Consider the following 134,315-nt stretch of genomic DNA (forward strand, 5'->3'; position numbering starts at 1 on the left):
GATTGAGAAGGTAGCTCCATTGGTAGGGTGCTTGTCTAGCATACACAAAACTCTGTTGAATCCCTAGCACTACATAAAACTAAGCATGACGGCATATGCCTGTAATCCCAGCATTTGAGAGCTGAAGGTCAGGAAGATCAGGAGTTCAAAGTCATTCTTGGTTATATAGTGAGTTCAAGACCAGCCTGGGATACACAACAAAATCTTCTCCAGCTCATCCTTGTCTTCTACCCGACACCTCTTGCTCAATCCTCTGGGAGCCATGTGACTGGGTCACCAGAGCTTTCTCCTGCTAAGTTGGGCAACTGTTGACTGTTGGGTGTGAAACAAGGCCACTGGTTGCTCACTCTGTCATTCCATCTGCCAGTAGTGTTTGGAGGTGTTCAGAGACCAGGACCTGGGGCAGTAGAATATACAACATCTTATTCATGTATAAGGGGTGTGAAACCAAAGCAGTACCTTGCAGGTTAAGGGTTCTGCTTGCAGTTAAGACAGTTAAGAATAACTTCCTGTTTGTCCTGCTTGTTTGACCCATCTGTACCAGATGTACTTGTCACATGTGGGCCAAAGCACATGAGCAGGAAATACGTTAGGATATATGTTTACCCCTGACTGGACAAGTTGGGAATTGTGGTGAATTGTGGGTTTTGCTTTTTAAGCCTCTGCAAAATGTGACTTGTGGCCATTTCCTGGAAGCCCAGAGACAGACCTGGCCAGAGTTAATTAAACCTGGCCAGTATTTAATTAAAACTTGCTTCAAATTTGGCTCAAAGATTGTGGCAGTGGTCTTATTCTGAACCGGTGGGATTGAAAAGGGCTTCGAGCAGTTGTCCTTGGGGAGTAAGTTACAGAAGAGAAATATGACAGGTAACCAGTGACAGAGCCACCCTGATTTAATTCATTAGCCATGTCTATTGTGATCTCTCCCTTGCCAGTTTCAGCGTCCGAGAAGTATCTGGTCCACAAACCAGGAAAGGTAACTTGGACCCTTTACATGGCCAGGGCCCGAGGACTCTGAGAAATCCTCAGGCTCTGCTGAGTTTGGAGCAAGTTTAGGCCATACTCTAAGACATGATCGCCGGAAATCCCACTCCTGCCAAGCTCAACCTCCAGGTGAGGCATCTTTCTCCCCGTCTCCTCCTGGACTTCCAGCTCTAGGGGATAAAGTCTGACTGGAGCTGGGCATGACAGTAAGCTCTGCAATCCCAGAATTTAAGAGTCAGAGGTAGGAGGACAGAGCATTTGAGGACAGTCTAGGCTATGTAACAAGACCCTGTCTTGTGTTATTTTTCCTAAGAAAAAAATGAACAGTTTATTCATCCCAAATAGAACATCAAGGACAGGCCAAAGTAATGATGTTATCCAAGTTCAACCTGATGAACTAATGAATTTTGAGGGCTTACTTAAAGGGGTATGGAAGATGGGGTGTCAATCACAAAAGCTGAGCCCTTAAACACAGTGGCATTACCGAAAAGTAATGTTACATCATAGGTGACAGCCTTACAAAGCTGCAGCTTGGAGTCTGACCTTCAGGTAACCTCCACATCTAAAGATGGGATGAGGTTGGGAGGCAGGAGGAAGTGCTGGAGAATTCCCAGTGGTTCCGTGACCTCTACCCCTCGCGCTCCCTCAGTGTGAGCCGCACTATTGCCGTTACATTGACCTAGCTACTATAGTGTTAGTTTATTCATTGTATTGCCAGGAATGTAACAGGGTTGACTGAAAGTTACAGAGAGATAAACATGAATTAATGAGAGACAGAGAGAGACAGAGAGAGAGAAACAGAGAGAGAGAGAGAGAGAGAGAGAGAGCGAGCGCGCCTTATTTTGCCTGGAAGAAAGGGGATTTGATATTCAATGTAAACAAAGCCCTGCTTACACCCCTCAACCCTCTCAATCCCCCCCTTTTGCCTAATCTGGAATAACCTACCCTTGTCACTCACAGAGTGACTTGGAACTCACACAGATCCTCCTGTCTCTGCCTCCCCAGTGCTGTGAGCTGCCACCACCACCACCAGTGATTACCCTCTTTTCAACTCGAAAAATTAGTGTTGTCTCAGAGAAACGGGAGCTCAGGCCTGAAGGTGATTTTGAAAGAGAAAAACAGAGAAGGTCGCCACCCTACAAAACTTCGAAGAGCATGTCAGAGGAAAAAGGATGCTCCCAGTGCAGGCACTCTTCCACCTGTAACCCCATAACAGCCCCCACGGGAGACTGTTTGCAGCACTTTCAAAACAGGGGACCACTTTCTGTCTCCCGGCTGTCCTCTCCTGAATTGTTTCAGTAGAATGCAGTACACAGAAGAGGACCTCTAGGGCCTGGTCATGGGACTATAGGATGCTCTCTGGTAACCAGTGGTCACACCAGGCCCAGAGAAAGCCACTTTCCCCCATATAGTGAGCGAGCTACGTCAGAAATAGAAATGAACATGGTCATGACTTTCCACATTGTCAGAATTTATTGACCAACAATAAATTCGCACTTCAGTTTCGTTTGCATCAATAAACCTGAATTCCTTGACATCTGGCCAAGGTAAATGTTGGTTCTTTTGTTCAAATTTTAATTACTAATATGAACTCTCAGATCACCTCCCCCCCCCTCTCACACACACACACACACACACACACACACACACTTGCTGAATGACTTCAATAAAATAGCCACAGCAGAGTTCAGTGAGTTCCAAAGAGACCTCTCTGAGAGGCAGAGGTGGGAAACAGATGAGGATGCAGAATCTCTATGGGAGTGGTTATGGGAAGGTGAGGGGTAGGATATGGTGGTCAACAGACCAACCTGTTGGACGTCTACTGGACATCTCTGCAGAGTCAAGCCCAGGTGTCAGAGTTCAGTCAGTCCTCAAGGTGGAGGTAAGCTGCAGAGTCAAAGTGTGGGGCCAAGGGAGCCGATCATAGAGACAAAAGACCTGACTAGGTCCCGGTATGTGAACTGGTGAATAAATGGATAACAGGTCCCGAAGGATGAATGGGTGGAGAGACCAATGGTAATTTGAACACAGGTGGAAACAAGCTGAGCTGAAGTCCCTGGGACAACAGAGAGTTCTTTTCCTGTGCACACTTTTCCATATCTGAATGAGATGGCAGGTGACAGGTCAGTGGGACAATGACCATCAGTGTTAAGCATCTTCCTCTTTATGGGGTCCAGGCGAGGGTGTTGTGCCTTTTCCTCTCTCTGGTGAGTTTGGTAAGTTCTTGGGCCTGACTTTCTTGATTATTTTAATTCACCCATTTCTCAATGATCCCAATTTTAATAAATTTATAAGGTGGTACCCTTTTAATTTTTTAGGAATAAGGTATTTATCAGTCTGTACCTTGTGTGTGATATAACAGGGGTAGGGTTGTTTACCTGCCTCTGTTTGCATTCAAATGGAGCCAAAAGCTGCTTGTAAAATGGAGTCATTATGGGCAAGTCTAACCTGGGAAAAACCAGCACTGTTTTATACAATCAGGAGAAACTTGGAGCCAGGCACATGGCCTGTGCTTAACACTCTGAAACTCTGTCTCAAAAACAAACAAAACCCCACATGATTCAACACGGAGGACATGAAAATGACTTCTGCTTTTCAAGGTAAGAAAGTGAAGACATTGGTGACACAGGAATGCTTTCAATTAAGATAGATAGGCCCAAGTGATAAAGGAACTGTCTCTCATATAGGAAGATTGTCAGGGCTCTGGGCTGTGGTCTTTTCTTTCTTTTTTTTTTTTTTTTTTTGGCTTTTTGAGATAGGGTTTCTCTGTAGCTTTGGAGCCTGTCCTGGACTAGCTCTGTAGACCAGGCTGGCCTCGAACTCACTGAGATCCACCTGGCTGTGCCTCCTGAGTGCTGGGATTAAAGGCGTGCGCTACTACCGCCTGGCTTGGGCTGTGGTCTTTATGGTTCTTATAGCTTCTTTTCTCGGGGTATTAAGATGGTCACAGATGCCTCCTACATCACATCTTCACCCCACATCCATAATTTAGAGCATCAAAAAATTTCACAGCTGGGTGGTGATGGCACATGCCTTTAATCCCAGCACTCAGGAGGCAGAGGCAGGCGGATCTCTGTGAGTTTGAGGCCAACCTGATCTACAAAGTGTGTTCCAGGAAAGGCACAAAGCTACACAGAAAAATGCTGTCTCAAAAAACAAAAACAAAAAAATTTTTCATAGCTTTTCCCTTTGGTTATATAGCAACTTCCTCTACATTGAAACACTCCATCATAGAGAAAAGATCCTTAAAACTCAGAACTTAATGAAATGAAACTTACCAGACTGGAGGAGCAGACAACTCACAATCTCAGGATGTTCCTGAAACTTACAAGACTGGCAATGCCTTTCCTGGGGGTCATACACACAGGGACTTGCCAGGAAGAGATGACACCAAGGCTTGCTGAGATGCCTGCAAGAGGAGCAGGGAGCTCTAGGATGCAGTTTTCATGAATTCTCACCTTGTGCTGGGGTGGGCTTTTCAGTAATATACTGCCTTGGAGTCATCTATGTTTCTATAAACCCTTATTCAAACTTTATAACTAAGCCCAATAAACACATGGGCTTGCCAAGTTGGACATTGGTAGAATTAACACTTCTCTCTGTTCCATCTGGGGTGAATAGATGTTCATGTCTCCTAGGGAAAGTCACACACCTTATCAATAAAGAAAGACGTTTCTTCACCCTCTAAGACCTCAACAGCTGCCCTATCCTCAAATGGATCAAAGAAGCCTATAAACTCTGAAATCTTCCTGGAGAAAATTAGAAACTATCTGGCTACTAACTTTGGGTCAGCCAGACTGTGGTTTTGAACAACTAGAATCAGGGACTATACTCATGAGACTCTGATGAGAGGGGCAGAGATGTTGGTCTGAAGAGCTGATTTTTAATCTGTATTTGGCTTAAAAAAAAAAAAAAAAAAAAGGAATTTAGTACCTGTACCTGTGTGTGTGTCCCTGCAAGCATCACTAGAGAAAGGATGCAGGTGAGGTAAGAATGAAACTCAGTTCAACACGAATTAGTTATCTGATACTAGACCAAACTTCTGGAGTCTGATACCAGGCAGTTTATTTTAGCCATATTTAAACACAGCACAACTTTGGAAAAAAGTTTCCTGATGACAATTAAGTCAGTCCCGTGTGTACAAACAACGGTTAAGATATGTTTACATTGAGACTCTTTACAAAGTATATATGACTTATTCCATAAAGATGAGTTCTGTTGACTTAGACATAACGCTCAAGACCAGGGTCTAGGCAGAATGACTGAGGTAAACAATGCCTGCAGGGGTCAGGGTTGGCCTGGCCTAAGACAACACAGAAGTTACTTAGACTGTTGTAAGGCGCAAGTGACATCTCTCATAAGATGGGTCTATATGCTAAGAAGAATGTTCTAGATTTATGGGAGGAAAACCTGGGATAAACAAACGTAATATTCTGGGGGATTCAGGTGAAGCCTGGTCTGACAAATAGCAAGAGATCACCAGGTTGTAACCTACACCCTTTCCCAGGATTCCTGGAGGAAGACAGGAAAACATCTCCTTCCTTTGAAGAGACAAGCATTCATGTCTAACTTTCCAGGCTTCTCCAGTGCTGATCTGTGTGCACAAGGACCTCTTACATACCTGGTGAGTGAAAACTGCTTTGGAATATAATCCTCTGGGAAAGATACGGCCATTGGTCTCTTGAATTCTCAGCAGCTGGGCCACACACAGGATGCCTAAACAAGATTGGATCCAATAACTTTCCACCAGGAATGAGGGAGGGGCTCATAAGGCCAAGCCCCTCAAGGGTTTATAAACAGTGTATGGTACCTTATAATATCCTGTCCCTTTCTGAGAATGTATTAGCAGTTACTGGGGTAGTAAGACATTTTCTTCAATGGTATATCCACTTATAAGTTGCCCATGCCCCTGTAAAGTAACCCCTTACCCAAACTCCTGCAAGTAACCTTAATTAAACTTACTGATTCACAAAGCTAGACTTGGGTAGTGTCTTGGTTAGGTTGCTATTGCTGTAATAAAACTCCACGACCAAAAGCAATTTGAGGAGGAATTTTGTTTGACTCACACTTTACAGTCAGTCATGAAGGAAGTCAGAGCAGGAGCTCAAGGCAGGAACCTGGAGGCAGGAACTGAAACAAAGACAAAGAAGGAACCCTGCTTACTGGCTAGCTCCCAATGGCTTGATCAGCATGCTGTTTTGATACAACCAAGGACCATCTGCCCAGGGATGATATTGCCCACAGTGGGCTGGGTCTTCTCACAACAAGAAAATGCCCTACTGGCTTGTCTTCAGTCCAGTGGGATGGAGACATTTTCTCAATTGAGGTTCCCTCTATCCAGATGACTCTAGGTGTATCAAGGTGAGAAAAAAAATAATCAGGACAGGTGGAGCAGTTTCTTTGGTCTGTTGTTGGAGCTCTATTTGGGATGAATAGACATTTGTTTCCCCAGGCAATGTTCACTCAGTAACTGCCTGATATCACTTTCAGTGGTGGTCCTGTACTCTTAGGTGTAACAAACCACTCCAAAATCTGGTGACTTGCAACACCAATTTCCTGTTTCCTCTTACTCTCTAGGAATCAGGCCTCCACAGGAGACTTGTACTAGCAGTACCTGGAAGCTTCATCAGACAGCAGTGGGACAAGAGTCATCTGAGGGTTTCTTTACTTGAATGTCTGGCTCCTGGGCTGGGATAGCATGGAAGGTGTCACAGTGCTGTCCTCAGACTTGGGGGCCTACTGGGCTGCCCAGAGGTAAGGGATCCCAGCTGCACATGAACTCTCCATGCTGTCCCTCATGACAGTCTATGTCCTCTTAAACCACAAGCCAAATGACCTCTTTTCCTCAGGTCGCTTATGCTAGGGATCCTGTCACAGCAATGAGAGTCATATCCATAGTGCACATGGCTGCTCAATCAACCAACTGTCCAAGTCAGATAAACACAAATTGACTGGTGTGTGTGTGTGTGTGTGTGTGTGTGTATGTGGGGTGAGTGGGTATATTTGCATGTTTGTATGTGCATGTATGTATGTGGATGCACTGCACACACACACATTTTAAAGTCGGGTTCTTACTAGTGACCCTGACTGGCCTGGGATTCTCTAGATAGACCAGGCTGGCCTGGAACTCACAGAGATCTGCCTTCCTCTGCCACTCAAATGCTGGAATTAAAGGTATGTGCAACTTTGCTCAGCACTCCATCTTATTTATTTTATTTTTTGAGACTGGGTCTCTCACTGAATCTGGAGCACACCAATTGGCTAGGCTAGCTGCCCAAAAGGGGCCCTCCATCTCCACCTTGCAAACTCTGGGGTTACAGACATGTGCCACCATACCCAGGTTTTTGGTTTTTTTGTTTTTGTTTTTTGTTTTGTTTTATTTTTTTTGTTTTTTCTGAGACAGGGTTTCTCTGTAGCTTTGGAGCCTGTCCTGGACTAGCTCTGTAGACCAGGCTGGCCTTGAACTCACAGAGATCCACCTGCCTCTGCCTCCTGAGTGCTGGGATTATAGGCGTGGGCCACCACCGCCCGGCTTTTTTTTTTCTTTTCTTTTCTTTTCTTTTCTTTTCTTTTCTTTTTTGGAGCTGAGGCTCAAACCCAGGGCCTTGTGCTTGCTAGGCAAGCGCTCTACCACTGAGCTAAATCCCCAACCCCACACCCAGCTTTTTATGTGAGCTGTTGCTCTAACTCAGGTCCTCCTGCCTTCACAACAAGTCCTTACTGACTAAGCCAGCTCCCCCACCCCTAAAAACTTGACTCTTGAAAACTCTAGCTTGGGAGTTACTATCCCCGAAGGAGCTAGCAGCCCCCATATCTTGTCAGAGCCCCTTATCAACTCCGCGTAAGCCATCCCCAAACCAAAGCCTCTGAGGACCACCGTATGGTGTAAGCAAGAGAAAAACCCTCTGTTCCCCTGGGTGGTAGCAAATAATACCACCCAGGACTGCCTTTTGGTGTCCAGATCCCTCTGGGACAGGATCTCTTGGTGCACTATGACCCAGAGTGGGCAGCCAGCTGGCTGGGAGGGGTGCTGGCAGGCAAGTCTCCCACTTCCCCCTGCACCATCACGGGACAGAAAGAGATGGTTCCTGTGGCGGGCAGGCGGGTGGGCAGGAAGAATTTGAGAGGGAGGGAGAGAGTGGGCAGAGAGGGAGGCCATTTGGGGGGCCTGAATAACATCTTTCATTGCGCTGTTTTCTTCCTGCAGATTGGTTAGGAGGCACAGTTGAGCGCCGGCCTTGGCCCTGATTCAAGGTTATTGCTCAATACTAATAGAAAACAACAAGACAGCCGAGGCCACAAGTTGTGCTAGGAAAATATTTTTGTTGCCTGTTTCTTTTTCCCTTTCCTTTATCCCTCCTACCCCCTTGTACACCCCCTCCCCTGCTTTCTGTCCTTCTCCCCATTCCTGGGTGTCGCGGGGGATGACTCCTGTTCATGAGACAGTAGAGGGAGGGGGTGGGACCCTCCCCGGCACCTAAGTGTGCGGTTCTGGGAACCCCTCTCAGGCTTTGGGAGGTTGGAGAACTTGAGCTAGAGAGCTTTTGTGTGGCGTGGGCCCCAGCTGCTCTGGGTCCCTGCCGGTGAGGAAGTCAGTTTCACTTCCTCTGGAAAGCCCACTCCCTTGACCTCAGGCTGCTCTAGTGTGTACCCTCCCTCCTCTGGGGTCTGTCACCTGCAGCAGCCCAGGAGCCCTTCTCAGAGAATCCCACTCCGGCAAACTCAAGGTTCTTAGCTCAAGGCAGAAAAGAATTTCAGGACAAGCCAGGGTGAAGCAGAGTGAGGGTTTATTAAAAAGAATTCCTGCCCCTCCCTCGCCGCCCTCCCCTCCCCCACAGCGTTTCTCTATCTAGCTCTGGCTGTCCTGGAACTTGCTCTGAAGACCAAGCTGGCCTTGAACTCAGAGATCTGAGTGCTGGGATTAAAGGCATTCACCTTTAAAATGTATGTTTAAAAACACAAGCGTTAAGAGAAAGAGAAAAGACCTAGAAAAGACAGCACAGATCATGGGTGTGGCTTCTCTAAGAGACAGCTTCACGGTCTTTACAGCGGCCATGTGGCCATGTGTACAGCGGCATTTGGGTGAGTTCTAAATCTCTTCTCATGAAAGGTTTTTTAAGAAAACTAAATGAGACCACAAGGTGGTCCTGGGGGCACGGACAGGATTCCAATTGATAAAGTAACACTCCAGGTCCCTGGGGTACAAGAGGACAGGATCTCTTCATTGTAAACAAAGTTAATTATCTGGTTGGAGACTCTCAGAAGATGTCTGGGGGAAAGAGTGAGGCCCTGGCTGAGGCCTTAAGCTTAGTTCGTTGATACTTTAACATAGAAATCTTTATATGAATGAGATGTATCTTTGTGCCCACAACTTTCACAGCTCATGCTGTTTTGGGATTTCTGCTTCTCAGCTGTTGAGAAGTGTCAGACTCTGGGTGGTGTTCTTTTCCTTTCCTACAGCCCCGTAACTTTTCCTGGCTTTCTATCTTACTTCAAAATCAGGTGAGTTAGAATGCATGTGCTTAGCCCCACACCTTTAATCCCAGCACTAGGGAGGCAGAGGCAGATGGATCCCTAAGTTCAAGGCCAACCTGGTCTACAGAGAAAGTTCCATCCAGGTCATCGAGGGCTATGTACAAAAAAACCTGTCTCAAAATAACAAAGTAAATAAATAAAAGAAGGGTATGTGCCTCATTGCAATTCCCTTGAGGGGCTACTTTTTGTTTGTTTTTTTGTTTTGTTTTGTTTTGTTTTTAGACAGGGTCTCTCTATGTAGTCCTGGCTATCCTGTGTAGATGAATTTTTAAATGGTCTTATTAATAAAAAAACACGGAGCCAAATATAGGGGTGAAAGCCTTAGAGAGATCAGAGAAATAGGGAGAGCCACCAGCCAACCTCACCTCACTAACTCCGCAGCTTCCAAATGCAAGCTACTTCCTGTCTACCGGTGCCTTTATGTGCCTTGTTTTTCTGTCCTCTTATTGCCTCTTAGCCCAGCTACCTCACTTCTTTGTCACTGTCTGTCTGTACAGACCTCCAGGTCTCTATCTTTGGTACTGGAATTAAAGGCTTAGCTCTGTTCCCTAGTATGACCATGAACACACAGAGATCCCACCTGCTAAGTGATTGGATTAAGGGTGTGTGCTGCCTGACTTTGTTTACTTAAAATGGCTGGCCTTCCCCCCACACACACACCTATCTCCAGGCAAGCTTTACTTATCAAAGCACAAATAAAATATCACCACATTTCCCCTTTTTGTCTAATAAAAATTAAAAATTTTTAAAAAGTTATAACTAATATAAGAAAAACTATATACAATAAGTATAATACTATATACAATATATACAAGTAATAAATACATCAACAATGTCTAGTCAATTTTCTTGACTAATTCAGAGAAAGTATTCCATTATCTATCCTATTTTGGTGAATCCAAAATGTACCTAATTCACTTTCTATACTAACTTGTATTACCAACAGAAAACTATCTTATGATGTCTTTCAAACTTAGACACTTAACATCTCTTAGTGAGTTTCTTCTCTGAATTTCTTAACAAGGAAAACTGTAACTATAACTATCTATTTTTCAACTCCCTCAGAGACTCAAGAAGGAAATAATATTACCTAGTAAAACAGGAAGTACAAACAAGTGATTTCCAAAAAATGTGAGTTGACAGAAACAGCCAGCTGCCTGGACAGTCACCTGAGGTTTCTCTGCATATTGGGGTGTCATCTTCGGCCTGCAGGTTTAGCGTATCTGACAGACTCATTTGTGAAGTAGGATGTATGCAAGGCCTACAGCTCAACCTCACCTTCAGTGTGAGTGTTCCATGTACCAGATAAACTTGAATTCCGCCAGTATCCTCTCATGATTCAGGATTTTAAATTCTGGAAATCGCTGGTGTTTTTGGAATTCAGCTGTCCATTCTTCTTGGCATTCCATTCTTCTCCACATCCCATTCTTCTCAGCTTGTGGGTGGCTTCATCTCCTCTGTTAAATGCCAGTCTACCATTGAGAGGTTAGACTCTGTCAACCTAGTGACTCCTTCAAGAATAACTGTTTCAGCTACTGTTCCACTGCACACCAGAAGCCATCGGTCCACTGCCTGTTCAGCTGCCTTCAAAGAAAGGGGCACTGTACCTTTTCCAGATTGCAAAGCCACTTCAGTGATGGTGCCATATTGTTCTGGCCTCAGAGGACACCTGTTGCCAAAGCTGCAACCACACTTGTCTTGGCAAGAATTGGTAGTCCTTTGTTTTGTGTCCTGTTTGTCCATTTTGGATAGCATACTGTCAGCAGTTGATTCGAGGGCACTTTGTTGCCCAGTGGCTAACTTTTGCCACAATGAAAGTTAACTCCATATGCATTTTCTTCAATGCCCATATCTTCTCTGAAGTAGATTGGTGCCGCCAGGAGCTGACATGTCTCATAGTCATAAGAAAAAAATCTATTTTATTAAAACATTTTAAATGCCATATTCTATAGACATCTGAAGGTTTTGAAGAAAACCTGTCTATCTAAAATATATCTCTGCTTGACCTTGAAAACATACCTAATATGACTACATTTCGATTGCAATGTCTAACTACTAACTTTCATTTCTTTATATCCTAATAGTTGGTAATAATAACATTCAAGGATTGTCAAATGAACTGTATAGGTACAATAACTTAAACAAGATTAGAAATATATGTACAGCATTTTCTAACAATATCAATACAATATATAAAAATCCAATCCAGCCGGGCAGTGGTGGCACACACCTTTAATCCCAGCACTCGGGAGGCACAGCCAGGCAGATCTTTGTGAGTTCGAGGCCAGCCTGGGCTACAGAGTGAGATCCAGGAAAGGCACAAAGCTACACAGAGAAACCCTGTCTCGAAAAAAAAAAAAAAATCCAATCCAATGTAAAGTATTTAAAACTAGTAGTTGTCTTTTAAAAGTAGATTCAATAATCAACCTTTTTATCCTATTATCTCTGTATCTCTTTTATTTTTCAGCCGGTAGAGCATGAGACTCTTAATCTCAGGGTCATGGGTTCGAGCCCCACGTTGGGTGCCAGATGTACCACAAATCTTAAGATCTTATTAATAAAAACAAACCCAGAGCCAGGTATTGGAGTGAATGCTGAAAGATCAGAGAAACAGAACCAGCCGCATCCAACCTCACCTTGTCAACTTCTCAGCTGATCCTGTTTCCTCAGACTGGAAGCCTCTGAGTCCTCATCCAAATGGATCTCAGCTGTACTGCTGCTAAAACCTAAAAACTTTAAAAAGTTTCTAGTTCCTGGTCCTCACACCTTATACACCTTTCTCCTTCCTGCCATCACTTCCTGGGATTAAAGGTGTGTGTCTTTCCCAAGCAAGACGTGAGATCTCAAGTCCTGGGATTAGAGGTGTTTGCCACCATGCCTGGCTCTATTTCCAGTGTGGTTTTGAACTCACAGAGATTCGGATGGATCTCTGCCTCCAGAATGCTAGGATTAAAGGTGTGTGTGCCACCATTTTCTGGCCTCTATGTCTATCTAGTGGCTGTTCTGATCTCTGATCCCAGATAAGTTTATTAGGGTGCACGATATATTGGGGGACACAATATCACCACAGTCCTGGAACTCACTATGTAGACCAGTCTGGTCTGGAACTCACAGAGTTCAGCCTGCCTCTGGAGTAAAGGTGTGCACTATCATACCAAGCACAATTGTAACTTGGAACAATTGTGATTTGACAATAGAGAGGTTTCCAATGGCATCATAAATTCTAGTCTCAACCCTGATATCTGAGAAGTGGCTTCCCAAGCTTAGTGTCTACTGAGTCACCATATAGGTACTCAGCTCCCTGTTAGGGACCCAAAGGAAGAGCTCAGGATGATCTTTGGCTTCCCAGCACATACAGAATTGCAGTCCATCCACCAGGTAGGAGAGGAAGCTGGAAAAAAGAGGATGTGGCCAGGATTGGTAAGGACCATAGAATTGAGGTATAGGGGCAGCAGAGGCAAAGGCGCCGCTGGGGAGGGAACAGTCGCCAAGGCAGGCGACAGAGTTGGAACCACTAACATTGTCCCACTCGTGTCCCTATTACAAACCATTGCCTCCCAATCCCACCCTATTTGTCATTGGCTGAAAGCTAGAAGTTCTTGGTGTTAGACCAAGGAGAATGGCAGGTGTGGACTCTGTTGCCGAGATACACCTCTGTTGGGAGCTCCAACTGCCTGACAGGAAGTGTCAGCTCCTTGCTAGTGAATGTGTTAAGAAACAGAGATGGTGGAGGGCCTCAGATTGAGCCTATCAGAAGTTACAGGAAGAACAAAGCTGACAGAAGGCAAGGCCACCTCCTCCTCACAGCCCTACTTCCTCTGCCAAGCCACATCTTCCTCACTCCAGGGCAGCAAGAGAAGGGTCCAGGGGAGTGCTGACAGACCCAGCTTCATCCTGGACCCAGATGAGGCCAACACAGGGACAATGCCAGGAGAATGTCAGACAACACCGGCTAACACACAATCTAAGAGACAAGACACACTCCAGAGTGGGGTGATGGCGGCACCATGCCCTGAGAGCTGACGGAGTCATGATTTTATTTTATTATTGTATTTTAACATGTATATGTATGGGGGGGGCATGCTTGAGGGAAGGCCAGAAGAGGGGTTAGAGGAGGTTAGTGAGCTTCCATGTGCATGCTGGGAGGCAAACTCCAGTCCTCTGCAAGAGGAGCAAGAGCTCATGACTGCGGATCCATTTCTTCTACAGCCTCCCCTTTCCCCAGGCACACCCATCTTGGTTTTTGAAACAGTCTCTGGCTGGTTTGGAGCTCATTAATTAGACTAGTCTAGCTTGCCAGAGACCATGAAGTTGGCTTGGGCCTATGTCTCCAGCTCTGGGGTCACAGGCATTCATCACAGTGTGTACCAGGTTTTTTCTTTTGGGCCACAAACCAGCTCCCAAATCATGACAGAGACTTATTATCAGTTTTGATTGATTAGCCTAGCTTAGGCAAGCTCTTTTAACTTAAATTAACCTGTTTCTCTTTATCTACCTTTTGCCTCAGGGCTTATTACCTTATTGTATATCTTACTTTCACTGCTTCTCTCTGTCTGTCTGTCTGTCTGTCTGTCTGGTGTCTGCCTGGCTTCTTGCCCTTAGCATGGTCCCTCATTCTCCCCTCCTCCTTCTTCCTCTCGAGCCTAGATTTCTCCTCCTATTTATTCTCTCTGCCCCACCAGTCCCACCTAAGCTTCTCCTGCCTAGCTATTGGTCGTTCAGCTTTTTATCAGACCAATCAGGTGCCTAAGGCAGGCAAGGTGAAACAAATGCAACATGTCTTTACATAATTAAACAAATGCAGCATAAACAAAAACAACACACTTTTACATAATTAAAGAAATATTCCGTAGCATGAACAAATGTAACACATCCTTTCCTAGTTAAAATAATATTCCACAACAACCATGTCCAGCTTTCTCACGTGGATCTTCATACTTACAAGACAAGTACTTTTCAGATAGCCTCATGCATGGAAGACAAGGTGCTCTACCACTGAGCCCCAGCCCTGCTTTTTACTTTTTATTTGAGTCAGGGTCTCACTGGTTTGCCTAGGCTGGCTTCAAACTCACTCTGCCTTCCAGGCAGATCTTGAACTCGGGATCTTCTTTTCTCAGCCTCCTGAGTAGCAGGAGTACATAGCAGGTAAGTTTGCCCACTGAGCCTCATCGCCAGCCCTAGTTTTTGAGACACAGTCTTTCAATGTAGCCTCTACCTGCTTCAAACTTGGCATCCTCATACCTTGGCCTCATGTGTGTTAGGATTGTAGGTGTGCACCACCACACTCAGTGTTACTGTTTACTTAAGAAATGGTAATTCAATATATAATTGAAGATTATCCCTGGCAGTCAGCTCCTCAGGCCTCTCTTTGTCCTAGAACTTGTATTCATTCCTAACCAACAGAGCTGAGGAGTGAGGCCACTGAGTCACACAGATGTACTGAGCCTGACTCAGAAGGCGAGGCGCAGGCCTCTGCTCACAATGCATCTGTGGAACCTTCCAGTTCTCAGAGCACAGAGCTTTGTGCTTATTCCCCACCACACACATCAGGTTAAGGGCTGGGCTGTCCTGACTGACCTCTCCACAAAACACAAGCTTTGTGCTTTCTGTAGACTGTATTATGTATGAAGGACATATTTTTGAATGGATGGGTGGGCAGCTGGATAGACATCGGTCCTATGTTCTTAGGAAGAAATGATCCTTCAGGAGCAACCATTAGTCATTGTAAAACATTTAAGGTCTGTTCCCGGCCATCTCTTCCCCAGGAATAGAACAGGGTCGCCTCCACGCAGACAGTCCTCCCCACTGACACCTTGTACTCCGAAGGTGAGTTTCCAGAAATTCTCTGTGCTAATAAGTGTGGTGTTAGTATGGATTTGGACAAGCAAGTTTTCCTCAGGTAGGAGGGCACTTTGAATCCCAGCATTTGAGGGATTAAGTTAGGAGGATTGACATGAGTTCATGGCCAGCCTTGGCTACATAGCAAGCATCAGGCCAGCCCAGACTACATAGGGAGACCCAGTCTCACTAAACAGGGTCCCCTTCCCAAGACCATTTGCCACCAACCAACGTTTGATCTCTATTCCTGTAACAAAGAACTGTTAGCAGACAAAGCCTTCCCTCACCCAAAAGCCAGACCCACCCTCTCTCTACCTGCCCTACAGATGCTCTGCCTAGTGCTGTGCTGGCCTGGATAGGCTGTGTTATCCCTAGGGGGCTTAGGCAGAGGTGAAGGACAGGAATTCATTCCTCTGGGGAACAAAGGATAAACTCAAGAAAGTGGCCCTACCGCCAGCGGAGGAGAAAGACCTGAAGAAGGCAGCCACAGGGAAGAATGGGTGGCTCCTAGGTAACACCGGGCTATCAGGAGGTGTGGTGGATATTGTGTTCCCTGAAATATTGTGTGTTCCCTGAAATAAACATATCTGGGGTCAGAGAACAGACAGCCACTAGAACAAAGCCAAAAATGGTGGCTAGAAAATAGGAAGAGCAAGCCATAACAGAAGTTGGGCGGTGGTGGTGCACGCCTTTAATCCCAGCACTTGGGAGATAGAGCCAGCTGGATCTCTGAGTTCAAGGCCACTTTAGAAACAGCTAAGCATGGTGACCCACGCCTATAACCCCAGAAACCCAACCTTTAATCCCAGGGAGTGGGAGCAGAAAGAGAATGGTATATAAGGCGTGAGGGCCAGGAACTAAAGGAAAAAGCACGCAGTTAGTTAAGCTTTGGAGCAACACAGTTCAGCTGAGATTCATGTGGAGGAGGACTCAGAAGCTTCTAGCCTGAGGAAACAGGATCACCTGAGGAACTAGCAAGGTGAGATAGCTGTGGCTTGTTCTGTGTCTCTGATCTTCCAGCATTCACCCCAATAACTGGCCTCAGGTTTGTTCTTATTGATAAGAACTCTTTGAGATTCATACTACAAGGAGGCCATGTGGAGTGGAAACGCCTCGACACCTTCTTCACGCTGCTGATCAAGATGCCTCCCGAAGGGATGGAGAATCAGATATAAAGTGAGACTGGGGTAGGAGCCGTGGCTCCGGAGTGAGAGTGCTTGACTAGCATGCAGGAAGCCCACCCCCCCCCCCCCCCCCCCCCCCCCCCCCACCCCGCTGGATCCCCAGCACCATAAACCGGCATGTGGCACCCACTTGTGATCCCAGCACTCAGAGGGGGGAGCTAGTGGGATCGGGACTTCAAGGTCATTCTCAGATACACAGTGAGTTGCAGGAGGGCAGCCTGGAGTTCATGAGAACTTGCCCCCAAAAGTGAACTATAAAAAATAATAAAGATAAAGTCTCCTATAATTTAGGAGTAGGGCAAACTTTTCCGATTCTCATACAATATCCAGAAGCCATATGGAGAAAGATACATAAGAAATAGGATTCTTTATGGCCAAAAACCAAGTAGTTAAGTAATTAAATAAAATCTATATAAATAGGGGCTAGACAGATGGCTCAGTGGTTAAGAGTGCTTGCTGCTCTTCCAGAGGATCGAAGTTTGCTTCCCAGGATCTACATTTGATGGCTCACAACCACTTGTAATTCCAGCTCCAAGGAATCTGACGCCCTCTTCTGGCTGCCAAGGACACCTACATACATGTGGCATACACTCAGACACACATATACACAAATGAAAATAAAAATAAATCTTTAAGATCTATACAAATAAATGAACAAAATTAAAACAACAAATAACTGCTTAAAAGTTCAATTTAGCCGGGTGGTGATGGCGCACGCCTTTAATCCCAGCACTCAGCAGGCAGAGGCTGGCGGATCTCTGTGAGTTCGAGGCCAGTCTGGTCTCCAAAGCGAGTTCCAGGAAAGGGCGCAAAGCTACACAGAGAAACCCTGTCTGGGGGGGTGGGGGGAGTTCAATTTACATTGTAGACAAAATGTATACAGTCAGTATACATATAGACTGATATCATTAGTATACAAGGGGCTTCTAACATAGACTAACAGGTCAGTGACCTTGTTGGAAATACACTAAAGATACTAAATAGTTAAAAGAAAAAGGCAACACCTCTAAACTGTGCAAAGACACTCGACCTGGCTTATAGTAAAGGAAATGCAAATTGCCGTGAAGAACTATTTCTCACTGATCAGATTGGCCAAAATACAAAGATTTAACAAAATGCTCTCTTGTTTCAGCTATGAGAAAGCCAACATGGTCACACATGGCTGGCAGGAATGCGGATGGTGCTAATCCCTATGGAAAAGAACTTGGCAATGCTTAGCAAAAACAGTGTTTGCCCTTTGACCCTCACCCCACTTCCAGGAACCCATCCTAAAGATCCACTGCACACAATACTGAATGTCCTGGGACAGGTCATTTACTGAAGCTCTCTGTGACAGTAAAGGCCTGGGAAGAAGCCAAGTCCAGGATGAGAGAGTGGATGTAACCAGCACATCTCAGGAGAGACCGCTGTGGGGCCATGGGAGGAACAAGGAAGGTCGCTATAAACAAATACGAAGTGGGCCTGCACCTCGGTAAAGGGAAAAACAGGACAGAGAAAAGTGGGAGAGAGGCTGTCAGAAACAAGGGTTTGTCTAGACGGAAGAAGACAGAAGGCAATTTGAAAATGTAGATACGCACATCCGCATCAACATGGGTGGTTTAAATAGAATAGTGTAAAGAAACTCTAGAATCCTTTAAATGTACCTTATTTTTGTATGTGGCATGATTCTATTTGTTTTACAAAATTATATTAGGGGCTGGAGAAAAAGCTCAGTGGCTAAAATCACTTGTTGCCTTTTCAATTCCCAGCACCCACATGATGGTTCACAACCATCCAAAACTCCAGTGCCCAGGGATCTAATACCCTCTTCAGTCATCCTTGGACACCAGGCATGTACACGGTACAGGTACATACCTTCAGGCAACACATTCATATATGTAAAATAAAATGAATAAATCTTTTTTAAAATTAGTAACATTAAATTCAAATTCGAATTCATTTATTTCACATGTGTATATGTGTGTGGGCACCTGTGCCTCAGCATGCATGTGGTGGTCGGAGGATAACTCTCAAGAGTGATTCTCTCCTTCCATGTGAGTCCTGGGGATCAAATTCAGATCATCAGGCTTAGTGGCAAACACCTTTACCCACTGAGGCATCTTGCTCGCCCTACATTAAAATTTGAAAGCAACCTCAGGCTAGAGGTGCAGCTCAGCGGTAGAGTGTGCTTAGCATGGTCAAAGCCCTGAGCTCATCTCCAGTACTGGGAAAGCAACAATAAAAAGATAAACTGAAGACACAAAACACAGGTGCCACCTCCGCAGGAATCAGAGAATCTATTCTGAGCCACGAGAGTGTCCATGGCTGGATTCAGCTATCACAAAGTAACATTATCTAATATAGATGGTCACATGAGGTTTTATAATAACAAAACAGCAAAAAGAGAATGGCAGTGGGCAGTGGTGGCGCACGCCTTTAATCCCAGCACTCAGGAGGCAGAGGCAGGTGGATCTCTGTGAGTTCAAGGCCAGCCTGGGCTACAGAGTGAGTTCCAGGAAAGGTACCAAAACTACACAGAGAAACCCTGTTTCAGAAGAGAGAGAGAGAGAGAGAGAGAGAGAGAGAGAGAGAGAGAGAGAGAGAACAGCAAAGGCAAGGCACCTTTTTTTGTTTGTTTGTTTTGGGTTTTGGTTTGGTTTGTTTGTTTGTTGTTTGTTTTTCTAAGACAGGGTCTCACTAGGTAGCTCTTGCTGTTCATGTAGCCCAGGCTGGCCTTGAACTCACAGAAATCTGCCTACCTCTGCCTCCCAAATGCTGGGATTAAAGGTGTGCATCACCATATCCCATATCCAGCTAATCAAGGCATTTTCTAAACACAGGTAGGTGAGTTACAGCCAAGCGAGGTGAGTTACAACCAAGCGAGGAAAACGCTGCTACGAATTTTACAGACATTATCTATGACAGTCTTAGGTTTGGGTTAGCAGAAGCCAAGAGTCTGTTAACACATCCCAAAACGTTTCATTTGACAGTCACAAGGGTGTTAGGTCAGACATAGGAACAGCTCTTGTGGGCTTTGGGAATCAAGTTCTGGTTGGGCAACCTTCTAACTCTCACCAGTCACTCGTCCTTACAGACTCTTTTTTTTTTTTTTTCTTTTTGGTTTTTCGAGACAGGATCTCTCTGTGTAGTTTTGGTGCCTGTCTTGGATCTCACTCTAGACCAGGCTGGCCTCGAACTCCCAGAGATCCTCCTGGCTCTGCCTCCCAGTGCTGGGATTAAAGACAAGCACCACCACTGCCCGGCCCTTGCAGACTCTTTAACTCAGGTCTGGCTTTTTTCCTGACAACTTCACTTCACAAAATCAGTTCCTAAAATTTGAAAGCTGGCAGCACACATGCAGAGGAACTCTCCCAAGAGACTTTCCCACGGTTGTCTCATACCCATAGTGAGGTTCGCTCTAAGAACAGTGCAGTAAATTAAGCTGTCTTCAATAACACGAGTTAAAGAAAAATGCAGATAAAGATTTAGGGCAGAGGGGAAGCCATTGAGACCCTCAAAAAACTATAATCTAAGAGCCTGTGTGTGGGCAGGGTATCTGAGACCTTCACAGCCAACAGAGTTTAGAGCCAAGCCATGGGAGGCAAGAAGCCAGTTTGGCTCAACAGGACTCAGTAGCCGGTGTTGATTCAGACTTCGAGAGTCTGACCTGAATTGTTTGTTTTAGGCATATTTAGGCATGGCACAATTTGATGAAAACTACTCTGGTGATAATTAACTCAACCCCGTGTGCACAACCAAGCATCCATAAATAAATCTCCCTGGGGAACAAATTAAGCTAAATACAGATCAGATGTGACTATGTCAAAACTCTTTATAAAGTCCATAAAGATAGGTTCTATAGACTGACTGAAAAAAATCAATCTTACGATAAGGATCTGGGGAAGATCCAGTGCCAGAAAAGTCTTTAGCCATTAGCCACGCAGATAGCACAAAGGTCACCAGGCTAGAAGGGCACGATGCTCCAGTCTTCTGGGTAGATAACTTGTTTTGCATTCCTCCCCATGAAGGAACAACCCTGTGTGCTCAACATTCCAGGTTCTTCCAGTGCATGTCTGTGAGCACAAAGACTTCTGTCCATCCATGCACTTACCCACCCCAGTTTTTTTTTTTCTTCAAGACAGGGTTTCTCTGAGTAGTTTTGGTGCCTGTCCTGGAGCTTGCTCTGTAGACCAGGCTGGCCTTGAACTCCCAGAGATCTGCCTGGCTGTGTCTCCCAAGTGCTGGGATTAAAGGCGTGTGCCACTACTACCCGGCCCCCCACCCCTGATTTAAGTAAAACCCCAGACCCATAATTTTAGTAAGAAATCAGTCTGAACTTATTGCTTCTTAAAATTAAAAAAATATATATTGAGCAGGCATGGTGGTGTAAGCAGGCCGACTGCCCCAAGTCTGAGGCCAGCCTGGACTACATTGTGAGTAGTAATCAAACCAGAGCTACACAGCAAGATGCTGACTCAAGACCAACAAGGTAATGAGAAAATGAAATAATTCTTTGAGTGTGTATGTGGTGCCCATGAGTTACTTACGAGTGTCTGAATGTGTTCTTTGGCCTGTGGCAAGACAGTTTAGAGGCAGGCAGAAAATCCAAAGAGAGAGAAAGGAAGGAGTGAGGTAGAGTCCAGGGAGATGCTAGCTGCTGCCGAAGGAGAAGCAACATGCCAGCAGACCAGTAAAGCCACAGAACACCTGGAAAACATAGATTAATAGAAATGGGTTAGTTTGCTGGGCAGTGGTGGTGCACACCTTTAATCCCAGCACTCGGGAGGCAGAGCCAGGTGGATCCCTGGGAGTCTGAGGCCAACCTGGGCTACAGAGTGAGTTCCAGGAAAGGCACAAAGCTACACAGAGAAATCCTGTCTTGAAAAACCAAAAAAAAAAAAAAAAAAAAAGAAAAAAAGAAAGAAAGAAAGAAGGGGTTAATTTAAGATATAAGAGCTAGCTGGCAAGAGGCCTGCCATAGGCCACACAGTTTGTAAATAATAGTAAAAGCCTCTGAGTGATTATTTTATAAGCAGCTTCAGGACCTTGGGGCTGGGCAGGATGGAGAAAACTTTCGACTATACACTAGTGTATGGGTGCATGTGGAGGCCAGAGGCTAACAGTACGTATCTTTATGTTATGTAAATACCACTCTCCACCTTACAGATTGAGGCAGGGGCTCTCTCTGAACCAGGAGCTTGCCTATTCTGCTAGTTAGCCAGCTTGCTTCAGAATTTCCTGCCTCTCTGCCTCCCTGGTGCTGGGATTACAAACAGGCTGCCCCACCAACTCTGAATTAACATAGGTGCTAGGAATTTGAGCTCAGTCCTCACACTCATGTGTCCTCCATCTTACACACTGAGTCATCTCCTCAGCCACCAAATAAATAAATATTAAAAGCTTTACTTGCACTCTCTGAAAAGACCTAGTGTTTTTTGAGCAACACCAATAACATGTGCACATCTAGTGCCCCATGGTGGCCTCTAAATGCCATTTACAATGGAATAGGATAGAATAGGGTAGGGTAGGGTAGGATAGGATAGGGTAGGGTAGGGTAGGGTAGGATAGGATAGGGTAGGATAGGATAGGGTAGGGTAGGATAGGGTAGGGTAGGGTAGGATAGGGTAGGGTAGGGTAGGATAGGGTAGGGTAGGGTAGAATAGGGTAGGATAGAGTAGGGTAGGATAGAATAGGGTAGGGTAGGATAGGATAGAGTAGGGTAGGATAGAATAGGGTAGGGTAGGATAGGGTAGGGTAGGGTAGGATAGGGTAGGGTAGGGTAGGGTAGGGTAGGGTAGGGTAGGGTAGGGTAGGGTAGGGTAGGGTAGGGTAGGGTAGGGTAGGATAGGGTAGGGTAGGATAGGGTAGGGTAGGATAGGGTAGGGTAGGGTAGGGTAGAATGGAATAGAGGAGAATGAACAGAATGGAAAGAGCTTGTACTAGACTTCTAATTGAGAAGTCATGTCAAAAGGACTCAGGCTGTCCCTAGATCAAAGTTGAGACCCTTTGAGAATCAGCACAGCTAATGTCTGGAGCTCCAGAAACACATGAATACACTAAAAGCCAGGCTGTGTAATGATTTTAACATTTATTTTTATAGCATTTATTTATAATATCTCTCAGTGTCTGTGTCTCTCAACTGCCCCCCCTCATGTGTGTGACTGTATGACAGAGGGCAAAATGTGACACTAGATTCCCTAGGGCTGGCATTACAGACTAGTTATGAACTATCTACATGAGTGCTGGGAACGAAACTTCCATTTTTTTTAAGAACAGCAAGTGCTCTCAATGGTTCTGCTATCTCTCTAGCCCCTTCATAATAATTTTTTAAACTGAAAACTGAACATGGTACATATCTGCAATCCTAGCACTCATGAGGTAGAGGCAAGATGGTCAGAAGCACAGGGTCATTCTCAGCTACACAGCGAGTTTGAGGCTAGCCTGGGACACATGAGACCCCGCCTCAAAAACAAGACACCTTATTGACTGATTTTGGTGGGTACTATGGTTCAGATGAGTGTCCTCTCTGTGCCAGTCTTGGTCCCCAGGGCGGTGTTCTTTGGGAAGCAGCAGGACCTGGAGGAAGTGGGACCTAGTGGGAAGTTCTTGGGCATTAGGAACATGCCCTCACAGACTACTGTAATGCCTTACTGGCTTCCTCTTCCTGGCTTGAGGTCATGTCCATGTGCTCCCACCATTAATGTACTACCATCACCCGACTAAAAACAACGGTGTCATGCAATCTTGTAATGTAGTCTCCAGTCCCATCAGCAATAAAGACTTCTTTTTAAGTTAATTTCCTCAGTTTCTTCATTTTAGTAATAATAGCTGACTGTTAAAGCAGATTCTAGAAAACCAAATTATTTAGAAAATAAAGGGGAGGAAAGCCAAGCCCTAACTCTGCCTTCTCCTCTGAGCCTTTCATGTTTGTGTTGTAGGATATTATTTTAAGGTATGTTATTTTTGTTTACGTTGCATTTGTTTAACTCTGTGAAGCTGTGTGACTGTGCCTGTCTAAAACACCTGATGGTCTAATAAAAAGCTGAACAGACAATAGTGGGCAGGAGAAAGGATAGCGGGGCTGACAGGCAGAGAGAATATACAGGAGAAACCTGGGGGGAGGAGGAGAGATCAAGGAACGAGAGAGGGAGGAAGAGGATGCTAGGGGCCAGCCACCCAGCTACAGAGCCAGACACGGAGTAAGAAGGAAAGAAAAGGTATACAGGAATAGAGAAAGATAAAAGCCCCTAAGGCCAAAGATAGATGGGATAAGTTAAAAGAAAACCTGGCAAGAAACAAGCCAAGGTAAGGCCAGGCATTTATAATGAAGAATAAGCCTCTGTGTGTGATTTATTTGGGAGCTGGGCGGTGGCCCCCCAAAAGAGTAAGCTCTGTGTATTGGAGGTGAAAAGACTCAGCATCCCTGTCACTCAGCGAAGGCTGGAGGAGAGGTTGTTAGCAGGAGAACTGAGAGAAAGAAACCGCTCCAGAGCTGGCAGCTGCGCACTTAAACCAGAGTTTGGAGAAAGGATAGGCCTCTGATGGATAGAAGGGAACAGTTTGAGGGGACAGGGACAATGACTTGGTGGATAGGAGCACTTGCTGTGCAAGCGTGAGGGCCTGGCACTGAGCTGAGCATGGCCTTGCATTCCTGTAGCGCCAGCATTTGAGGGGCAGAGACAGGCAGACCCCAGGAGCTCGTTAGCTGGCCAGCCTAGGTGAAACTGTGAGCTTTGGGTTCGGGGAGAAACCTTATCTCCAGTGCTCAGAGTTGTGCCCCACTGCCCCCCCCCCCCCGCCACTGCCACCACCCCCACTACACACATAGACCCCACAATTAATAAAAACAAGGTGCAGTTTTAAGATAGAAAGACTTAAAGCAACAGAGATGGGGCCACACTGGACATGTGGGGCACAGCAGGGACTGATGTAGATGACTTACGGGACTCATGAGACCTGGAGAAAGGATGCCAGGGAATGAGACCTCATGTGCCTGCCCTGCCACCTGTCAGACATCTGTGCCTGGACTCAGAGGCAGCTGCTAAGTAGCAACTGTCTGAGGGGTGAGTGAGGTCAGCTGTGGGACTGGCATCATGAGGAAACAGGGCAGCAGGGCAGGACAGGGCACCTCAGCAGAGTCTCTAAATGACCTGGTCCCAGCTCTCCTGTCCTCTGAGTTTGACTAATGGTTATAGATGCCCTGTGCGTTTGGAATTTGCCCTAACCACTTCTAGCTGGTCCTTTATCAGACTCCATTTGCGGTAGCTAATTGCTGCTTTCTGGCTCAGAGGTTACACCGGGGAGATAGCCACCTGGGTCCACAGCAACCCTGGCACAAGCAGGTGTGGCAGGCAAGGTGGTTATGAAAACATTTGGGAAGAGTGTGTGTTAGCCAGGGCTGAGAGGTCCCGAGGGCAGCCGAAACCTTGTTTGTTTCCCTGATGGCTCAGCACAGCGCACTACCAGACAGTTGCTGAAGGAATGACTTGTTATATCATCCATTTTCAGTCCTTCTCTCCTGCTATAAAGAGACACGGTAAACGTGAAGCGGGTGAGGCTGCTGCCCGAATAACCTGGCGTATTGTTTGACAGTGAACTTGGTTTTCCATTTTGTTTCTCATGTAGAAGGAACAGACTAAAAGAAATATGCCAAAGTAAATGAGCTAAACCAGGAACAGAGACATTTCTGACCAAGTATGACACATAATTGCATGTGTTGTGCTTTTAGACAAATGTCAGCGTGGTCGCTCTGTTTACACCGGCATGGCCACACATGCGCAAGTAAGTAAACGTCACCAGGTCATAGGAATGCAGGACCACTGCCATCTGAGCGATCCTTCATTGACCACAGTGTACTTGGTGTGTGACACTGTGTGCTAAGTGTCCTGAGAACTGTGCCATATCCCTGGATTTTCAGTTCTTGCCTCCCCTTTCTCCTCTTCTCTCCTTCCCTCTGCACCCCTCTGCCCCCCAGCTCAGGAAACCAAAGATCGGGACATTATCCCTCTGCTTTTACATGCTTTTTGAACTGTGTATAAACACCCTGACAGGCTTTGACAGACTACAGCGAAATGCAGCTGGCTCAGGTGTCAGAAGGCACAGTTCTGGTTTTCCTCCATCTAACTCTTTCCTTTTGTCCTGTGTTGGGAGTTGAAATCAGAGCTAATCACATTCTAGGCACAATCTCCACCACAGACTTACAGCCTCTGTCTTTTTTAAATGTTTTGTTGCTAATTTGAAACAGGGTCTCCCTAAGTTTCACAGGCTAGCCCTGAATCACTCTGTAGCCCTGGAAGATCTTGAACTTTCGATTCTCACAAGTAGCTGAGGTCACAGGCCTGTGTCATCAGGTCAGGCACAAAATGTGACTTTAAAACATTAGCTGCTGGGCGGTGGTGGCGCATGCCTTTAATCCCAGCACTTAGGAGGCAGAGACAAGTGGATCTCTGTGAGTTAGAGGCCAGCCGGGGCTACCAAGTGAATCCCAGGAAAGGCACAAAGCTACATAGAGAAACCCTGTCTTGAAACCCCCCCCCAAAAAAAAACCCCAAAAAAACAAAAAAAAAAACATTAGTTGCAGGCTGGAGGGACAGCTCTGTGGTTAAGAAGGCCTACTGCTCTTCCATGACCAGAGTTCCTGAATTAGGTGGCTCACAACTACCCACAACTCCAGCTCCAGGTGAGCCAACACCTCTTCTGGACTCCAAAGACACCCATCCCCCCTAACTCCCCCACCCCCCACCCCCCGCCCAACACATATAGTCACCCACACACCTAAAGATGTTTTTAATCTTTAAACCATTTTTAGTTGAGAGGCAAGGAATGTGGCTTAGTAGGTAGAGTGCTCAGCACACACAAGCTGAACTTGGTGTCACGTGCTCAAGGCCGTCCTAAGTTACATAACAGGCTCAAAGCTGTCGTGGGATACATGAGAACCTGATGTTGAAGTTTTCTCCAGTCCTGCCTGGCCCACGGTCAGGACAAATCTCTCTCACCCGCCAGTCCCACAGCTGCTCAAACCCAACAGAGTAAACGCACAGAGACTTATATTGCTTACAAACTGTATGGCCTTGGCAGGCTTCTTGTGATCTAGTTCTTCTATCTTACATGTTGGTACTCATGGCGGCGGCTGGCAGTTTCTCCTGACTCAGCCTGCCTGTTCCCAGAATTCTCTTCTCTGCTTGTCCCACCTATACTTCCTGCCTGGCTACTGGCCAATCAGCATTTTATTTATACAGAGCAATATCCACAGCAAAACCCTGTCTCCAAAAATGAATAAACAAACTGTTAGCTAAATGACAGGATAAGTCTTAAATTAGTCTCAAACGCTCCATCCAGGCTTGACCTAAGAAGGAGTCAGTTGCCATTTAGGTAATTTAAATGGTAAGCCTACTGAAGCTGGGTGAGGGGGCTCCCACATATAGCTCCATGTAGAGGCAGGGGGGTGAGGAGTTTAAGGTCAGCCTCAACCATACAGTGAGTTCAAGGCTATCCTGGGGTACATGAGACACTAACCCAAAAGAAACTACAACAACAAAAATAATTTGATTGGAATTTTTATCCCAAGTAACAGAAAGCATGACTATGGCTGAGGGTGGGGTGGGGGTGGGCAGTTCTAATTCTAGTACATAGCGGAAGCAGAAGGGAGGAAACAGTTCACCAGAGAAAAATTTAGATGTAGAATCTAGAAAGAGAGGTGGATGTCGGGAAGTAGATAAGGATCTGGAGAAACCAGAAATCACAGAAGAAAGGGGGAAAAAAAAATAGATTCTCCTCACCTGTACAACCACTACCCCCCCCCCAGCACTGGAGAATCAGGTGGACAGGGGGTGAGTGTGTACCACACACGTACTCATACACAGCACTGGAGAATCAGGTGGACAGGGGGTGCGCGTGTACTATGTACTCACACACAGCACTGGAGAATCAGGTGGATGGGGGTGTGTGTGAGTGTGTGCCATGTACTCACACAGAGCACTGGAGAATCAGGTGAACAGGGGGGGGGGGGTGAGTGTGTGCCATGTACTCACACAGAGCACTGGAGAATCAGGTGAATGGGGGTGGGGGTGAGGGTGGGTGGGTGAGTGTGTACCATGTACTCACACAGAGCCCTGGAGAATGAGGTGGAAATGGAGGTGAGTGTGTGCCATGTACTCACACAGAGCACTGGAGAATCAGATGAATGGGGGGGGGGGGTGAGTGTGTACCATGTACTCACACAGAGCACTGGAGAATGAGGTGGACAGGGGGTGAGTGTGTGCCATGTACTCACACAGAGCACTGGAGAATGAGGTGGACAGGGGGTGAGTGTGTGCCATGTACTCACACACAGCACTGGAGAATGAGGTGGGCACGGGAGCAAGTGTGTGGTGAGGAGATTAGAGCTATTTGCTTCCAATTAATTCTAGGAAATTAAAAGAGGGTGGAGATGTTCAAAGGGGTTAGAATAACATTCATACCTCTAAAACCAGATGGGAAAGAGACCATGAAAGATGCCAGTCTCTAAGGAAGCTTCTCCTGGGTTTCACTGAAGTCACAAGCCTCAGACAAGATGTCCTCTGCGGAGGAAGCAGGGGATGGGTCTAGGGTCCTGCCTGGAAGCTGGTATTAATGGATTTCATAACAGCTCACCCCAAACTCTCCTAGGTGTGATGTATTTCCATTTCAGAGATGCCAGACTCTGACAGATTGTACAGACCTCAGCTCCTACACAGGAATGAGAGGCCATGAACTCCTTAGGGAGACCTTATAGCTCTCTGATATGGTATTGCTCCACTGTGACTGACAAGAGGTCCCCAGCCTCTGGGGGAAATAGTCAAGCCTGCAGAGTACCCTGGAGGGCTGAAGAGCCAGGCTTGGTCTCTTGTACAATATTAAAGGGACCAGCCTTAATATTATACTTCCCAGGTGCTCAGGAGAGGAACTACAAACGGCGAGAATTATTTTGGGGAAATGAAGTACACCGAGCTCTTAGTCCACTTGCTTTATTCCTGAGATAACATCCTGTCTACACAGCTTCAGTTCTGTTCTCGCGCCTAGCTCCTTTCTTGCCTGATTTCTCTCTACCTTTATCTACGGCTTCCTCTAAGTTCTGTCCTAATTCTCTCGTCTTATTCTGCCTCATCTAGTTCCTTCTCATCTCGTTCTTACCCAGCTAGTGCTTCCCCATCTGGTTCTTCCTCATCTTCCATCTCGTCTACACGTTCTCTCTGGTCAAAATCCTCCTTCTCCCTCTCAGTTCTCCGTCCTCAAGCTCTTCACTCCTCTCTTCCTCTCTGTCTCCTCACACCTCTAAGTTCCATCTCTCTCTGAAAATAAAACTGCCTCTTTATTACTTTGACCCTTATCTCTCCAAGCTATCTGCCATTTTTCTGCAGGATGGGAGAAAGTGTGCTCAGTTGCTAGGCAACCTGTGTACAGCTAGATGCCTCTGGTGATAGTTAAAGGGAGATCTGGAACTAGAGATAAGACTTTGGAAAGGAGAAGGTTAAGCTTAATTGGCACATCCGCCAGGCCTTCTCAAACAGGTAGTCTTGATGCTAGGGTCTGTTCTTAATGCAGAAGTATCTCTGATAAGGTACTTGTCTCCCTCTGGGGATGGACCTGGCCGGGTGCTGCCAATGACGATAATTACAGGGAGGCTTGAATTGGAGGTCTGGCTGTGCATAGCTGTCAGCGCATTAGATTATTTAAATATTCCTAGAAGTGGTTAGGTAAGGAGTTAGAAGTCTATAAAGTTAGCAAAGCTGTAAGATAAGGAGGGTCCAAGGTAAATTGTGCAAAGCTATTACTTAAGGTCCACCTGACCTAGGCGGTGTCTCTGTGTGGAATTTACCTTAAATCAAGAGACTAGCATGTGGTGGTTTGGACTGTTATTCCTGTTAGTCTTTGAATGTGGCTAAGGGAGATATCTGATTCCAGCGCTAAAAGGAGAAGAAACAGATGGGCCTGAGGGAAGGAAGGCTTTCCTAAGGTTATTCTCTCTCTCTCTCTCTCTCTCTCTCTCTCTCTCTTTGTGGTTTTTTTTTGAGACAGGGTTTCTCTGTGTAGCTTTGCGCCTTTCCTGGAACTAGCTTTGTAGACCAGGCTGGCCTCGAACTCACAGAGATCTGCCTGGCTCTGCCTCCTAAGTGCTAGGATTAAAGGCATGCACCACCAACGCCCGGCAAGGTTACTCTCCAAATACCTTGAACGTATATGTCGAAATAGTGATCAGTCCACACTGTTAGCAATTCTTAGGAAAAAAATCAATTGTTGGCTGGGCGGTGGTGACGCATACCTTTAATCCAGCACCTAACGACCTAAATGCCATCCCTGGGGGCCATGTGAAAGAAAGAGAGAGAGAGAGAGAGAGAGAGAGAGAGGAGAGAGAGAAAGAAAGAAAAGCTAGATGCAATGGTGCACGTCTGTAATCCCACTCTCCTAGTCAAGATGACAAGCAGAGACGAAAGAATCTACCAGAAGCTCTTGGTTCAGCTAGTCTGAATTCGAAGCAATAGCAAACAACAAGAAATACCCAGAAACACCCTGCTGCTGGTTACCTTTAATCCCAGCATTCGGGAGGTAGGGGCTGGCAGAGGATCTCTGTGAGTTTGAGGCTGGCCTGGTCTGCAGAGCAAGTTCCAGGACAGCTAGTCTTGCTCAGAGAAACCCTGTCTCAAAAACAAAACAAAATGACAAAAAGAAAGGAAGAAAGAAAAAAGAAACACCCTGCATAAGGGAGAGGAGAGAAATGGCTCCCAAAAGTTGTCCTCTGACCTCTACACAAGCATCATGGAACACACATTTAAAAATAAATAAATAAATAAATATTGAAAAGGACCATGTAACCCCAACACTCGCTAAGGTAGGAGGATCAGGAGTTCAAGCCAGCCTAGACTACAAACTGAAATTCTGGGGGCTGTGGGATGGATGTGCAGTGAATCACAAAACTCTACCAACAAGCAAACTTCAATTAGGAATCAAATCCCTAATTAATTTGGAAAGCAACCCCTTATAGCAAATCCAATGGCTTTGCCGTTGGTACCGTCACAGTGAGCTTGGGAGTGGCAGATTCTGACCCCAAGACTTTCGAAGCTGGTCCAGTGACTAATATTGAATAATAGAGAAAAAGAGCCATAATGTTGAGAGGTGTTGGGGACACGGAGGTCCTTGTTCTCACAGAGAAGCACTAAGAGAATCAGGAATGTTAATCACACAGAGGTGTCTCCTCAGTGGAGGAGATAAAATCAAATGCCTGTATTCCATCCAGAAAGCTGACAGTGGAGGTTGTTAACGACTGAGTGACTGTTTTTTGCTATCTGTAGGGACAGACCTCACCCTAATTCACCAGAATGATTATCCCAGACTCTTCCCTCCCTAGACCATTACCCACCTTAGGAGAGATGTCATGAGTATTTTGTGGCCTGCTGACCTCTGTGCTACTGGTCAGAGATCACACTAGATTCCAGGTCTCTTAGCTCTAGAGCCCACCCTCACGGTCACATGCACTTTGTAAAGGAGTCTCTATGTAGTCACACCGTAAGCTTTATTGTGCATCTGGAATTGGACTGATTGTTGCCTGGAAACCTTTTCCAATTTATACTGTGTTTTAAATATGCTGACAATGGTATTAGATTCCCCGAAGTCTGATCCAGATTGATGAAGTCAATCTGCACTGGGTTTTCATTCTCATCTCTTCAAATGGTTCACTTCCCTGTATGATACCAGCAGGGATCCCCTCAGAGAGGGATGGCGTGGGGGGGGGTGGGGACGGACGGACAAGAAAGGGGTTGGAGGGAGGAGAGGGTAAATGATGTCACTATATTTTAAACTTTCTAAAAAGAGGTGGAATGAAGAGATGGCCCAATGGATAAACTGAATTGTCTGCCAAGCAAATATGAGGATGTAAGTTGCATCCCCAGCACCCATGTGAAACTCCAGGCATAGTGGAGTTCTATAAGCCCCGTGCTGCAGGGGCAGACAGCAGACCCCTAGAGCTCACTAAGCAGTCTAACCAAACTGGGGAACTCTAGGTTCAGTGAGACCTTGTCTCAAAAAGTAAAGTGGAGCATGATAAAGATACCCAATGAAGGTCGGCCTTCCACATGTATGCACACATATGCACTCATGCATCTACACACATGTGCACACATACACAAACACACATACAGAGAAAATATGGCAAGATGTGTGTAGATTATGTACAGACACTACGCCATTTAATGTATTAGATTTGAGGCTGGAGTACCTCAGTTGGTAGAGAGCTTGCCTTACATTCATAAAATCCAGGGTCTAACTCCAGCACTGCATAAAACCACATTTGGTGGCACATGCCTTCAATCTTAGTATTCAAGAGGTAGACACAGAGGGACAGAAGTTCAGATCACTCTTGGCTACATAGAAAGACCAGTCTGGGATACTTGAGACCCTCTCAAAAAGGGAAAAAAGGAATTGAACATCCATGGTTTGGGGATTATGTACTGGGTCCTAGAATTCACACCCTCAGCTGAAATCCAAATTCCTGTGGATACCAAGAGACATTGACATTTCAGAAGTCTCCAGGCAACCAGAATATGGGGGATCTTCCTCCACACCTTTGGACAAGGTCATGAATTTCAGGATGTTGCCATCATGGCTGCATCAACGTGCCCCCCACTAGAACATTTCCCCACAGTGAGGATTCAGTTCCAGGCAGGGCCCTGTCTCCTGCCGGCTGCACAAGCTTAGACCAGGCTGTCAGTGACCTCAGCTTCCTCATCTGAGGACAGGACTCTGCCCATAGCACTGGGGTCTGCCCAGCCTTCTCAACAGGGGTGTTGTCAGTTTCAGCCACAGGCATCAACAGCTCTGTGTAAGCTCTCTGGCTCAGTGCCCAGCACCACACTCACAGAGTGACAAAGATCTCAAGAGCATTCTAGTCCATCACCAGGAGACACATGGGATTTCCTAGTTCTTCACTTCCTCCCCTGGCCTCTGTGACACCCCATGGTTCCCTCTAGTTGAGGAAACATCTGGATCCACAGGGCAGCCAAGGGACTTACTTGGCCCTCAGAGCAGTGGAGCCTGTGACCATGTGACATCCCACTATCCCCATAGCCCAACTGGTCCTGCCCGCCCTCCCCTGCCTTACATCCTGGGGCCTGTGCCAGGCCATAAATCCCCAACCCCAGAAAGACCAGCCTGTTCTCGGTATCTCGAATGTGGGAGGGGAAAGATCTGGTCTTAATTAGGTGAAGAGGGGAAAACCAAACCTCTGAGGCAAAGGGTGGGGTGACTGAGCTCCTCAATCACAGTAAACAGTGAGCTAAGGCCGAGGTCAAGTCAACCTGTATTTCTCAGCAACCTAGGCTGCTATTTTGCTGGGTTCTGAGGTGAAGAGCAGGAAAATCATTGCCATGATGAACAGGGCAGGCCTCCTTCCAGGGGCGAGGGCTGGGGATTACAAGGCACTCCAGCAAGGAATGGTAATGGAGACACTAGAGAGCAGGAAGCCACATGGGATATCTGAGCTGAGGATTGTTGAAAGCCAGGTCGTTTTTCTCACATAAAGGCCAGAGGCAGGCAATCTAGGCTGAGCAAAAGAGGTGTGAGGGGATCTTCAAGGGAGAAGGCCCAAGGAGTGAGCGGTCCACAGAGAGAAAGGGTTACAATGTATCTCTGGGGCAGGAGTGAGCCCTGCAGGGGTTTTAATCTGAAAAAGGAAATGCCTGCCTTTGCTTTTGTAAGACTGGAATGAGCAGCGCAGAAGGATCCTGGGTCACTGGTGTGGCCCCACGATGACTGAGACTCCTTATGTACAATCTGGTGAAGCCTTTGGGATCCTGATTCTTTCATGGGACTCTCAAATCCCTGCCTGCTGACCATCTGCTGGTCCACCTAAACATGCTAGTTCTTTAGAATGGCACCAAAGGGACCTGCATCAGCGAGGGAAAATCGCCTGGTTGTTCACCTGTGAAACCTGTTGACTTCCCACTTGGTCAGTGGGTTTGTCCTTTGTATGCAACACCATGTCCCAGGCTGCCAACTAGACTTCTACTGAGTTTCTGTGTCTGAGAAGGTCAAACAGATGCCATAACAGGCTGCTCGGTCTTCTGTCAGAGATCAGGCCTCAGTTCCAATTTCCTGAGACTAAGCAAGCAGTTTCTCAAAGAGCCACGAACAATGGATGACCAATCTCAAATGCCCCCAACAAGGACCAGGGGAACTGCAGGTACCAGAACCGAGCTAGCTCCTACCTGAGTAGCTCAAGAAAATAACCAAATAAGTACAGAGCCTGGGACTTGTAAAAAGTTGAAAAAGTGTAACCCTAGCCTAGTCCCTGCTAACCAATCAGGAACATACTAATATGATTGCCGCTTGCTTAAGCCAATCATAGATAGGGTGACCTAACTGCTTTAGAATTCCTTTAGCTATGTATAAAAGAGCCTGCAAGCTTCCCTTGGGGTCACCATTTTGTCTTTGTGTTGGATGTTCGGCCTCAGCATGCTGGTATCTACTCTCGAGATAATAAACGCTCGTGTTGATTGTACACGTGGATGGTGGTCTTTTGTGGGACTTCTCCAGAACCCTAACAGTGTCCATTCCCCTTTGTTGCAGACCACTGCAAGTGAATCTAGAATTCCTACCCCTGGGCTCCACAGCCAGACTACCAACTCAGGTCTCCTCCATCAACTCCTCAACTTTGACTCATGGCAGTATATTTGTTTCAGTGTGTGAAGATAAGTCATTGTGATTGGTTTAATAAAAAGCTGAATAGCCAACAAGTAGGCAGGAGAAAATAGATGGGACTTCTGGGAAGGAGAAAGGTGGAGAGATGGCAAGGAGATGTGAAGCAAGTCGAATGTACAGGATGGGACAGAGGTAAAAGCCATGAGTCAGAACATAGATTAATAAAAACACGTTTAATTTAAGTTGGGAATTTTAGTTGGGAACAAGCCTAAGCTAAAAGCCATCTTTTCATAATTAATAATAAGTCTCTGTGTCATTATTTGGGGGCTGGCAGTTGACCGTAGATTTGCATAGCCTCCTCTGAATGGGTTGGCATCTACTTGATGACAGACCAAGGCATCCAGAACTCCCATTTCCTCAAGGAGGTGTTTCCAGGCCCAGGAGACTGAGGCCTTTGCCATGGCTTAGAAGTCATGTTTCTTCTCTTCTCACTAATGCAGCTGCTGCCTGTCACCTTTGCTGATCTGGGCCTCCATGGCTTAGAAGTCATGTTTCTTCTCTTCTCACTAATGCAGCTGCTGCCTGTCACCTTTGCTGATCTGGGCCTCCCTGACTTGGCCAGGGTGGGCCCAGCTGAGCCTTGACTAGGTAAAGTAGGCATAGCACACGGCTAGGTAACAGCTGATGGCCTGTGACATGAACTGTGGTGTAGAGGGAACTAGGAACAAAGGCAGCCATGGGGAAGCTGCACTTGTTGTTAGAGCCGGTGGACTGCCCAGAACCTCAGTGATTCCCCAAAGATTGGAATGTTGCAAGTCCAGAGCCTCACTGCAGAGTATCTTGAGCTATCTTTAGCCCTCTTAAGTGGCCATTGATTGTACACCTTTGAATGTGGCCTAACAACCTCGTTAGTGTTAGGTAAATCCCTGAGACATACAAACAGACCCCATAGCTTCCCCCAACTCAGAACTGAAGGAAGTCATGGGACAGTATCTGAGGTCCTTCTCTTTTTCACTGTAACTCATTGTCTCTGCTGTGCTTACAAATATACTGGAAAGATCTGATACAACTTTCATCTGTTCTGTTTTTATGAAAACTTCACAAAACTCCTGCCTTGCTGGAATGTCATATTTAGGGCAATCTGAATCTGAACGACCAGTGAATTTGGCTCCAGGAGGAAAGATGCATATGGGGAAAAGTGTGGGGGAGACTGGGCTTCAAATACCACACCCCAGTCCAGGCACGGAGCTCAGAGAGGCCAGACGGCCTTTTGGAAGCTTCTGGGATGTGGGTGGATATCCAAGGGGGTCACTGGGAAGGACAGAGTAGAGCCCTGGCCTCCAAGGGCACACAGGTCAAAGTAGGGACCGGACATTCCATAGGTAGGGTGACCAGAGGGAAGTTAACAAGCCGCAACCCGCTGGAAGTTGAAAGGCCTCTGGCAGGGGACAAGGTGACAAGCAAACAAACAGCCAGGGTCCAAGTGATATAGCCTCTGGCAGAGACCATGGTGGCTCCCCCAGACACAACCTGGGAAGGTTCCCCAGAGGCAGGAAGGCCTGAACTACTTCCTTTTTATTTAATTTTTTGAGAATTTCATTAATTTTCATAGAAACAGTACTATATGTACATTTCTGCTCCTTCCCTACACTTTTTGTTGTTGTTGTTGTTTTGGGTTTTTGTTGTTTGTTTTTTGAGACAGGGTTTCTCTGTGTAGCTTTGTGCTTTTCCTGGAACTTGTTTGGTAGCCCAGGCTGGCCTCAAACTCACTGAGATCCACCTGCCTCTGCCTCCGGAGTGCTGGGATTAAAGGCGTGCACCACCATCGCTGCCTGGCCCCTCCACTGTTTTTTAAATTTTGTATTTAGTGGGAAGGGTTTGCAACCTGCAGAAATAGGTTCAGTTCTTCAAGACTGAACTCACGTCAACCATCTTTCCAGCCATGAATTACTTTTTTTTTTTTTTTTAGGGAGGCAGGGCTTCCATTCACAGCTGTCCTCTAACATTCCAGGCTGTGAATCCCAACCTTTAACATTCTAGAAGAATCTAGACTTTTAAGTCTACATGGCCTCATGAATTTTCAAGAAATGAGTTAAGGACATCCTCTCTGAATGACTGTTGCTTCATCTAGAATGTACCAGAATCTGGCTGAGTGGTGCTTTTGCTAGGGTCCGAATTTCCTGTACAACTCTCAGGGAATCCCATACTCTTGCAACACTGGTTGTTCAGCCTGGAGAGTCCTCAGCCCACTACCGCCCGGCCTTTGCCTGTTTCCAGTCTTGAAGTTCCTCCCCAGTAACTGACTTGCAGGAACTCCTTTGCACTCTGCTTTCTCACTCGACATTTACACACTCTGGCCACACACTCACCATACATTTGATGATCACATGACGTTTAGTGACTGTCTGGTGTTCCACTGCATACTCTGCTCCACATTTCACATAATGAACACGTGACGTTGAGTGGTCGCCCTGGTGTTCCATCCAATACTCTGCTCCACATTTTTAGACGGTGACTATTTCTTTGAGGAAGTCTCACCTTCTGCCCACAAAGTAAAGTGATTTGTGAACTCTAGTGTCCCCTGGACCCTGATGTACCCAATGTCTAAGACTTCTTGGATGTGGCGTCCTCGGCAGCTGTAACTGCACAGGGACAATCACCAGAAGGGAAAGAGTCCCGCTATCTGCTGAGAGGTCCCCATGAGTGATGGAAGGGTATTTTGCCTTTCTGGTAAAAATATCAAGCAAGCCTGGCAGGGTGATCAAGACTTCTTTATTCTCAGTCCAGCTTCTGTGTCCCATGGGGAAATGGGGAGCTCTCCCTCTCCCCCCTTTCTTTCTCCCACAGCAAAACCACCGCCTTCCAGACTGCCCTGCCCCTCCATGACAAAGCACTTTTGCAGCTCAACCTCTCAGGAAGAGCAGAGTGCTGAGTCACCATGGAACAACAGCCCTCCACCACAAGGTTTCTCCACGCCCCCCCCCCTCCTCTGGGCCAAGCTAGTGTTCCACAGAACAGAGGGGCCTGCCTTTCTTCTGGCCCGTGTTTGCTCGTGGCTCTGGCTCTAAGAGGCCACTGTTCAGCTTGTTCTGGGCAGCGAGCCAAACTCCCTCCTCAGAGTCACGCGGAGTAGAGGCAACATGGGGGTTGGGGAAGCCTAGTCAACAAAGGTTCAAAGACCCGGCCACAGCTTCAGAACCTGGAGGCTTGGAGATGGTAGTTCTGGCACCCACTGCTTCCAAAAGGTGGGAACCGGACCGGAGCAAGGGTGCTCACACACTTCCCATTTCCCTTCAAGCCCTCCTCCTCCCTTAGTGACCTTCCACAGAACACACTGTTCCTGGTTCGCTGTGCTGTTTCCTGTAACTACCACTGAAGTACTTAACAAGCATGGAGCCAATACTGATTCATAAAACTTATTTGATGTGGCAGGCCAAACTTCCTTTCAGTGAGTCTAGCTTTATACTGTTTCTGTTCACCTGGGAGTCTTAGAGACCCAGCACATCCAGTCCAAAACCAAGCTGACCTTTCTTTCCCAACAGCCTTCCCCCAAACTGTGCTTCTCCTGTGTTTCTCTGTACCATGCAGGGCTGTAGCAACCCAGCTGCCCAGGCCTGAAAACTGGGGCCTGGTACCCACTCCCCACCCACACAATATCCAACCATTCACCTCATCCTGTCTTCTCCATAATTTCTCTTCTGCTTTCTGTTTCCTACTCTCATGAAAAACCATGGCAGCTGTCTCCCAACCCTCTTGTTTGACTGAAATCCAAACTCCACACAAAACGCATTCATTTGTTCAAGCGACAAATTTCAAGCACCAAATCACAAGCACCTTGCAAAGGACTGGGTGTGCTAAAAATGCCTTCCTGCCTGGAGCTTTCCATCCACAGTAGTAGGGAAGTCAACCAAATGGTCCTTCTAAAAGGGAATGACTAATATAGATAGTGCATAACCTGGTGCAGTGATACAATGGCGTCTGGGCACTAGAGAGGCTGAATTAAAGAGGGCCTCTGGAGCCTAGGCTTTCAAGAGTAGCCTAGACAATGCAGCGAGACCATCTTTAAATAAAAAGAAAGAACTGGACTGCAACACAAATACTTCAGTGGTAGAGCGCCTGGTTAGTCTGCCCCAGGCCCTAGGTTCTATTTCCAAGACTGAAAAAAGCATGTATTACACAAGTGTACATATATGTTTGGGCTCTTGACCTTCATCCTTTCCATAAATACCACCAGCCTAACATACCATCTCTATGTTAATCTTGTTTAAAATATCTTCATCTAAGTCCTTTTCATTTTTAAGCATTTCAAACCTGCCAACTTTTGACAGACTCAAAAGAACATTCCCTACTCCAAATTTGGATAATCTTCTTAACAGTTTTCTTAAAACTATAGATTTCAACTTTAAGGGTTATATTTTTAATTCATCTGGAAGGTATTTTTAAATACAGAATGATTCATTTTTTCCACATGACAATTGTGTTGACATTATTGGTTAAATCCATTCTTCCCTAATTTGAAAGGCATGGCTTTAACTTATATCAAGTTCTTATACACATGTGGATGGGCATAGTTATATGTTGATCTCATCTTTCTGTGCCAGTACTATACTTTATTGTAATATGCACAGTATGTGTGTATAAAACAATAGATATCTCAAGTAAAGCTTCCCTGATAGCCTTTGTTTTCCTCAAATGTTTACCAGCTAGTCCACTGACTCCATATGAATTTCAGAATCATACCCTACCATGGAAACACCGCATTTTTCACAGTTCGGACTGTGCTAAATTACAGGTTCAGAGCTGACTATTGTAATGTGGAGGTTGACCCTTCAGGAAGATAACACCTCCTTATCACAGTAACTGCTTTGTTCTGTCTCCTGTTGTTGTTAATATTATTACTCAGCACTTGGAGTATATGCTGCTGATGTAAGTGAAACTGTTTGACTTCACCTTCCCCCATACCACACCATCATTCATCACATTTCCTGATAGTGGCTAAAAACAAATGGATATGGTATCTCCACATTGCCTGCAGTGTAAAGTCTAATGACTTTTTATGGCACACCAATCTGACTGTATTCTTTTCAGCACTTTCTAACATGTATTTTGCTTTCCAGGCCAAACACACTTTCCTTAAGGTTCCTAGAACAGGTCAAGCATTTCCACACCTGTGCATAAGCTATTCCCTCCACTTTTGTTTGTTGGTTTGTTTTCTGAGTCAGGGTTTCTCTGTTTAGTTTTGGTGCCTGTCTTGGATCTCGCTCTGTAGACCAGGTTGGCCTCGAACTCACAGAGATCCGCCTAGCTCTGCCTCCCGAGTGCTGGGATTAAAGGCGTGCACCTGCACCTGCGCCGCCGCCACTGCCACCACCACCCGGCTCAAATTTATATCGGTATCACTGTCTTAGAGTTGTCTTCCTGAAGTTTGACGCTAGGATATTTATTCAGCAGCATACTGTAGCTAGAGTGCCATTGAAATCTTGCCTGATTTCAGCAACACACATTTGCTTTCAAAAGAACAAATACTATCAGTACACTACTTTAAAAGGGGCGAGGGGATGTAATCCCAGCTCTCTGGAAACTCTGGCAGGAGAATCACCAATCTGCCTGGGTTACATAGTGAGTCCCTGGCCAGTCTGGGCTGTACAGTAACCTTGTTAACATAGTCTCAAAAATGATAACAACAAAATGTTTGAAAGTCTGGCTTCCAGCTTTGAGTATCTGGAAAAGCTTCTGCTGGGCCTCCCACCTGTGTCAAAAGTCTAGACTGAGGGTAGCAGACATAAGTGGTAGGGCCTAGCTAGACGCAGTGGCTAACCTCTAGTTCTACTACCTAAGAATTCACACCCATTTTGAAGCTGGGTCACAGCTCCAGACACACACAGTTGGCTTGTCCTTCCAAGGTTTCATGCACCTGTCACCCGCCATTCAGCCCCACCAGCTTTTCTCTAAGGACAAACCCAAGGTTACTGAGAAAGATAAAGGAGACCATTTTGAAATAGACACACCAAGTCGCTTCTCCTTTTCTTTTCGAATCTAGAGACCTCTCTTAATTTTAAGCATCACCAGGGACTTTCTCAGAAACCTAGGTCGTTTGGCCCCAGGATTCCCCCGTAGAAGACTGTCCCTGCTCTCAGGAGAAACGCCCATTCCGCCCCGCTCGCTCAGCCTTTGTTTTTTCCAACTGTCCACAGAGCCATGTTTGCTACCAGCAAAAGGCTTTGAGTGATTGAATCCGAATGATGGGCCAGAGCCGAACTCCCTCCTCCCCAATATGCCCCACTCCTCCTTTACGCTTCTCCGCGTAGACTCTGGAGGAGAGAAAGCTGGTCTTTCCCAGTCCAACTTATAACTCGTTCGCCACCTACAACACCACGCTTCCATTTTCCTATTTGTGAGACGAAGCGACTGCCTGACGTTTGTCACGATTTAACAACACGTACTGAGCTAAGGGATGTCCTATGGGACTTGAAAATCACCCTCCTCGGCACCCTTTGTCCCCATGGATTCCAAGGACCCAGATGCCACTGCAGTAGGGCTGGAGCCAACTACCGCCCGCCCCGGGGCACAAGAACAGCCTGCGTGTTGCCAGGCACTGCTCTTGGCAGAGAGGCTCAGTGCCCATTGCGCAGGCTCACACACACAGATCCTCCCCGCCCGCGCCTGAGGGTCTGGGCAACACGCCCACCGGAAGAGGCGGGTCTCGGCGGCCCGCGACGCTGATTGGCCAGGAAGCGCCTGACGCGGACTCCCGCTATAAGTACTGCTCGCTGGCCGTCTGCGCCAGACGTTCTCGCCCAGAGTCGCCGCGGTTTCCTGCTTCAACAGTGCTTGAACGGAACCCGGCGCTCGACCCCTCCGACCCCAGCCGGCTGCTCCGATCCAGAACCCTTTGCAACCTCGTCGCTCCGCCGCTCCAGCGTCGCCACCGCGCCTCGCCCCGCCGCTGCCATGACCACCGCGTCTCCCTCGCAAGTGCGCCAGAACTACCACCAGGACTCAGAGGCTGCCATCAACCGCCAGATCAACCTGGAACTGTATGCCTCCTACGTCTATCTGTCTATGGTGAGCGCGGCCTGGCCTTTGGCGGGGCGGGAGTCGGGCTCGGGCGCGGCTTCACCCCGGGGCCACTAGGGGAGCAGATGGCACGGGTTGGGGCGTGGCCAGCTGCAGGCCTCCCAGCGCCCTTCTGGAAAATGGAGTTTGCTCCCGCTCTCTCCCAGGGCAGCCCTGGCGTGGCAAGTCTGAGCTATTAGCCCCTTGTGACTCTTGCATAGACCAGGCGCGTCGTTACACGCACCCCTGTTCCTTGAGGTTTTAAGGCTGCATAATTGGCAGCCCGTCCAGTCAAACTTGCAGTGAGATGCATTTTTTTTCTTTTGCCCGCTCCTCTCCGATCACGTGACCAGCAGGCTTCTCTGCTTCGGTATGCATCCAGCTCCGATTCCTCTTGAGTATGGCGGGTCTGCTTGGTCATGGTGTCGAATGGCAGCGTTGGGACCCAGTGCAAAGAGGCTTATCTCTTGTGAACTTACCCTGACCCCATCTTAAGCAGCCGTCTCCACCTCTCTGCTCTGCTTATCACAGAGCCTCACTTGTATTGAAACATTATCTCTAGAAATCTTCCCTTGTGCAGGCATCAGCGCCACCCGACCTTGCCCCTTCAAGGCATCCAGAGTACTGGGTCGGTTTTTGCATCAGAGAGTTGTGGCTTAGGAATAGAAGCAATGGATAGTTGTTGGATAAAGCCCACCATCCATTGCTGGGCAAGGTAGTTTTCCGTGCACGAATTAATCTGTTTCTGAAAAAGCAGGTTTGGGGCAGTGTAGTGAGAATCATCCTTTGATTGCCTTGTGATTGTGCAAATATCCAAAAATAAGTATGTTCCAAATAGATTTGAGACAGGCCTGGGCTTCTGTGGCTGTCATTTTCTCTGGTATGTTCAAATACCCTGAGTGCCTGGAACTGGAAATCAGATCTTCTCCTAATACAATGCCCTCAGTTGTCTCCAGGCATGATGTGTTAATTTTACAAAGCAGTCAGCTGCCTAGCTGGAAAGCTGTGAGCCTGTGTTAGCTGGTTGTTACGTGATTTGTGAAGGAGGAGAAGAAAAATGGCTGCCCGGTGCAGGGTACTTTAGCACTCTCCCACTCAGTCAGTAGGTTAAATTTAATCAGTGGCGCACGCCTTTAATCCCAGCACTCGGGAGGCGCAGAGGCAGGCGGATCTCTGAGTTTGAGGCCAGCCTGGGCTACATAGTGAGTTCCAGGACAGGAACCAAAACTACACAGAAAAACCCTGTCTCGAAAAAGAAACAAAAAAATTTCTCTGCACTAATACAGAGCCATAGGACATTTGCTGAAGCCAAGTCCCAAAGTCCTTCCCTCCTCCCTGTACTTTAAAAAAGGCCGAGTAGGGTAGCAAATAGCCCTACCACCTATGGTCTTTCCAGCTGCCTTGCTTTGGGAACCATAACACCTACTCTTTCTACCTTCAGTCTTGCTACTTTGACCGGGATGATGTAGCTCTGAGGAACTTTGCCAAGTACTTTCTCCACCAATCTCACGAGGAGAGGGAGCATGCTGAGAAACTGATGAAGCTACAGAACCAACGAGGCGGCCGAATCTTCCTGCAGGATATCAAGGTGAGCAGGAGATCTAGGGGTACCTCAAATGAGCAGCTAACCTTTACTCAGAAAATGAGGCTAAGCTGGGCTTTTGCCCTTGTCCCTTTTTTTAGTCCTATACTGATACCAGAGTTGACACAAAGCAGTGAGCAAGCATGTTACGGGGAAAACTTGTCGGAGGAAACTTAAGGCAAAGAATGGTGGTTAGGTGTGAGGTGCTCACTGTCGGGTTGATTGGTAGAGACTGCAGATGAACTGACCTAATGTTCTCTTCAGAAACCAGACCGTGATGACTGGGAGAACGGGCTGAATGCGATGGAGTGTGCACTGCACTTGGAGAAGAGTGTGAACCAGTCACTCCTGGAACTGCACAAACTGGCGACCGACAAAAATGACCCCCACGTGAGTATGGGAGACACGGGGGATGAATGAATGGAGGTACTCATTGCCATGCGGCTTGGGAGAGAGAGCTGGCCAATAACTTTCCCATGTTCTCTTTCCTAGTTGTGTGACTTCATTGAGACCCATTACCTGAACGAGCAGGTGAAGTCCATCAAAGAGCTGGGTGACTTCGTGACCAACCTCCGCAAGATGGGAGCCCCGGAAGCTGGCCTGGCGGAATATCTCTTTGACAAGCACACCCTGGGACACAGTGATGAGAGCTAAGCTGACTTCCCCAAAGCCACGAGTGACTTTACCGCTCACTGAGGCCGTGCATGCATGTCGGGCTGCCTTTATCTTTTCTAAAAGTTGCACCAAAACATCCGCTTAAGTTCTTTAATTTGTACCATTTCTTCAAATAAAGAATTTTGGTACCCAACTGTGGTCTTTGAGATTGAAAGTGTGTCAGCGTCCAGCTGTGTCTCTGTTATTGTCACTGTTACTCTGATGACACTCAAGTAGCTAAAAGAACACTTGTCTTTATTAAACTCCTTAGTTTGGGAAAGATCGAAAGACACAGGTGTGTCCAGACAGGACTCAGCACCCCAGGTTCTGAATTACTTGCCAGACTGTCATGGGAACATACTCTTGGGTGTCTCATACAGCTGTGTGCCTCTGACTGGGTCAGTGTCCTGCTGGCATTCCTGCAGGTGAGGACCAGGCCGTGAAGCATCAATCTTAGGAAACAGGTTAGGTGCCAGCTTCATCCCTGTGGAAGATTTGAGAAAGTTCCCGGCATGAGTTGGGAAGGTACTTGATTTAAGATTTTATGAGGACAAAGGTTGAAGCTGGTCTTAAACATACCCAGGTGAGCTATAAAAGTTAATGTCCAGCCCTGGAAGCAAGATAGGAATTGTTGCCCTTCTTTGGGTTTCCATATTTTAAAGGGGACATTCTGATCACAAATGAAACCAAGAATGTGGAAGTGTGAGAAGTTAGAGGACCCCCCATGGGATCAGTGTGGGGATTGAATGTTTCTAACTGGGCAAAAGTGTCCCGAGAAATAACTGTAGTTTTTAGGCTTTTTTTAAAGTATTAAATGAGGCCCCAAAGCCCTGAGAAGGTATCCCAGGAGACCTTAGGGCCAATGCCTTGAAAAGAAGTACTTGTGCTTGGGTATGGGCTGTAGGCAAGTGTTTGCCATCCAGCTAATAGATCAGTAAGGCTGGTCCTTGGGCTATAGCCTAGCTAGAGTCTCAGTTCTGTCTCAAGGCTCTGTGGTACCATCCATCCATCCCTGCAAAAGCTAAACACTGGCCAACTGCCCCCTTCCTCAACATAGCCATCCCTCAGCATTCTGTTAGCGCAGTTTTACTTTTCTGGAAGTGTTTCTGCTGATGTCAAGCTCTTAGGTGAAGTGGGCAAAAGGCCTCCCATCACATGGTTCTTGCCAAGGTGGCTGTTAATAACACCCCCTAGTGTAGGGACATAACTTCCCCGACCCATCAACAATAATGGAATCTTGGGAAACTGAGGTCACAGGCATGGGGGATACAACTCCTGGTCCAGGTGGACAGACCTGCTTTCCAAGGTGGGATGGGGCTCTATGTGCTCCTTCGGTGTAGTGTGTGTGTTGGTTGGCCCCTGGTCCAAATGGTGTTTTCTGGGACGTCCTGTGGGGCTCTTCTTCGGAATGTTCAAGTTAAACTCCACAGTTTTCCTCTTTGTTTGGTGCTCTCGGGATTTCCCATCACCTAGGAGCAATTTAAACATGTTCTTGGTAGGGCTGGAGGGGTGCTCTGCAGTCAAGAGCACTTCCTGCTCTTCCAGAGGACCTGAGTTTGGTTCCCAGCACCTGCATCTGGCAGCTCACAGCTGCCTATACCTCCAGCTCCAGCAGATCAAACGCCCTTTTCTGGCCTCTGAGGGTTACCAGCACACATGTAGCATATACTCAGACACACACAAACGTATATAAAGTAAAAATAAATCTATAAGACAAAGTGTTCTTGGTCTCAGAAGTCATGGGTGTTAGGTTTTTATCTTTAGTGTCTATACCTGTGACTAAGTAAGGCTTGGAGGCTGCTGACTGCTCAGGAGGGAAGACCATGGGAGTATGGCTGAGTGGTGTCTGTGGGGCACTGTGGTAGCCTGGCCTTTCAAACAGTGGAGTGGCCCTGAAAGCATCCAGACCCTTAAGTTTCCAGGCATTATCTTCCTGGTCTCTAGAGTTGTGCTTGGCCTTATGGCCCTCCAGGTAGGGGTCATTCTTGGACCACAATAGTTTGGTCTTTGAATCTGTCCTGGGAGGATGGTGGTCAGTGGACTGCAGCCCTAAGAAGCGTCCAATGATGCCGCCAGGGTTCTCCTCATCTTCGTCATCCTCGTTTGACTGAAACTCCATGTCTTCTTTGTCCAAGCTGGAAGGAAAAGGGATGCACAGGACTGAGTGGGTGTGTTGTGGGAATTTGGCCCTTTGGTCTAATGGCCAATGGAATGGAGCAGGTTGGTCCAATGGGTGTGGTCTTCTCTAAGGCTACCTGAAGCTTTAAGAATGAGGGAGAGGGTCATGGGGTCCCTTGGATGGTGGAAGGCTTCTTGACACCACAGCTCAGTGACCTATTCTGGACCTTTCCCCATCCCTCCCTGGTGGATGAGGAGGCAACTATGCTGTTTCATTCTGTATTCAAGAATATGTTCCCAGCACTTGGGAGGCAGAGGCAGGTGGATCTCTGAGTTCGAAGCCAGCCTGGGCTACAAAGTGAGTTCCAGGAAAAGCGCAAAGCTACACAGAGAAACACTGTCTCGAAGGGAAAAAAAAATATTATATCATTTCATCCTTTATTAAGTAAGTCCTGATCCAAGACTTCTGTGGACTGCCACTTTATAGGTGGACCAAAAAAAGATGGGAGCAAGTGCCTGCCCAGGACTAAGGCTGCACAGCCTTCTCAGTGCCTTAGCTGTCAGCTCTCCTGGTGGATTCTGCACTTTCCAGGGAGTCCCTCAAGGCCCAACTCACCTTAGGCTCCCTCTGACAACATTAGGTTCACTGACAACATCCAGTTCCCCAGCCTAACATTACAGATTTGGGGTGTGTGTGGGTGTGTGTGTGTGTGTCCCCATATGTGAATGAGTGTACTTGTGTCTGTCTGTGTGAAAACCAGAGGACAATACCCCCACCCCACCCTCCACCCCAGGAAAGCAATCCACCTTCTTTGGGACAAAATCTCCCATTAGCCTCAAGCTCACAATTAGGCTAGACTATCTGACCAACAGTTTCCACGGGTCTTCTGTCTCTGCCTCTGTATTGGGATTACAAGGACATGGCACCATGCCTGTCACTGTAACATGTGTTTTGGAGATCAAACAGTAATTCCCTGAATCCCACAGGCTCCTCTTTATCAGCCACCGTGTTCAAGCATCTTTCTCCAGGCAATCGGAACATCTATCTGCTCCTGGGGAAGCAGCTCAGATAAGCCCCAGCAGTGTCTAGGCAAACTACAAATTTGCTTCCTGGTGGGGAGCAACATCTAAGGAAAAGTGTTTGGCTTCCTGGCAGCAGACTTCCTGAGGCTCCAGGACCTTTAACCTATAAGAAAAAGCCCTGGCCCACATCCAAAGTCTCCCTGGCTTTAAGACCTAAGTGCAGGCCAGAAAGAGGTCACCTCTTAGCCAAAGGCAACCTCTGTTACACTGCGTCCTGCCCAGTCCTTGACCATGCTCAGCTCACTAGCTTGCACAGTACCTGGAGGCAGGGCTTATGTATTATTACCCTTACCCTCTGGTACCCACCCCAGGTTCAATGCTGGTATTCAGAAGAAACAGGTTCAAAACATCTTCCAAAAATGTTCCTAGTTAATTCTAGTTTCAGTTCAATGAACTGGGTCATAAACAAACAGAACAGCATAGTACAGTGTGCAAGTACATCAGATACTCCAGAGCCTTCTCAGCTGTCATCCAGAGGACTGTGTGGGATGGCCCTTTTGGCCCACTGTATCTAGGAGGAATTCAGATGAAATGGGATTGTACAGAGGAGAGAGTGGCCACTGTGGGTGGGAGGAAGCCTTTTCTCTGCAGGACAGTCTATTCAGGAGACCCTGTCTCCTACTGGGACTCCATTATTGTCCCTCCTCTACCCCAGGCTTCCCATACTTCCACATCCACACAAAGACTAGTCTTCCTGGTCAGAGTTAGAAAGCCAGTCTTGAATCTCACTGCATTGTCAATCATTGGCTGCCCTTGGAAAAGTCCTGTTTCCTCTCTGGGTTGTACACAAAGAAGAAGAGATTGGACTGGAAGAGCTAGCACAGCACTGTGGAGTTGAGAGTGTAAAGGTAGCTGGGTGTGGTGGAGTACAGTAAGTCTTTAATTACAGAACTTGAGAGGCAGAGGCAGGAGGATCTTTTCTCAAGGCCAGCCTGTCTAAATAGTGAGCTCCTAGACAGCCTGGGCTGTTTAGAGAGATCTTATCTCAAGAAAAAAAAATAATAATAAAGGTAGAGCACAGAGTGATGATCTCACCTATAGTGGGGCCTCGAACTCACAGAGATCTGCCTGACTCTGTCTCGCAAGTGCTGGGATTAAAGACATGCGCCACCACGCCCAGCTAAGACACTTGTCTTAAACAAAACAAAATACCAAAAGCCAAAGTAGTAATACCTGTCTGTAATCCCCCAGCAATACAGTGAGTCTGAAGCCAGCCTGGGCTGTAGGACACTAGCTCAAGAAAAACCAATAAAAATAAAAAGAATGTGGAGCTGGAACTAGACAGATAGCTCAGATGTGTTTCTTTGTCACTTTTGTAACTTTGGGCTGGGCAACTTTATTACCCTTTTTTAAACCTTACTTAATTGTCTGAAAAGTAGAAATAACAGACAAATGTTATTGGGAGGAAAAAAATAATGTCTAAGAGCATAGTCCACGCCGGGTGGCAGTGGTGGCCCATGCCTTTAATCTCAGGAGGCAGAGGCAGGCAGATCTCTGAGTTAGTGGCCAGCCTGGTCTACAGACTGAGTTCCAGGACAGCCACGGTTACACAGAGAAACCCTGTCTTAAAACAGAAAAGAACACACACACACAAAAAAATAGTCGCTGGTGGCTCACACCTTTAATCCTAGCACTCAGGAGGCAGAGACAGGCAGATCTCTGTGAGTTCAAGGCCAGCCTGGGCTACAGAGTGAGTTCCAGGAAAGGCTCCAAAGCTACATAGAGAAACCCTGTCTCAAAAGAAAAAAAAAAGCATAGTCACTAGCTAGCCCTGACTGGGCATGCCTCATGTAATAGCAACAGCTGTTCCAAGTTGCTAGGGAAGACTTACACTTGAAGTTTTGTCTCAACCAGGTCTCTGGCACTGCCTACCTGATGTTGAAGGTGGAGCCCAAGAAGGAAGGTCGACGATACTGGGCAGAAGCAGCTGTGTAGGGTGGCTGAGGCTCTACCTCATTCCAGTACATGTCACGCTCCATGGGAGGCAAATCCTGGTGCATCTCATCCACAGACAACAGGGATACCTGGTTGCCAAGGACAGAGGGGGGTATCCAATAGAATGAGTAGCCCAGACAGGAACATGAGCTTGCCTGATGCCTTAGGAATCATCAGTTTGCTCTCTCTCCAGGCCTCAGTTTCCCCACCTGTGGTACTGAAGAGACTGATGCTTACTTGCAGCCTCCGAAGCTGAGGTGTGAATCCTGGGAGTGAATGATTGGCTGAGAAAAGGGTTGATGTTTGAGAAGGGGAAGACAATTTACTGTAGGGTCTCCCTGGAAAAATGCTGAGTTCCCTCTTTGGATCCAGTTTGAGAAGGGTCCATGACACAGCCCCCACCCCACCCCCCATACCTGCAGGTTTCTGTCAATGATCCAGTTGGTCTCAAAATCATCGTCATCTTCTCCGAAGGGGTTGATGAGCTGCTCTGCCACCTTTGAGGATAGGGGCGGTGTGTGTGTGGGTGTGTGTGTGTGGGGGGGGTGAGGCTCTGAGAACCTTGACACTCTGGTTTCCATCCTAAGCCTTGGGTCCTGCCATATCCACTCACTCCCTCATGACGCCTTTCCTGCCAAACAACCGTCTTCAAGACCGAAGTATTGGGCCCCAGCAGCCTCCCCATGGGGCTTCCATGTTCTTGGTCTCTACTCTGAAGACCACAGCTGTCCCTTCCTGTGTCAGTCAGCCAAATCACCACCTGGATCTCACCCACGCAACTCACTTCAAGTTGCATTGTATTTTGATACACTTATTTACCTTCCAATATGCACGTATTTGTTGTGTTATGGTATTAGAGATAAATGCTGAGGCTGTGCTGAATTCCAGTGGCCAGGAGGGGAGTTTCCTGGACACTAATATCTAAAATACTAAAGGGCTGGAGAGATGGCTCAGCAGTTAAGAGCACTGGCTGCTCTTCCAGAGAACCTGAGTTCAATTCCCAGCAACCATCTGTAACTCCAGTTCCAGGAGCTCCAGTGAATGTGGACAGTACACACACACACACACACACACACACACACACACACACACACACTATATATATATATGCAGGTGGAACACTCATATGAATAAAATGAAAATTAAAAAAATAAATAAAAATAAAAATAAATCGAAGCTCCACAGGGGTGATTGTTCTGTGGGTCCAGGGGACATCCTGATAGCTGGTGAGGCACCTCAGATAATTTTAAGCATAAAGGTAGTATAAACTAGTTGAGTCTTTAGAAAACAAAGGTAACTGGGAGAAGGTATATTGAGACTAGAATCTCTCTCTCCCTCTCCCTCCCTGTGTGTGTGTGTGTGTGTGTGTGTGTGTGTGTGTGTTTTGTGTGCGCACGCGCGTGTGTGTTGGACAGAATAGTTTCTGTGTATTTGCTCACACATGTGTGATACGCATGGCCTTCTTTATTTTGCTGCTTTGTCCTTCCTCTCAGGTGGCTGCCAGCCAGGAACACCCCCCCCCCCCCCCCCCCACCCTCCCACCCCCACCCCCCCACCTCCCTCACCTCCCCCGCGCCATGCCCATCGAGTGAGGGAAGGTTGGGATCCAGTGAGGCCTACCTTCAGCCAGCCCATGTAAAATAAGAATTGCAGGATTGTGAAGACAGGCACGACGAGGTCCATCTCGTGGCCTGGGTAGTTCTTGGCTGGGTTCAAAAACTGCCGCCCCACCAAACATGCGAGGAAAAAGCTGTATACTGCCACTGTCACCACCTGGAAGGAGAAGAGGCACAGGGGCCAGAAAAGGGCTAAGCAGAGACCCTAGGATTGGAAGCTTTGAGTCCAAAGCCTTGCTCTGACCTCCACACTCACGACACTGGGTTTCTGTTTGTCCTTCTTTGTGTGTGTGTGTGTGTTGTTTGCTTTTATTTTTTGAGGCAGGGTCTCATGTAGCCCAGGCTAGCATGACACTCACTATGTAGCCAAGGATGACCTTGAACCTCTGATCCTCTGGCTACCAGATCCCAAGGACTGGAAATACAGGTGAGTGCCACTATGTTCCAGTTTCATGAGATGTCGAAGATCAAACCCAGGGAGGGATTAATGCATGTGGCAACACTACCCAATGAGCTCACCCACTCCATTTGCCCCCTCTTAAAACCAGGATGGTCACACTCCCTCTGCTGGGCTGGGCCAGACAGGGGCACAGATGCTTTGACCTCTGTGCTAGAAAGAATTTTCCAAGTCCAGGCCTAACTCCCAGGATGAGATCTAGGGAAGTGTGCTTTCTGGATCTTCCTAGCCACTGATTCCCTCAGGGACAGCCTCACCAGTCTTGTCTTTACCTGTGTGTACACCAGTGGGATGCTGATCCAGTCGTAGGCATACAGATGTCCACACTGAGTTCGCAAGGTGCACATCTCCTGGAGGGTGGGGGAGAAGGAGCAGGTGCTGGCCACCACCTGCTTCCCCAGAATCTCCCGCAGCTCTTCCCCAGGTATAATGCAATGGTGTTCATGGAATAGCCTTGGCTGTGTGGTCATAGGCAGCTCGCTAGACCTCTCTGTGTCCTAGTAGCTTCATCTAGTAAAAAGGAGCCAGGACTTCACAGTCTCACTCAGAGAAGGGACAGAGGGGAGATTTGGAGAGGGGCCACCTTGTGTTGTGGAATCTTGTTCGAAAATATCATACACCACCAGGACAGGCTGTGGGCAGAGCCTCCAGCCTTTTCTTTAAAGGAAGCCACAACACGACCCACTGCATCCCATCTGTGGGCTCACATTTATCATGCTCTGGAGCAATACAGTGTCCCGGATTCGACCTCCAACATAGGCCTTCATTGACAGGTTGGCAAACCACACCCAGGGCACCCAGAATGAGTTGTGTGGTAGGCCCAACTTCTGCAAATGCTTATATTCCTCATGGGTCATAAAGCCTGCAGGGCAGAGTGGACAAGGAATCGGGTAATCCTGCAAAAGAAGCAGCCTGCACCGGGACACCCAGCCAGCCTGTCTGAGCACCGAGGAATTTCTGTGCTCTTTTATTATTTGTTTCTGCACACAAAATTACTGAGCCCCAGTTAGGCGCTGTTCTGGACCACACGGGACAGGAGGTGGGAGTGTAGAGGGCTTTGTTATTAGCTAGAGTCAGGCCCCGAAAAAAAGTCAAAGGAAAGCTAGGGACCCCTAGGGTCAAGCCATCAAGTCGGGAAACCGGAGATCAGGACAGGCAGAGAGAAAGGAGGTGGATCCGAATTCCATCAGACCCCAAGCCCCAGCTTCTTCCCTTATTATCCCTGAAGGCTTCTTGACCTTCCTCAAATCCCTACCTTTTTCGTTTATTCTGGCCTCGCCCCACTCCAGGCACTGATTCTGGCCTGCCCAGTTCTGTCCCAATTCTGACCCCATCAGGCCTGCCCCACCTCACCCTCTTCAAGTCCCGAGGACTCTGGCTCCACCCAGCGTCAGCTCCCGTCACTCCGAGTCTCAGGCCACGCCTCGGCTCAGCTCCGGCCCTGCGGCCCCGCCCACTCCAGATACTGCCTACCTGCTCGCACCAGGTGCAGAAGAGTGGGGAAGCGCTTGAAGACCGCGGTGCTGACGCTGCGCAGGATAAGCACTTGGCCCAGGATGGCATAGCGGATGAGTGTGCGCCGCAGCAGCCGACCTTGCTCGTCCTTGCCCTCCACGAAGCCTGACACCTGGCTCATAAGGCGGTCCGGCCAAGGCAAGCTCTCGTACTGGTTCCACCAGCGGGTCACCACCAACGTCACATAGAAACCTGGGCAGGAGGGATGAGGGACGAGGGGCGAGGGGCCGGGCTGTGGCCAGAGACCGGCGCCGGGTGAAGCCTCGGTTTCTCCGACTTCCTGATACATGTGGGCCCAGCCTCAACATTTTTAAAAGGCCACTGGCCCACCTTACCCCACTCCCCGCCTCTGGTGGAGGTCCGCCCGTGCGTGTCTGCAGCTAGGGGGCGACCACTGGACCCCAACAGCCGCAAGGGGGCGCTCACCCAGAACAAAGGATATAGGGATGAGCTGAATGTAGCTGTCGCAGTACAGAGCCAGCTTCTCAAACAACAGCTGCTGTTCATTCGAGAGAGCCATTCTGGGAGTGGGTGAGGCATTGAGAGGAAGTGTCTAAGAATGTGTCCCTACGCCCGGCCCGGGGCAAGAGCGGGGCTATCTGGGTTATGTCCTTTCAATGGTCTGGCCCAGGGTCCCCCTCTGGCTGAGGTGGGTTCTCGGAATGGGTTACTTCCAGCATTTTGAATGTGTGTAAGTGGTGTGGTGTGCTGGTGGGGTGGTGGGGGGGTGGTGGAGGTGGAGGTGGTGGGGTGGTGGTGGTGATGCTGGTGGGGTGGTGGTGGTGGTGGTGGTGGTGTGGTGGTGCTGGTGGTGTTGGGGTGGTGGTGGTATGGTGCTGGTGGTGTGGTGGTGGTGGTGGTGGTGGGGTGGTGGTGGTGTGCTGGTGGTGGGGTGGTGGTGGTGTGCTGGTGGTGGGGTGGTGGTGGGGTGGTAGTGGTGGTGGTGGTGGTGTGGTGGTGGTGTGCTGGTGGTGGGGTGGTGGTGGGGTGGTGGTGGTGGTGGTGGTGGTGGTGGTGAGCACTGAGATATATTATATACTCAAGTCCTTTACTGACCCCTTTAAACAAGTCCAGGGGCAGTTGTTTAAGTGTTGGGGGGTGGCTAGAATGATAGCTTAGTGGTTAAGAACACTTGTTACACTTGCAGAAGAACCAGATTTAGTTCCCAGAGTCCACATGGCAGCTTAGAACTATTTATTTATTTATTTTTCTATTATTGATTTATTTATTGGTTGATTGGTTTTTCGAGGCAGGATTTCTCTGTGTAGTTTTGTGCTTTTCCTGGAACTCGTTTGGTAGCCCAGGCTGGCCTGGAACTCACAGAGATCTGCCTGCCTCTGCCTCCTGAGTGCTGGGATTAAAGGCATGCACCACCACCGCCTGGTTGCTTAGAACTATTTATAACTCCAGTTCCCAAGAGATCTAATGCCCTCTTCTGGCCTTCTTGAGCAATGCACACACATGGTACACATACATGCATACATACAGGTAAATCACACACAAAAATAAATAAATATTAAAAAATAAGTAAAAGCAGGTAGAAACAAAGTGTTTGGTATTTTTTAAAAAGTATAAGGTAGAAGGCTTGGTAGCTTAGCTGGTATAGTGCTTGCCTAGCACAAGTAAGTTCATAGGTTCAATCTTGGCACCATATATGGGACTGAACCCACCCATGGTGTCACACACCACACACACACACACACACACACACACACACACACACACACACACACAAAGTGGAGAGGGATGGCCAGGCTGAGCATTGAGTTTCAGGGCAATGAAGTGACTCTTGATGACATTCTAGTGGTATATACATGTCATGTGAGATACGTCTGTCCACACCCATAGGGTGCAGGACACCATGAATGAACCCCAGTGAAAACTAGAGACTTACAGCAACACAGGGGAAGTTCACTGGCTGCAGCGAATGTGCCACTGTGCAACTGTGGCTTGCTAAAGCAGAGGGTGGAGTGGACACAGAAGAGAAATCTCTGTATTGTCTACTTAATTTTCCTATAAACAAAATGCTTTTAAAAGAACTTTTAGAGTTCACTTGCTATTGCCTGCACAAGATGTAGAACTCTTGACTCTTCCTCCATCAGCTGGTCTGCCTACACCATACCATCATGTCCACCATGGTGATAATGGACTGAACCTCTGGACTGTAAGCCACCAATTAAATGTTTTCCTTTATAAGAAACAAAAAACAAAAAAACCTCCTAGCCAGGCTTTAATCCCAGCACTCAGGAGGCAGAGGCAGGTAGATCTCTGTGAGTTCCAGGCCAGCCTGGTTTATATAGAGAGGTTTATATATTGCAGGACAGCCAAGGCTAAGTTAGAGAGACCTTGTCTCAAAAATAAATAAATTATAAATCAAGTAAGTTCTCACTTGGCATGGTGGCTCTGCCTTGGGAGACAGAGGGCAAGCAAAACACCCCACTGCAAGTGTGAGGTCTCCTTGTCTACACAGAGGGTTCTAAGACAGTCGGGGTTATATAGCAAGACCTTATCTCAGAGAATTAATTAACTGGGGCAGGAGAAATGGCTCCCTGGTTGAGAGTACTTGTTGCTCTTGCAGAGGACCTGAGTTTGGTTCCCAGCATCCACATGGCAGCTCACAGTCATCTGTAACTCCAGTTCTGGAGGATTCAGTGTCCTCTTCTGACCTCCACAGGCACCAGGCATGTACATGGTGCGCAGACATAAATGAAGGCAAAACACTCATACACGTGAAATAAAATTTAAAAATCTAAAATATTTAAAGGCAATTAATTAAATTCTAATTTTAAAGTACCAAATAACAGTGTACTGTTATTAGAACAAACCCCAGAATTGCAAGTATTTGATAATTTTCAATACATAGTACATGATTGCTATTTATTTATTTATTTATTTATTTTTGGTTTTTCGAGAGAGGGTTTCTCTGTGTAGCTTTTCGCCTTTCCTGGAACTCACTTTGTAGACCAGGCTGGCCTCGAACTCACAAAGATCCACCTTGCTCTGCCTCCGGAGTGCTGGGATTAAAGGCGTGTGCCACCACCGCCTGGCTGTGTATTTATTTCTTATGTGTGTGTGAGAGATAGATCGTGTGTGTGTGTGTGTGTGTGTGTGTGTGTGTGTGTGTGTGTGTGTGGTGGCGGGAGTCAGAGGGCAGTTTGTGGGAATTGGTGCTCTCCTGTAATTTGCGGGTCCTGGTGATTGAACTCAAATCATCAGGCTCAACTGTGGGCACCTCCCCTTACTGAGCCATCTCATCAGCCCGTGTTTTTTCACTTAAAATGGTATCAGATATTCTATGACTATACCTGTCTGACATTCTATTGTTCATAAAAACATTTTATGGAAATAAACACATTAAACTGTACTGTGGGGGCCTGAGTGTCTCAATAGGACTAGCTCAGGCGTGGGCTTCGGGTCCCTCCCTGGGTTGGAAAGAAAGAGTTCCTGAGTCACCTCAGGTCTGATTTGTGTGGTGTGTGTGTGTGTGGTGTGTGTTGGGGATCAAGCCCAAATGACACAAATACCAGGCAAATATTTCTCTGAGCTACATGCCCAACTCCGGGTCTTCTTTTTTCTCCCTAGCCTCGCTCCAGTGGCCAGGGCCTGCCCAGGAGTTCAGCTCAGCCTTATAAGCTAGCTGGAACATTGGACCCACTCCTCCCCGACTCCTTGATGCTCTCACCCCATTTCCACCCCACCTGCAGGCATGGAGACCCTGCCTCCACCTAGACCCCACTCCCAGATGCCCCGCCCCTTCTTCCTGAATCTCTTACCTATAGACTCCACGGATGGCGTAGTAGAGGAACATGAAGACGAGGAACTCCCCACACAGCAGCTTGTAGATGCTACCACGCCAGCACAGGAGCAGGCAGGAGAAGGAACCGAGACGGGCATTGGCTACTTTGTTTGTGTAGGTGACAGTCATGGCTTGGCACTGTGCAGCAGTAGGTGGGCTTGGGTCCTGGTCAGAGGCAGAGGGTGACGTGGAGAGGGAAGGAAAGAACCAAAGACTACGTTCTGGTCCGGGACTGAGGAGTTTAGTCCTACCCTACCCTGGGCCTCCATTTTTCTAGCCTGGGACACAGAAGGATGAGGACATTGGGTAGGTCTGGGAATTGCCACGTGCCCTTGATTTTATATAATGACAAAGGCAGCTGCAAGGGCAGCAGCAATATTCATGCAGAGCTCAGGGTCTCAGAGCCAGGCTGTCTGAGTTCTCAACCCAGTTCCCCAGCTTCCTCAACTACACTGGAGTGAGTAGCTCAGAGACCCAGGCTAGCCCTGTTCACGGCCATGTCCCCATCCCCAGCACTTAGCCTGGCAGGAAGGAATGCCCTACTAATGGTTACTGAATGACCACCCCAGGGCCTTTCCACCTGCTGATGTAGCCACCTCAGGGGACGGATGCTTTTCCTGAGGTAATCCCATGGCTCACTTCCACTTTAGAACGTCTCCTAGGAAAAATGTCCCCAGCCACCCTACTGGAAATAATGCTTCAGTTGTCACCAGTGGTGCCTTCCCAGTTTGCTCGATCCTTCTACATGATGTATGTCGCTACTTGAAGTCATGTGACACACACAGGACATGCCTGCCTGTTGTTCATTCTCTTCTCCCACTGGAAGCTCTTAGTGTGTTCTTGGAGCAGATGCTCAACACAAACTGATTAAAGCCATGATTGACTACCCCTTCCCACCATCCAGAGTCCACCTCCCCCACATGTGCTGCCAATATATGCCCATCACACCCCCAAATACACAAGAACAGTCATCCACCCCTAAAGGCCCGCAAAGCCCCAGCACTGTCCAGCTGGGGCAACCCCTACTCACAGGTAGGGTTCCGGCAGTTCAGGCAACCTCGGAAAAGTCCTGGCCACTGGGTTGCTGGGACTCTCTGAGACCCTGAGGCAGGTACCCTTGCCCGTACTTGGAGGCTGGCACTGCCCACCTACATGTGTGCTGCGTTGTCACCTGACTTTCTAAGCCAAAGCTTCCACAAAGGAGTCCTTGTCTCGGCCCCTCTTGTAATCTGCTCAAGAGCAGCAGCCAGCACCGCCCAGTAATGTTCCTCTAATTCCTTCCTGGGGGCATTGAGCTAAGAACAGGACTGGAACTGGGGCTCACACCCCCTCTTCCATGGCTCTGAACTTTAGAATAGAGAGATCTGTGCTGCCACCCCTGTGTCCCAACTTCTGAGGTCTTTCAGAGAAAGTTGGGGGCAGGGTTGAGCCTCATCTAAGGTACCAGGACCCCAGGAAAAGGAATCTTGTCCAGGCCTCTGGGGTCCCCTCCAGAAAGAACTATAGCCCACTGCTACACGACACTGGCTTCTAGTGACCTACCTATGTGCTAGCCCTCATGGGCCTCAGCAGCCCTGTCTCAAAAAGGGTGTGTTGCTTTGGAATTTCGTCAGCACAGAAAGTAACAGCAATCTGCATATACTGGTGAGAAGCCCTGATTGGCTGCTGGTGACATCATAGGTTGTGGCGGCTGTGATTGGTTGGCAGGGCCTACTAGTAGGTACCTCGGAGGAAGAGGACAGGAAGGCCAGGTGTGGTGACCGGGCTTAGAGGGAGAAAACTAAAGGCCTGCTGTTCCAGCTACCTAATCCCAGACAGCCTGAGAGAAACAAAGGCAAACACCTGTGCCCCCAGGGGCAGCTGGGTGGCTTTCAACAGCTGGGGAGACCTTAGCACACCAGTCCTTTCTGAAGGCTCTTCTGAGCACCTGGCTAAGATGGCAGTTGGCGGACAAGCTGGTCCTACACGAAGAACACAGACTCCGGGGAGCACTGGTTCTCAGTCTGCACTGAGACAGTTGCCAAGACATGTACCAAATTTGCAGCTTCTCAGGATCCTTCTTAGGAGTCTGGTGCTGTGTCCTTGGAGACGTAGCATTTTTATCAAGTGCTGCAGGAGTCTGTGATTTGGGTGGTCTTGGGAACCACACTTCCGGAAGCCCCAATTTACAGTTTGACCCTGAGCCTTAAATGAAGCCAGCCTCCTACTCCCTGCCTCGGCTCTCACTCCTCCTCCCACTTCACTCCCTAAGGAGGCTGAACTTGCAGGTGGTTCTGGACTCTGTATTTCACCATGACCTTGACTACTTTTCTAATCACAGCGAACAATAAAGCTGGTGTTATCCCAAGAGTCTGCTGAGACCCCGCACAACCTTGGAGGAAAAGCAGCCACCCTGCCATCCTGTCCCTGTCCTTAGTTAGAGACAGGACAGGACTGATGTGGGCCTCAGTCTTTTCATCTGAAAAGGGGGTGAGAATAAGTCTTGCCCTGCTGCAGGATGACAATGAGGGATGACAGACAAGTCAGACCCTGGGGAGATCTGCAAAGCATGGTGCCTGGGCCCCACTGGACAGGTGCAGACTGGCCTGGCCTGCCCAGCCCAAGTGCTACTTTGCACTTGTAATGTGCAGCCTGGGCTGAGAATAGCTGTGAACTCTTACTTTGCTTTCCCTCTCTGCCCCAACACACAATAACACTCAGAGGAGAGCTTACCACCTACTAGGTGGTTTTACGCACACGCACACGCACACACACACACACACACACACACACACACGCGCGCGCACACGCACACGCACACGCACATGCACACAGATGCTTGCCATGTCCAAATGAGGGTATGAATTTGGATCCTCAGCACCTACCCATGTAAAGAGCGGAGTATGACATGTCTCTAACCCTGGTGCTGAGGGGGACAGACAGTTGGATACCTGGAACTCACTGGCCAGCTGTTCTGGTCAATGTGGGCTCCAGGTTCAGTGAAGAGACCCTGTCTCAAAAAATAAGGTGGTGGTCAGGTGTGGTGGCACATGTCTCTAATTGCATTACTTGAGAAGCAGAGGCAGGCAGATCTCTGTGAGTTCAAGGTCAGCCTGATCTACATTAGTGGGTGTCAGGTCAGTCAGAGATACAAAGTGAGACCCTGTATCAAACAAACAAATGAAGTGGAGAGCCATGGGACAGACAACCAACAATGACCATGGTCTCCACACACATGTCTGTGCACATGCGTATGCACACCCCCACCGTCAACATGTTTTATTTGAGGCATGCTCTCATGTAGCCCAGGATAACTCTGAATTTTCTGTTTCTCAGGAGGACCTTGAACCTCTAATGCTCCTGCTTCTACTTCCTGAGAACTAAGATTACAGGTGTGAACCACCAAACCTAGTTTATGCAGTGCTGGGGGTACAGTGCAAGACTTCATGCATATTAGGCAAGCACACCTCCCACCGAGAAATGTCCAAAGCCCAATAAACACATACATATTTCAATTAAAGTTGAACAAGTTCCGGTCACAGTGATGCTTGCTTTAGATTTAAAAAAAAAAAAAAAAAAAAAGCAACCCCTGACTTTGATGGATTCCTGCATCCCTTATGCTGGCCACTAGAGGGAACCATTGACTCGGGTCTCGCCGGGGAAGCCTGCCTGGTCCAACTGCCCAGGTGTCAATGAAGATCTGAGCTGGCCTTGGAAGGCTCTATTGTCTCCCTGAGCATTACCAGTAGCTATAGCATCATTTCAAAGAGGTGGGAGGTGCTGGATCCTTTCTTCCCTTTTCCATGAAGCCCATGCTCCTCACCGTTAGCCTAGCAATCCCTTCATGGTGCTGCTCCCTGCCTACCCCGGATGTGCCAAGATGTCTCCAGAGACACTCTGTGAACAAGCTGCTCCTGAACCCACTCCATTCTAGGCACACTCCAACATAAGACATGTCTCTCACAGATCTCAGATACAAAAATGTCTCCAGGCAACCAAGCAGACCTCAGGTAAGCAGTAAAGCCGAGGACATACCCTGGAGGATGCAGGACCCCAGAATGACCCCTGTAAGGAGAGTGCACACCTCAGCCAAGACCATTCTCTTTTATTTTCCATGCCACAAAGAAGTTATCAACAGAACTTCTCTGATGCCAGCACAGAATCCGTTCTAACTCCTGCCTCTAAGAGGTCAGAGCTGAGTGGCAATTAGAGAAACAGTTGAAAGCCTCCTGTAGAAAATGAAAGCAACATTGTCTAAGAGACCAGGGAGACAACTTACAGAGTGGGAGCATTGGAGTTGGGGCTCGAAACAGGAACAGGAGCTCATGGAACTGAGAAGATGTAAGTGCATAAGAACAGCCCATGGCAAGTCAGAGGCATTACTGGGAGACAGTTGAGTATAATACACTCAGGGGACACTGGAGCTCAAGGCAGGCCTTTTGCCCGAGGTCACATCACTATCAATGATCTAAGACTAGGACCTGGGACTGTAGGTCTTCTGACTTTGGATCATGGGCCCTTTCTACCCCCAACCATGACCTCTGCCCTGGAAGGGGGCTATCCAGGACCCGAGACTTACCTGTTAGGGTCTCTGTTGGAGTTGAAGGGAGGTCTGAGGAATGAGGGATATGCAGAGAAGACTTTGATGGTAGCAGAGTCCATGCTCTCGAGCCCCCTGGTAGAGAGCCATGTCAGGGAGCAGGTAGAGCACAGCTGGGCTAACGGGTGAAAGTTCCAGACCCAGAACATTATAGCCTTCTCATCTAGGATCACCATAGCAACAGGAGCATCACAGAGGACCTGACCTCTGCCAGGCAGGTAGAAGAGGACCAGACTTGGCAGAGGGCAGTAGGCAGGAGACCCTGGAGTGGGCCCAGTGGGCCTGGCTGCTGTCTCCAGGCTCTGCATAGGGTGCCTGCCAGCCCACTCTCCTCCTCTGGGCCAATCACAGAATAAATAGGGCAGAAGCCAAGAGGAAGAAAGGGGTAGATGACAACACAGCTGGACAGGGAGATGGAGGACATAGAACAGTGCCACTCCAGGGACAGGAAGGAAGATAGTCAACGCCTCTTCCCTGACACCAGGCAGACCTGATTGCTGAAGCTCTGGGGACTCTGACACATAACCTCTGACCCCTTCAGTGGGACAAGGACAACGTAAGGCAGGGAAAGGCTGGGATACATCAGTCCAGCATCACCAAGCTGTATCAGGCCGATGGGATAGTACAGAGCAGATCAGAACCAACAGAAAAAGAGTCACAAGGTGAGAATTCATCACAGCCCCAGGGGAGAGCTGGGATCCCTGAGCTGTGCTCTGCTTCACGGACTGCAGCCTGTGGAGACCAGCCAGGTGAGGATCTGGCCCTACCCCCACCTTTTCACTCCATCCCCACCTGTTCAATGAATTTGTTTTAAAAACCGGGGCCCTGCATTCTGAGGACATACTGTAATGCTGAGCTGAGTCATTTACTGTTTATAATTTTTTGGTTTTATTTTTATGTGTATGGATGTTTTGTCTGCATGTTTACCTGTGGAACGCATGCATGTCTGATACCCCTGGCAGGCAGAAGAGGGTGTAGGGTCCCTTGAGACTTGAGTTATAGATGGTTGTAACCACCATATGGGTGCTGGGGTTCAAAGCCAGGTTCTCTGGAAGAATAGCCTATTGGTGAAATTAGTAAGGCCACTCCACGTAGTTAAAAGGGAGGTTTATTTTGTGGGGTAACTCACAAGTTAAGGGATAGATAACAGGGACTGGCAAAGGTGTAGCATAGTCCGGCGGTGTTCTCTGGAGAACTCTGCTCGGTCTACCTCCAGTGTCCAGGGTCCAGGAGCCAAGAGAGCTCCCGCATCCGGATCTCAGGTCTTCAGGGGTCCTCTCTCAGCTCCGCCTTGTAGGCGTAACAGTTACCGAAGCCTCAAAGTGGGTTGGTACTTCCAGGTCAAAGCTGGACCGGCTACCCACTACAATAGTCAGTGCTCTGGACTGGTGAGCCACCTCTGCAGTCCCATGAATGAGTTCTTGATGGAACTACATACTACATAATCTAATCTCCTGGGGTTCTAGAAGGCATAGTCTTTTCTTCCAAGGGCTCCTCAGCTCAGTGAATTGCTTTACATGTCCATCTCCTCCTAGGACATGGACTCTTTTTTTATTTTTCAAAGATTTTATTTATTATGTACACAGTATATGCCAGAAGAGGGCACCAGATCTCATTACAGATGGTTGTGAGCCACCATGTGGTTGCTGGGAATTGAACTCAGGACCTCTGGAAGAGCAGCCAGTGCTCTTAACCTCTGAGCCATCTTTCCAGCCCCTAGAACACGAACTCTTACATGGAGATCCTTTAGCATGTACACCACACAGAGGTTTGTTAGAGATGCAAGACTCTCAAGCTCCACCCCAAAGCCCCTGAGTCATAATCTTCATTTATTTTTTTCAATTACGTTTATTTATTGTTTTGTGTATATGTGCATGCTTGAGTACCACAGTACACATGTAGAGGTCAGCGGACAACTTTTGGGAGTTAGTTCTCTCCTTCCATCATGTTGGTCACAGGCATCCAACTCAGTCTTGGATGCAAGCACTCTTGTGGGCTGAGCCATCTTGCCAACTGGGAATCTACATTTTAAACAAGTTCTCCGGCAGTGTACAACCTAGGTTAAGAGGTTGGCTTCAGATGATAATGAAAGAGAAAAGTTTGTTATTGTTTACATTTTCAAAGAATTGAACTCTTTTCCTTGTTTTTTAGACAGCCCCTGAACTTGATTTGTGTCTGAAGATTACCTTGAATTCCTAATCTTCCTACCTGCACTTCCCAAGTGTTGAGGTTGCAGGCCCAATTTATGCCATGCTGGGGATCGAACCCAGGGTCTCTTGCATGCTAGGCAAGCACTCCATCAACTGAGATACACCCCAGACCTCTTTATACTTAGTTGAAAATGTTCTTTAACACATAAAACTTTTTAATTTTCCTGAATTTTGATCTTGCCAAAATCTAAGGTCATGAATTATTGCTTACTCTCTGTTTTCTTCTGAGAATTTTATGGTTTCAGCTCATACACTTAGGATTTGACATGTTTTTAGTTCATTTTTGCAGATGGTATGAGGTAAAGGTCCAAAGGCTTATGCTGCATGTGGATAAGCAGGTGTCCAAGCCCTCTTTATTGGAAAGCTTTGTTTCCCTCATTGAATGGTTTTGGCACTGTTGTTAAAAATCAGTCTGTGACAGATGTATCTATTTCTGGAGTCTCTGCTCAATTCCATTGATCTCTGTGTCTGTCCTGAGGCCAATACTACACTTGTTGCTTGTTTGGTTTTTCTTTTTCTTTTGCATGTGCATGAATGTGTAATATGTATGTGTGATGTATGCGTATGTGTAATATGTGTCTGGGTATATGTGTGTGCATGCATATTGAGGCCCTAGGTCGATGTCCATGTCGTCCTCAATGGCTCACTACTCACTTACTCAGGCAGGATCTCTTGCTGAACCCAGAACTCACCAATTCTGGCTAGTCTCACTAGCTGGCTTGCCACAGGGATACCCTGCCTCTGTCCCCCAAGTGCTAGAATGACAGGTGTGTGTTCAGTCTCAAATGCTGGGACAAATGGCTGTGGTGCCTATTTAACATGTCAAAGCCAGGGTCTCCCAGCATCTCTCAGCCCCTAGCTGTTAGGGCTCCTACTGGCTTGCGTACCCCCTCCCTCTACGCTGAACTCTCCAGCCCAGGGAGATGGGCTGCTCTTCCCTATGTAATGCAACCATTTTGGTTATCCACCCCTTTAGCACCTTTGAGCCTCCTGGCTGCTGCTCCTGGTTCCTCTCTCTCCCTCTCCCTTCCATCAAACACCTTAAATGCAATAATCAACTGACCTATGAAAAGTTTTGAAGACCACTGTTTATTCAGTATATCTGATTTTAGGCTTAACCTTGAAACATACAGGAGGCTAAATAAAGCTTGTCATTAAATTACATAACAAGTTACAAGTTAGTGGCTTTTTATAAGATTAGGATTGTATAGCTTTATCCCTGTTAAGTTTGAACTTTAAAAGTTTGAGTTGATTTAATTGAAGATAAACTTTTACCATTACAGAATATCAGGCTTTTTTTTTTTTAAATCCAAATAGATAAAGCTTAACAAATGGAGCAAAGACAATGAAGCTAAACAAATATTACTGTGAACCTGAGCAGACCTTAGGAATTTATAAATCTTATTTATCAAACGTATGCTGTTACTTACCTAAATTTTCTAGAAGCTTGATGTTGATCAGTAAGCACAGACATAAGTCATTAGACATACATCTCAAGTCAACATTTGTTTATCTGAGTAGACTTCTGTCTTAGTCAGGGTTTCTATTGATGCAACAGAACACCATCACCAAAAAGCAAGCTGTGGAGGAAAGGGTTTATTCTACTTACACCTCCATATTGCTGTTCATTACCAAAGGAAGTCAGCTCCCCATGGCTTGCTCAGTCTGCTTTCTTAGAGAACCCAGGACCACCAGCCCAGGGATGGCCCCACCCACATTGGGCTGGGCCCTCCATCAATCACTAGTTAAGAAAATGCCTTACAGCTGGATCTTATGGAGGCATTTTCTCAATTTCCTTCCTTTCAGACAACTCTAATTTGTGTGTCAAGTTGACATAAGACTAGCCAGCACACCTTCTATAATCTTAGGTTTTTACCATCATACATAGGCATCTCAGCCATTTGTCCCAGACTTAACAGCATGCACCATCAAGCCCCTATTTATACAGTGGCAGACAGTGAGTAGGCATGCTGTTTTGAAATCAAAAAATGTGAGTGAGGCTCAGTGGGTAAGATGACATAAGTTCAGTCCCCACAAGTGGAAGAAGAGAAAATTGTCCTCTGATTTCCACATGCTCCATTGCACATGTGCACCAACCTTCCCTATGCCCCTACACACACACGTCAAATAAGCAAATGTAAAAAAGAAGTATGGAGGCCTGGAGAGATGGCTCATAGGTTAAGAACACTGACTGTTCTTCCAGAGGTCCTGAGTTCAATTCCCAGCAACCACATGGTGGGTCACAACCATCTGTAATGAGATCTGGCGTCCTCTTCTGGCATGCAGGGACACATGCAAACAGAACACTGTATACATAATAAATAAATAAATCTTTTTTAAAAAAAAGATTGAGAAAACAGTATTAAAAAAAGAAGAAGAAGAAGTATGGGTTCTCTGACTTTGGTTATTTTTGGATGTGGCTTGGGTTCATTTCTGTTCCTGTGATGAAACACGGACAGAAACCCTTTCAGGGAGGAGGGCTTGTTCGGCTTGATTCCAGGTCACAGCCCATCATTTCGGGGAAGTCAAGGCAGTCTGAACTTGAAGTAGCTAGTCATATCATAGTTAGGAGCAGGAAAGAAACGATGGGCTGTACCATCGGCTCAGGTTTCCTTGTCTGCCCTTATGCGGTCCAGGACCAAACTCCAGGGAACGGGGTCTCCTACTTTCAGCCTGGGTCTTCCCACAACAATTAATCAAGAGAATCCCCCACAGGCATGTCCACAGGCCAACCTGACCATGACAATCCCTCTTGGAGACTCTTCTGCAGTGATTCTAGATTGTGTCAAGTTGACAGTTCCAGTGAACCATTGCCTTGACATTCCTATGAATTTTAGGATCCCCTTGCCACTGCTGAAGAATGACAGAATTGTGACAGGATGATTTTGATTCTGTAGGTCACTCTGTCATGTATATCATATTAGTCTTCCTGTCTGTGAACTTGGGCTGTCTGTTCATTTACTTAGGTCTCTTTCATTCAACAATAGTTTGTAGTTTTCAGTGTGTAACTTTATTTATTTATTTATTTAGTTATTCATTCATTTATTTATTTTCTATCTATCTATCTATCTATCTATCTATCTATCTATCTATTCATCTATCTATCATCTATTTATTTATTTATTTTAAGACAGAGTGTCTCTACATAGCCCTGGCTATCCTGGAACTAGTTAGACCAGGCTGGCCTCAAACCCACAGAAATCTGCCTGCCTTTGCTTCCCAAGTGCTGGTATTAAAGGCTTACACCAGCATGCCTGGCACAGTGAGTAAGTTTTACATACCCTCTTGGTTAAAAACTTCTCTTTTTATTTTTTAATTTTAACTTTAATTTTTTTATTTTTATTTTGGTTTTTCGAGACACGGTTTCTCTGTGTAGTTTTGCACCTTTCCTGAAACTTGCTGTGTAGACCAGGCTGGCCTCAAACTCACAGAGATCCACCTGGCCCTGCCTCCCGAGTGCTGGGATTAAAGGCGTGTGCCACCACCGCCAGGCCCTCTTTTTAATTTTTGATAATATTGCAACCAGAGTTGTTTTGTTGACTCACTTTTGGAGTCTTGCCAGCAGACAGAAATGGAACTGCTCTGTAGCTGTCCTTGTTTGTCGGTGTCACATTTTTTTGTTCTGTGTCTTGTACATGCTAGACAAGCCGTCTCCCACTGTGCTATATGCAAAACCCTTAGTATCACGAGGCAAAGTATGTAGGTCAGGTGTAGCACGTCTTTCTCTGAACTGCCATCTCCCAAATGAAGACTCAGAGACTTATTATTATTAACTATGAAAACTTGGCTTTAGCTTAGACTTATCCCACCAGCTCTTATAACTTAAATTAACCCATTTATTTTAATCTGTGTTCCATCACATGGCTCGTTACCTCCTCTCTTCGTATGGCTCCTGCTGCTTCCTCCAGGTCTCTCTCCTAAGAGTGGGGATTAAAGGCGTGCAGCAACTGATTCTTATGCTTTCTCTTGTTTCTTGCAACTTCACTGAATTTACCTACTAGCTATAACAGATTTGGTGTGACTTTTATTTATTGTGTGTGTGTGTGAGAGAGAGAGAGAGAGAGAGCACATGCGTGTATATGTGTGCGCTTGTGTTGTTAATCCAGGACCTTGCACATGCCAGGCCGGCATTCTGTCACTAAACTGTATCTCCAGCTCTTGTTGGGAGTAGAGCTTGGTATTTGGAATAAAACCCCGGTATGGATCCAGGCTGGCCTGGGACTTATATAGCCCAGGTTTTGAACTTGCAATCTTCACTCACCTGGCTTCCAAATGCTAGGATTCCAAGCATGGAGCACCTTGCCTGGCCCCTTCCCTGATATTTTCCAGTTTGCCCTTTTTAGTCTCTCTCTCTCTCTCTCTCTCTCTCTCTCTCTCTCTCTCTCAACTTGGATCTCTAAGTTCTCTTAATAGTTGTCCTGGGAATCACCTTTACTGTCTTTATGTTGCTTTACTTATTTTTGAAATGAGGTCTCTCCATGTAGATCAGGATGGGATGGTCTTGAACTCACAGACATCCACCTGCCTCAGCCTCCCGAGTGCTGGGATTAAAGACATGCATCTCCATACCTAGCTCAAATTAACCTTTGGCTACTTTTTTTTTTTTTTTTTTTTTTTTTTTAAGCTGAGGATCAATCCCAGGGCCTTGCGCTTGCTAGGCAAGCACTCTACCACTAAGCTAAATCCCCAACCCATCCTTTGGCTACTTTTAAGTTTAAAGTCACCTTGGGTTACATGAGAACCTGTCTCAAAACAAATAAATAAAATTTAAAACATTTCTGTCACCAAGCTGGGACCCATGCCTTGAGCACATGAACATTTGAGGGGACATGTCAGACCCAAACTACAGCACATGTGTAGATAACTCAATAGCTCACACAGCCACAAACAAGAAGAAACAAAACAAAACAAAAACTCCTTAAAATATAGCAGTGAATGGGTTTGTAGTGGTGCAAGCTTTTAATTCCAGCACTCAGGAAGCGGAGGTAGGCAGATCTCTGTAATCGGATGTTTCTTGTCCCAATCGCCTGTTTCCAAATACCCAGCAACCACTTCCCAAATTACCACACAGAGACTTATATTAATTATAAGTGCTTGGTTGGTAGCCCAGGCTTATTACTGACTAGCTCTTACAGTTAAATTAACCCTTAATTCTTATCTATGTTTAGCCATGTGGCTTGGTACCTTTTCTCAGTATGACATTCTCATTTTGCTTCTCAGCTGTTTTGCTGGCGACTCTCTGACTCCCCCTTCCTCTTCCCAGAATTCTCCTAGTCTGGTTCTCTCACTCAATCTCTTTCTACCCAGCTGTTGGCCCATCAGCTTTTTATTAGCAAATGAGAGTAATACATATTTATAGTGTAGAAAAGGATTGTTTCACAGCAGATCTCTGTGAGTTCAAGGCCAGCCTGGCCTACATAGTGAGTTCCAGGACAGCCAAGGCTACACACAGAATTCCTGTCTTGAAAAACAAACAAGAGGTTGGGGATTTAGCTCAGTGGTAGAGCACTTGCCTAGCAAGTGCAAGGCCCTGGGTTCAGTCCTCAGCGCTGGCAAAAAAAGAAAGAAAGAAAGAAAGAAAGAAAGAAAGAAAGAAAGAAAGAAAGAAAGAAAGAAAGAAAGAAAGAGAAAGAAAGAAAGAAAGAAAGAAAGAAAGAAAGAAAAAGAAAGAAAGAAAGAAAAACAAACAAACAATCCCCCTAAATCCAACCAAATAAATGCTTCAGTGTTTTGTTTCCATCCTCCATCCTTCCTTGTTTTCCTCTACCTTCTGGGATTTATACATCACCATATTTCTAAAAAACATCTGTACTGGAAGCTTTTCAGTAATCAGTTTGAGATATTAACTAACTATTGGCTTCCGATTTGGTAGATGAAGATGTCATCCTCCAATGCACCACGGGTTAAAACAGAAGATAGGGGAGAAGATAACCCAGTTAGTAAACGCTTGCCTTGCAAGCTAGAGGACCCAAGCTGGGTTTCCAGAAGCAATCCTAGAATCCATGTTGGAAAGTCCGTGGTGGTGTGCACGTCTTCCCATTGGTGGATGTGGGGACATCAGGTCTTCTCTCACTCATTTGGGAATCTTTGCTTGCCTGCCTTGCTTGCTTTGAGACAGTCTTGTATAGGTCAAGGTCTTCAGTCATTTTCTTTTCTTTTTTTTCTTTTAAACTTACTGAGTTTGGTTTCCTTCATGTTAGAAGGCTTCACACAATTGGTTGATAATCTTTGGTTGTCTGTTTACAGCCAAGAACTCTGGAAGTGGGGATGGCAAGATGGCTCACTGGGCAAAGGCACTTTCTGAAAAGCCTGATGACTCAAGTTAAATCCCTGGGACCCACATGGAAGGAGAGAATCAACTCTCACAAATTGTTCTCTGACTAACATGTGTACACTGTGGCACACATGAACCCCCACCCCCAATAAATAATATAAATTTGTTTGTTTTGTTTTAAGACGGGGTTTCTCTGTGTAGTCTTCGCTGTCTTGGAACTCCCTCTGTAGACCAGGCCAGTCTCAAATTTGGAGATTTGTCTGCCTCTGCTTCCAGAATTCTGGGGTCAAAGGCATATGCCACCACTCCCAGGTGTAAGAATAATTTTTAAAGTTAAAGAACTTTTAAAGGGTAAAAGAGTAAGTAGTATGGAAACTCCAGGACCAGCTTGGGTTACAAACATAGCAAGACCCAAGACCCTGCCTCATGTCTCAAAAATAAATAAGATGGAAGCTGGGTGTGGTGACACACTTGAGAAATAGAAGCAAGAAGATTAGGAATCCAAGGTTATGTGTTTTGGCTCTATAGGGAATTTGAGTACAGCTTGGGCAATATGAGACCCCCATCTTAGTACAAAACCAAACATTAATGAGATGCTCCTAAGTGTGGTAGTCAACCTCACCACACACTGTTTTGGTTGCTGTTGTTTGTTTGTTTGGCTGGTTTTTGTTTTTTGAGACAGGGTTTCTTTGTGTATCTCTGGCTGTCACAGAACTAGCTCCGCAAATCAGGCTGTCCTCAAACTCAGAGATCCGCCTGCCTCTGTCTGCCAAGTGCTGGGATTAAAGGTGTGCGCCACCACGGCGCCTTTCCATACACTGTTCTTAGCCAGACGGTTACACTAGTCTTAGGCCTCTTTCTCATGGTCAGAATCCCAAAGAGGGGTGTTTGGAGAGTAAATTCTGACAGTCAAGTGAGAGAAGGGGTGTGTGTGTGTGTGTGTGTGTGTGTGTGTGTGTGTGTGTGTGTTGGATCTCAGTGTTCAGCATGTCTGCAAGATTGCTAAACTTCCTCAGGCAGCCACAGGTCCAAAGACATTCTGTTTTATCATCTCCAGAGAGTAATTTCCAGTCTTTTTTTTTTTTTAATTTTTAATTTTCAAAAGTAGCTTACCAAAGGCCAGTAAGATGGCTCAGTGGGTAGGTCTGTTTGCTAACAAGCTTGATGATGTAAGTTTGATCTCTGGGACCCACGTGGTGGAAAAAGAGAAAGGACTCCTGCAAATTGCCCTCCTACCTCGATGTGTACATCATAACACACGCGCACACACACACACACACACACACACACACACACACACACACAAATTTTTTTAAAACTAAGCTTAGCAAATGTCTTTTTTTGGGGGGTGGGTGGGTGGGTTTTGAGACAGGGTTTCTCTGTGTAGTTTTGGTGCCTGTCCTGGATCTCGATAGATCCGCCTGTCTCCCGAGTGCTGGGATTAAAGGCGTACGCCACCACCGCCCTGCTCCTCCTTGACTTTTTGAGACAAAGTCTCCCTATGTAACCCTGGCTATCCTAGAACTTGCTGTGTTGATCAGGTAGGCCTCAAACTCAGAGACTTGCTTACTACTGCCTGTCTAGTGATGGACCTAAGGGTATGTGCCACCATGCCCAGCCAACAGAGCCAGCAATTTCCAGTCTTAGGCAGGAGTCAGAACGGGCAACTGCCTAGCGGCGTGAAGGAAACAGACTCTGATCCAATTGCTCCTCAGTTTGCTTGGAGCCAGTGCTCTGTGCTTAGACCATTACTGCAAATGCAGACGTCTCTGCTGCCGCCAAGCCCTGGCATTCTGCTTCCCAGCTCCGTCTGCTGATACTCATCCCCTGTTGGCAGAGTTATCTAATCGCTCCTTGCAGCTCTTCCAGTTTTTGCTTTAAATATTTTATTAGGTATCTATTAATTTAGAGCTATATTATCTTTTGGATGAATTTAACTTCTATTTTTTTATTTTGTACTCGTTGACAGTTTCATACATGTATATAATGAATCTCAACCATTTCCACCCCATTCTCCTCTCTCATGCCCTTCCTTCTCCTTCCCAGAAGGTGTCCAGCAGCTTCTATGTCTTCTTTTTGTGGGTGACTCTCAGTGTTTAGTTAGGGTTGCTTATGTGAGCACTGGTGGGAGATTATCCACTAGGGTATGGACAACTTATCAGTGGCTGCACTACTGAAGAAAATTACTCCCGTCTCCCCCAGCAACCATCGGCTGCCAGTAGTCCATCAGGGATGAGTGGGACATCATAAGTCCTTCCACCGTCCAAGAAGAAATGTTGTAGGACCTACTCTTTTTTTCTTTCTTCTTCTTCTTTTTTTTTTCCGAGGCAGAGTTCTCTGTAGCTTTGGAGTCTGTCCTGGACTAGCTCTGTAGACCAGGCTGGCCTTGAACTCACAGAGATCCTCCTGCTTCTGCCTCCCGAGTTCTGGGATTACAGGTGTGCACCATCACCGCCCGGCATTTTTTTTTTTTTTAAGATTTATTTATTTATTATGTATGACTGCAGGCCAGAAGAGGGCACCAGATCTCATTACAGATGGTTGTGAGCCACCATGTGGTTGCTGGGAATTGAACTCAGAACCTCTGGAAGAGCAGCCAGTGCTCTTAACCTCTGAGCCATCTCTCCAGCCCCAAAGGTAACTGTGCAGGTAACTGTGAGTTCATAAGTACAACAGCTGTGTCAGGTCCAGAAGACGAAGGTTCTCGGCATTCCTCCCAGCTCTTACATTTGGATATAGCCTCCAGGGATTCAATTCTCTCTCTTACACTGTCTAATTCGTTATTTGACCCCTTATTTTGAAAACATAAATATTCATTTAGCCATTTAAATTCTTTTTCTGTTCTCCTTAATGATCTCATGTTGCTTTTAATCTTAAATTCATCTATAACCTTTCTGCTTTGCATAAAGAAACCTAATTATATCTGGAGCCCCAAGGCACCCAAATCTGTTTGTGGGTTGTTTCTGCTGACCTTCACTTATAGTGGCTAGCATCTTTACGTTCTGGTGATCTCGGACTGACAGCTCCCTCCTCATTGTTGACTAATGGGAATTCGGCACCAATCAATTCAGACACTCTCTTCCAAAGATTCAGATATAGTTCTATCAAAGGATGTCACCAACATGGAATACTGTGGCTCTCCTCAAGGACTCTGGGTGCATGTAGTTGCTCCACATCCAGCTCCCACTCTCCCTGCTGGTCCTGCTCCCTGCTTCAACTGCTTCATCCTTGCTTTCCTTTGTAAGGAAGGAGATGGCTTTTGGAGATAGTGGCAGACAAGGTCTCAAATAACCATGGCGTCTCTCTCTAGGATTTTTTTTTTGTTTGTTCAGAGTAACATTACATTGCACAAGCTGGTCTTCAACTTTGGGCTTAAATCATCCTCCTGTCTCTAGGAGCTGGAATCACAGATGAGCTCTCCCATGCCTGGTTTAGGGTATTCATTTTCAGTAACAGAAGTGCTCCTCACTGCTTCAAGTCAACACATCGTGAGGAGCGGAAATGTCTGGTGATTTCACATGCCTTCTAGGAGCCTTCTTACTTTGAGACAGGATTTCAGGAAGTCCAGGCTGACCTTAGACTTATGTAGCCAAAGCTGACCTTGAAGAACTCTTCATCTTCCTGCCGTTACTCCCCAAGTACAGGGATTACAGGCCTACATCACCATGCTTGGCCCTGAGAGCCACTCTTTTGACATGGAAATCCAGTCACATCACACATCTGCCTAAATCTCCCAATGACTTCCCTTCGTCCTTATGTGCAAAGTCTAAACTCAGGATATACCCCCACCACTCCCATGATCTGGTCCCTAATTCTCACATTAGCCCATATCTTCCAATAATTTCATTCCCTCTCCCTAACTTCTCCCTTCAACTTTTTTTTTTTTCTAGATTCTAGGTCCAGGTTAGGAGTTGCTGGGAGACTTCAGAGTACCCCATACTTCCCTTATCTGGGTGTCTTCCACATGGTGCTCCAGTCAGCTGTCTGAATCTCATCCCCACACAGCACCACCTCCCAAGTTGTGCTTCATGAATGGAGAGATGCTCTCTTGATCACTAACATATCCTACTCCAGTGTCAGGCCAATTTAAGTGACTAACTGAACATCTGCTGGGCTCCCAGTGTTTTTCTTATTGATTCTTGTGAATTCTTTTTTTTTTTTTTTTTTTTCTGAGACAGGGTTTCTCTGTGTAGTTTTGCGCCTTTCCTGGAATTCACTTGGTAGCCCAGGCTGGCCTTGAACTCACAGAGATCCACCTGGCTCTGCCTCCCAAGTGCTGGGATTAAAAGCATGTGCCACCACCGCCTGGCTCTTGTGAATTCTTGCCATGTTAAAGATGTGGCCCCTTTACCATTGGCTGAGCATGTTCCCAGTTTATTTGCCTTTTAGTGTTGGTTACTTTTGTCATGAGATGATGAGGGTGAGAGAGAGGGCTTGGAAAACTTTTCAGTGTTAATATGAACAGATCAATTGATTCTCTTCTGTCTCTGTCCTGTCCAGTATGCCCAAGCTGACCAAGTCTCCCTTTCTGGAGATTTGATGAGTAAATGGTCACTTCTATTTTCTGCTGCCAGGAGGGCCTGGATCATTCCACTCTCTTGCTAATAGAATGAATGAATGAATGAATGAATGGCTAAAACAAAATGTAAACAGTGCTCCTAAGAGCATTTAGAACAAATTCCAAATTCTTTAGCTTGGCCTCTGAGGCTCCAAGCCTGACACTCTCTTCCCAGTCTTTTCTGGATGCTTCCTGACTCCCCTGCATTGAGCCTAAGCTCCAGGCAGGATGGAGGGTCTGTCTCTCTCTCTCTCTGGATGTGTTTACTTTTGCCACTCCCAAATTTGCTGGTCCCTAAGCACAAAATGTCCTATTACTAAGTAGATCTTTAAGTCTTACATATTCCTCAAGTTCTACTGTTTCTAAGAAGCTCACTTTCAGCCCTCAGGAGTTTGAGACAGGAGTGTTGCCATAAGCTCCAGGCCAGCCAGGTTTCACAGTGAGAGCCTATTCCAGAAAAACAAGGAACTTGGGCTGATGAGCTGGCTCAGTGGGTTAAGGGCACTTGCTGATAAGCCTGACAACCTGAGTTTGATTCCTGGGACACACAGGTGGAAGGAGAGAACTGACTCTCTAAAGTAGTTCTCTGACATGTGTGCTGTGGCATATGCACATCCCCTCCAAACTAAATAAATATGAAAACAAAAACAGAGACAGGGTTGGGGATATAGCTCAGTCAGCAGAGGGCTTACCCAACATACACAAAGCCCTAAATTAAATGCTCAGCACACATAAACCGGGTTTGAGGTCACATGTTTGTGATCCCAGCACTATAGGAGTTTAAGGTCATCCTCAGTTATCTAGCTAGTTGGAGGCTAGCCTGGGCTACATAAGACCTTCCCCCTCTTTCTGGAAAGGTGGAGAGATGATGAAGTGAGCTTTGAAGTCAGACCTAAGTGTCGCCACTTGTTTGCTATTAGCCATACCCTTTGGCCTCCCCAGGGTCTTCATCCCAAGCCCTTTCTGCTAAAGATGAAACCTGGGGTCTTATGCATGCTAGGCAGGTGCTGTACCATGCAGCTATGCCTCTAGACCCCAATTCCCACCTTTAAAATAAGAACCAAAAGTATAACGGAGATGCTATGTTGGCAGGTCAGTGCCGCTCCCCACATTCCTTTATCTGGAGCCTTCCACTCCAGTCACACCTTCTTCTCATAGTTGTGTCTTTCCCTGAAGGTCTGCACGGCTCTCAAACTCCTCCATCAGGTGGGTAGGCTTTCCTTCTGGGCAGATTTCATCTCAGGGAACCAGCCCAGGCCCCAGGGGTACCTGGATGAGTTTCACACACCTATTTAGCCTAAAGTAATCCCTTCCTTCCTTTCCCTCTGTCTGAGCTCCAGTGGTTTGTTTTCTCAGTCTCCATACTGAGTCACCAAAGAGGTCCATCAGCACCCAATCAATACCCCCAGCCACCAGCAACCTCAACACAAAGGAATTAAATGAAAGATAACCCCGCCCCATTTTAAGGTGGGTAAACTGAGTCTCAGACTAGCATTATTATAGTTGGATCCAGAGCTTGTGCTTTCTAAGCCAGAGAAAAGGATTTTCTCATGAGGTCCTGGGGGTGGGGAGTGCTAGGGAGAGCAAGAGATGGCGGGAGGTGTCCTGGCTCTCCAAGCCCCTCCCTCCCCTGGTCCACAAAGCAGCTGACGGCACACTCTCAGAGGCCACCCTGGCACTAAGTAGCTATTGCTTTATGAACGTTGATTATCATATACTACAGACCGTCTCTCTTGTGTCTTTTGGGGAAGAGCAAAGATGATGTGTGTCTCTAGAGTTGAGGATGAGGACTCCCTGGACAGTGAGAAGTGCAAGTTTAGCATCAGGAGACCTGGTTCAGTTGTAGGTCTAACTGGGCATGCTGTGTCCACTTAAGCAAACATACCTGCCCCTGGAGCCCAGCTGTCCTAGCCATGAAACGGAGAGGCTGTGGGATAGAAAGATCAGTGCTAGCATGATCCTCACATTCTTAGAATTCTCCAAGAGCTGATGATCCTCACCCAGCCCAGACTGTCCCCAGGGTCTGACTTCATCATTGGCTTGACCAAGTCCTTTTCAACATACAGCTGCCGCCATTGGCCATCCGGCTTTTCCCTAGGATCCTGGCCAGACTTCAGAGCCTCAGGGGAACAGGGTGGCAGGCACTTATGTCTCTCAGGCCTGAGGGCACAGGGACTGGGGTGTCCAGGCCTGTGTTTGAACTCCCCAACCTCTTCCCTCCCCTTGGAGCCAGCATCCTTCCCCCCTCCCTGGTGAAATCCGAGCTCAGGGATCCAGGGAGAATTCTGGCAGCAGAACATTCCATCCAGTTGTCCAAACACTGCACAGCTGGCCGAGGGAGGGGCAGCCAGAGGAGGCTTGAGGAGCCCAGAGGCTGTGTTGTTTTCATGGAAATAAGGGAGACCTTGCTGGGGGAGTTGGGGAATCGGGTGGGGTGTATGTTCAAATCCTTGCTGCCTGGAAAGTCTCACAGGACAAGGAAGACAAACAGAGCCGTCCCCTCTGCTCACACCTTCCTCGGCCTGCTTGCCCAAGGTCACCCTGTGGAGCTCCTGCAGAAGTAGATCCATCTGCCTCAGAGCCTGCCCGGCCAGGTCTGGGCAGCTACCTTTCGCCTGGGGAGTCTCCCCCTCGTGACCAGACTCCAGGCTCAACCTCAAGCCATAAGGGGGAGGGCAGGCAGGGATGGGTATGAAACAAACCCCAGAGAGACTAGATGACAGCTCTGTTGCCAGCTGGCCCGTTCCCAACTGTCTCCCGGTGCCCACTCATCAGTGACCCTGGCTGACTCTTCAAGTCTCAGTCTCCTGACTTGTAAGTGGGGAGTGTTAACCCCTTACTGGCTCTGGCAAAGGACTTCACAGACCCTCCCTTCTAAGCAAATGCCCAGAGAGTATCTTGTTTCTTTGTGAGGTCCCCAGCACCTCTGACTCAATTTCCCCACTGAGGATCCCTTTCTTCCCCCGCCAGTGCCTTTTGCTACCATCCAGGCCAGGGTGGTCAGGGTGGTAGGAGATGCACCCCCTTTCTGCACATCCTGTTTTCTGCTAATGGTTTCCAGGTGAGGCCTTGGTTGCCCTGCAGAGGAAGGTGGGGGCACTGGAGAGTTTAGTAGGGGGATGAGCGAGAAGCAAAAACAGGAAGGGGGTGGGAGCAGGCCATGGAAAATTCACAGCCAGGAAACCCTCCGCCAGCATCTGGCTTACATTAGGCCAAGCAGGCGTCACAGCCCAAAGCTGAGCAGAGATACTGTTATCCGCTGGCCAGCTAGGCGGGGTGCGGCGCTGGTGAGGAGGGGCCCAGAAGGACCCAAAGGCTGACCAGAGACAATAGTGTAAGCAGAAGAGGAAGAAGTTAGGGGGTGCTCCTGTGACACCAGGGTAGACCCTCCATGAAGGTTACTGTCTCTCATAGGGAAGAATAGTTCCCATTTTATAGATGAGAGGCTGAGTCCTAGAGAGGCTAAGGGACTCATCCAAGGTCCCACGGCCAAGGAAGAAATCTTTTCCGTTTTGAAAGGTACAAAACACAGTGGAAGTTGCAGTTAATTGTAAGGATTGGGTGTGTGGCTCAGCATTTGCATGTACAAGGCTCAGGCTTCAATGCCCAGCATTACCATGACCACTCTGTGCAGAAGAAAGGGGGGAGAGAGAGAGAGAGAGAGAGAAGGAGAGAGAGAGAGAGAGAGAGAGAGAGAGAGAGAGAGAGAGAGAGAGAGAGAAACAACTTTTGGAAGGAAAAGGCAATGACAGCTGGCTGGATATGCCTTAAAGACTGGCAGTCCATTTTATGGAAACAGCTGGAGCTACATTGAATTGCCCTTCGGTGATGGTTCTTGAAGGGTTTAAGGGGCTACAAATACCTGTCCAAAGGCAAACAGCAGCCTGTGCTAATGGAACCAGGTTGGATGTTTCAGCAAGGGAGGGCTGGGGACAGGCGCCCTCTAAGAGATCTGAAGCCCTGGGCATCAGCACGGAGGAACAGCTTCCCTCGTGCTCCCAGGTAGATCTTGTCCAGCTCAGAGCCCATAACCTAGGAAAGAGGCCCATGTCTTCCGCTGCCCGCTGAGTCTCAGGAGTTAATAATTAAGGGTTTAAGAAGATAGAAGCCTGTCTGGGAGGCCCCGCCCGGCCACTGGGCTGCTGCTCCTGAGAGATAGCAAAGGTTAGTTATTGTGAGGCTCTGCCTGGCTCTGGTGCTTCTTGTGGTGCCCAAAGGGGCCTCAGCCTGGCCTCTAGACATGGAAGCCTCTGAAGAGCCCAAGCAGTGCCCTGCCCGAGGATCATGCCCAGTGTTCTTGGCCATGAGCTCAGGCGTTGTCCGCTATGCCCCATCAGGTTTGAGTCCTGTACCTGAAAGGAACTTTACAGAGGAGCCCTGGAATGCAAACAGGTGAGCTCTGGTCTTGGGACACTGAGGGGCGATGGGGGGGATGGGGGGGATGGGTCTTGCCATTCTGCAGGGATGTGGGATCAGAAGTGGCTTTTGAACAATGGGCTGTTTTGAACCAGAAAGAATTTCAGTAGCTTCCTATAAGGTGGACACTCAGAGAGGAGCCCTGATTACCTGATCCAACCTGAGGGTTAGACTAAGGTAGAAACTGAAGCTCAGGAGGGTAATCGTAGGTCATGGCTAGAAACAGAACTGCGGAATCTGGGACTGATTCATCCAGGCTGGCTCCCGAGTCTCATGTGCCTTCAGCCTCAGCCTAGGCCGGGGAGGGGAGAGTGGACAGGAGGTGGTGTGGAAGGTGGGAAGATGAGGCTTTCCATGGTAAATGATTACGGACACATCTTTAATTTTTCCCTCCCCACTGGCTGGGCCAGTAACCCTCAGGGGGCTGGCTGTACCCAGCTGCAGCTTCCAGCAAGACCAGTGGCTCTTGGAAAAACTGCCATAGAGAGATTCCACCTCCTCACCCCTGGCTGGGAGACATCAGTTCCTTAACTTCTCTGAGTCCATCCCTTTCCAGTGGCACAGGAGGGTTCCCTGTATGGCTTGGGAGTTCACAGAGGCTAGACGTACAGATGACAAGATAGTTTTGGTTAGTAGTTGAATGTCAGTGCTCTTGGGTGGTGACCACACATTTGTCCTTTGAGGCCCCCCTCAAGGGCTCCCAGGATGAGACCTCTCCTTCTGGCACTGCAGACCTTTTGCTGACACCTCTTCCCCTTTATCTTCCATTAACCCCACCTGCCGTAATTTATCCTTGCCCTGGCTTTTAAAGTCTTGGCAGGCAAGGACCCTGTCCTGGACTCTTTTTGTGTCCTCTTTTCCTCCTTCCCCTGGATAATGACCAGAACAAGGAGCAGGAAACAGCATTTACTTGAGGCTTAGCTAGTGAAGGGTTCAAGTCAACAAAAATATGTTGACATCTGCTTTAGGCCAGCCCCTAAACTGGGCTGGGCTGGGTGGAGGAACATAGCCCCAAGAAGGGGTTGGTCGTTACCCAGGAGAAGTCATAGCCTGATAAACACTCTATAGAGAGTGAAGGACACAAGAGGCCTGGGCTGAGAGTCTGTCAAGATAAAAAGGATGCTTTGGAGGGCTGTCCAGATTCTTCAGGCCCTAAGATGCCAGCCATGGGAAAAGACATGGATTCCAGCCTGGTTAAGTCCTTGTTCTTATAAACTGGGAAAGGAACACTCTTTTCTATTTTTAAAAAATATTTATGTTTGTATGTGTCCGTGTGTGGGTTTGTGCACATTCATGCAGGTGTTCTCAGAGGCCAGAAGGGGGCTTAGGATCTCCTAGAGCTGGAGTCAGAGGAGGTTATCAATCGCCTGATGTGGGTGCTGCGGACCAAACTTGAATCCTCTGCAAGAAAAATGCATGCCTTCCTGGGCCATCTCTCCAGCCTAACTCATTTTTGTTTTGAAAGGAGACACTATTAGTTGTTGAATGGGTCCTAGGCAAGTTGAGGCCCTGGCAGAGGCCCTTGAAAGCACCTGTTGTCCACCATACTGGATTCCGTAAGTCAAGCATGGTGGTACGCACCTGTGGTCACAGCCACTGAGAAAGTTGAGGGAGGATCATTTCAGCCCAGAAGCTGGAAATCAGCCTAGGCAATACATGACTCACACCCACTGAGAAGAGGGGATTCAGGGAGAGGGAGGGAGGGAGAGAGGGAGGGAGGGAGAGAGGGAGGGAGGGAGGGAGGGAGAGAGGGGGGGAGGGGTTCCAACCTGGAGGGTTTCTTGCTTTTACAAGGATCCTCAGACAGCTCAGAAGGGGCAGCAGACTGTCTCTTGTGTGGATGGATGAGTGAAATGTGTTCTCAAAAGCCCAGAGGGGGTCCACAGGAGCACTCCAGGAGGGGTTGGCTATGGGCTCTACTCACTGGATCCTAATCAGTGGTCAGGGCCGGGATAAAAGCAGGACAGAGGAACTGAGGGAGAGGTGACCAATGGCCAGGGATTCAAGCTTTAGAGAGACTTTGTTGTTGTTGTTTTTAAATACCTGGGGCTGACAGGTGCTTGTGAGGTTGGTGGAGTGGTCTCCAGAGCTTAAGATGGCTGGAAAGGCTGGGGATGAGCAGAGAGTTCAGAGGGACGTGGGGGAGGACTCTGGAAAGCAGAATTGGTAAGTTGGGCCAAAGTAGTGCCCTCTGGGGTTAACTGCTCAACGAATAGGACTAGTTTGGGGTCTACCCCACCCACTTCCCAGGGACTGATGCAGACGGAGCTCCGTGCTCCAGAGACGGGTACCAGGGCTAGAAGTCTGAATGAGTGTGTAGGAGGTGTCTGGCCGCTTTGAGTGACAGTCTGCGCCAGAATCAGAGCTGAGACCCCCGGGAGCCATTGTAGGACCACCTCAAGCAAGGGTGTTCCAAAAGTGCGAGGCAGAGAGTACTGGGAAAGGCCGAGGCCAGCTCTGGCTGCGAGATGACCCGCTCAGTCCTGCCCTCGCTCCGCGGGATCACGGTACCCACACAGCTAGAGGGACCGGCCAGGGCCGGCAGAGGGGCGGGGCCGGGCACGTGGCCTGGGGCCGCCTCTCGAGCACGTGACCCGCCCAGGGCAGGGGAAGGGCCAGGGTGGGGCGGAGCCGTGAACCTTGGCGGCCAGCGGGACAGACCGGCGGTGGAGAGATTGACAAGCTGCAGGGCAGCTCTGGGGCCCGGGCAGAGTCGGTTGTGCGCGTGGACGCGGGCTGCGGCAACGCGGAGAGCTGGGGCGCCGGGATGTGGAGCGGGTAGGTCCCCGCACGCCGGTGGCTCTGCGCTTGGTCTGGGCCGCGCTGGACTCCTGGGTGGGAGAACAGGGGGTCACCGCTGTTGTTTGCACCCCACTTGGGAGATGATCTGTACTCCCAGCCCTGCCTGCAGCGGAGGGTGGCATTGTACCGTGAGGACACTCTTCTGCCTAAGAGCTGAAAGGACCTTGGCGGGACCGATCTCAGTTGCCCGGGAGAGGGAAGGAGACAGCGCCAACTCCTCCTAGCTCCAATGGAGCTCATGAAAGAAGCGGGGTGGGGCGGGCGGAGAGGGGATGAGTGGTAGTATGTATACCCCAAAGTAAATCTGGGGCACGCATTTAAAGGAGGGAACACCCATGAACTCTGAGGAAGCAGAGCAACTGAGAACGCTAGCTGTGTCTCTCCAAGGTCCCTGGCCAGCTGATGGGAACCTTGTGATTCAAGATGTGGGATGGGTCTGTGCGACTCAAAGTCTGGAGGAGCTGAACAGCATAGACCCTGAGACTTGAGTCTCACCCCCACTCACATCTGTTAGGACCATTGGTTAAGGCTGATTCCTGTTCTTGGTCAATCTAATAGGAGATCCTGCCCTGTGTTCATAAAAGTTGATGTCCTTTCTTGAATTTAGGCAAATACCTTCTCCCTGGGTTGGAGGGACTAGGTCCGGGAGGGTGGGGGTTGTTCCTACTAAGGATTGTCCCAGGATAGAAGGAAGGAGAAAAGCCCCTGGGGGAGGGGAACAGGTGAGATCTATTTACTTTCATAGACCCCAGCTGAGCTTGATCTGAGGTGCTAGGGGAGAAATGGGCTTCCACTCCAGCCAGGGCACCAAACCTGACATCATGTGCGGTGTGGACAGGCTTGGATCCTTTAGAGGGAGCAGAAGCCAGCCTGTGTTTGTTGGAATTTCACTCCAGGGAAAGAGGCTTGGAAAGTGTGTGGGGTGGGTTCCTGGTGCCTGCAGAGGTTGATGCAATCCTGCTTGGGGATGCATGTGTTTGATCCTGTCTGGGGCCGTGTGTTTGAGGAGCAGCCTGGTCTGAAGGAAGTTGTGAGCCTTTATGCTGAGTGGACTGAGGCAATTGCTGTATGACCCTAAGGTTGCAGGTCCCTTCTCTGGGCTGGGGCCAGATTGAGCTGTGTGTGTGTGTGTGTGTGTGTGTACATGGGGGTCAGAGGAGATGTCAGGTATCCTGTCTCTCTCCACTGTATATTCCCTTGAAACAGTGTCTCTCACTGAACCTGCAACTTGTTTTTCTGCTAAGCTGGTGGCTGGTATACCTTAGTGATTCTCATAGTGCCGTGTGTCCTCACAGTGCTCAGCTTGCAGGTACATATGGCCAACTGGGATCTGAACCCAGGTCCTCATGCTTAAGCAGCAAGCACTCTTACCCACGGAGCCATCTCTCCAGCCCTTAGACATAGGGACCAGAGTCTGATCTTCTTAGCCTAACTGGGGTCTTGGGAGCCTTGGAGCAGTCCACTCCCTACAGCAGTTAAGAGGAACCATGCTCAGGGTCATACATTGCTAGATCATGCTATGTAACCCCCCTAGAAGCTCATGTCAGCTCCAAGAGGCATAGCCTAGGAGCTGTGGATCATAGTCCACAAAGAGTTGGGGACAGGCAAATCCAGGCTTTCTGCGGCTTAGCTTCCTGCTGTAAGATGAACTGAGCATCCATCCTTGGTGGTTTGTTAATGGCAGGGTCCTAATGGGGCTGAACACAAGTGACTGGACCTGGTAGGAGCCAGGAGTAGAGATCCTTCTTCAGATTCTAGAGCATAAGCCCTGAAGTAAATGGCAGCTCCGGTCTGATTTTTGGAGTGGGGAAGTGAGTACAGGGTCTCATGTAGTGTATATTGGCCTCAAACGCCCTGTACAGCCAAGGATGACCCCTTCTCTCCATTTCCCAAGTACTAGGGCTCGGGCATGAGCCACAATGACTGGTTTAGGTGGTGCCAGGGTGGGAATCTAGAGCTTTGTGTGTGCTGGGCAAGTACTCTACCAACTGAGCTGCATCCCCAGACCCAGCCTCCTATTGGTTTGCTTTGGTTGTGGACGCAGGTTCTTGCCACATAGATGAGGCTGACCCAGAACTCTTTTTAAATAATTTTTTATTAGTGTGCAGGGTGTGTGTGTAAGATCGGGGAGGGAGCACATGGGTCACTGCATACATGTTGAGGTCAGAGGACAACTTTATGAGGTTGGTACTGTCCCTCTACCTTTACATAGGTTCAAGGGATTGAACTGAGGTCCCCAAGCTTATACAGCAAGGGCCCTTCCTCACTTAGCCATCTCACTGGCCCTGGCCTAGAACTCTTGACCCTCTTGCTTTAGCCTCCTTGGTGCTACACTGCTATGCTTTGCTGTCTAACCTCACTTTAAGGGGCTGATCCTCCACCCCTCCCACACCCACTCCAGACTGGGTTTCTCTTCCATTTCCTGTAGTTACCTAGGTGTATGGTCTTGGGGGCCACGCCCACTCTAGATAATGGAGTGAGGATGATGCTTTGAGATTTCTGTACCCAACACAGTCTGGGACACTTTTACATTTGGTCATCGGAGTCCAGAGTATGGGTTCTGGACTGGTTCTATCGCACTGAGCAGCTATATAACATTGGTGTGACCCTCTGGTCTCAGATTCCCTACTTGCTGGATGGGACTAATTATAACTATCTCTAGGGAGGCCCAAACTCTAATGGACTGCTGAGAAAAAAGGTTGAGTTCACCCAGCCTCCAGGTGTTGAGGGCCATGCCTTTGCCCCAGGCCAGGGACTAGGGAGTTCCATATTTGTAGGTGTCCAGGTTCTGCAATCTTGAGCAAGTCACTTAACTGTTCTGGGTCTTCCCTGCTCTAAGGACTCCTGCTCTGAGACCTAAGTCACAGGGGACTGAGGACCCTAGGACCAGGCAGATAGGCCTTCCCTTTGGGAAGGCCTTGTGCAGCCTCTGCCATCCCTCCACCCACCCTGGCCTTTCAACAGATGGAAGTCTCTTGCCTGCCATACCTTGCCCAGCACATTTGTGTCCAGGATCAGAGCAGACTCTCAGTAGAGCCCTGCTGGTCCTCAGCACAGATATATACTTAGTAAAACCTTGGAGAATGAGGAGGAAAAGGGGAGGGAGAAGGGGATGCCATGGTAGCCCCTGGAAGCTTCCTGGCAGCTATTGAAGGATCAGGATGTGGAAGCTGGCAGGGTAGGCACTTACTAGGCACATGCTATATGTCAGAGGTCGTGTGTGTGTGTGTGTGTGTGTGTGTGTGTGTGTGTGTGTGTGTAATTATGGACTAAATGTACAGGAAGTCCCCCAGAAGCCTCTATAAGCAGAACATGTGATCCTCACTTATCCAGGCCTGGCCTGGCTCTTGGTTGAGAGACAAAGGGTTGAGTCCCACCTTGGGCTGGCCTGGCTTGGCCTGGGGGCAGTACCAGGAAGAATCTGGCCTGACCACCTACTTAGTCTCTTAATCTCTTCTTCCCACTAGGGCCTGCTGATGTGCTTGAAACCCTCCCCCATCTGCGCCCCCCATCAGTGACCTAACGTCCCTCCCACCATTTGCCCTGTTCTTCTCCAGCAGTGGCTAAGGCCCACCCTGTCTCTTGCCTGTCCCTTGTGCCTGCTTGCCTTGGCTCACTGGATTCTGACCTAATTCCAGATCCTTACCATCAGAGAGACAAGATGTGTCTCTGATTGGCAGGGACCCCCCTCTGCTACCTCTCAGCCCGGGCTCAGATGCTGGCTGTTCCCGCTGGTACCTCCCAACAGCTGCCACTGTCCTGTCTTTTCCCTCTAGCCACCCACAGCACCCTGCAGTTCCCAAAAGCCTGAGCCACCCCCTTTCGCTTCCCTGAAGACCCCCTGCCACTTCCTCATTCCCAGTCATTCTCATTGAGCGTTCCCTGGGTTTTAAATGAGCTTAGTTAATCAATTACTGTGCTGCATATTTTACCTGCCCTCCTACCCAAGTCCTGCTCCACCCCTGCCCATGCCTGTGGCCCCCTACAATGCTTTGTGTCGCCTCCCAGCTCAGTCCTGCTTGGCAGGCAAGGCGGCCCTGGGCATCACACTTCACCGCTCTGCCCTTACTTGGGCACTGTCTCTAACTTCCTCAAACCCCATCTGCATCCTGCCTCACTTCTCCGAAACCTCCATTCATTCCTGCTTGTGAGGGGCAAGTCACATGCTGTTTGTGCTGTGCCTGCAGTCTGGGGTCAGTTCCCCTCCTACCAACTCCTTGCTATGTATTCTAAGCCAGGTCATTAGCCTTGTCTCAAGCTTGGTTACCTTGTCATTAAGATTAGACTGTGGAGTCGCTCCCACTACAATACTGTCACGACACCCATGGTGGTTGAAGTGGTGGGCTGACCTGAACCTGAACCAGGAACCTGGAAACCCTATGTACTTGTTGGTTTGGGCCTGAAGACTTAGGCTGTTTGCTGGGCTGGTAGGCTGCTTATAGAGAGCCATAAACCCTTTCCTGGCACCTTGTTGCTGTGTGAATGTGAATGTCATATGTCTGTGGTTATTCTTAGTCTCCTGAAGGAGTCTGAATCCTGCCACAGTACCATGGCACTGCCCCACTAAGAGTCAGTTCTAGGCAAGATTTCTGTAGCTTCCCCAGGCCCAGTCTGGTCCTTCCCTGGTTCCAGAGCTGTGCTCAGGGCCCCCTCTGCTGTTTATTTAGTGAACCATTGTGGCTTGGAATAGAGAAGGGATCTTTTTTTCTTTTTTTTTCTTTTTTGTTTGTTTTGAGACAGGGTTTCTCTGTGTAGCTTGTCCTGGAACTCGCTTTGGAGACCAGTCTGGCCTTGAACTCACAGAGATCCGCCTACCTCTGTCTCCCGAGTGCTGGGATTAAAGGCGTGCGCCACCGCTGCCCCGGCTGAGAAGGGATTCTTAATTGTAGAAAGAGCTGTAGAGGGCATGCCCACTTGCTGCAGAGCCCAGAATAAGCTGGTTTGTTCAGGGCAGGAGGGTCAGAAGCTCAAAGGGGTTCAAGGGATCGATCCTATGTAGCTCTGACCCGAGAAGGGTTTTGAGTGACTAACAGGCTGCAGAGTTCAGGAGTTCTCCTTCAGTTATGCTTTGAGGATAGGGACAAAACCCCCTGGTGCCTGCAAAGGACAGGCCTGGTTTACTGAGGCTTGTAGCCACTGCATTATATTTCCTGGGGAAGTGACCCAGGAGAGCACTTCCTGTATGTGGGGGCCCTAGGCTCCAAAGCCAGCTTCAGGATGGGGGATGCTGGCCATCCTATCTGCCTCTGACCTTGACTCTTTTTGTTTTTGTTTGCTTTTTGAGGGAGGGTTTAATCTGTGTAACAGCCCTAGCTGTCTTGGAACTCACTTTGTAGATCAGGCTGGCCTCAAACTCACAGAGATCCGCTTGCCTCTGCCTCCCCAAGTGTGCACCATCACACCTGACTCTGACCTTGACTCTTAGTATCTGTCATCTTTAGGAGATTCATTGCCATCCCACAGTTTGCCTCACAGAAGACTGTCTTCCCACAGAGCCTGGACTGAGGAGGTACAGGGACGTGGATCCCTGACATACTGGAGACCTGAGGGTTTGACATGCAGATTGAAGTGTGTGGGCAGGCAGAGAGCCTGGCTCAGTGGGGCTGATGGAACCCTTCCTTTCTTCCTCTGAACTTTATGGATCACCAGAACTGGCCTTGAAGCTGGGAAGTGAAAAGGAAGCAAGTCTGCAGGCTGGAGTGTCCACCACACATGTGCATGCGTGCGCGCACACACAAGCGCACACACATGCAGACGCATGCTGCATCTTTCCCCTCCTGCTGTCCCCTTGCTTCCTACTTCCAACCTTGGAGCATTGAACTCTTCTACTGGGAGGAAAGATGCCACGGAGACCCTGCCTCAGGCCTCCTAGATTGTCTTCTGGCTATGAAATAGGGTCCCATCACCCCGGAAGTGGGCTGACGTCAGAGGCAGCTGGCAGAATGGTGGGATCTCCTCCATCTAACCCTAGACCCTACCTGTGCATGGTCCAAGCCACACTGCTGGATGAAGCTGGGTATGACTAGCCAGAATGACTGTGACTGTCATTTCCCACTCGAGAAGGTAGGGTTTGGCCCCAGGTCTCCAGAGACACCTTTCTACTCCCTTGGGATACAGTGCCTGTAGGTTCAGCTGCAGGACCCAGAGTCAGGCCAAGCATTTCAGGCATCTCTGCCCAGTAAAGGTTGATCCCTGTTCACTGGTAACAAGTGACTTCCTATTTGATCTGATAGCACCCCTCTGTCTGATGCTTTCCCACCCATCTATGGGGAAAGAGGATTCCAGGAACTTCAGACATTCCCAGGGCAAAGCCTGGCTGTGATCTTGGCCACAGTCGCGTTCACTCCCTCCGTTGGCCATCACTCTAGTCAGGATGCTTTCTGGGCCAGAGCAAGAGTCTAATAAACTAATTTGAGCGGAGGCTGGGTAAGGCTTCCCTGCTATAACTCATAAAGAGACTATTGCGTTTCCCTGGGCCCATTGGTCATGAAGCAGATGTGATGACTGCAATACTCACTCCATACCAGGCCACTTGGCCAGAAGCTGAGGACAGTGGTTGAAGACCTGACTGCCTGTCTCCACACTACCCGTCACCAGCTGGGAGCTCCCACAGGAGCCCCCATCCTCTCTCTGAGCTTGCGTCCCCGTCTACAGGAATGGGAAAAGGTTACAATTAGTGTGTAAAGAGTATTTAAAATAATGTATGGGATTGGAGAGAGAGCTCTGTGGTGAAGAGCACTTAAAGCTCTACTAGAAGACCCAAGTTCCCAGAACCCACATCAGGCATCTCACAGTTGCTTGTGACTGTTGCTCCAGATGAGCTGATGTGTTCTACTGGCCCCTGTGAGTACCAGCGCACATGACATACATGGGCAGAGGCATACATGTGCACATGAATACAAATAAATCTTAGACACACGCACACACACACACACACACACACACACACACACACACACACACATATGCACTCACTGGGGCTGGGGAATTGGCTTAGTTGATGAAATGCTTGCTATACAAGCATGAGGACCCGGGTTTGAGCCAGGCATGGTGGCATACTCTTGTAATCATAGTCCTGGAGAAAACAGAGGCAGGGGAATCGCCCAGGCCCCTGTCAGCCTAAGCAATCAGCAAAACCCAGATCCTAGTAAGAGACCTTGCTTAAATTCCAGAGGGGCAACATCCAAGGTTGACCTCTGGCCTCCACAACCATGTACACACACGCATGTACCATCACAAACAGACACTAACACACAGACAAAACTCTCAGTTCCTGGGCAGAATTCCCACCCCAAATACAGCTGCTGCAGCACTGTTAGGGGGCTCAGGCCTCAAGGATCCTGTGTCAACAAGACCCTCCCCCCAAACAATGGTATTGGGAAAATCTGTCTGCCACACACTGGTGGAATGGTGAATCTCCGTCCTTGCCTTATACTCACTGAGGCCCAGTCCCTGCCAAGCAGGGCCCAATTCCAGGAGCCTCAAGGCCACATGTTGGGCCCATTCCAGGGCAGAGAAAAGGCTGGGCTGGGCAATGGATTCACTGCTATTGTCTTGGAGATCTCACTTTCCTTATGTTACTCAGATGGAAACTGAGGTTCAGAGGTTCTTTGGTGAACTTCTCAGGGCCCTGAGGACAGGAGAGAGGGATAGTCCCCCAAATTTCTTTTCAATTATTCTAAGACCTAGTCTCATTGGCCTTGTGTTCTTCCAGTGCAGGCTTGGCTGAGCCCCTCCCCCTCACTTCCCACTGTTATCAGTCAGCCCAGCACTCCCCCCCCCCCCCAAACCCGCCAAGCCCTGAGGCTGCTGGCTCAGGAGCCCCAGATTTTGCTGAGCAAGCGAATCCAGAGGTGCTGTCTCGGCACAATGGCCACTGACCAGATCTTCCTCTCTTCCCTCTTCAGGGTCTGCTTTCTACGGGCTCTGTAGCTTGGAGGTGGGGGCTGGTTAAGGACAGAACCCCAGTGCCCCCAGGGCTTCAGCATCAGCCAGTGGAGGGTTCTGAGACTTCCAGAAGAGGGGGTGTTTGTCTGAAATCACACAGAAGGCCAGGGAGAGCTGGATTTTTCTCCTCACAAAATCCAGGGGTGGCAGGAAGTGGGTCTGTTGTGCCTGGGCCATTTGTAGAATCCTGCCTGCCTGCTGAGGTCTGGTGCTTCCTCTCTGGTCTGCCTTTGTGAATTTCTATCATATTGACATTTCCATTAACGATGCCATGTTATTGATAAAGTTTGATTTGCTCTGTGTGGATGAAGGCTCCCACTTAACTGCCTCTTCCTTGTCCAGGTTTTCTGCCCATCCCCTTCAACCCTTGGGAATGACAATCATTGGGACAGCCCCTACCTATGGTGTAAGAGCAGAGACTCATTCTAAGCATTGATACATTAATATTCATCTGTCTGCTCAACAAATGTGAATTGAGTTTGGACTTAGTGCTGGCCACCTGCTATACCAAACACTGCCCTGTGCCCTAGGTTGGGGACAGTGGATGACAAAGGTGTGTGAGCCCTGCCTTGGCCCCTAAGAAAGTTCGTGCTTGGTCATTCTGCCCTTGTGACATTCCAGTTATAGATTGCAGTGGCTCTATTTTACAGATGGACAGACTGAGGCTCAAGTGGCAGGTATATGGCCTAGGGTTGGTCCCCGGGCTCAGCTCGGCAGGTCTTGAGTCCCTAGCCTGTGTGCGCTGATGTCTTTGTTTGCCTTGCAGCCCACCCCAGCCAGAAGAGGGCCTCCCTACTGGCCCCTCAGCGGTCTCAGTCCCCTGGAAAAACCTTGGCCCCAGCAAAGGGCCTAGGGAGTCTCCAGGGGGCTTGGTGGAAGCCTCTGCTTCCCGGAAGGAGGCCCAGGCTGAAGAACACTCAGCAGCCGATCCACTGGACGTGTCGCGCCTGCGCAGCTCCTCCATGGAGATCCGAGAGAAGGGCTCAGAGTTCCTGAAGGAGGAGCTATTCAAGGCCCAGAAGGTGGGTGCTCCAGGGTGGGGGTGAGGGCTGAGGAAGAGTAGTCAGACTGAGCGAGCCCAGATAGCTGTGGAAGGGAGAGAAAGGTCATCACTGGCCTAGGCTGCATGCCAGGCCCATGCTGCAGTCCTGGGAACTGAAGAGGCTGGTTTAACCCCGGGGCGTCGAGCGTGCTAAGCATGCGGTCCACCACTGAAGTCTCAGAAGCCTTCAATGTTTTCATACCTCTTGACTCATCTGGAAATCTGCTTCCAGCTCTGCTGGCCGGCCGGGCTAGGGTTTTAACCTGGCGCATGGCCTAAAGCCCCATAGATTGCCTCGCAGCAGGCTGGGGAGATGGAGGCTGGCTAGGGCCGGCTGACAGCCTCCTGCCTGCACCCAGGAGCTGAAGCTGAAGGACGAGGAGTGTGAGCGGCTTTGCAAGGTGCGTGCACAGCTGGAGCAGGAGCTGGAGGAACTCACAGCCAGCCTGTTCCAGGTACACGGGGCGGCCTGGGGATGGGTGGTCGAGGTGTCCGGCGTCTTGTGACCACTCATGCAGAGGTGCCCCCTCTTCTAGGAAGCTCACAAGATGGTCCGGGAAGCCAACATGAAACAGGCTGCATCAGAAAAGCAGTTGAAGGAGGCTTGGGGCAAGGTGAGACCCATCCCTGTGTGCCCAGGCCAGCTCACGGCTCCTATCACAGCCCTCAACTAGCAAGGCATGCAGCAGGTTCCTCACAGACCTACTAGGCCTCAGGAACAAGAGAACCCAGGTCTGAAAATAAGTAGCCCAGGGCCCCCAGACTCCATCATTTTCCTGTTGCACCATAGAGACCTTTTTTTTTGGGGGGGGGGGTGTCCTCTGTAGTCCAGGAGGGCTCAGTGGTTATTACAGGTTCTTCTGACTTCAAAGCAGAAATGTGGGCCTTGGCTGTAGAACACAGGCAAGCAGCTTCCTTTCTCATAGTGTTTGCCAATCAGTAAGTGTGAAGCTTGGCCTGTTCTTGGTTTCTGGAGATCCCTGAATACTCAGTAGGAGATCCAAGAAGTTCCCAGAGAACTCCTCCAGCAGAGTCTCTGGATGTGTCCTGAGGCAGGCCATGTCTCCTCTCAGCCTTGGTTTCCCTATCTGTAAAATAGATGTCTTAGAGGTTGTTCCAAGGGTGAAGGGAGGGGCTAGTTATTGCTGGGGCTGCTTGGCTGGCAGGCTGTGGTAGCCATGGTGACATTAACCTCACATGGGGGTTGATGGTCATCTTGTCTGGGCCAGATTGACATGCTCCAGGCAGAGGTGACAGCCTTGAAGACACTGGTCATCACGTCCACACCAGCCTCTCCCAACCGTGAGCTCCACCCACAGCTGCTGAGCCCCACCAAGGCCGGACCCCGAAAGGGCCACTCACGTCATAAGAGTACCAGCAGTTCCCTCTGCCCAGTTGTGTGCCCCACTGCAGGGCATATCCCCACCCCAGACAAAGAAGGCAAGGAGGTGAGGCACAGGCAATAGTGGGCTCACAACAGGGAGGGGCGATCCTGCTTAACCAGCCAAGGGAGCATCCTGGAAGAGCCGGCCTGACCCCTCCTGTGGGACCCACCACCTGTCTCTCCCCTCTCTGGGCTTCAGGGTCCCTTGAACTGTGAAGGCTGGACAGGCTCCTCTGATTCCAAGCAGGAGGTGGTAATCTCTGAATTTGAGCTGTCTTAGAACCTAAAGGTCCTCTCTCAGGAAAACTCTTCAGAGATGCACTTCCTATGTCAAGAGTGATAAGACAGGTGCCCCTGGACATCCAGAGAGGGGCTGCCTGGTGTCTGTGGCTACAGGCTTGAGGTCTAAGACCACTCCATAGTTATTTATGTATTCCAGGGTCCTCAGCGCCTCTGACCGTGGTGCTGAGGCAAGTATGACCTTAGAGACACATCTCTGTCCTGCCTCAGTGGGGAAAAGTGGGAGGGAGGCTTGGCCCAGGCTGGACTGACATGACTCCAGGTCCTTGGGTAGCTGTTAGCACTTCCCATGCCACATGCCTGCCCCCTCCCCTCTGGGAGAGGAACTGAGGACAGGAAAGAGCCAGTTCGGGCTGTATCCGGTGAACACTGGGGAGACGTGGGATGAGATCCAGCTTCCTGGGGCTCTCGCTCAAGCCCATCCTAGCTCAGAAGGCTCTTCATCTGTCCCCTGAGCTTCCAGGGAGGTGCAAGCAAAGCCCTCTCAGTCCCCTTCTGAGCACTGAGCTTCCCATTGGACACTGACATCTCCTCCTTCCTCCTGTCTGTCTCTGTATGTCTGTCTGTCCATCCGTCCACCCATCCCCTGGCCCAGCCTGGCCTGCCCCCTCTACTCTCCCTGCTCCTGTGCGTGATCCCCAGCAAGGCCATCCACCTCACCTACGAGCCGACCTGGCAGCTCCCATCTGGGGAGCCGCCCACGGCCCCCAACTCCGCTACCTCTCTCTCCTTTTCCCGACAGGTAATGGCTCCTTAAGGGGTCACCCCTCCTCTCCCATCTGGGCTTCACTCACTGTGCATGCAGTCCAGGGCAGGCCATCATTGCCTTCTCAAGTGGCCAGCCGGGAAAGCTGTGAATGTTCTCTCCTGTGTGCATGTACCTATATGTGCATTCTAGCCATACAGAGACCCGTGGGTGCCTGTGGGGATCCACAGGTTCTTACAGCCTTGCTCTTGATATTTCTTCCAAAAGGAGTCAGTAGCAGAATTCAGGCCAAGGCCTGGATCCAAGTCTGTAATTTTGCAGTGCCAAGAAACTTAATGTACACCCAGACACAAACTGTGTTGTTCTAAATTCTTTGGTGCAAAGGGCAGACAGGACCTCTTCTTCCCTGGACTCTGCTCCCCTGCATGGCTGCTGAGGACAGGCCTGATGGGCCACTGAGCCCTCCTACATCTCCTGTTCTCCTCTCCAACAGCTTTGCCTTCTCTGAGGTGCTCACCCTCATCCCTGACTGCCCCACTTGGCTCCCCTCCCCTGCAGGTGGATACGACCCTGTTTTCAGAGTTCCAGGCTTGGAGGGCATCACCTACCCTGGATAAGGATTGCCCCTTCCTGGAAAGAGTGTACCGAGAGGATGTGGGCCCCTGCCTCGACTTCACAGTGCAGGAGGTGAGGTGGGCTGGGGAGCCAAGGTGGCAGCTGGGGACCCATCCTAGGAGTTCCCAGTCACCCAACATCTCACTGCTGTACCCTGATCTGTTACAGCTCTCAGCTCTGGTGCGGGCTGCTGTGGAGGACAATACACTCACCATCGAGCCTGTGGCTTCACAGACTCTGCCTGCTGTGAAGGTGCCCACTGTTGAATGTCACAACACCAAGTAAGCTTAGTGCCCTAGGCCCCTTCCTGCCCATGTGGGAAGGTCTGAAATGGAGCCTTGGGCAGCACCCTAGGGGAGTGGGATGGGAGCCTGAGTCTTGGGCCTCCTAGATGGGATATAGAGCCCATCTAGGGTATGTAGGAACAGTAACATTCAGGGTGACAGTCTCCTATGGTTTTTGACCTAGTCTAGGGACTCCCAAGACATGGGGCTGGGGGTATAGCTTATCAAGTCCTTGACTAGCATGAACAAAGCCATGGAATCCATCCCCAGCACCTTGTAAAACCGAGCAGAGCGGCATACATCTCTGATCCCAGCACTTGGGGGTAGAAGCAGGAAGACCAGAAGTTGAAGATCATTCTTGGCTACATAGCAACTTCAAGACAAGCCTGGGCTACACAAAACCCTGAGTTAAAAAGTGAAAACAATAAAGCCACAAGAGAGGAGCAGTCATCACTATCCCCACTTAGGTCCAGGAAGTACTCTGACAAAAATTCCTGCTGCCAGCTGGGGTGTCTCTTCTGACTGGCATCATCCATTCTCCCTCTCCCTCCTCTTCTGTCTCATAGAAATACTGAGCTCTGATTGGCATATAAGTGATTGCTAGCGGCTGGCTCGATCACCTGCCAATAAATTACTCCCAGGCAGCACTGGACAGGGGTAGCAACAGAAGTGAGCAGTCGAGGTGGACTGAGGGTCAGGCAGGTTTGCCCCCTTGGCACTCTAGAGATGGCTGGTGGGGCTGGTCCCATGAAGGAAGCCTGGCCACACAGAGGGAGCATCTGAGCCAGCTTTACAGGCAGAGGGAACAGAATGAATGAAGGCCAGGGAAAGCCATGGATCAGGGAGCTGGGGCTGAGTCCCACAGATCAGGCTTGTTTGAGGCCAGAGTTTAAAGAGTCCTTACTAGTTAGGACACCAACCCACTCGGCTGGTGTTTTAGGGGTCATCAGCATGTGTTACCTTAAAAGAAAGTCGTCTGGTGAACTTTCAGTGAAGGTTCAGCCTCACAGTGAAGGAAGAGGCAACAAACACTATCAACTGTCCTTTACCTGAGAGTCTGTATTTCCTGAGCAATAGGGAAGCCACAGGGAAAGATGATGAATTAGACGTGGCCTTTGGAGATGCTCCTGGCTGTAACATAGAGAAGAAGAAAGGGCAGAGAAAGTAGAGAGTGGTTAGAAGGAGCTGAGGGAATCCAAGCAAAAGGAATGATGTAGGCTGAGAACATGGCAACCAGGTGCAGGTGTGGGGGAGGGAGCCTTGTAGGTGATGCTCTAGACTTCACGGAGGCAGGGACCAGTGGAGGAGCAAGATTTTGGAGTGGGAGGCTGGACAATGGGCTCTCAGGACCATGGGAACCTAATAGGTGGGTGGCTGAAGGTACTAAGTGGATTTCCCAGGCCTGGCTGAGGAGAGAGGGTGACGTGGGAGGAGGTTCTCAGTGAGGCCTGGTGGGCAGGAGACGGCATAGGGACAGATGAAAACCCAGTGTGGGGATGTGGGAGGCAGTCAGACAAGAATTCAGTTAGGGGAAGAGGTGGTTGGGCATAAGGTCCCCAGTAATGTGGTGGGCGGGGGGGCATTTTAAGAGGCTGCGGAGGGTGAGGCTTTTGGTGTGACATGAGATTGACCAAACTCCTCTGCCTGTGTGGGAAAGGAACTGGGGTGGTGTGTGGGCATGGATCCAGCTGCATTCAAGGTCTTTCCTGAGGACTCTTGCTCCATCCCACATATTTATTTGGCCCTGAGCTCCTTTGGAAGTGGGGAGGGGAGGGGAGGGAAGGCCAGGCCCTACTTCCCACCTGCTTCATGTGCTAAATGTCCATACACCCTCTAGCAAGCACACATCCCTGCCTCTGTAGCCTCATTCAGTGCCTTACACTTGCTCTGTTCTCCCCAGCACATGTGCCCTGAGTGGACTGGCCCGTACCTGCCACCACCGAATCCGTCTTGGGGACTCTGAGAGTCATTATTACATCTCTCCATCATCCCGGGCCAGGGTGAGTCATCCTTCACAAATGTCACTTGGCTTCTTTGGGATCACAGGGGCTAGAACTCTGGACCTCTGGCTGAGATGCACTGTCTGAATAACTCTCAGAGGTGCAGAGGTTGGTCCTGACCATAGCCAGGCCAAATGCCTCAGTTTCCCATTGTGACAAATGACCATAAATATAGGGGCTTAAGATAATATGCTAGTTTTTCTAGCCAATTTCTCACAACCCAATTGCTATGCAACTTAGGATAACCTTGAACTATGATCTTCCTGCCTCCACTTCCCAAGTGCTGCAATTAGAAGCATGCTATACCATGTCTGGTTTTTATCATGTTAGAGATTGAACCGAGGGCTTTGTGCATGGTAGGCAAGCACTCTGCCAACTGGCTATATCCCATCCAAAAGGTTATTACCCGTTTTTTGTTTATTTGTTTTGAGACAGGGTCTTTTCTTTTCCTTTTCCTTTTTTTTTCCCCCCCAAGACGGTTTCTCTGTAGCTTTGTAGCCTGTCCTGGAACTCGCTCAGTAGACCAGGCTGGCCTCGCACTCACAGAGATCCACCTGCATCTGCTGGGATTAAAGGTGTGCGCCACTGCCACCTGGTGGAAACAGGGTCTTTCTATGTAGTCCTCACTGTTCTAGAACTTGCTATATAAACCATGCTAACCTTGAATTTAGAGAGATCCGCCTGCCACTTCCTCCCGAGTACTGGGATTAAAGGCTTGAGCCACTGTGTCCGACAGTTAAACACTCCTAGTCTCTCCCCAACTCCAGCTCCCTGCACCCTCTCTGGCCTCCTGGCAAGTTCTATGCTTGGAGGCCTAGCAAGAGCACCACCCTTCCCCACAGTCTCTTGTGCCTGCCAGCCTCTGGGTGCCTCACATGTAGGGCTTCCTGTCCCAGAATCCTGGGTAGGGGCTCTCGTGGGCCCTGCTGCCTGCTACCTCCCACCTTGGCTGGTTTTCTAGATGCAGAGCCTGCGTGGACATTTCTGGAACTTCTCAATGGAAGCAGGATGAGGCAGGGAAAGGAGGCAAACCAAGGCAGGGCTTAGCTTTGGCTAGATCCAGAGGGAGTATGGAGCACAGAGTGGGCACCACAGGCTCAGAAGCTGTGAGATCAGGCCAGGCCTGGGGGTGGCCTCTGGGCAGGATAACAACACAGCCCCCTCCTCTCTGTGAGAGTCTTTGGGGCTGTGCCTCTGCCAGTAAAGGGTCACCAGAACTTGGTAGGGAACAGGCCTCTAGCCATACTAGGGTCCTCAATCCTAGGGACAAGGTAGCCTGGGAAGGCGACTCTAATTGCCTTTCGTGGAATTACACACAGCACCTGGTTTATGTCTGGTGGGCCCGGACCTCCTTGCTCAGAATGAGCAGGTCCACAAGGGACTAAGCTCAGATGTTGGTACAGGCTGCCTGATTTCATGTCCGCTTAACCACTTCCTAACCACACACTTTGCCAGTCTTTATCACTGGTAAAATGGGCATGGTGAGTGTCTGTGCCTCACGGGCTGCATTGCTTATAGGCATTGCAACAGTTATTCTTAGGAGCTGTGGGTGTCTTGCTATTGTTAATTCAACCTTGGAAGCCAAGCTCTAGCAGAGTCGGTGAGCACTCCCTGGCTCTGCCAGGTACCTGGGACTTACTGTCCTGAGAAGTGTCCACATTGGCTTTTGGAGGGGACCCTAGAGTCTGGGGACCTGGTGGGTCACACCCTCTCCATTCTGCCCACAGATCACTGCAGTATGCAACTTCTTCACCTACATCCGCTACATCCAGCAAGGCTTGGTTCGGCAGGATGGTGAGTGCCCTCTAGCGTTCTTTTCTGGGATCGTTTCCAAGGGAGGGAGATGGGCAGAATGGGGTTGGTTAAGTGCTTTCTAAGACTACCTGTCCAGCAGCAGCAGCAGAGGCAGGAGTCTAGGGTCCCTTCAGTAGGAAGCCAGCAAAAGGGGCATTGTACATTAATAAAGTGTCCCTGATCCTCCTTGATGATGGGTTCTGCTCCACTGGGACAGCGAACCTGGTGCCTTCCACACATCTGGGCCATGCTGCTTTTTCTTCTGCCTAGAAATCCTTAGCTCCAACAGAGATATCATTCCTGTTACTGGCTTTGACATTCAAGGGTCTTTATGATGGCTCTCTCCTGTGACTCTTCCCTACTTCTTCATGGCCATCAGAACATGGGTTGGTTCCCTGCCTTCTGGATCCTTCTCCAGACACAGGGACCGATGCCCCGGGCCGCTCACTGCTCTGGGTCAAGGTGGGAAAACATTTGCAACTGGAGAAGTGTAGTTCTAAGCCCATGATGAAAACAACTGTGTGGCAGAGAGTGTGTCTGAACTCCCCTGCCCAAAGCCAGGGAGGCCAGGGCAGTTGTCTCAAGTGACCATGAATTATCCTCTCTGTCCGCAGCTGAGCCGATGTTCTGGGAGATCATGAGACTTCGGAAGGGGATGTCACTAGCCAAGCTTGGCTTCTTCCCCCAGGAGGCCTAAGGGGTGACCCCAGGCCCGAAGTAGGCTCTGAGCTAGAGCAAACGGCTGCCTTGGGACAGACAGTCAAGAAATCCTGGAGCCAGCTTGAGCCAGAAGCTGAAAGGACAGATAAACAGCCAGGCTGTAGAGACAGAACTAAGCCAGTCCCATCCATTCCTCCTGGGACAGATGGAAGGACAGCCAGCCCTGGACTTCATGAGATGACCCTCTTGCCCATTGGGCTCTGTAGCCACCAAGAGAATTTCAAGAAAACACCAAAGACCAAGGAGCTTGGAGCCACATTGGAGAGAGGCTCAGCCCTAGGGAGGGGACCCTTGAACAGCCAGTACCCCCTCCACAAGTCCCTGCTGCTTACCAATGCTCTGTTGCTGCCCTGTCTTCAGAACGGGACTGTTCTACTGTGGCTGGATCTCCAGAGTATCCACAGCCTCTAAGCTCTGGGTCACCAGCACCCCCTTGTGGCCATCTCTCACCCTGTTCCCAAGTGGCCTCATTAGACTTTCCCAGTGTAGGGCAAGTGTCTCTAATCTGAGCACGGTGAAGGGATAACTGCCCCCAAAGTGCTCTGAAAATGAGTAAGACCCTGTCTGTCTCCATTCTTCTGAATAGAGGCTTCTCTGACCCTTCCTCTCTACTTCAACCCCATCTTCAGGAGGCCCTGGCCCTAAAATTGCCAGAGGTCTGGGGTTCTTTCTTTTCAAAGTGTGCCACTTGGGAGCCTCAGGATGTAATCATGGGCTGCCATCCAGACCACAGGGGCCCTGTATGTGGGACTGGATGGAGTGGCGACATAGGACCTGGACCCTGCCTGACCCATCCATCATAGCCCACTGGGAACCGGGCTTGGGGTATCCAACCTGGACATATCCCTCACCACGCCCCTATTTCCTTCAAGTGGAATGTAACACAATCTCTGTTTAATAAAGGAAGGCTTTGTTGGTAGGGGCTAGGCAGCAGTGGCCTTCACTCCTGTGCCCTGGGGCTCTGGCCAGGGCTTGGGCATCTGAAGGAATGAAATCAAATCCTTTCCTGACTGCCCTCGTGCTTGGGATTAAACCCAAATCCTGGAGCCACCCGCCCTGCTGCCACCTTACTTGCTGTTGGGAAGACTGTTGGAGTTGTCCTTAGTATTTCATGGGGCTATGAGGTAGTGGAATGATTTTTTTTATACCATTCTCTGTGTTCAGTTCTGACCTGTGAGTCCCCTAGCCCTCAGAGATGACCCCCAGTCTATTAGAAGCCTGGAGTCCAAAGCACTGGGGCTTCCTGGGGCTTGGCAGGCCAGTGTAAGATTGATTGGTGCCACCTGCCATAGGACCGTAGGGACTACAGAAATGCTGAACTGCCTCACCCCAACCTTAGATGGGTTTTTAGCAAGGCATGGCAGACACAAGTGGAAAGAAGAGGGGGTAACCAGGGTCCTCAGAGACCTCAAAGCAGGACTGAGATGTCCCGTGGTTCTTGCCTCTGCCCCACCTGTAGGGCAGCTCTGTGCTTTCTTGGAAGGAGGATGCGGCTCTGGGTTGGGTCAGAGGTTGTCAGCAGCCTACAGGAACTTCTCGATTGGCCTGAGACCCAGGTGCCTGCCACTCAGATGGTAGATCAGTGGGGGGCTGGCCAGAGCTCGGTCAAGGTCCTTTGCCCTCACACATTCTCTGGTCAGTAGCCTGTTCCCACTTTTCTGCCTCCGCTGCACGCTGTGTCCTCACGTCCCCTCCCTGCTCCATTATGACTCCAATCCTTTCCTGTCTTCCCAGTCCCCATAGACACCTGGTCACTGACTAGACCCCTGTCACATCTACTCATGCTGGACGTTGGAAACAATAAACATACCAGTAATACATCCGGGTCACTGGATGGGAGAAAGTAGAGACAAAGGAGAATGTCGGGAAAGACTTGGTGTCCCAGATGGGATCCCCATGGCATCCTCTAACTATGCCAAACCTTGTTCACCTGGGGACAAGGGAGGATGAAAACCTGAGTGCTGGACTTAATCAGTCCCTGACTTCTGTGTTCTGGGCTCAGCCATATGCAGGACCAAAGAAACACCAGGAGGCACTCTGGAGGCCCGTGGAGGACCCTACTCCCCTGACCGGCTTGCCTTGCTGCTACAAAACTTTGACCATGATCAGACCACAGGTGGGGTCATCAACACACCTTGGTAACAGCAATTAATAGCTTAGCACTAGTCATAGCTCCCAGCCCTCTCTGAACCCATTATTTCAGCCTCTTAGCAATGTTAAAACATGCTGTTCTCCCTCATGTAAATGGATAGAGGCATTGGAAAGAGGCCCCAAGGTTGGGGTTTATTTACCTCAGTGGTAGAGGCTTGCCTAGCAAGCACAAGGCCCTGGGTTCAGTCCCTTGTTCTGGAAAAAAAAAAATCACCAAGAGGTCCTAAGTCTCTGGGCTCCATAGTATGAACCCACCTCTTAGTGTTTTGTTTTTATACCAAACACTCCAAGTGTGCTTAGGTTCTTTGCTTCTGTAACTGATGCAGAAGGCTAGGGGTGTAGATCAATGGTAGAGTGCTCAAGGCTTGGAGTTTGGTCCCCAGCACCACACACAACAAAAGAAAAGAAACAGTTGAGACAGGGATGGCATTTGAAGCTAGGTTTGTTTCCTATACGCTAGCCTGTTAGGGTTGACTGTGCTACCAGACCCGGGAAGCAGCTCGGGGCTCTGACTCTTGGGAGATTAACTGCCATCAGCCACACAGTTGTTCTTAAATTCTCTAGATTACCCTCTTGGGCTTCTATGAATACTTGGCACATAGGAATCATTTGAGCCCTCCTTGGCCAGCCCTGAGTCTGGCCTCTAGGCATGAAGGCATCGAACCTGACTAAGCACATTTACCTGGGGCTGCACCTTGAGATATCTCACTTTGCCATCTGCCAAACCTGCCCTGATTTGAATCCTGCTAGGGCTGTGACCTTGGAGCAAGTTGCTTTTTTCATTTATGAGCTGGGATTACGATCCCCCCCCACAATCTTCCCTTATTTGTTTATGTATGCATGAATTCATTTGGTGTTTGTAAGTGGTGTGTGGTGTGTGTGTGTGTGTGTGTGTGTGTGTGTGTAAGCGCGCGTGCGCTCCAGAAGACAACCTCTGGTATTGTGTTGGTCCTTGTCTTCCCCCTTGTTTGAGGCAGAGTTTTTTATTGTCCATTGCTGCATAGGCCAGGCTAGCTTCTGGGAATTCTCCCATCTCTGCCTCCCACCTTCCCATTAGGAACACAGGGATTACAGGCATGGACTACTGGATCGAGCTTTACACAAGTTCTGTGGATCTGGACTCAGGTCATCAGGCTTGCACAACAAGTGCTTGACCCACAGAGCAATCTCTGCCACACTTACTCACTTTTGAAAACATGTAATCTTAGCCATGTTTAAGTGTGGAATTATAGTTGTGTTAGGTATATGCACACTGCCATGAAACCAATCTATAAACCTTTTGCATCTTGCAAAACAAAAGCTATACTCATTAGACAATTCCCTGTTTCTCCTGTCCCTAGATGTGGAGAGCAGCATTTCACCTTCTGCCTCTGTGAATATGACTCTTCTAGAGACTTGCTGTAAATGGAATTATAGCACATTCATCTTCTTTTGACTGGCTTGTTTCATTTAATGTAATGTCCTCAATATTCATCCATGTAAGATGACAGGACTGACTTCTTAAGACTCAGTAGTGTTCTGTTGTATATGTAACACCCTGCTGAATCTGTCCAGTCATTGGAGATAGACATGGGCTGCTGGTACCTGTTGTGTAGGCAGATATCTCTTGGAGACCCTGCTTAGAGTCTTTTTGAATAAATAACGAGAAGTAAGTCTGTTGGCTCATATGGTAGTTCTATTTTGTTAAGAGGACCCTCCATACTCTTCCGTGGTGGCTGCACCATTTTAAAGTTCTAGCAACAATACTCCAGAGTTCCAACTTCAGCCTCCTGACCAAATTGATGTTGTTGGTTTCAGTAGTAAGCATTCTAAGAGATGTGAGGTATGTGCTCCCTGGGCTTTGATCTGCATCCCTAGCAGTGATGTGAGGGTCTTCTCACATTTCCTGAACATTTCTATGCAGCCTGTTCTTTTTTTTTTTTCCCCTTTGTTTTTTTTTGAGACAGGGATTCTCTGTAGCTTTGGAGCCTGTCCTGGACTAGCTCTGTAGAGCAGGCTGGCCTCAAACTCACAGAGATCCACCTGCCTCTGCCTCTCGAGTGCTGGGAATACAGGCGTGAGCCGCCACCACCACCACCACCACCACCTGTTCTTAAGGGGTGTTCTAAGGGTCTTTTCCACCATAGTGGCCGATAGGCTTGTGGTTGCTGGCCTAAATGGTTCCAAAGAGCCCTTACATAATCCTGTGGTGCCCGTGGCCTCTGCTCCTCCTTTCTCAGAAGAGTTGTACCCTGAACTAATAACCCAGCTCATGATGTGATCTGTAACTCAGGCCAACCCTAAAGCTCTGACTTCAGTCCTCTTTGCCTGAGCTCTGGGACTGCTCTTCCTTGGTGGCTCCAGAGCTTTTTCTGAAAGCCACTGCTTGCCTGTCCAGCTTACTGAGCCTCCCTGGCACTGCACAAACATCCCTTGGCTCCAGGACAGTGGCTGGTGGCCTTGTAGGGGGTGGCAATTTCAAGGCATCCAACAAGAGGCCTGGGTGGAAGCTCCCAGCCGGATCCAGCTGGGACAGAGGCAAGAGTCTGCATTCAAGGGGGACTGTCCTCAAACCTCAAGTTTGCCCCCCTCAAAAAAAAAATACTCCAGCTGGCTGGCTTCCCTCACCCTCCTACACCCACACACCCTGGCAGTGGTCCAGTGGCAGCTCAGGAATGTCGAGTGATGCCTCTCCCTTTCTAAGTGGTCTGAGAGGCCTCAGCTGCCCGGATTTGGGGATTTGGGGACAATGGAGCCTCAAGTTCCCCCAACCCCTGATTCCCTGCAAGTTGCAAGTTCTCCAGCATCAGAGATCCCAGAGATAGAGTGGCCTAAGGATGACCCCAAGGCCTGAAGAGAACTTAAGTGGGAAGTGGTTTGTGTGGGAGGTAGGGAGAAGTCACTCATAGTTCAGGCTTTATGGGAACACACAACTAGATATAGGTGGAAAGGAGCCTCATACCACCTATAGATTCCATGCTGGACTGAAGTGGCCAGAAAGGGTAGCATGGTTCAGACCTTGTTCTTGTGTTACCTAGCCAATCTGTCCAGCCTTCACTTTGCTGATTCTCCTGGTATGGCTAGGGCATAGAGAGATTTAACTTCCCTGACCCCTAACTGCCTCCCATACTTGAGTCCAGGCCAGGCCCCAGGGAAGGAGCCCTTGGGTGGCTTGAACCAGGCACGTCATAATACTGAGAGGTGCTGAGAATGGAGCAAGGCCTATGCCCTATGGGCCACCAGGTTTGGATGCAAGAGGTATATTCCCTGGGAAGAGGAGGCTAACTTCATCCTGGTGCTCAGTGTGACCATGTGGGGGCAGCAGTACCCGCTGTCCTCTTTGGCCGGGGCTGCTGAATCCTCCAGGTGTGCAGAAATGGGGTTCCAGGATTCTGAAGAGCCCAGTAGAAAGGGATTAAACAATTCCTGTCTCTGGCAACATCATAGGTCTCTGGTTGTCCTGGCTAACCAAAGCAAGAGTTCCCTGAACTAGGGAGAACCAAGAGGCCCTGTTCTTCAAGCTCTGGTCTGCCTGTGGCACAAATATCATGGGTCTTCCATGCCTGTGAGTTCTGCAGCCTAAGGTAGATCAGCAGTAGATTGGACATGTTCAGAAAATAATTCTGGAATGTGCCGCACTCCTCTCTCTCCATGTGAAGGAGGCTGGCCCTGCTGTCACCTCTCCTCGGGTCACAGGTCCTGACTGTGTCACCAGTGTTCTTTTTGCTAGCCTCTACTTCTCTTCCTGTCCTGTACATTTCCGCTTGTAATGGTCGCATCTGGACTGCATACTTTCAGCCTTTTTATTCTTGTTCTTGTTCCCTAAACAACGCAGTGAACAATTATAGAACATTTACATCACATCAGCTATTGTAAGGAATTCAAAGGTGATTTAAAGTGCACGGTAGGATGTGTGAAGGTTACATGCAAATACTATCTTATGTAGGCAAGGAGCACAGGTTGATTTTGGTATCCACAGGGTGCCTTAAAGGCTAGGTCTCCTACAAATTCTTACATGGGCCAAGAGGAAATGTTAGCAATTTGGAGAAATACACTTAAAGGTTCTGAAAAGATCTTCTCCAACCATCAGGTCTGCCTCACCTTTCTGCCCTGAGTCATGCTAGGGTGGAGTGAGGGAGTCTGTTTTAACTAGCCCTCCGGAAAGTTCTGACAGAACTTCAAGTTTGCCAATTGTGGTTCCGGTTGGCGTGAATATTTAGTTTTAAGCAATTGGTGTTGATCACAAAGTAACATCGTACAATTTGGGAATGTAGCTACACTCTCAAGAGGGTTTCAATTTAGTAAGTAAAAAATGCGACCGAAGGGTGGGTGAGGGGGGAGTGGGAGGTGGTCACAAGCAAGCCACCCATTGCAGACTGGTCCATTCTTTCCTGTCGTGAATGGCAGAGCTGCAGGCTCCAGCACTGTCTGCTCCCTTCCTGCCCAGTGACCACTCTGGGCATCCCCAACCCTGTTTGCAGCCAAAGGGGAGAAGAGGTTCTCCGCTCCAGCAGATGGCTCTAGATGGCCTCCTCCTGTAGACACTGAGGGTTTGTTGGGGGGTGAGGTCCATTGTTTGAAGGCCGTTGACAGTCGCTCCGAGGTAGTGTCTTCACCTCTAGCCACCCAGGATGCGTGGCTAAAGCCCAATGATGTCCCTAACCACACTTCCCAGCCTCTTCGGGCTCAGACCTGGGCTCCTCTTGGGTCCCTGAGGGTGCGCCCGGGCGCAGCGGCCTGCGGGACTCCCGTGCACTCCGGGTCCCCATTCCCCTCACCCCCTTTCTCGGCCAAGCTTCGAATCCGAGGAACTGGGGGCGGGACAGTGCCCCAGGGGCTGGGCCGGGCGTGGTGGCCCCCGAGGCCCTCGCGGGTGGGGCGAGCCCCTTCGAGACACCGCCCTCCCCGGGCAGCCAATGGAGGTGGAGGTGCCGCGCTGGGATTGGAGCCGGCGCGGGACTGGCCAGCGCGGGGGCCGGGACGAGGGGCGGGCGAGGCGAGCGCTGTCAGCACGGTTATAAGGGAGGGAAAAGTTCCCTGCGCGGAGAGCCGGGCAGGCGCACGCTCGTACGGCGGCCGCAGCGGCAGGGCGGGGCCGGCAGGGCGGGCGGCGGCGGAGGAAGACCCCTGATCGCGACCTCGCCTTCCGCGGTGTCTCTCTCAGACCTCGGTCACGTTCCGGGGTCCGGAGGACTTGTGCACAGCGGCCATGGGTGGCGTCGGGGAGCCCGGCGGGGGACCAGGGCCGCGGGAGGGGCCCGCACCGCTGGGGGCGCCCCTGCCCATCTTCCGCTGGGAGCAGATCCGCCAGCACGACCTACCAGGCGACAAGTGGCTGGTCATCGAGCGCCGTGTCTACGACATCAGCCGCTGGGCACAGCGGCACCCAGGGGGCAGCCGCCTCATCGGCCACCACGGCGCCGAGGACGCCACGGTAAGCTAGCCCACAGGCAGCGGGGTGGAGCCTGGCGCTAACGGTGGGGAGGGAGACGTGGGTCACAGGCTCCTAGTCTCATTCCACCTGCGGACCTTAGTTTAGCATCCTTTCTGCTCTTTCTGACCTTTGACCCCCACGCTGTGGCTCCAGAGTTGAGATGGAGCCAAGGCTAAGGAGGTCTCTTTCTTGCATGGAGGGCTTGCTGTTGGGTCAGTCTGTGCAATAGGTCTCTCTCAGAGAGGAATAAGCCCACTGAGGTGGGTGTGCCCTGAGGGGTAGATCCCACCCTAGGTAAGGACCCTCACTGTTGTACTGAGGGTGTCATCTCTGCTGTGAGTCTCTCAGACTAGTACCTGGTGCTTCCAAGTGCAAGGGGCAGGGCTGGGTCCCTAGCGACAGGGGTATGCCATCAGAGACTGGGGGGCTGGGCAGCAGAGCTTGGGCAGGCCCTGGAGGTCTGTGGCTTATCCAGCACTTGTGTAGACTGTTGTGAGGGCCAGTGACTCACCTCTGCTGGGCTGGCAGCTGCACGTGGGAAGACTTTGCCAGGCTGGGTGGGCCTCCACGGGAAGCACAGTCACCCCAGGCACAGGCTGGCCCCTGGGGACGCTGGCTTCCCATTCTCAGTCCACGTCTAGACAAGGAGGGATGTGGCTGGCCTGAAGGACTATCTGGCTAGAGCCCAGGGGTGAAGCAATTTCCCAGACCCTTTCTCCCTCAGTCACCCTATGTGGACAAAGGTTGAGGCCATGACGCTCTGCCTCCCATTGTCCAGAACTGTAGGTTAGTCACAATGGGTACCAGGAAGATCTTCAAGATAGGAGGGAATGAATTCCTAATGGAAGAACTTGGTGGCACCAGGAGATTCTGCCCTGTCCCAGAACTGTCACTGTCCTTCTCCTCCTCCATTCACTCCAAGCAACCGAGAAGCATGGGAATGCGAAGGTTCCTGAAAATCATCAACCTTGGGTCACTGTGTGTGTGTGTGTGTGTGTGTGTGTGTGTGTGTGTAATCATCAACTTTAGGCCAGTGTGTGTGTGTGTGTGTGTGTGTGTGTGTGTGTGTGTGTGTACCTGCCTTTCTACCAGGGCATGGTGGGCATGAGGTACCAAGGCCCCTCCCACAGAGCCCTGGCAACCCTGTGAGAATCACGTTATAGCCTAGCACAGGATGCTGGGCAGGAGAGGAGAAGGCCCGCAGAGAACATGAACCAATTGCTCTTTCCTGCTCAGGGCCAGGCCTGTGCAGGGTGCCCTCCTACACGGGGTTCCTAACTTCATATTTAACTCAGTGCCGTGAGACCTCCGCCAAATGGTTTTGCTGTAGCCACTGTTTTGAGTCATAGCCAGTAAGGTCTGCTAGGAAAACATCTCTCTGCATTTTGTGTCAGGGTTCTGGCTCTGCCATCGAAGGCCCTGAGAGGGGTTCCTCTGCACTTCAGTTTCCTCACTGGTCAAGTGGGGAGAGCTGGACCATATGGCAAGCCAGCCAAGGGCAGGAACATACCTTTTCAACCACACTGCTACGTCACAGTTGTATGTTCAGTAACTGCTCTTGCATGCGTGCGTGCATGCGTGCGTGCGTGCGTGCGTGTGTGTGTGTGTGTGTGTGTGTGTGCAAGCTAGAGGGTGCAGTGGGACCATCCCAGAATTCCCAAGCCTTTGCTAGGTAACCTAGTCTGTCTCTGGCCCTATCTGTAATAGAGATTGCTATAGGCCCCAGACATTGGGGTGGAGTTGCCAGAAATACCTGGTATGTTCAAGTCAAGGGGTTGGGAGGGGCCTGGGCTCAGCAGACCCTAGTCTTTGTCTGTGATGGACCCACAGGGCATACCAGGGGTTGGACTGGTCCAGTGCCGTGTGATCAAGTCTAGATGCCGGTTGTCCCATCCCAGACCCTGGAACTCAGGTTGGGAGTGGGAGGCCGCTGCCCACTTGCATCAGCCCAGCCGCCCATCAGCTGTTCTCATGTCCAGGCAACAGAAGCCTTCCTGCCAGGAAATTCCCAGAGTTCTTGTGCTGTGAAGTCAGCTTGTGACCATCCTGGGATACAGAGCCTGGTGCCCTGGGGAGAACACTCTGGGCCCTAGGCCAGGTTTGCCTAAGAGTCATAGTCACCCTGAGACAAGAGGCAGCCAGAGAGTACAGCCCCTGCTGGTCAGAAATATGAGGGCCACATGCCAAGCACCTACTATGTTCTAGACTCTAAATTCAGTGCTTGTTATTGATACTATCTCTTAATCCTCAGGCTACCCCCACTAAGGCAGGTTTGCTTCTGCTGTCCCACTTTACAGGTGAGAAAACAGATGCAGAGAAACAAAGTGACTCGAAACAGTGGCAGGTGTAGGATTTGAACGCACAGCCATGCTCTTCCCCCTCTGTGGTTTCTCCATGATGGAGTCCCCTAAATCTACCCATGAGTACCTCCTATGCCCACCCCCCAGTCTCTGCAGATGCAGCTGTGAATAAAACATTTGCAGGGAAGAAGTGTCCAGCAGATGGATCAGCTAGAGCAAAGACTTAGAGGTGGGACCATACCACCCATCCCTAAGGAACACAACGTGGCTACAAGAGAGCAGTCATGGGGACGGGGAGTCAAAAGGCAGACATGCCTGGCTCACTAGATATTTTTGTCCTTAAAAGGACTTTGGTTTATTCTAAAGAAGGAGGAGATCCAGGGAGGGCAGAGCATGGAAACCAAAGGGGTCTGCTGTATGTTTAAAAGGATCTCCAAAGCGGGGGATGGAGCTTAGCTGGCAGACTGTTTGCCTAGTATTTGTGATGCCTAAGAATCCATCCCTAGCACTGCATAAACTTGGTCGTGGTGGCTTCCACCTGTAACCCCAGCATTCATGAGGCAGAGACAAAGGACTTGGAGTTCAAAGTCACTCCCAGGTATGAGGCAAGTTAGAGCCTAATCTGGAATACAGGAAACCTTGTCTCCAAATAAAAGGATCCTTGTGGTTAGAGAAATGCTCAGTGGTGAAGAGTGCATGCTTCTCTTGCAGAGGACCTGAGTTCCATTCCCAGCACCCACATTGGGTGGCTCACAGCCCCTTGTAACTCCAGCTGCAGGAGAGCCAACGTCTCTGGCCTCTGTGTGTACTGTCATTCATGTATACATACTCCCCCACAAACACACACACACACATGCATATAATTAAAAATAAACAAAATAAAATCATCTTCTAGAAGGGCAAACGCTTGGATGTCAAGGTAAGCAAAATGGAGACCTGCTCTCTCTTTGGGGATGGCATTCAGAACAAGTGACTGTGTAATTGGGCTCCAAAGTGTGAATGTGGCAGGTCAGAGATATGTGGATACTAGTAGGGGCCATTGGAATCAGCTCTGTTAGATGAGGATATGGCTCAGTGGTAGAATGCTGGCTGAGCATGCCCAAGGTCATGAGTTCAATCCCCAGCAGTGGAAGTTTAAAGAAAAAAGTGAGGCAAAGCAAATAGAGTCCAACATTGTGGTACAGGCCTGCAATCCCAGCTCTTGGGAGGTGGAAGCAGGACCGTGAGGAGTTGAGTATCATCCTCAGTTACGTTGAGTTCGAAGCCATCTGGGACTACATTAGATCCTGTTTTGATAAAACAGAACAAAAAAAAAAATGCCCAAATTATCTCTGTCTTATTTTTAGAGAAGGAGCTGACCTGTCCTCACACTTGACTCTATTTCCCCTTCAGTGTGGCAGGGATAAGATTGCTTTCAGTTTGGGTTCACTGTGGGAATGGTGCTGGGCACCTGGGTGACTGGTTACCACAGGCAATGAAACCCTGAACTCCACTGGTGTTGTTATGGGGAAGGTGAGGAATTTCTCAGCAGTCCTCAGTGCCCCTTAGGCTGAAGCACTGTCAGCCCTAGGAGAATTCCAAGTCTAGCAGACCTGAGACATCTGGCATCCACCTTCTTGTGGCCTCTTGGGAATAATGAGCCAAAAGTAGGGTCACTAGTGCCGCCATCAGAGGCTCTGCTGGTAGTTTCAGCCGACAGTTATTGACTAGGCTGTCTTCTGAGAATTTTAGATGTAGTAGTTTACTTACTTCTAACAACCCTGTGAGGTTGGGTCCTGTCTGTTGTATAGATAAAGAGACTTGAGCAGACAATGAGCGATGTCATGGTACCCCAAAACAACAAAGCCTTCATCCCTGGGTTTGGGAGGAAGAGTCTGTGTCTGGATGGGAGCTGAGAGGGATTAGGATTATGACCGGGAAGCTCTGAGGTCTTGTGAGGGCAGGATGGCCTCAACCACCCAGAACCAATGCCCACACCTTGTTCCCACCAACCACGCTGGCTGCTTTGAAAGTCTACTTCAGCGAGTAGTCATTTTGTGGGGCCTGAGTGGGCATTTGTTTGTTTTGTATTGAGACAGGATTTCTAGGCTGGCCTAGAACTCATTATATAACCCAAGCTGGCCTCAAACTCACAAAGATCAATCACCATCTCCCTCCTGAGTACTGAGATTACAGGTGCAAGCGGCCACACCTGACTCTGGGGGGCTTTACAGGTGTCTTCTGCAGGCTGAAGTGCCCACCCCCTCCCCGTGAGGAGGAGTCAGGATTGTGTGACTGGCCGGAATGCAGTGTGCAGAGGTGGGAATGATGGTGACCTCAGAATATCAGGCAGCCTTCCCCCTTCCTTCCTGAGAGGGAAGGCTTCCCTTGGCTGCCTTTGGGTTTCTGATAAAAGAGCCAGGCTCCAGTGGTAAAGCCAGAGTTCAGTGGTAAAGAGAGGACCACGTGCCAGAAAGCCTGGGTCATTTTCAGGTATTTGCTGAGACAGCAACATCTCTGAGGCCAAGGGTCCTGGCTAGCAGACGATCAACTGTGTGTCCCCACCCTTCTCCAGGATACCAGGGATGCTGAGGGGTCTGGGGGCAGCTTCCCTTGAGCTGGGCTTCGCTGCACAGGCTAGAGCCGTATGTACTGGTTACAGAGCTGTGTCCTTGCCTCAGTCTCTCCATCTGTAAGGGGGGTTACTGATCATCTTTTCTCACTGCACCTCTTGAAAGCAGTGTTGGGGAGAGGGTGGTAAGGAGCAATTAAGTGCAGAGCCTTAGTCCCTCCCGCCTGTCCTCCATCTGGAAGGCAAGAGACGCAGGGGTGTGTCCTTGGAGACCCTATGCCCACCTCTGGCAAAAGTGTAAATAGGCAGCAAGTGCAGACTCAGATCACCAGAGCTTCAACAGCCCTCCCTGCTCCCCCACCTCCCTGGCTGATCTGGAACATTCTCCAATCTTTGGCCAGAGACCAGAACTTCTTCCCTCCCTTTGGTGCTTGGAGTAGAAGGAGGTTGTATCCCCCAGCCCCCACCCTGCCTGTTCCTTAGCCTGAGACTCAATTAGGTCTTGCCCAAACATATCATATTTTCACTGCCCTACTCATCCCTGCATCCCAGGGCTCTCAGCAGCATGTGCACAGCAGAAACACACAGCATGTGTTACCCTGGGGCACAGAAGAAAGCTGGGAAACGGGGCTCCTGTTGTCTATTAGGCCCTTCTAAGTGCTTGGCCCACCAGCTCAGTCCTTCGTGCAGCCTGTGAGGTGTGCGTTAATGTTCCCATCTTATTGAGAAGAGGGAAGAGGGGGCAGGCCCGTCTGGGGCTCCTACATGGAATCACAGGTTCCATCTCTGCAGGAAGGCTGCCTCCAGACTGTACCCCACCTCCCCAGCCCCCAGTCAGCTGCTACGTGGAGCTTATAGTGAGGCTGGGGTCAGAGCGGGGGCTCTGATTGTCCAGACTCTGAGGTTTCCATATTCTGAGGGTGTGTGGACATTATAGAGAACAGACTCAAGTTCAAACCCCAGCTCTGCCACTACACGTTCTTCTCCTGGGACAGGTGCCTCGAGGGGGAAAAAAACAAAAAACAAAAAAAAAAAAACCGCTTCACAACCCTGCCCTGGGAGGTGGGGAAGGCACTTATAAACTTGCCCCAAACCAGGTATATCTGTAAACACAGTCTGCAGGGGGCACCGGGAACTTAGGTTTGCTATGCTTTTTTTTTTTTTAATTTTTTTTTCAGATTAAAACAAATTATATGAGTTTTTTTCCTGCATGTACATTGTGCATCACAAGTGTGCCTGGTGCTCACAGAGATCAGAAGGTGTCAAATTCCCTGGAACTAAAGTTACTAATGCTTGGGAGCCACCATGTAGGTACTAGAAACTGAACCTGGGTCAGTTTTGCAGACAAAACCAGCCAGTGTTCCTAACCACTGAGCAACCTCTCTATCCCCCATGGCATACCTTTTGATTCCATATGACCTATGCTAGAGTTCCAGGAAGTCCCTTGCTGGTACTCAAAGTCCAGGGACCCACCTTGTGAGTGTTCTCTGAAAATGCACAGGCCCCATGGTGCTCACTTTGTCCTAAGGCTTGAGCCTTCTGTCCAAGGGCCTAGGGCTACCTGCCTGTCAGCTTCCTGCCAGCTGGAGCCTTGATCTCCCCACTGTGAAAATTTCTGACCTGGTCCCAAGGAGATTCACACCTTCCCTATCTCTGACTGGAAGACCCTTGGGTGAGCCTGGTTCTGCTCATCTCCCTACATTGCACACCTGTACAGGGCTGTGTCTATCTGGTGTTCATGTCGACTATGGCCCTAGGCACATTTCTAAGAGTCTGAATCTTGCTTGTTGAAGTGGTGGCTGTTGGGGGGGAGGCAGAGAGGAGAGAGTATCAGTCTGTCTGTCTGTCTATCTGTCTGTCTTTCCATGCCCCAGGCACTGTGCTCAGGTAGGCAAGTTTGAAATCACCATGAGCTTTAGGGAATTCTGGCACTTGCTGCAGCATGGATGAACCTTGAGGGTATTATGCTATGTGAAATAGGTTAATTACAAAGGGACAAATGCTATAGGACTCCGATTAAGTGAGGCTCCTGGAATAAGGCTAGCGCCATAAGAACAGAGTAGAATGGTGTGCTCGGGGCTGTGGAAGGAGAATGAATTGAAAGGGTGTAGCCTTTCATCTGGGGAAAAGGAGAGATTCTGGAGACAGATGGTCACACATCAGCATGAAGGTTCTCGAAACCACTGGATATTTTATAGATAATATAAGGCTGGGGATGTAGCTCAGTTGGTAGCATGTTGCCTAGCACCCACAGAATCCTTGGGTTCAATCCCTAGTAATGCACAAACCAGAAGCTTCCTGTGGGACCCCATTCTCCTGTGTCCCTGTCCCTTCCTCATCTCCAGAGGAAATGAGAACTATGCTTTTATAACGCCCACTGCTGGATCATCCAGCCTAGGGTATTTTAGAAGCCACAGCCTCCTAACTCGGCAGTCCCTAGCTGTCAGTGACCCCTAGGGTAGACTCTGGATGTGGTCTCTAACAGAGTCTCCTTCTTCCAAGGACTCTTCAGAAATGTCCTGCCAGTAAGTGTAGGGACTCCAGTCATTTTCAACTTCATTTTGAAAATTTAAATTTATTTTATATCTTTACATGTGTGCGCGGGTGCTGTGTGCACATGGGTTTGAGTGCCCACATGCATGTGGAAGCCAGAGGAGGGCGTCCTGCTCTATCACTCCCTACCTCCCCCTCCCCCACCGCCGCCCTGAGACAGACTCTCTCACTGAACCTGGAGCCACACTGGTAGCCAGCAAGGTCCAGCAATCCTCCTGTCTCTCCCCTCCCCCACTTCCCACCACAGTGCTGGGGTTACAGACTCACAGAGGTATGCCCAGATTTCAACGTGGGTGATCTGGATTTGAACTCAGGTCATCATGCTTTTATGGCAAGTGCTCTTCCCACTGAGCCATCTCCCCAGCTTTTTATTTTTGATAAACACTTAATAAGGCCCCTGTTCTTGGGGCCAGTGGGCTATTTCAACACCTGTGTACAATGTACAATGATTAGAGTAATTAGCTTGGTGATACAGTGGGGTGACTGTAGTTAACAATGTCATTTCTGTTTCAACCTACACAAGCTGGTAGACTTGGACAACAGGAGGCCCCTGTTCTTTGTCAGACTTCTGCAAAGGTGTTTCCTTTTAGCATCTTGGAAGGGCCTCAGTCCCCTTTTCCCAGGGCCATGGGGACAATGGCCCTCTCTGCTTCTGAAATTGCAACGGTAAAAATCACTTGGCCACCTGCGACCAATAAATGGGCTGGATGCGATATCCTAAGCAAACAGTGGATGGGTTGAGTAAACAAGAGCAGGGCTGAGGCAGGAAGGATGCGGCAACCCAGCCATCTTTCTTCTTATCATCTGTCATACCTCCCACTTTTGTCTTTTTTCTGGGTTGCTCCTTACCCCTGCCCTAGTTATTAAAGAAAGACACAGGAGTGTCGTCAGCCTTTTCTGTCCTTAAAATTATACTATCTACTGGGAATGTAGCTCAGTTGGTAGAGTGCTTACCTATCATGCATGCAGAGAGCCCCTGAGTTCAATTCTCAGCACTCATGGGAGCTGGGAAGGCATGGGGGTGCCTGCTTGTAGTTCCACCACTAGGGAGGTTGAGGCAAGAGGATCAATCCAAGGTCATTCTCTCTTGGGCTGTGTAGCAACTTTGAGGCCAGCCAGGGCTACACGAGACCATGTCTCCAAAAAGAAAATAATAGTCAAATAAGTTTAACTGCTCAAATATCTTCCTTGCATGTGGCCAAGCACTCAATGTGTATGGCCCACCATGGACTTGCCCAAGTGGTCCAGGAGTCTTCAATGACACGTCTCCCCACACACATTTTACCCATGTTGTATTGGTAAGAATTGGATAAATTTAACATTTGTGAGCCAAATCTTTTCTTATATGCAGTAGGAAATACTGTAGTACACAGGAAGCTTTTTGGAAGGGCTAAGCCTTTTCATGGATGGACTCAGTCTGTCTGGGCTTCTTTCAGGCATGTTCGGAGGGGAACCTTGTGCTGGATGAAGCAGATGGGGCATGGCAAGTGGCTGTTAAATAGGGCACCTGGGGAAGAGTAGGGAGAGCTGATAGGTAAGGTTAACCCTCCTGGTCTTTTGTCTATGACTGTCCAACATCTAGCTGACTTTCTGTCTGTCTCTCTGTTCATCAATAGTCCTTTCTATCTGTTAGTTTTAAAAATTAGATTTATTCGCCGGGCGGTGGTGATGCACGCCTGTAATCCCAGAACTCGGGAAGCAGAGGCAGGTGGATCTCTGTGAGTTTGAGGTCAGCCTGGTCTACAGAGCTAGTCCAGGACAGGCTCCAAAGCTACAGAGAAACCCTGTCTTGAAAAACAAAACAAAACAAAAATTAGATTTATTCGATTTTTGTATGTGTGAGTGTTGACCCTGCCTATATTTACATGTAACACATGCATGCTTAGTGTCGCAGAGATAAGAAGAGGACATTGGATCCCCTGAAACTGGAATTACGGATGGTTGTGAACCAGCACATGGATGCTGGGAATCTAACCCAGGTCCTCTGCAAGAGCAACAAGTGTTCTTAACCATTGTGCCACCCCTCCAGCATTGCAACAGCCTTCCCATTCTGTTTCTGTGGTTCTTCCTGGGTACTACATGAGCTAGCTGTCTATTCACTTGACTGTTCTCCTTTCAGGATGCCTTCCATGCCTTCCATCAGGATCTCCGTTATGTGCGCAAGTTCCTGAAGCCCCTGCTGATTGGAGAGCTAGCCCCAGAGGAGCCCAGCCAGGATGGCGCTCAGAATGTGAGGGAACAGCTGGAGGCCTTAGGGGCATTGCCTGTTGCCAGTAGCAGGTTGTTCTGTATTACTCCTGGGGGATGGAGGGTAGGGGCTGGGTCTGTGTCCCCTTTGGGGCCACGTCAAAGGCGGAAGTCATAGCAATGTCCTGTAGAAGTAAGGATTCCAGATCTGATTTAGCTAGAAACTTGCTGTGGGTCTCTGGGTGAGGCCTCTTTCCGGCCCACCCCACCCCACTCCCCTGAAAGTTCTACAGTGAAGATGTTTTTGAGTCCTAAAGGGGTCAGGAAGAAACTTAGCTAGTAGCTAGTTCCCCAGCTCACACCCTGGCTAGTGTTCTCATTCTGTCTCTATCCATCACCTTTGCTGACACCTGGACCCAGCAATGGGAAGTGGGATGGCTTGAGACGCAATGGGAAGTTTCTGGGGAATCTGGCAATCCCTGTCCTCATCTGCTGGACCACTCTCCTACCACAGACCCAGCTGATGGAGGACTTCCGAGCCTTGCGCCAGGCCGCTGAGGACATGAAGCTGTTCGAAGCCGACCACACTTTCTTTGCACTCCTGCTGGGCCACATCCTGGCTATGGAGTTGCTGGCCTGGCTTATCATCTACCTCTTGGGCCCTGGCTGGGTGTCCAGCATCCTTGCTGCCCTAATCCTGGCCATCTCTCAGGTAACCCCAAGACTACATAGCAGATATGGAGTCCAGCACATGTGTAAACTCAGGACAGTTTTTTTATGTACGAAAGAAAGAGTGGATGGATGGGTGGATGGATGGGTAAGTGAAATGCCAGAGGCTCTTAAGATGTGCCAGATCCAGAATGTCACAGTCCTATCTATGCATGGCAAGACTTGTGTAGGTGAAGAAAAGGAGGATCCTTTTCTGCCTAATGTGAAGGTCATGGCTAACACTCCAGTGACAGGAAAACAGACTAGCAGGAGAAAAACCTAGAAAAATTTATCTGGTCGTAGTCTTATGTGACCAAGGAGACTTCAGGTTAAAGAACAAAAGACTAGAGTGAACTAGCCATTTTTTTTTTTTTTTTTGACATGTAGGTTCTATGAAGCAGGCACAGCCTATAGGAATGGGATCAGACACAGGAGGTCTGAGCCAGTGGAAACAGACTGGCTCAGAAACCCCACAAGGCCTGTCTGCTCTGATTTTTCTTGGCCTCTTCCTGAGGCATTCTTTCCTCCCAGGTCTGGGATGGAATGCTTTTTGAAACAGGGGTCTTACAAGTTCTTATTGGATGAGGTAGCCCTTCTGTAATATTGGCACCAAGGCAAAAGGACATTTCAGGCTTTGGAGAAGAGCGCCCTTGTGCCTATGGCTTGTCCCAGGTAGGGTAGAGAATTCTAGGTTCTAGAATTTGCCTTGGGGGATGCAGGGAAGTAGGAGACAGGAAGCTATGAGAAGAACAGGAAGTTTGCTTCTGAAGCCTGACATTTGCATGCACGCACACCATCAAACTCAGGCGCATTGGTTCAGTGGAGCATCAGTAGTAGGTGGAGCATCAGCAGTGGGTGGAGCATCAGCAGTGGGTGGAGCATCAGCAGTGGGTGGAGCATCAGCAGTGGGTGGAGCATCAGCAGTGGGTGGAGCATCAGCAGTGGGTGGACCCAAGCACCAGAAGGGCCCAGGTAGCCTCCTCCATCGCTACTGGATTCCTCCTCCACTCTTGACCTACCCCTCTCCCTAGGCCCAGTGCTGGTGTCTGCAACATGATCTAGGCCATGCCTCCATCTTCGCTAAGTCCAGGTGGAACCATGTGGCCCAGCAGTTCGTGATGGGGCAGTTGAAAGTGAGTGTGGATCTGGGTGGGCCTCCAGGTATAGAATTGGGGCTCTAGGCTGGGTCTGCTCAAGTGTGTGGGTACCAAGTAGGGGCACAGCCTGAGTCTACCCCTGAAGTCCCTTCTCTCCACAGGGCTTCTCTGCCCATTGGTGGAATTTCCGCCACTTCCAGCACCATGCCAAGCCCAACATCTTCCACAAGGACCCAGATGTGACTGTGGCGCCTGTCTTCCTCCTCGGGGAGTCATCTGTGGAGGTGGGTGGGATGGGACATGGACACTCAGGACAGGACCACAGCTAAGGGGACCTGGCAGGGACTGAGCCCCCATGCTTGCCCCCTAGCTTAGCCTGCATTCTAGCTCTAGGTCCAGTCCTTCCCCCTTCTCCTAGCCACCTGGGGATGAGTGGCCCAGTGGCTAGAATCTAGAGTTGCCTTTGACCTTGGCCTCAGCCAGCCCCTGATCTTGGCCTGGAGAGCTGTTCTCCTCAGCCGACGCCTGTCTCCACAGTATGGCAAGAAGAAACGGAGGTACCTGCCTTACAACCACCAGCATCTGTACTTCTTCCTGAGTGAGTACATGCTGGCCCTTTTGGGGGTGAGGATGTGGTGGGGCCGACCCTCTGCTCTGGCTATCCTCACTCTTTCCCACCCTCCCCAGAGTCCGTCTGCCCCCCCAAGTCAGGGTTGTCTGGAGCCCTAGAGTGTTCTGTAATTGCCTCTGCAAACGGGGACAGGGGAGAGTCAAGGGCAGAGATGTGTGAGGCTGGCTCCTAACCTACACAAGGGACAAGGGAGTTGGGGGACAGGACAAGAGCCAGCCGCCAAGAGACTGAGTACTGTCTGGGCCCTGGGAGAACTGGGAGGTCATTTCAGCGGATAGGTCCACATTTACATCCTATGGGTGTTCCTGGAGGAAGAGCCTTTTCTCTCCTCTGCCCACTTCACCAGGGTACCCCACCCCTGTTACTGCATGCCCTTGTGCTCCCTTCTTGCAGTTGGCCCACCGCTGCTTACCTTGGTGAACTTTGAGGTTGAAAATCTGGCATACATGCTGGTGTGCATGCAATGGACGGTGAGTGGCGCTGCTCGGGACCACAAGCATATGGCCCTTCTGGGAGAGGGCTTCAGGGGACAGCACTGTCCATCCCGGAGTGTGAATGCGCGTATGTGTGTATGCAAGAAGAGAGCATGCACACTTTGGGTCTCTTCTGTAAAGGAGCTCCCCCTAGGTGGGGAGAATCCCTGGACTGACTGCCAGGCATTTGTATCCCGGGCACGGGCTGCCCTAATGTACCCTTCAGGGTCACCACCATGGGCGGCCCTAACTGACGACAAGGCAGGTACCCTGTCCTTTTACTCAGCCATGAAGGCAGAAGCCCAGTGAGGGGCAGTGGCCTGTCTGGAGCCCAAAGCAAAGGAAAGAGAGAGTTGAATGACCCCAGCCCTCCCTCCTGCCTCCCGATTGCCTCCAATCCATGGAGGCCGCTCGGCACGGCCTCTGTCGTCCTCACAGGACTTGCTGTGGGCTGCCAGCTTCTACTCCCGCTTCTTCTTGTCCTACGCTCCGTTCTATGGCGCAACTGGGACACTGCTGCTCTTCGTTGCTGTCAGGTATGGCCAGATCCAGAGTGACAGGGAGTGGGGAGGTCTCACACAGGTGGCGGGGGACCCTGACCACAGCCACCCAGCCTAGCCTGTTGTCCCTCTGCAGGACGGGGGCCAGTAGCACCTCTTCAGGTGGCTGTTGGGATAATCAAATACTAGCAAGGTGGCCAGACCCTGGGGCTGGCGGGTCTGAGGAGAGCACAGCTTGGCTCGGTCATGGCTCTGAGGGTGGCTTTCAGCCTCACTGGGGACACTGCTCTGTAAGTTTCTTTCAATGTCAAGGCGGAAGCAACTAGACAACTCTGTCGTACAGACAGGGAAGTTGGGACCCAGGTCAGGGTTCAGCTGTATGTATGCCAGCCTCCACTCTGAGCTGGATATAGGACAGTACCAAAGCCTCCCTCACAGGGTCCTGGAGAGCCACTGGTTTGTGTGGATCACACAGATGAACCACATCCCCAAGGAGATTGGCCATGAGAAGCACCGGGACTGGGCTAGCTCTCAGGTAGGTACTGGGGAGCCTGGTGGGAGGATATGCCAGCTGGGGAGTCATGGACTGGGAGGGATCAGGCCTTGCCGAGGTTGCCAGGCGGTGGGGTCGAGGTTCTGAGTCAGCTCCCCTCACTTGGACCCCTCCTTCCCCTGGCAGCTGGCAGCCACCTGCAATGTGGAACCTTCTCTCTTCATTGACTGGTTCAGTGGGCACCTCAATTTCCAGATTGAACACCAGTAAGTGTGGCCTGTAGGGCTCACTGGGTTCAGGGTGAGGCCAAAACCGGGGCCCAGGACTCATCTCTGTGAGATCCCTGGAAGATGTGGCCTGGAAGGTGAGGAGTAGGCGGGCTCCCTCTGGCAGCCCCCTACTCAATCTGGCCTGCCCTCCCAGCCTCTTTCCCACGATGCCAAGGCACAACTACCGCAGGGTGGCCCCCCTGGTCAAGGCGTTCTGCACCAAGCATGGCCTACACTACGAGGTGAAACCCTTCCTCACTGCCCTGGTGGATATCATCGGGTAAGGCTGCACTGGGCCCCTCAGGTTACATGCACTAGTCTTTCCCAAGGCTCCATGCTCACTCCAGACATGGTCAGCATCTTCCGAGCACCTGGCCCTCAGAGAGGGCCCTTCCTAAGAACTGGCTCTCTAGACCTTTCCTGATCAGCCAGTGTTCTCCTTTTCCCCCAGAGTGGAAGACTCATGGAACCCTACAAATGTGGCAGCGAGTCAGACAGGCTGAAAGGTTTCTGCCTCCTGGGAAACAGAAGGGAACAAGCATTTGTAGGGCTGGGGAGATGGTTCAGTAGGCAACGTGCTTTCTGTATAAGGACAAAGATGAGGTCAGATCTCCGGCACCCATGTAAAAAGTCAGGAATGATGACACGTGCCTGTAATCCAAGCACTGGAGAGGCGGGAATGGGATCCCTGTAGAGTTTGTTGGCCAGTGAGCTCCAGTTTCAGAGAGAGGCCCTGTCCCAGAAAATAAGATTCACTCACATGTGTGCAGTTAAAGAGTACATGACAAAACTTGAGAACTATTTTAATAGCTTAACAAGAATGAAAACCTAGGGTGGAGGCGGGAGAGAGGCCATGGAGGACCAGGCAAAGGGTATAGTACTGTTTATGGCATAGCAGGTGCAAAGTGTGGAGAAGCTGCTGTGAGCAGAGGCAAGAAGCAGGGAGACAGCTGGTCACTGGGGAAGGGCACCTGGCCAAAGAGTATTCCAGAAGAGGCCCTGCAGAGACCCTCAGGCAGGAATGTGCTGATCTCTGGGTCTCTCCTCTTAGTGGAGGAGAGACCACCTGACGTCCACATCTTGCAAAGATGCTCTAAGTGGGCATGCACTCTGAGCAAAAGTGGAAGCAGAAAGAGGAAGGCCAGGCTGTTTGTATCTGTTCAGGCAGGGAAGGGGGTGGGGAGAGGGCTCAGCCCTTAGAAGCAGCCTTGGAGGAGGAAACGGAAGTTGGATTCTAGACATGCAAGCATCTCTGCATTATTCTTGTCCTGTTCTTATCTGTGGGGTCATGAGGGGGCAGGTTCTGTGTCCCACGCCTTTGGGCTGCCGAGTCCAAGAGGGAGAGGTAACAGGGAGAACCAGGTGAATGGTGGCCAGGGCCACTGAGGCCCACAACTGGATTTGGCCATCTGCCACTCACCTCCCTGTTGTAGTCCAGATTCCACTCTGGTTAATGAGTACCCGGCCCCACACAGCCGCCTGTCCCAGGGGGGATGGGAACTCACAAGGATGTCTTTACTCAACACTCCTTATGGGGCGCAGGGGGATGCTAATACCTTCCAGTTGAGTCCCTGACCCCCATCCCCAACTCTCAGGTCCCTGAAGAAGTCTGGCGACATCTGGCTGGATGCATACCTCCATCAATGAAGACCCCCTCATGGGTGGCGAAGTGGGTAAGGGTACAGACTCCAGCAGTTACCAAGCTACTGGGCAAGATTGACAGCCCTCCTCACCCCCTGCTGGGGCAGCCTGTCTGCCTGCCTGGTCCTGCTGGCTTTCCCCAGTCCTCAGCATTTTCTGTTCAAGAGCCTTATGGCCGTGGCACATGTCCAACAGGACCGGGGTGGAGGGACACACTTAAAGCTACATGGTGAACATAGCATGTTTTCCTAGAGCAAGAACTGAAGGAAAGCTTGTTATTTTTATATAAAAAGCAACCCAGACACATGGAGCCAAGTGTTGAATTTTCATGGATTTTGGAGCCAGATCTGCTTCAGACTTCCCAGAGGGGGCGTCAGAGTGTTGCGATGGGACAGAATGTAAGGAGTCCCCCTCCACCCTGGGTGCTCTGGTCGTGGAGGCAACAGCTGCTGCAGCTCGGCTCCACCTCAGGGCTTGGTCCCTTCCTGTTCTCAGCAGCACCCTGGGGTGAGTTATATACTCAAGGACCTCGGTTTGAGGGTCACATCTGCAAGTGACTCTGAGTTGTGGGATGGGAAAGCCCCCACACACACATTGGCACTGGCCTCCTCTAATCCTCCACGCAGGAGGGTCCAGTAGTGGGGAGCTCCATGCAGTAGTGGGGAGCTCTGCCAGACTTGGCATGGTACAACATTTGCAGAGCTGACTAGGCAGGGACTCAGGTGTGGCCATTCTGTCCCTAAGTCCTCAGAATCTGAGGACTGTTTCTTGAGCAGGGACTAGCTTCCCACTTGGTGTTGGGATCCCTGTCTGGATAATGGGTACAGTTGACTGTACCTATCAACTTTCGGACATCTCTAGGGGGAGATTTTACTTAATCTTGGTTCTCTGCCTGCAAAGTGCTAAGGATGTTCCCTTCTACTTATACTAAGCACCCCAGTTTGGGAAGGCATACTTCCCCTAGTGCTAAAAAAAAAAATCAAACTCAGTACTTTAGACATCCTAGGCAAGTACTCTACTACTGACCTAGAGCCAAGCTTGGTGAGAAGAAAAGAGAGGGCATGGTGTACCCTTCTGCCCCCAGCACAGACATTCCATGGCTCCAAGCTGGGCTGCAGATCTTCTTTAAAGACGTTTCAGCAGCTTTAGGCAGCAGCAAGCACAGTGGAAATACCGAGCTGGGGACTGCCCCTCCACTTTTGTCCAGCAACCCCACTGCTCCAGACTGTGCTGTCTTTGAGAGGGAAAGGCACAAACGTTGTAGTTCTGGTCACACATTTTCCTGGTCCTGCTCTGTGGAACCTGACTGTTCCAAGACCCAAAGCTCCTTAATGTTCACAGAGACCATGAGTAGTGCCTGGTTTCCTGGGTTCTTCCCCTCCGCGATGCCCTCCTAATCCACAGAGTTCCTTCCCTGCCCAGCTCAGCTCACTGTCAGTGACTGGTGGGTTCCCAGAGCCTGGACTGAGGCCTGCTTTCAGAGAGCATGACAGAGACTGGATGAGTAGCATCCTTCTCTCACCCTGGGCCAGGAGAGCACCTGATGCTCTTCCTTCATTCATATTACCTTCCAGGCCTGCAGTAGGCAATGTAAAGCTCCCTGTGACCTCATTGCCCAGGGAAGTGTCAGCAGGAGTCTCCTGGAGAAAGCTAGGGAAACAGAGGTTGGCGGCACCATCATCTGCTGGGTACCCACCTTGATCCATTCCATTTAGCTTCCACCTCCCTTTCCCTGGGATTAGGTGGATGGGGCTTGTGGAGGGCTAAGTCATGTGTCTGTGAGGACCTGAGGCTGCCTGTCCTCAGGGAAGGAATTCAAGTTCTCAAAGCCAAAGGATCACTTCCCAAGGTGATGTCCCAGGAAGGCTCTTCGCAAAAGGCTGGGCTCAGAAGTGTATTTATAAACCTTGTGCACATGATCCCATGCCCTTGGGCTAACTCCTTTGTGCCTTGAGACAAGCCCTTTGCTTTCTCTGGACTTAATTTTCCTCCTCAGTTAATATCCCCCGAAAGGTGCTTCAAAGCCCTGTATACACACTTGTAATCCAGGCTACTTAGACCAAGGCAGGAGGATCACAAGTTCAAAGGCAGCAAAGGCAAATTAATGAAATCCTGTCTCAAGATGATAATAATAACAACTCTTTTTAAGGGTCTGGGGATGTAACTCAGCAGTTAGATTGATAGCCTAGCATGTTTAGGCCCGTTCAAGCCCTAACGCTATAAAAGAAACTACTTCCTGCCTCGGAAGCAAATTTCTTATGCCCTGAGTTTGTCACACTGTCTCTCTGTACTGACTGTTCCCACTTCCAGAAGTCCCCTTTCCATCCAAATCTTGATAACCCTTGGTGCCACATAGGTATGGCCAATCCAGGAAGGGCTCTGGAGGGCATTCCCTTCACATACTGTCTGGCAGCACCTTGTCTACACACTGGCAAATGGTCAGAGTTTTCTATTGGTATCCTGAGATGCTCAGAGACATGTCCTGGTCAGAGAAATCACTAAGCCTGCAGCACCACCCAGGGGTATCCACACTATTGCAGTGTGGACGTGGACTGTATGCCATGCTGCCCCTAGTGGTGGCTTGGGGGACTGCACTCTCCCTCCAAATCCAGAGTTAACTAATAAAATGCCTCCACAGAGACCCTTTCTGCCTGGAGCTCATTATTGACAGGTTTTCTTTGTCCCTTCTTTCCCTCTGTCATCTTTGCTTTAGCTCTTGGCAGTGCATCACCTCCACTCAGCTGAGTCCCACTTTCCTGCCTGTAAGTTTCTCAGCAAAGATGCAGCGCTCATAGACTGTACTTATCAATGGGCCAGGAAAAGGCCTTGTTGGCACCTTTGAAAGACCCCGTTGTCCCCCTTTTTATTGTCTATACAACAGTCCTGGGTCCAGAAATAAAGCTTCCTGGGGGAAGCCACGGCTTGTTTGTTCTTTCAGTCCACCAACAGCCAACAGTGGCCTGCTCCCAAGAACCAGCCTCCGCCTTTGTGGGTGTGGTTGGCAGTGAGGAGATAAAGGCCTTGAGAAAGGACAGTGTGCAAACATACTGTGTCCTTAAAGACCTCAACGCTTTCCAAGCCCTGCTTCCTGTTACTGGTTCTCTTGAACCAAATGCCTTCGACGTCCAAAGAAAAGCATTGATGACAGCAGGGGACATGAGGGCCATGACTGTGATGTCCTAAAACACTGGGTGGCTGTGTGTTCCATTTATTGTGAAGCCAGTCTGGCTGGAAATGTAAAATCCTGCCAATCAAGAGAACACTGGCGTCCAGAAGCTACAGCAAATTTCCTGTAGCGCAGTCACGGGTCGCCAGACGATCTTGGGGACCCACTGCTGCTCATTCCGTCTCACAACTGTATAATCCTTTCCAAGTCAGCACAGCAAAGCCAGCTGAGCCTCAGTGGGCTCAGGATGTGGTAGTCCAAGCTAGTCTGAGTGGCTGCAACCTCTTCTCCAAACCTTCTTGCTAGAAGTCTTCCCTCCCTCCCAGTGGCCCTGAAGGCCTCCTGTGTGTTCAGCTGGATATATGAGGAACTAGTCAAGCTGCTCATCACCTCTGCATTTGGTGCCTGGCGCATGCTCATACTACCTTGAAGCTGGTAGGGAATTTTTCCAGTACCCTATTCCTTATCGTCTCCTCCACCTGTACTAACCTCCCACTGTGCCTCTCCCCATAGGGCCTCCTGTACAGTATGACATTTGGCATGGTGGGGGAAAGGGGAAGAGATGACCAAGCCAACCGGGGTAGAAGCACACATTTCCCATGGATGCTCTGAGTCAGCTGCTCTCATTGTGCTGACTCAGGGTGAGTACTTTTCCTCTCTGGTCTTAGCATCTTGGCCTGGGAGGTATTAGGGTTTGGTTAACTCTGGACTTTGGATATTAGGGTCATAACTTTGGTAGGGGACAGAACCCCAAGATTTGGGGATATTGGTCAAGAGCCTCAACTGAGCACTGTGGTAAGAGAGGAGCAGGTACAGGTGTCCTCAGCTCTGGACCTTAGGTAGTGATCAAGGGCGAGGCAGGAGCTAGGATGTGCAACATAAAGTAAGAGTGTTACCATAGAGAAGACAAGCTCAAGGTGTGGGCCTCGATTTCCCTGGCATCTTCACAGCTGAGACCACCTAGCCCTGCAATGTTCCTCTCAGTCATCCTCCTGCTCCCCAGATCTCTGGGTATCAGATGCCACAGACACCAGATTCACAGTTGGCAGGCAGGGTTTGGCCTAAGTCGTACTGGGTGTTGGGGGGTCAGGTCCAGCCCAAGTAGCAAGTAGAAGAAAGACATAGGTAAGTACTGAAGATGTGTTCAACAGAGTCTGCCCAGGTCTTCAGTGGGCCTATCACTCAGGTGAGGCCAGGGCCTGTGGGGACGGACAGAAGTCAGCAGCTTTGGAATCATTCTAGCTCAAGCCTTTCTTTTCTTCAGTATGGAAACTGTGGCACCAAGGGTCCTGGAGATGAGGTGGCAGAGGACTTGTCCAGGGCCACTCAGCAGATCAGTGACATGTCCTGCCACCCCAGGCCCTGTTCTAGCCACAGTGCGGTCACTGGGAATCACTCCCACACAATGGCTACTATCCCTGTATCTATCTGGCTCAGGCCTGGGGTCATCCATGGGGATGAGATCTCTGCTGGAGCTCTCCCCAACCTTGTTGGGAGCAGCTATGAGGCCAGCAAACAACCTCTAGAGTGTTGCCACCACATGCCTGGCAGCTCTTCCCTGACACATCTCAAGTGACATGGCCTGCTGAGCCTGTCAGAGATGGATGCTCAGAGTGCAGCAGCATGGGTCTAATCACAGGGTGGACTGGGCAAGTACCTCCACTGTCGATTATTCTGGCTTCCCAGGCTGGAGGTCAGACAGACCTAAGACCAGAGTCCCCTGCATATGAACAGTAACCAGGGCTGGGATGATACAGGCCTTCCCCAGGCTGTAGAGACTCACCAAGCATCCACATGGGCACAGCAATACAAAATAGAAGCCTCCATCTCCAGAACCTTCGCTGCCTCTCCTAGAGAAGACCAGGGTTCTATTTGCTACCTGCCTTAACAAGTCAGGCCTTTCTCCTGTGAGGCAGATGCTCCCTTCCTCTCAGACCTTACATTACCATGCCCGTGACATTAGCATATAGGAACACTAGCCATCCATTGACCTTCCTGAGCTACAGGCAAGTGAGAATAAAATTACTTTCTTTTTTTTTATTTCCCAAAAAAAGTAGAAGTGGGGAAACAATGTCATACAAATTATGATCAGCTCCTTGTGGGTTCTCTGCCTCTGTGGAGCAACAGCAGCTGGCCTCTCTTGGCTGGCATCCTGGAGGGCTTCTCCAGGGCAGGCCAAGCCCCCTTCCTCCAATTGGTTAGTCAGTTAGATCTCAGAATGTCCCCTCCTGATGCAGCCAACATCCCCCCTCCCACCCTCAAAAACACTTCCCTCATGCCCTCAGCCTCCCTGACCTCCCCTTCCCTCTACACTCCTGCTTGATCCTCGCTGGGTACCCCCAACAGCCCTCCTGAGACACCCCACCCCACCCTGTTTCTCCTGCCCTGATAGCAGCAGCCTCAAGCTACAGCTTATACTGTGGCCTTGATGGCGAAGCCGAGCTCTACCCGAAGGGCCTTAGGGGAGCCTAGCAAGGGGCATCTGGTAAAGGTAGATTGTCCTAAAGCCCAGCTCTCTGTCACCCTCCTATCAAAAAGCGTTCTGTAGGAGATGTTAACACAACATCTAAAACAAACAACATTGTAAAAATAGGAAAGGGTCAAGTGCCGGCCAGACTGGCAGCCCCATCCCGGAGAGCACTCGGGGGCTCTCCTGCAGGGTTCACATTCTCTAGACCAAGCGTCAGGGACTGGCCAGAGGATTTGGGAGAAGGTCTGATCCCCCTAGAATCTCGGGGCTTTGAATTAAGAAGCATCTGGCCAGAGTGGGGGATAGGTGAGGGCTCCAGGCTGGCCAGTCCCTCCTTCAACCTGGCCACTGCCTCTGCTGAGCCCACACAAGGGACACTCCCTTTGGTCCCTGGAGTTGGGTAGATAGTGAAATAGAACCTGCACAACCCCAGGACCTGGAGCTGTGATGATGGGCACGGGAGGACTTTTCCCTGGGCACCAAGGTCTAAGCTGGCCCTGGGCAGCTGGAGGGAGACCCTACGTACCAATCCCAGCCATGGGAAGGACACCCAGAACACAAAGTATGTCGTCACCCAAACAACCGGACCATAAGCTGGCAGGGAGTGTAAGGGCAGTCCTGGACCCCGCTCTGCAAACCCCCAGCATGTCTGTGGGCAGAAGGGGGTGCAGGTGAAGGCTGGTGGCTATGCTGCAAGGAGCAGAGTCTTTCACCAGGGGTCTGGAGGTGCAGAAGTTAGAGGCAGAGATGTACCACCCGCTCCACTCACCTCTCTCCTGTTCTCTGGGAGAAGGGCCCGGGAAGCAGAGGGCACAGAGTTGGGGCTGACACAGGGGAACCCCTTGAGGATAGGATGGGGGTCAAGGGAGAACAAGACAGGATGAAAGACCAAGCATGGGGAATGTGAGCCAGCGGACACTTCATGAGAACCCTTCAGAACAAAAGCCCTCCCCTCCCTCTGGCCATCACCCCAACTGTGCCCCTTCCCCGAGGGTGCCTGAGGACTGCTGCTTCATTTATGGAGGTACGCATCCAGCCACAGCTCCCCAGACTTCTTCAGAGAACTGTGAAGAGAGAGAAGACCAGGGTTCAGGAACCAGGATGGAAAGGGGCCAAGGCTTCCAGGCAGTGGGACACGTGGGAAGCCATGCTACTCATCTCAGCTACTGACCAGGGCTTCCCACTTAGCACAGGAGCTGTGGACCACTGACTAATGCTTTCCAGGGAAACCCCTGGGGAAGGAGAGAGGAGCTCCTCTTTCAGTCCTGAGTGGACCAGAGGTCAGTAGTCCCCACTGTGAGCTAGAGTCTACTGTGAGCAAGGCCAGCCATGTGCCTCTCACCTCCGCAGCCCCACTGCATCGCTGGCCCCTTCCGATGCCTCAGAGCCTCAGTGTCTCCCCTCACCTCACAATGTCCAGCAGGGCCCTCAGCAGTGGCTTCTCCTGGTACTCGATGCCATGCTTGGTGCAGAGAGACTTCACTAGTGGGGCGATCTTGTGCAAGTTGTGCCGTGGCATGGTGGGGAAGAGGCTGAGGGGGCGGGTGGGCATCGTGAGTGCAATGCAGGACCCCGGCTCTCCACCCCTCCCTCCAGCCCAGGGAGGCAGGCAGGTCTGAGGCCCTATCTGCAACCCAGACAAGACTATGCAGCTCCTACCAACTGTCTACAGGGACCACTAGTGATCTGTAGAGGGGCAATTCATGAGCAGGGGCACTCCAGAAAAAGCCACATTGGTAGTGCACAGCCAGAGACAAGGGTCTCATGTTTTTAAAAAAGAAAAAGAAACAAATCTGAGTGTTATGGCTCAGGCCTGTGGTTTCATTATTTGGGAGAACAAGGCAGAAGACACCTGTAAGTTCAACTCCCAGCTTAATAAAGAAAGGACATAAAGGAACAGATGGGAGATGAGACAGGAAGAAAATGACAAAAGATGAGACAAAGGCAGATGCCCTAGGGACAGCCATGTGGCCGCCTGAGCACCAGACAGGCTGTGATGCAGGTCCTCAGTTTCCCAGTCAGTTAACTGGGAGTGAGTTTCTCGGCCCTGGGAGCATTATAGGACTGTGAGATGGTCTTGCAAACTTTCTGTGTCTGCAAAGTGGCTGCGCGTAAAGTAGCACAGTCCCCAGGATGGCCATGTGGCACGTGGATAACAATGCCTCCAGGACACACTGATCCCAGAGGCCCTCTCCTGCCCAACCATGTTCTCGGATGGGGCAGTGGCCTTGCCAACAAGAGAAGATAAACCTGCATAGCAACCTGGGCCCATCGGCTGGTGACTGCCTGCCCTCTCCCGCTCCTTGTCTTCCCTCCCCATCCTCAGCCCCCCCCCCCCGCCCCGGCAGGCCACACTCACTGGTGCTCGATCTGGAAGTTGAGGTGCCCGCTGAACCAGTCGTTGAAGAAGGACTGCTCCACGTTGCAGGTGGCTGCCAGCTGCAGAGGGGACAGGGAATAAGTGACTGGGGGTGGGAAGAAAACCAAAGGACCCAGACTTACCTCATAAAGGTCACCTTACCCAGGGTCTCAGGGCCACCTCTCTAGGTCATACTATTCTACTTGGAAGCCCCAGCCCACCCAGATTCCCCGAGGATTCTCTGGAAGACTCCTACCATTCCTTCCATATTTTCTTCCGTATTGTTTTTAACTCAGTCTGGCCTTGGACTTTCCAAGTATTAAGATTATAGGTATGGGCCACCATACTGGGTTTATTGGGTGTCAGAGATCAAACCCAGGATTGTTTGCATGCCAGACAAGCACCAACTAAGCCAGCCCTAATCTTCCCACCACCCTTACTTGCTCAACTCTGAGGCTGCCAGCAGGCTACAAGTAGTCCTAGGGAAGCCCCACATAGCCCTGGATCCACTGAGTCAGGCACATTTGGGTGAAGGCATGGACAGTGGGGTCCAGGCTTTGCGGGGTCCCTGTGATGACCTTCCCTCACCTGGCTGCTGAACCAGTCCCGGTAGTGATCAAGATCAATCTCCATGACGATGTGGTTCATCTGTGTGACCCACACAAACCAGTGGCTCTCCAGGAACCTAGAAGACGGTGCAGCTCAGTGCTGAAGCCTCAGGGTAGAGGACAGGCAGGCACACAGAAACAGACCCACTGTACCTACCCTACCCCCATGGCAGGTACAGGGCTCACATCTCAAAGTCAGTGCTCTCAAAAGCACAGGGGGAGCCAGCAAAGCTGGGGTACCTGATGAAGTTGAGGAAAACCAGGGCTCCCAGGATGCCATAGAAAGGGATGTAGGTGTAGAAGAAACGCACATAGTAGCTGATGGCCCAGGCCAAGTCCTGTGGGGGAAACAAGATCAGACTTAACCTGCCCCACCCAATTTGGCACAGTGCACCTAACCACAGAGGCATGTGTACACACAGCTCACACTGCTTGGCACAGGTGTTCATAAGAAACCACAGCAGGTTGCTAGGAAGTTGGGACACTGGGCCATACACGGTCAGACACTTGCCTAAACCACCTGTTCGCATGGGGTTTGCATGGTAAGTTTCAGGAAAGAAATGGGATATTGGCTAGCAGGTAGCCAGTAGGTCCAGAGGATTGTAATGTGAGCCCCCAACACGTGACTGGCCATCTTCAGCCTTGCCCCTGCTCAGGTATCTGGATTGCCTTCCTTTCTTAGGAGGGAAAGGACCAGGAGACACACGCCCCCCCCCCTTTCCTGCAACCCAGACCTGGTCACTCCCCAGGTTGGACTCTCTTTTGGATCCTCTCTCCTCCTCACATTGTCTGTCCCTCCTTGGGGTTGGCAGCAAGGTCCTGAGCTTGGCTATCTCTCCTGGGAAGCCTCTGCCCTCTGTCACAGGCTCACAAGCAATCATTCTGCAGAGAAATCCATCTTTCCACTCCTCTGCCACTCAAGCCAGGTGTCTTGGCTAGACCATAGCAAGAGCCCCCCTTTTCTCTCCTGCTGATGGTTCTCACGAATCCAGGGCAATCAATGACTGTGCTCCAAGCAGATCCCAGCTCTCTGCTACAAGACCCTCCCATGTCATCCAAGTGGCCATAGAGCTCTGCAGGATCCAGAAGTCCTTTTGCCTCAGCACCCTGACCCAGTTCTCAGGGCCTTTGCACAAACTGTTTTTGCAGTCAGGGATACTCATGCCCAGCCTATGCAGAAGGTTATTTTATCAAGGAACAGACTCTCTGAGGCAGTGGAAAAACCCTAAAGAGGAGCTGGAGAGATGGTTCACTGGCTACTCTTTCAAAGGACACAGGTTCGAACCCATAAAGAGGCTCATAGGCATCTGTAACCTTAACTCCAGGTGACCTGATGTCCTCTTTTGGCTTCTGTGGGAACCACCAAAACCAAACCAAAGATCCTGAAATGACAATAGAATCTGGCACATTGGTGTCTTAGTTCAGGCACAAAATGGAGAACAAAGCCAGGACCACATTGATGATGAAGACATGGCGAATTCCAGAATTTCTCAGAGAACAAGGGTGGTCCTAGTCAGTGCTTTCTTTGGTTACAAAGAATTGAGGCTGGTCCCTATCGCCATCCCAGGTGGTCAGAGTGCTGTCAGCTAAGTAGGAAAGGGGCTGGGCATCTCAGGAGGGCCGGGTAGGAACAATGAAACAGCTGGGAGTGCCTGAAGACAAGGATGCTCAGGTCTGGCAAGGTGGTGGCTTTGGCCAAGAAAAGCAGGCACAGCAATCTCTTGCCATACTTGATCATCTTTTTTTTTTTTTTTTCTTTTTCCTGGGCAGAGTTTGAACTCAGGGTCTCATGCATGCTAGGCAAGCACTCTGTCACTGATGAGCCACATCCTCAGCCCCACTTTAATCTATTGCATAAACACAGGGCACAAGTATGTAGGTATATGTGTGTGCATATGCTAGGATGTGGCACATACACACACACACACACACATGAGAGAGAGAGAGAGAGAGAGAGAAAGAAGAGGATACTAGGCCAAGTAAGGAGTAAAGGGTGCTGTGCACACCCGATAGATACTCCTTGGGGTGCTGGTCCACAAACTCGCTTCCTTCCAGCTGGGAGGTACTGAGGCCAAAGTATGGGGAGCACAGGCTCCTGCTCATCTCCTCTCTTGCCCCGCACAGGAAGGAAGCTGGGGATGCAGTACAATTAGAGGGGAGGGGCCAGGAACAAAAGACACTTTTACCAACTAATCTGTTGTGGCCAGAGCCCAAGATGGAGATGGCGGCACACGCAGAGCTCTCATTGAACTGGGACAGCTGAAGAGCACAGATGGGGGACAGGCAAGGGGCAGGGAACAGGAAATGCTGCCAACCCTGGTGGCCAGTGTGACCGGCTTCTTCACCACAGGACCGACGTGATAGCTGATAATGACTGTCAACTTGACAGGCTCTACAACCACTTAGGAGATAGGCTTCTGGGTACGCCTGTGAGGGAGTATTTAGATTAGGTTAATTAATGGGTGATCCACCTCACCTGTGGGAGGTACCATTCCTTAGGCTGAGGTCTTGGAATATAAAACAGAAAGCAAGCTGAACACCAGCATTCACCTCCGCTTCATGGCTATGGATGCAATGTGACCAGCCAGCCTCCTGTTCCTTCCACCATGCCTTCTCTACCGTAATTGAATGACACCCCTGGAACTCTTAGCAGAAATAAGTCCATTCTTCCTTAAATGGATTCTTGTTAAGTTTTGTTTTTTGGTTTTTTTTTTTGTTTGTTTTGTTTTGTGTTTTTTGTCACAGCAATGGGAAAAGTAACTAACATGTAGAACTGGTACCAAGAAGTGTGGCCATTGTGTGATAATCCTGACCACGTGGCTGGTAGTGCTTGGGACAGGCTTGTGGGAGGAATATGGAAGAGTTTGCAGCCATAAGCTTAAGAAGACCTAAGATGCTATAATAGGGTTTACTGGGCCATTCTGCTGGGAGTTTGGAAGATCTGAAGGCTGAAAGGCTGAGGCCTGAGGAGGGCTGGCTCCTGAGGTTTTGGAAGGGGACAAGGACTCTTTCAGGAACTGGGCTAGAGGCCGCTTGTGTGGTGTTCTGGCAAAGAATCTGCCCATGTCCTGAGAACGTGGGGGAGGCCGAATTCAATAGCAATGGATTAATTAATGTGTTTGGTGGAGGATATCTCAAGGCAGAACAGCTGTCTGTGGAACAGCTCTTATCCAGATCGAAAAGAGTGACGTAGAAGGGCGAATATTAAAAACGTGCAGTTCGTTAAGGAAAAGAGCTCAAACAAAAAGTTGTAGCCAAAGCTCAAGGTAAAACAGAGGCTGTGACTACTAACAGAGACTATGACTGTTAACAGGGGTGACTGTGTCTGTTAACAGAGGCTGTGACTGTTAACAGGGGTGACTGTGACTGTTAACAGAGGCTGTGACTGTTAACAGAGACTCTGACTGTTAACAGAGGCTGTGACTGTTAACAGAGACTCTGACTGTTAACAGAGGCTGTGACTGTTAACAGGGGTGACTGTGTCTGTTAACAGAGGCTGTGACTGTTAACAGAGGCTGTGACTGTTAACAGAGGCTGTGACTGTTAACAGGGGTGACTGTGTCTGTTAACAGAGGCTGTGACTGTTTAACAGAGGCTGTGACTGTTAACAGAGGCTGTGACTGTTAACAGAGGCTGTGACTGTTAACAGGGGTGACTGTGACTGTTAACAGAGGTGACTGTGACTGTTAACAGAGGCTGTGACTGTTAACAGAGGCTGTGACTGTTAACAGGGGTGACTGTGTCTGTTAACAGAGGTGACTGTGACTGCTAACAGGAAAAACCTCCAGTTCTTCACTGTCATAACAGAAAAGGTGTCCTCAGGGCAAGGCTCCACTTATCAAAGGCTCCAACTTGTGAAATGCAATTCCATTTGAAAAGAGCGAGCCTGGGTCCTGTAGAGTGTAAGTACAATGAGATACCCCCTTCATCATTTTAGAGAGGCCAGAATCAGGGGCTACCCTCCAAGGAAAATGACATGTCCAGGAGAAAGGCTCGAGGTTTGCAGGCCGGATTGCTGTGGGGACAGAGCTCCCTAAGTCCTTTGTAGCGCAGACAATTCTGTCATAATCCCTAGAGGCTACAAACGGAGCTTCAGATTTTGGTGTTTGCCACGCTGGGTATCAGTCTGCTCTGGTTGCTGTACCCATCTTTCTGGGACGTGAATGTTCACTCTGTGCCAGTGCATGCTGGGAGTATGGAACGTGGGCATCGATGTTACAGGTGCTCACAGTGAAGAGGCTGCCCCAGTCTCAGAAGAGAAGAGTTTTTTAAAGATGTATTTTTCATTTTTATTTATGTGTTTGTGGGCATGTGTGAGTGAAGGTGCCTATGGAGGCCAGAAGAGGGAGTCAGATGCCCTGGAGCTGGAGTTACAAACACTTGTGAGCTGCCCAAACGTGGTTTGCTAAGATCTGAACTCTGCCAGGACCTGAACTTGGGTCTTCTAGAAGAGTGGCAATTGATCTTAACCAGTTCTTGCAGTTACACTTGTGAACAGTATTGGAACTGCTAATGAAGACTGTTGAGGTTGAACTGAACCCATGAGACTTCAAGAACAGCAGGGAAGGTTATCGTATAACAGCGATGTGTTTGGGTGCTACGAGAGGGCACTGTGAGAGTTAATATTGATTATCAACTTGATGGGCTCTGGACTCTCCTGAGGAACAAGCCTCTGGGAACGCCTGTGGGGGGTTATCTAGGTTAGGTTAACCGAGGTGGGAGGACCCTACTCCACCAGCAGGCAGTGTTACTCCACATGCTGGGGTCCTGGACTGAACAAAAAGGAGAAAACACGCTGAGCATTAACATTCATCTGTCCCAACTGCAGATGCCATGACCAGCCAGCCGTCGTCACTTCTTCCCTACCTCGAGGGGATCTGCCACCTTTATCACTAAATCCTAATAAGCCTTCCTTCTTTAAATGGCTCCTTGGAGGGACTTTGCAGGTTAGAAACGGAGTGTCGGAGGAATAACAAGGGCCTTCCTTGTCTGTCTAGAGCTGAGGGTGGTTTGGCAGGAGTGGCCACAAGGTCAGTTGCTGCCTCTGGGAACTCACAAACTCGTACACAGAGCCATGAGCCACGCGGCCACAGCAGGCCCCGGCAGGATGCTAGATGCCACCCAAGTCCCAAG

General features: G+C 49.4%; 5 protein-coding genes across 14 annotated transcripts in view; 3 read left to right on the top strand and 2 right to left on the bottom strand.

The window, feature by feature from the left end:
* The first annotated feature begins 40,613 nt into the window (after positions 1-40,613).
* Positions 40,614-43,615, top strand: Fth1 (ferritin heavy chain 1). Its single transcript, XM_036189963.1, has 4 exons — positions 40,614-41,234; positions 42,667-42,813; positions 43,072-43,197; positions 43,300-43,615. Exons 1-4 carry the CDS (start codon positions 41,121-41,123, stop codon positions 43,459-43,461), a joined length of 549 nt encoding a protein of 182 aa, XP_036045856.1. The 5' UTR covers positions 40,614-41,120; the 3' UTR covers positions 43,462-43,615.
* A 105-nt stretch (positions 43,616-43,720) lies between these two features.
* Positions 43,721-57,584, bottom strand: Best1 (bestrophin 1). Of its 3 annotated transcripts, XM_036204937.1 has the most exons (12): positions 57,012-57,552; positions 55,959-56,146; positions 52,612-52,706; positions 52,144-52,377; positions 51,378-51,532; positions 50,943-51,020; positions 50,218-50,370; positions 49,014-49,094; positions 48,535-48,686; positions 45,235-45,596; positions 44,756-44,930; positions 43,721-43,945 (listed from the first exon to the last, which is right to left on the bottom strand). In XM_036204937.1, the coding sequence occupies exons 2-12, from the start codon at positions 56,108-56,110 to the stop codon at positions 43,927-43,929; spliced, it is 1,656 nt and encodes a 551-aa protein (XP_036060830.1). In that variant the 5' UTR covers positions 56,111-56,146; positions 57,012-57,552; the 3' UTR covers positions 43,721-43,926. The 3 variants fall into 3 exon arrangements, with proteins under 3 accessions (XP_036060830.1, XP_036060810.1, XP_036060819.1); XM_036204917.1 differs by lacking the exon at positions 52,612-52,706 and having other exon boundaries at positions 57,524-57,584; XM_036204926.1 differs by lacking the exons at positions 49,014-49,094; positions 52,612-52,706 and having other exon boundaries at positions 57,524-57,584.
* On the top strand, positions 52,104-101,415 carry Rab3il1 (RAB3A interacting protein like 1). 8 transcript variants are annotated; one of them, XM_036204957.1, is made up of 12 exons: positions 80,628-80,796; positions 86,262-86,883; positions 89,534-89,789; positions 90,169-90,264; positions 90,346-90,423; positions 91,039-91,257; positions 92,089-92,235; positions 92,758-92,886; positions 92,983-93,095; positions 94,999-95,098; positions 96,826-96,892; positions 97,507-101,415. In XM_036204957.1, the coding sequence occupies exons 2-12, from the start codon at positions 86,852-86,854 to the stop codon at positions 97,587-97,589; spliced, it is 1,320 nt and encodes a 439-aa protein (XP_036060850.1). In that variant the 5' UTR covers positions 80,628-80,796; positions 86,262-86,851; the 3' UTR covers positions 97,590-101,415. The 8 variants fall into 8 exon arrangements, with proteins under 8 accessions (XP_036060841.1, XP_036060867.1, XP_036060899.1 ...); XM_036204948.1 differs by lacking the exons at positions 80,628-80,796; positions 86,262-86,883 and adding an exon at positions 52,104-52,834; XM_036205006.1 differs by lacking the exons at positions 80,628-80,796; positions 86,262-86,883 and adding an exon at positions 52,301-52,323.
* A 3,326-nt stretch (positions 101,416-104,741) lies between these two features.
* Fads3 (fatty acid desaturase 3) lies at positions 104,742-121,558 on the top strand. The gene is made up of 12 exons (XM_036205017.1): positions 104,742-105,176; positions 114,700-114,810; positions 115,282-115,479; positions 116,507-116,608; positions 116,734-116,856; positions 117,110-117,170; positions 117,597-117,673; positions 118,115-118,212; positions 118,615-118,711; positions 118,856-118,935; positions 119,093-119,218; positions 120,534-121,558. The coding sequence occupies exons 1-12, from the start codon at positions 104,952-104,954 to the stop codon at positions 120,583-120,585; spliced, it is 1,350 nt and encodes a 449-aa protein (XP_036060910.1). The 5' UTR covers positions 104,742-104,951; the 3' UTR covers positions 120,586-121,558.
* Positions 121,559-125,762: 4,204 nt separating this feature from the next.
* The window catches only part of Fads2 (fatty acid desaturase 2), a 35,596-nt gene continuing 27,043 nt past the window's right edge, over positions 125,763-134,315 (bottom strand). Inside the window, exons 8-12 of the mRNA XM_036205028.1 lie at positions 129,423-129,520; positions 129,163-129,259; positions 128,575-128,654; positions 127,622-127,747; positions 125,763-127,279 (exon numbers count right to left, since the gene is read on the bottom strand). Of these exons, the coding sequence (XP_036060921.1) occupies positions 127,228-127,279; positions 127,622-127,747; positions 128,575-128,654; positions 129,163-129,259; positions 129,423-129,520 (453 nt within the window). The 3' untranslated portion in view covers positions 125,763-127,227. The remainder of the gene's footprint in view (positions 127,280-127,621; positions 127,748-128,574; positions 128,655-129,162; positions 129,260-129,422; positions 129,521-134,315) is intronic.

The sequence above is a fragment of the Onychomys torridus genome, chromosome 1 (genome assembly GCF_903995425.1).
Source record: "Onychomys torridus chromosome 1, mOncTor1.1, whole genome shotgun sequence".
In the NCBI taxonomy this organism is placed as follows: domain Eukaryota; kingdom Metazoa; phylum Chordata; class Mammalia; order Rodentia; family Cricetidae; genus Onychomys; species Onychomys torridus.

Excerpts from the sequence above, each read along its gene's own strand:
- Fth1 (XM_036189963.1), top strand. The coding sequence starts at position 41,121 with ATGACCACCGCGTCTCCCTCGCAAGTGCGCCAGAACTACCACCAGGAC. Across the intron at positions 41,235-42,666 it reads CCTACGTCTATCTGTCTATG|TCTTGCTACTTTGACCGGGA; the intron begins GTGAGCGCGGCC and ends TTCTACCTTCAG. Across the intron at positions 42,814-43,071 it reads TCTTCCTGCAGGATATCAAG|AAACCAGACCGTGATGACTG; the intron begins GTGAGCAGGAGA and ends TGTTCTCTTCAG.
- Rab3il1 (XM_036204948.1), top strand. The coding sequence starts at position 52,803 with ATGGTCTGGCCCAGGGTCCCCCTCTGGCTGAG. Across the intron at positions 52,835-89,533 it reads AGGGTCCCCCTCTGGCTGAG|CCCACCCCAGCCAGAAGAGG; the intron begins GTGGGTTCTCGG and ends TTTGCCTTGCAG. Across the intron at positions 89,790-90,168 it reads AGCTATTCAAGGCCCAGAAG|GAGCTGAAGCTGAAGGACGA; the intron begins GTGGGTGCTCCA and ends GCCTGCACCCAG.
- Best1 (XM_036204937.1), bottom strand. The coding sequence starts at position 56,110 with ATGACTGTCACCTACACAAACAAAGTAGCCAATGCCCGTCTCGGTTCC. Across the intron at positions 51,021-51,377 it reads TGCTCCAGAGCATGATAAAT|GAGATGTGCACCTTGCGAAC; the intron begins GTGAGCCCACAG and ends CCCACCCTCCAG. Across the intron at positions 49,095-50,217 it reads TTTACATGGGCTGGCTGAAG|GTGGCAGAGCAGCTCATCAA; the intron begins GTAGGCCTCACT and ends CTATCCTCAAAG.
- Fads3 (XM_036205017.1), top strand. The coding sequence starts at position 104,952 with ATGGGTGGCGTCGGGGAGCCCGGCGGGGGACCAGGGCCGCGGGAGGGG. Across the intron at positions 118,213-118,614 it reads CTGCTCTTCGTTGCTGTCAG|GGTCCTGGAGAGCCACTGGT; the intron begins GTATGGCCAGAT and ends CCTCCCTCACAG. Across the intron at positions 118,936-119,092 it reads AATTTCCAGATTGAACACCA|CCTCTTTCCCACGATGCCAA; the intron begins GTAAGTGTGGCC and ends CTGCCCTCCCAG.